General features: G+C 40.0%; 1 protein-coding gene across 3 annotated transcripts; it reads left to right on the plus strand.

Moving 5' to 3' along the window:
* Positions 1-40,494: 40,494 nt before the first annotated feature.
* On the plus strand, positions 40,495-98,290 carry LOC149248819 (arogenate dehydratase 2-like). 3 transcript variants are annotated; one of them, XM_089458555.1, is made up of 11 exons: positions 40,499-41,016; positions 95,533-95,600; positions 95,696-95,788; positions 95,877-96,077; positions 96,158-96,238; positions 96,333-96,428; positions 96,609-96,686; positions 96,788-96,877; positions 97,051-97,118; positions 97,400-97,481; positions 97,766-98,290. In XM_089458555.1, the coding sequence occupies exons 1-11, from the start codon at positions 40,680-40,682 to the stop codon at positions 97,841-97,843; spliced, it is 1,272 nt and encodes a 423-aa protein (XP_089314681.1). In that variant the 5' UTR covers positions 40,499-40,679; the 3' UTR covers positions 97,844-98,290. The 3 variants fall into 3 exon arrangements, 1 of the variants encoding a protein (XP_089314681.1); XR_016266701.1 differs by lacking the exon at positions 97,766-98,290 and having other exon boundaries at positions 40,495-41,016; positions 96,966-97,118; positions 97,400-97,480; XR_016266702.1 differs by lacking the exon at positions 97,766-98,290 and having other exon boundaries at positions 40,496-41,016; positions 96,984-97,118; positions 97,400-97,480.
* Positions 98,291-144,179: the final 45,889 nt, after the last annotated feature.

Raw genomic sequence — 144,179 nt, forward strand, 5'->3', positions numbered from 1 at the left:
GCTAGGATGGGAAAAACTTTGGTCAGATCTTGTGCAGGAGGAGATCAGGCAGAATACCAGGGACGGATCTTCATCAAAGGGAACTGATGAAGAAAATTGCGCTTTGGCTGCCAAAGCAAAGAAGGGGAAGAACAAGAAATCTTCTCAGTCTGGTGTAAAAGGCAAGAAGTAGGACATGTCCAAGGTGAAGTGCTTTCACTATCACCAACACGGACACTATGCCACTAATTGTCCGGAGAAGAAGAAGAACAAGCAAGCTGCTAAATCTGAAACAGGAGAGGCTCTAGCCTCATAGTTTGAGCTTTATTTTTCATTGAACGCATGCTTGGTTTCAAGTGTGATGGGATCGGTGTGGTTCTTGGACAGTGGTGCGTCTTTTCACATGACAGGAGATCGAGATTTGTTTTCTGATCTGGAGGAGAAAGATCTTGGAGTGCACATCGAGATGGGCGATGATGGTAGATACAGTGCGACCGTTATCGGTACCATTTCCTTTGAGAGGGATTCTGGTAAACCCTTCGTATTGAAGGAAGTGATGCATGTTCCAGGATTGAAGAAGAATCTTATCTCTGTGGCGATGTTAGAAGACAAGGGATATGATGTTGTTTTCAGCAAGGGAAAGGCTTTCCCACATAGCAAGACAACTGGAGAAACCCGGAAGATAGGGGTTCGAGTGAGGAACCTTTATCAGTTGCATGTAGATGGTTGTGTAGCAATGGCATGCAAGGCAGAAGGATTGGTGAGCCGAGATGATGGCGAGTTGTGGCACAGGAGATTGGGTCACCTTCACCATGGAGCCTTGAAGATACTGTAGCAGATCACTACAGGGCTTCCTAAAGGCACTCTTGCACAGTCAGATCAGTGCAAGGGGTGTAGTTTGGGAAAGTTTGTGAAAGCCACCTTTCACGAGAAGGATAGTCGCGCCACGATGATCCTTGAGAGAATTCATACAGACGTGTGTGGACCTTTCTCAGTAGCTTCGACAGAAAAGCACAGGTATTATGTGATTTTTGTTGATGATTTCTCTCGTAAGTGCTGGATCTTCTTCATGCAGAAGAAGAGCGAGACATACTCAAAGTTCTATGAGTTCAAAGCACTGGTCGAGAAGGAGTCGGGGAAGAAGGTGAAGGCTCTTAGGAGCGATAATGGTGGTGAATACATCTCTGGCGAGTTCAAGGATTTCTGCAGTGCAGAAGGGATTCGAAGAGAGCTCATAGCTCCCCATAACCCACAACAGAACGGGGTTGCTGAGTGGAAGAACAGAACGATCGTGGGTGCTGCACAGGCGATGTTGCATGATCAGGGCCTACCCCTTCACTTGTGGGCGGAAGCATGCAATACAACAGTATATGTGCAGAACCGTTGTCTTCACAGGATACTTGGCATGAGTACACCTGAGGAGGCTTATTCTGGTAAGAAGCCTGATCTTTCTAATTTGAGTATTTTGGTGCTAACGTTTACATGCATGCGACGAAGGATGCCAGGAAGAAGTTGGAGCCGACCGCAAAGGTTGGGATATTTGTGGGGTACACTGATATGCCCCACAATTATCGTGTGTATTTGCCAGACAGTGCTAAGACTGTTGTGCGACGGGATATAAAATTTCAGGAGGAGAAAGCCATGAAGTGTTCGCTTGAGAGGGAGCCACACTTGCATGCAGATGAGGAGCTATTAGTTCCTAAAGATGAGCTTCAGGATGTGGATCAGCCACAGGACGAAGTTCATGGAGTGGAAGAGACCACTCATGCAGCGCCAACCATCAAAGGGCGAAAGCGCTTGACAGAAGCTGAGCGACTGGCTCAAGATGCAAAGAAATTTGTAGGACCACCTACAACCCAACCTAGGCAGAGACAGTCACCTAATCAGTACACTGGATACATGGCTCTTGTGAGCAAATGTGTTGTGATTGAGCCATCCTCTTTTGAGGAAGTTGTGGAGGATCCCGCATGGGTAGACGCCATGGTGGAAGAGTATGATTCGATTGTCAGAAACAGTGCATGGGAGATTGTTCCTAGACCGGAAGGGAAATCAGTGGTGGGTTCGAGATGGATCTACAAAGTTAAGTAGGCAGCTGACGAGAGTGTGGAGAAGTACAAGGCAAGATTTGTTGCCCAAGGCTTTTCACAAATAGAGGGAGTCGATTATGAGGAGACCTTTGCACCTGTCGCAAGGTATTCTTCCATACGGACGATTCTTGCTCTCTCAGCACAGATGGGGTGGCACATTCATCAGATGGATGTGAAGACTGCGTTCCTCAACGGAGTCATTGAGGAGGAGGTGTAAATAGAACAACCCGAAGGTTTCGAGATCTTCAGCAGCGAGTCGCATGTGTGCAGGCTCAAGAGAGCGTTGTATGGGTTGAAACAAGCACCACGTGCTTGGTACACACGGATAGACAGTTATTTCACCGGAATTGGATTCTCCCAGAGTGAGGCGGATCCTAACCTATACCAAATTGTGGTGGAGGGTAAGTTGCTTATCATTGTACTTTATGTAGATGATTTGATTCTAATGGGTGATGAGTTGTTGATACTTTCATGCAAGGATGATCTTGCTAAGGAGTGTGAGATGAAGGACTTGGGCCTCCTTTATTATTTCCTGGGATTGGAAATCCGGCAGCGCAGTGATGGACTATTTGTTTCTCAAGGTAAGTATGCTCGGGAGATACTGGAGAAGTTCAACATGCATGGCTGCAAGCCTGTTGATACTCCTCTTCCTGGAGGTTGGAGGAAGGAGGATTCCACTTCGGTAGAAGAAGTGGATGCCATTGTTTATCGACAATTGGCGGGGTCGCTTATGTATCTGGTCAATACACGACCCGATATATGCTATGTTGTTAACCAGCTTTCACAAGCTATGGTTAAGCCAACCAAGCTCTTCTGGAAGGCAAGAAAGCATGTATTGCGTTATTTGAGAGGCACATCGAGATATGGATTGTGGTACAGATAGGAGGATGAGGTGAAGCTATGTGGCTTCACGGATGCAGATTGGGCAGGGAGCCCAACGGACAGAAAGAGCACATCAGGAGGGATCTTCAGTATCGGGTCGACAACAGTTTCTTGGTACAGTAGGAAGCAAAGATCCGTGGCACTCAGTTCAGCAGAGGCCAAGTATATGGCAGCAAGTTTGGCTGCATGCGAGGCTATATGGATGAGGAAGATCCTGGTCGGTTTGTTCGGTTCTTGCTTGGAGCCTACTGTGATTTACTGTGATAACCAGAGTTGCATTAAACTCTCGGCTAATCCTGTATTTCATGATAGATTTAAGCACATTGACATCAGGTACCATCATATCAGAGATTGTGTGCAGCGGAGAATCATGTTACCTTCATACATTCCAACGGAGGATCAGGATGCTGATATCTTGATGAAGGCGCTCACCATGAGCAAATTCAAATACCACCGAGACAGGATAGGGGTTGCTGATAACCCATATCTTGTTGAGAGGGAGTGTTGAGAATGCAACAAGATGATGGAGCTTAGTGGAAAGAAGTCGCCTTCACTAAGTGGGCCCGCGGGCTAATTTTGGCGCAAAGTCTATTTTTAGACTATGTTTATTTTTAGACATATGGATCATGGTCTATGAGTTGCAGTATGTTATTTGTGGATGATTGGTCATGTTGGTAAAAATAGATGGACTTTTATTTTTAAACATATGGGCAGGTTTCTATTTTTAGACTGTCAGGCTAAAAATAGAACAGTCGAATATTATTGTCTCATAATAATATTTGGACTATAAACATTATCTTATCCTCTTGGAGCACTTCAGTTTGAGCTACAGATGTGGCACATGCAGCTGTCAGAAGGAAATACACTTTCTTTATGGGTCAGTTGAGCTATTGCATGCAGGACTTCAGTTAGAACTCAAGCAGTTGAGTTTGGTGGAGTTGGATGTGGAGTTGATGGAGTTGTGTTCAGTTTGACTTGGTTGAACTAGTTGTAATTAGTCTAACTGCAAATAGACTAGTGATGAGTTGTGTGAATTAATTATTAACTCATAAAGCAACTAAAGAATACATCAATTAACTCAATTACATGTCAGTGATATACAATTCAGTGGAGACAGGTGTTAGAGGTTGAGATTTCTATCAGTTGTGACTATAGTTGTGCATGAGATCTTGCACAATCAATGGATTGAGTATGCCCATGAGGATTGCACAGTATATGCCCAGTGAAATAGCCTGTGCTCATGTGATTTTCACTTGGTATTGTGCAATAGAGGCAGGCAAAGCAGCGGAGGAGATTTGAACCTGTGACTTGTTCAGATCTGAGCTAGTTTTGTGTGTAACAGGTGGAGATAGTACTGAGTACTTGTGAGGAGTATTGTACTATGTATTGTTACATGTTCTCAATCATTAATATACAGATAGTGTGGGGTTTTCAGCTGTAAGCTTTCCCTGGGTTACATACTGTGTTAATGTGTGCATGCGATTGATGTTTCATTGTTTTTAATGCTGCTAAATTGATGATCAACGTAGAGGAGATTATGTATTGTGCATGTATGCCGCAATAGTGTATAATCAGGATAATCTCTGTGAATAAGTGTCATATTATTCAAAATTTCTACACACCTGACATACATGCATAGCAAACTACCTTTACCCCGAGGTCCAGTGTTGCAACCTCACTATGATACCACCCTGTAACCACCCCATCCCACATTTACCTACTTTTACAGGTTCTCTAGGTAAACATGAGCTGAGAGTTACTATGATGTGACCCAACATCCAAGTTCAAGTTATGGAAGTTGGGTATACTAGCCGAAAACTTACTGAAACCTCTTAGGGACATCAGATCACCTAGGTGATAGACCATAACCCCTGGTGATCAAACCCTGATCTGGAACTTCTTTTTAAATGAGCTCATAGCTCAACTGCACACATAAGCCATTGTGAGAGTGGCTAGAAGGTTACATCTACACACACAGGCCTCCCTCCCTACGGTTTCATCTGAAATTTCCTAGATCCATGCATGCGGCCGTGAAATTAGTGCCACATTTTCAGGGCCAACGTATAGGCCACTGCCAAGAATAGCTCAAAACTTTCTAGAATCAAATTTAAGGTGATGAGAAGTCTCTATGATAAGTAATAAGGCTAGATATTTCTCAGAAGTTGCCAAAAACATGATAACATTTCGTCAAATACATGGTAAACATAGTTACTACAGGTCATGAATGCATATATGTTCAATGTCACCTTAACTTCATAAAGGAATCATAAAAAAGGCTCAATTCCCTCTAAAATTAGCTGCAACAACACTTGTTAACCCATGCATTCACATAACCATTCAATAACTTATCAAATCATGAATAGGATCCATAACCAAAGCACATCATTTAGCCGGGCCTATAACCTGCACATAACTAGAATGAATCCATGACAAATTAGTCATAAATTTAATACAATAACTAGTACATATGCTCATTGATCACAATAAGGAAATAACTCATATTAACATATGCAAATTCCAATCAAGTTAGGGACTTCCACGTACCACCGGACCATAGATTGCGCTGAACCAAATATCTCTTTCAACCAATCACCCTTGTTCCATATTTCAAGCAAGATTGTGGGATCTCATGGGATAAATCAAGACATAACCAACTACGGCTTCCAAAGGCCAAACCACCTCAACCCTCTACCATAATGATTTCACCTACACCAGTCTAGAAATCACTAACACTAAACAAGCTTCGATGCCTCCAACTTTCTTCACCATACCCAGAGGAATTTTCTGTCTCCACCCATCTGTCAAGAGTTCTAGGAGAAAGCCCATCTCCACCATTGACCCTTGGGAATTTCCTGAGACCACCTCACCAAGATCCAAAGTCTATTGACCATCCAAAGCTTAAACCAAACAAGGAACCCACAACACCATGGATATCCAAGAAATGACAAGGCAAGGTTGAAAACCACTGTTAATCTAAGTAAATCCCATGCCAATGACAACAAAGCAACCAAAAAACCAATTGCATGTACCATGCATCTAAATCTGAGCAATGAAATCACACATACAACTTGTTACCTGCAATGTCTTCCTATTGTAGCTGCTTTTCCAACATTTTCCTTGTGTTCCCTTACTTTCCTTTACTTATTGTTTGCTTGCTTGTGTCTAAGTGCTTCCTCTCTATTCTCATAGAGCTCTATTTCTGAAAGTGATCAAGGCTAGAATTGACAAAAGTTGTGAATTGTTTCTTTGGTTCCTTTTATTATTCATTTCTAGTCTCTTCCTTTCCCTTTTCCATTTTTCTTCATTTTACTTATTTTCTCTCTATTTTCCCTTACATGCATATTTGTGTATCTTCATCTTTCCTTTTCTCCTATTTTCCTTTATTTCTTATATTAAATTTCCATTTATTTCCTTTTTGTCTTTTGCAATGCCAATGCCAATTTCCATAGCCATTAATTAACGACAAGTGATACCCACTTTAGTGTTTTTCCCTTCATTTATCTTGGAATACGCGTCATATGACCTTGGTCTTATTTGATTTACATGGAAAATAAACCTGTGGTTGTTAAACCATAACTCTAAATTCCACACCCCCCCCCCCCCCAAAGCAACCAAGGATCGAAAACACCCAAGAGTTATCATTATCAACTGAAAAACCCCATAATGGTTCCATAATTTCTGAGGGAGAGAGGAAAAAATTGAAACAAAATAACCCCACACCCAAGTTTCTTACAAATGCAACTCTTTGTGATCCAGGGACCTGGACAAAATGACCTACCAAAAAGGCCCTAGAAGAGCCCAAATATCCGTCGAGTCAACAAACAATGAGCCAATGCAACGAAGCACCTTCCCACTCCAAAAATAGCCAACAATAGGACAAATTCCAACAGACCCTCACCCTAGGATTTCACATCGTGCAAGTTGATTCACCAATGGAGCCATGACGTAGACCTCGCCAACCAACTATAATCTTAGATGCAGGTATCACTAAACTAAAGAGTTTGCATATGGTTGGCAGCCCGTGTATACTCGACGCTTCTCTCACATCCTTCATAATTTCCCATAACCTGAAACACCAACTGCTAGAGCCAACTTGCCAACCTAGTAATAAACCAAATGTTGAAACTCTCAAACCTTCTTGGATCCCCCCGACACTTGTCCCTGGAATGCTGCATGTGTCTTCGCATCATCATGTGTGAGGGTCAGAACCACTCCCTGCCACACTATTAATGTCACGCTCATTCACCCCCATTGGGGTGAGAAGACTGATAGTTGATACATAGGGACAGGTGGATTAATTACTTTATGAAGATTATTGAATGCAGTAATATTGCTAATGCACTTCCTACCTTTTTATTCCAATTACCACCTTCAAATATTAAATTTTGCGACCACCTATGCTTATGTGAGGCTTCGTTCCTATGCCATATGTTGCAATGATTTAGACAATGGCACTTGCTCGTTGATCTTCCCGGCTGAGAAGTAAATGGGGGTTGTCATTCCTTCATTAAATTCATTGGAGTGTGGGCCTAGGTCCATTGATTTCTAAGGTAATTGAGTAATTTGTCTTCCACCTTATGTTTTTGAAAATTGATTCGGTTGCCGACACCTTTACATGAATATTTTGGCCATATAAATTGACAATTTGTTTCATGGTAAGGAAGAGGTTATTATTAGCCTTTTATTCCATTATAGGGACCCTTGTTCCAGCGTAACCCCTTTATTTTCCAATATGTCAGCAATGGAATTCAATTGCCTATATACATGGAAGAAGTTGATTTGTTCAAAATGCTGGGTTTTGCAAAACAATCCTTTGCAATATAGGAGAAAGAACAAACTTTTGCGATGCCCTTACTTCCCACACCCTTCATATTACAATCATTAAATCTCCAAACACCATAAGTTTGGATATTTTCCTTTCTATCGTTGATTCTAATCCCTACCAAATGTTGGGTATGTGTTATATTCTTTCCATTACTAGTACCACGTATTGTGACATTATACCGGGTGTTGCGTCCCATAATTTTTTTTAGGCAAATTGAATAATGGTTGGGCTGACCCAAGGATGAGTGGTGGACACAAGGATGGTGAACGGACCCAAGGATGGTGGGCGGATCCACCCATGGTTTTGTGCATGGTTTTTAGCATGATGGTTTTCCCTATGATTTTTTGTAGATCTGGTTAAGGGAACTACGGTTATGTTCTAATCAAAGATTAATGGATTGGATTTTATCAATGCTTTGACATGTATATAATATATTGTAATATTGAAAGGAATATAATGAAAATCAAATCTAATTTTCCTGGTTTTTTCTCATTGTATGTTTTTTATGTTTTCGCCATTGTGTGTATATATATATATATTTAGGAATTAATTTGCAGGTAATTTATGTACAGGGTTAAAACCTACACCAAAGAGCTAAATATTTTTCCTGGTTGTTAGGTGCAATGCCCAAACCCCAAGTAAATTGTGTTTCTATTGTTCCTCGAGGCAAAGGATAACCCCTCTCGCTCTTGGCACCCTTGAAGAACAATATTGCTTTTAATGAAAATATTTATCTTAATATCAAATTTGTTTGATGTTTTTTTTCACAGGTGAGAAAACCTATCATAACTCATTTGTCAAACCACAGTGAGGACAACCATCTCTGGCTGTTAACCGCAAATGCAGGCTGACTTATCACCGTTATTCAAGGAAAACCACACCACCTGGAATAACCCGCTGGTGGTCCGTAAGGGAGCAGGCTTGTTGCGATGCCCAAACCCCAAGTAAATTGTGTCTCTATTGTTCCTCGAGGAAAAGGATAACCCCTCCTGCTCCTCAAACCCTTGAAGAACAATATTGCTTTTAATGAAAATATTTATTTTAATATCAAATTTGTTTGATGTTTTTTTTCATAGGTGGGAAAACCTATCATAACTCAGTTGTCAAACCACATTGAGGATAACCATCTTTGGCTGCTAACCGCGAATGGAGGTTGACTTATCACCGTTATTCAAGGAAAACTACGCTACCTGGAATAACCCGCTAGTGGTCCATAAGGGAGCAGACTTTCACTCTTGCGAGATGCCTCTAGGTCTTGGGTGGTTAACCTATTTCCATACATTTGAAGAAGAAGAGCTCTTATCCAAGCAAAAGTAGTTTTAGAGCATACTCCAGGCCTAAATTTGGTTGATGTTAATTTCCAAACACTATAATTTATTTTCATAAACTATATTATTTTGCTTTTATATATCACATGAATATATATATATATAATATTTTAACAATATATTTATTATCAATTATTCTACATTTTATTAACTAATTTTCTTCTTAATTAAAAATTATTTTTTCCTTCTTATAAAATATAAAACTCTTTTATTTATGAATAAATAAAATAAAATATGTAATTTTGATGTATGGATTTTTTATTTTTTTTTGAGATAAGAGTGTATAATTAGAGTGAACTCTTGAGATGCAAATAACTTTTAGAGTGACAAGAGATTTGATCCCTTTGAACGCTTTGTAGATCTAGAGTTAAGATGGATCTAGGCTAGTATACTATATATGTAGTTAACATTGAAATATTTTATTTATAATTCAAGTTTTCCATATTAAAATATTAAAACAGGCCCCTCATATTTTTTCTTGTATGCATACATTTAATTATTTTTATTATTAGTATTTTCTAAAATATTACATATCAAATCCCTATTAACCATTGAAAGAATAACAGATATCCCTAATACATTGAAATAGAAAGCAACGTTTAATGGAATAAGAATTATCTCAATCCTTCTCTATATATGTTTCATGTTGAAATATTTTACTGAATCTACTTATTGAAATATTTTATTTATAACCCACATTATTTTTTTTTGTTATTGATATTTTTAAAATCTTATATATCAAGTCCATATTAAACCGGCCTAGAGTATGCCCTAAAAGTGCTTCTCCTTGGCTAAGAGCTCGTCTTCCTCATACTTAAGGAAACATGTTAACAGTCCAAGACTGACAAGAGTGAAAGCTTGCCCCCTTACAAACCACCAGCTGGTTATTCCAGGTGGCCTAGTTTTCCTTGATTAACGGTGATGAGTCAGCCTGCATTAGCAGCCAGAGATCACCAGTTGGTTATTCCAGGTGGCCTAGTTTTCCTTGATTAAGGATGATGAGTCAGCCTGCATTAGCAGCCAAAGATAGTTGTCCTCGCTGCTTGTTTGAAAACTGAGTTATGATACTCATAGGTTTTCCCACCTGTAAAAAAAATCAACTCCATATTAAAAATGAAATAAATTGTACATCTCCCTAGTTATGGAAAGTGAAAATATAATAATATTTTTTTTTTTTTTAATTTAAATTACTTTATTTTTCTTTATATAAAGTATATATAAATTATGTATTTAATATGGACATTGAAATATTTTACATATGGTTCACAGTAAAATATTTTTTTTTGTTTTAAATATCACATGTAAATTAAATGTAGAATGAATCATAGCTACATAGTAGCTAGTACCTGCCTCCTAGTTTAAATATAGCTAAATTAAATTAAAAGGCTATGAAGATTTGGAAAAATGGAAGCCTATATAAATGCATGTAGAAATTGTAAACCAAAACTAGAAGAAAAATAGGTAAAATTAGAAAAAGAAGAAGAAGGGGGACTATATTTAATTATACAAAGTCAAGTTATGCAATTTGTAAATTCTCAAGATTTTTATAACAAATTGTTAATTATTTTCCCTTCATTGATATACCCCATTTTATGAATTTTCTTTTAATACAAATTTTGGTGATGAACATGCATTGGTGGATAGCAACCAATAAGGACTATTCTAATAGCCAATGATGACTATTCAATTGTTAGTTTATGATAGGTTTTCCCACTGTGAAAAACAAAGAGAAGAGAAAACTTCACATAAACCAATGTGGATTTGGAATTCGTAGATGTTTAACCTAAATTTTAAAGATGGATAGTTTGTATAAGATTTTACATATTATAAACTTGAATCAGTTTACCAAGTTAACAACATACATTTTGTTTAGATTCCATATCCACATTCTAATGATTTTTTTAAATTTCTTTTTTGGTCTCTTTAAAAATTCTAAAATGTAATTTAAAAATGAGAAAAAAACCTAAGTCTATTAAGCCAATATTGATTATTGAAGGTGTCAAATTTGAAGCAACACCATTATGGTGACTTTAATCAACAAATTTTACTCAACTTTGAAACTACTAAACAATGAGAAGTTGTTGAATACAAACATGATTGGTTGATGTGTGCAAATTTAGGAAATGTTATGGAGTTCTTACACAAGGAAACTTTTCCATTGGGAAAAGTTAGACAAACATTTATATTTTAAGGGGACATCAAATATAATTAAATTAATAAAAATAGCTAAATTAAAGTAAATTTTTTATGTTGATAATGACATGCATGGATATGGTGTTCTTCTACTAAGCTTGCTTAGATATGATTCCCTTGTTACTTGTAATTATCATGTACATTTTAGAAATGTTTATGTATATAAAAAGTTGTTGGGTTTGTTTTGTAGGCAATAGTCTTTTCTTATATTTTATATAAATTTAATTTAAAATATAAAGATATAAATTAAAAATATATCAAATTAAACATTTTAAATTATTAAATGTTTAATTAATAAATATGTAATTTAAAAAATAATTAAAAATATATTAAAATTTTATGTAAAAATAAACTATTTTTTATTAAAATATAAATTTAATATTTTTATTAAGAAATGAAATTTAACCGTTTAATTAAATATTTAACTTATATATATATATATATATATATATAATTAGCTATTTTTTATATGAAATTAGATTATATTTTAAATTAGAATTTTGTATTAGATATTATATATTAGATTATGAATAGATATTATTGATATATTTATAATTTTTCTACTTAAAATTGAAGTAATTGTTAAAATAGAGAATTATTAAAATAGAGAATTAATTTATTTGTATATAAATTTTATTATTAAAAATACATTTTCATAATGCAAAAATATTTAAAACTAAAAAATTGTTATTCTTGAAATATAAAGAAATAAATTAATTACTTAAAATTTAATATATAAAAATATTTGTAAAATGAAATTTTAACATATGATATATCATTTTTATACAAAATAATAAAACATTTTTATTAATAAATAATAAGTAATAGTTAATCTCTAAATTATACTCAATTTAACAATTACAATTATATTTATATATATATAGATATTCTTAAAATGAAGAAACCTGGCATTTATTCAACCAGGAAAATTATAATGGTATGACAAAATATTTGTATAAAAATATGAAATATTAAAAAAAAAGGGCAAAATACAGATATATAATTGATATTGATTTGTACAATATATTAAAAGATCTAATTTCAAAGAATAAAAAATCATGTAAACATTAAAAAGATTATCAATAAGATTTACAAGATATTAGTAGTTCGCTTAAAAATCTACCTAAAGGCACTTTGTTAGTGTCTGTAATGACCCCAGAAGATGTAATGTGGAATTTTACTATGGTAAAAGATAATGTGGTAGTTGTTGTTTTATTAAAAAAAAAAAAAAACAAAACTCTGATATATTATTGGTATTGAGAAATTTAAATATTTTTGGCTTAAAATGCTGGCAGCCTCTAAAAGGAGGATTTTCAAAGAAAGAAGTCAGTTGCAATAACTGATTAAAAACTACCCTCCCAAACAGGAAAAGTCCTGGAGGTGGGGAGGAAGTTCTGTGCTGTAGGGACAGACAGAAGAAATCTCTTTCCAAGAGGAAAAAGAGGGAAAAAACAAAAAAAGGAAGGGTTAAGTCTGGTAAGGACCAGATAACCAAGCACCAGGGGTGCGCATATCTTGTTGAGGGCTGAAGGCCTGCAAGATGGCTCGGGGGGAGAATCCACTCTGATAGATGGATCTCATGGTTGGGAGGTAGAGCAGAATCAAAAGGCAGGTGATTGCTAAAGTACCTATTCATGACTCTGGCGAACCAGGTATGGTTTCATACTGCAGAATCTTTAATTAATTCTGAATGATGAATATTCTGTGAACTTAGAGTAATCAAATGATGACTGTGTTCATTCCCGTAGTTACTGTCGTGTTATTAACTATAGCTACACAGAAGTAGTTTAACTAAAAGACAGACTATTAATCTATAGTCATATTAAGAAATAACCAGAGAAATAGAGATGGTGCAGTTCATAAGACAAGCAGTCCTATACGTTCTAGAATATAACTAACAGATAATATTATATGCCGAACAGTATCAGAGATATCCTGAGCCTGAAACGCGCATACCGGCTGTAACTCTTGTCTTAAGGCACTGACAGCAAAGAAGATGAACCCCACTTCTAACTATAAGGAAGCTGTCGAAATATGACAGAGCTAACATAATTGTTTCAACAAAGAAAGCAAACGCTGTAACCATATAAAAATGGGAAGCCATACATTGACCCGAAACGAACAACGTTATCCAGTAATAATATTTGAAGCTACAGCAATAAAGAAATCAGACTCATATAGAATAACAAAGTATAAACGATGCGTTAAACAGTGTACACATTAAGATTAAAGATTTAGAGGAGGTGCAACCGCTGCTGTGAGCGCGGCCGAGAGGAGTTCTACCTCCGGGGTAACCGTATCAGGAACCGGTGCATGTATCAAGAAAACCCCCAAACAGGGGATATGATTTAACATTTCCAAGGAAAGGAAAGAAGTTTTGTACCACTGAATAACCGAATCGAACACATTATTAACAGAACTATTCAATAATAGAAATCACCCGGAGATACCAGAACCATTTACTCCGACACTGTAATCATCATAAGCACTGTAATCATTATAAGTAAATATGAGGAACTCCGCCGTCGTAGAGGCAGATAGCTTATCCATAGCTGGAATCGGACCATTGGTAAACAAGGGAAAACGATACATCATTCTAACATTGTTCAGAACGCAACGCGAAATACATATTAATATTTGCCAAAAAACGCAAGCAACCCCAGAGAGGGCTCAGACAGAGCAAAATCTTCGAAGGTAAAAGAAATTAGAAGAGAACCCAGATAGTATAGTTGAAGCGTAAACATTTATATATATATGAAAACTGAAAACCCTCAAAGTATAGACTGGTTCTGCTAACTAGAGGTTGGCGCTACGCGCGCCGTTGCCTTAAAATTTAATAACAGAGGCACCATTGTCTAAAGATACCGAAAGGGGAAGATATATCAAATGATAAGTCCACAGACAACTGAAATTGAATACATGGAGTCCGCCGAGCATTACAGTACTTCATGGGTCGGACATGGAATTAAAACAAAAGAAAAACCCATAACAGTAGTGAAGATCCTCTTGGGAAGAAATACCTCCGCAAATCAAGAGAGAGAACCAGAGAGGGAACCAGCATCCGGACCCCGAACTGCAATAACCAAATACGAATGTATTAGGGATGAAGGGGCTGAGAGCTCTCGCATTAGGAGAATACAAAACATGAAGAGTGCCTCTTACCTGTTTTTGCTGAGAGAACTGAGGCGCAGGGGTTAGCACCTCGATGGCGTCTGAGGAACTGGAATGAACCCACCTGCATACACTACCAGTAAGAGGAAACGAATTAGTGTTAACTTTAACTGGTAATAATTTAACTCCGAATGCGAGCCACGAAATGGAGACGGATAAGTAATACCTGTGCAAGCCTTGCAATGAACGCTGTCGGATAGACTGTGCGGAACAAATGAGCTTCCGTTCGCTCCAGCAGGGTTAAGTATGGATCCAAAACCCTCGGCCTTTTCCCAGCCCTTCGATCCGAAGGGTGAATCCTGATCGTTGAAGTAGAGCGGGAAAACGGAGCGGAGAAGCCGAGGAACCAAAACCCGAGGTGTCACATGGCCGAGCGAGCAAGCCATGCCACCTGCCATGGCGTGGACCACATCCATTAAAACGAGCAATGACTTGGCACCTGCAAGGGCTGCGGCCGGACCACGAACCTCCGCGCCAAAATTAATACAAGCCCAGAACTGGGTGGGGACGGTGAGTCAAGTTAAATGAATGTCATAGAACCCACCTTAACCAAATCTCAGCGTGATATACATAAACATTAGTGCAGCACACAAACCAACACGCGGTAAGGCGTTGGACAACGCAGCATGTAAATCACAGATTATAAAGTATGTGGCGTTGATTATAAAGTATATAGTGTTGATTTAAAAGTGTATGGTGTTGATTATAAAGTATTTGGTGTTGGGTAACGCGGCATACAAATTAACATGTAGAACTGCGTAGAAGGGAAAAACTTTAAAGTATGCCTCTTAAATTTTTTTTGTTATGTATATGTGAATGAGGATGTGACAAATTGGTATCAGAGCCCAGTTTCAACACTGTGGCCTCAGAAATGACATGTTCCACTGTGCAGGAAATTACAACATACATAACCATACATATGTGTAGAGAGTTAATAAAACAATTAATTACTGTTTCTGTTTATTTTAGGGGTGAGATACAGGAACTCAACAGCTAACAGCTAGCTAGGAGAAGAAGGAAAATGCAAGAAGACGGCAGCGCCCCTCGGGAAAACCCAGAGCTGTGGGTACAGCTGGGCGAGGAAACACGAAGCACAAATCTCGCAATCCTGGAAACCGTTCAGGAGTTGAAAAATGAGATGGCACGTTTACGGGAAGACAACGCGCGCTTGACAATGGAACAAGAGAAAATTCTGAAGAGTTTGTCAGACAGACAGAACCCACCCTTATCTAACCCCAGTACGGAACAACAGAAGATGACGGAAGAGCAAAACTATCAATTCGGACCTGAAAACCCAGAAGGTAAGGAGGATCATTCTGATAATGTACCGGAACAGCAAACTTCCAAACGTCAGAAGATGGAACTGCAGGGAGAGTTTCGAAAAATTAAACCCCCACATTTTGATGGGGAACAGGAAGAAGCAGCTGAAGCTTGGCTAATAAACATGAACAAATATTTCCAGTTGTACGAGTATGATCATAACTTGAAAGCGCGACTGGCTATTTTCCAGCTACAAGGTAAAGCAACCCTGTGGTGGGAGGAGATCAAGATAGTCAAGGGGGTAAGTGAAAGGACTATCACATGGGAAAAGTTCCAGAAATACTTCAAAGAGAGATATCTGACCGAGCGCTTTTACGATGAAAAGGCAAAGGAATTCCATGATTTACGGCTGGGGCAGCAGACTATGGACGAATTCATTAATCGTTTTACTTCTCTGTTACGTTATGTACCCTATATTAAAGAGGAAAAAGCCAAGGTGCAAAGGTTTGTGAGTAGCTTACCTTCATACATAAGAGAGAGGATTGAGTTTGACAATCCCAGGACCATGGATGAGGCTATCCGCAAAGCAAGGATCTGCTACCAGCAGAATAAACAGAAGGGGGATGCCTCAAATAAAAGATGGAATGAAAGAAGGAGTAGTCGGATTGCTGGAAACAGCAAAGGAGGTCGCAGTAATGGGGGTAAGGGAGCTGGTAAAGGATTAAACAGCAGAACTGTAGCAAAAAGTGTGCCCCGAGCAAGGTCAACAGGTGAAACTAGAGTAAGTGAACAGCCTGTTAGGCCAGAAGGCGAGGGGATGACCAGACCTTCAGTTCAATGCTGGGGCTGTGGAGGACCTCACTATGTTAAAAACTGCCCACAGCGAAAGGGTACGGACCAGATATCCCAGATTCACGAAGCATCGATCGTTGGGGATGTGGCACGAAGTGTACCAAGAATTAACGCAGCTTTGGATGATCGCCAAGCGGAATACCAGCCGACTATGGTGGAATTTGAAGGTAAAATCTCAAACTTTTCTATAGCTGTTCTCATTGATCCAGGAGCTACTTTAAGTTATATTAGCCCAAAAATAGTGGAACAGTGTAAATTACAATCCGAAAAATTCAGAAATCCATGGTTGGTTCAACTAGCTACGGGAGCCAAAAGACGAGTTTTGGCAAAAATAAATAATTGCTCTTTAACCGTAGCAGGCCAGCCAATAGTTGTGGATCTGAACGTACTACCTTTGGGTTCATATGACGTCCTGATTGGGATGGATTGGCTGGAAAAACACTGGTCATTGGTAAATTGCAAGACTAAAACCATTTACTACAAGAATGATCTTGGTGAGCAGCAAGAATTGCAAGGGATCAAGCACCCCGTACGGATCCGACCCATTACAGCGTCCCAACTAGCTAAATGCATTAAAAAGAAATGCCAGATTTATGCTATTCAGGTGGGTTATGCAAATCAGAAGGACAAAACCGCTACGCTGGATAACATTCCAGTGGTGCAAGAATTTGCAGATGTTTTTCCGGAGGAGGTACCGGGATTACCACCTAAAAGAGATGTGGACTTTACCATCGAACTGACCCCGGGAGCAGCACCGGTGTCACGGGCACCATACCGAATGAGCGTACCGGAATTAACAGAATTAAAAATGCAATTGCAGGAGCTGTTAGACAAAAATTACATCCGTCCTAGTGTATCACCATGGGGAGCTCCAGTGCTATTTGTCAAAAAGAAAGATGGAACACTTCGGATGTGTATTGATTATCGTCAGCTGAATAAGCTCACGATCAAAAATAAATATCCTTTGCCCCGGATTGATGAATTGTTCGATCAAGTGAAGGGGGCAATGGTGTTTTCTAAGATCGATTTGCGGTCTGGTTACCATCAGATCAGAATTAAAGAGGAGGATATCGCTAAGACAGCTTTCAAAACACGGTATGGACATTACGAGTTTGTGGTGCTACCTTTCGGCCTGACCAATGCACCTGCTACCTTTATGTGTTTGATGAACAGTGTGTTTCACAGGTTCTTGGATAAGTTTGTGTTGATATTTATTGACGATATTCTGATTTACTCCCGATCAAGGGAGGAGCATGAGGAACATCTTAGAATAGTGTTACAAACGCTGCGAGAACATCAGTTATATGCTAAGTTTAGTAAGTGTGATTTCTTCCGGGAAGAGATACAATACTTGGGCCATATAATCACCAAGGAGGGGATTGCAGTGGACCCTGAAAAAATAAGGACTATAATGGAATGGCCCATACCAAAGGACGTGGCAGATATTAGGTCCTTTATGGGGCTAGCTGGCTATTATAGAAGGTTCGTGGAAGGCTTTTCAAGGGTAGCATACCCTATCACCTCCTTACAAAAGAAGGGAAGGGTATTTAAATGGACCTCAGAGTGTCAGCGGAGCTTTGAGCAGCTTAAACACTTACTCACCACCGCACCCATTTTGAGCATAGCTGATCCTGATAAGGATTACGTGGTTTGTACTGACGCAAGTAAAGAGGGTGTGGGAGGAGTGTTGATGCAGGAAGGAAAAGTAATTGCATACGAGTCAAGGAAACTAAAGGAGCATGAACAGAAATATTCTGCCTACGACTTGGAGTTGGCAGCCGTTATTCATGCGCTGAAGATGTGGCGACATTACCTTTTGGGAAGGAAGTTTCTATTGTTGACAGACCATCACAGTCTAACAAATTATTTCAGTCAACCCACCTTAAATACGAGGCAAGCTCGTTGGGCAGACTTCCTAAGTGGCTTTGATTTTGAAATTAAACATCTAAAAGGAAAGGAGAACCGGGTGGCTGACGCGTTGAGTCGAAAAGTACAATGCTTGTGCAAAATTTCGGTCAGTAGATGGCAGAGTACCCTACTCGAAAAGATAAAGATGGCAGCTGATCAGGATGTTGTTTATCAGCAAATTAAACAGCAGGTTCAGCAACTTTCTGATAGGGAAACACCGCAGGGATATGAATTGGATGATGCCGGAATGCTGTACTTTAATAAAAGGCTGTATGTGCCTGGTGAAGATAGTCTTAGAAGACTGATTCTGGACGAATTTCACATCAGCCACTACACCGGGCATCCAGGATATCAAAAAATGGTCACTGCACTTCGGAAGGAATACTATTGGCCAAAAATGAAGAAGGATGTAGCTGAATATCTGGCGCGATGCCTGGAATGTCAACAGATTAAGGCGGAGCATTTGCATCCAGCGGGGCTGCTACAACCCTTACCCATTCCGGAATGGAAATGGGAAACTATATCCATGGACTTTATAACCGGGTTGCCTCGAACGAAGAAAAATAATGATTCCATTATGGTGGTAGTGGATAAGTTAAGTAAGGCAGCACACTTCATACCTGTACAGTCCACGTATAAGGCTGTGCAAATTGCTCATATTTTCATGCAAAATGTGTTCAAGTTGCATGGACTTCCGAAGGTAATAATCTCTGATCGTGATGTTAAATTCACATCAACTTTTTGGAGGACATTGTTTGCAGAACTGGGAACACAACTGAACTTTAGCACAGCCTATCATCCCCAGACCGATGGCCAAACGGAACGGGTGAACCAGGTGGTGGAAGACATGCTGAGAGCATGTGTTATGATGAAACCAACCCAGTGGGAGGAGTACCTCCACCTGGTCGAATTCGCGTATAATAATGGGTATCACTCGTCAACACAGCTAAGTCCCTTTGAGGTCCTGTATGGGCGAAAGTGCCGCACACCCTCAAGTTGGGGTGGACCTGAGGATAGGTTAAGATTTGGCCCGGAAATGCTCAAGGAAATGGAAGACATGGTGAAAAAGGTGCGTACCAACTTAAAGGCCGCCCAGGACAGACAAAAAAGTTTTGCAGACCAGAAGAGAAGGTTCAAAGAATTCCAGGTCGGAGACCATGTTTTTGTAAGAATTCAAACCAGAAGGAGTGCCTTGCAGTGGAGTGGGTGTGCCAAACTTGCCCCTCGCTATTTTGGACCCTTTCAAATCCTGGCGAGAGTGGGGCCAGTAGCTTATCAACTCGCTCTGCCAAGTCACATTAAAATCCACAATGTTTTCCACGTTTCTGTGCTAAAAAAATACGTCTACGACCCTAAACATGTGATCCAATGGCAAGATGTTCGGGTAAGAATTAATCTGGTTGTTCTAGCTAAGCTTGACCCCAAACAGGAAAATAACTAGACTTGTTGTTGGTTGCAGGTCGAGCCGGAAGGCGAGGTTCTGGTCGAACCACTGAACATTCTCGACCGGAGAGAAGTGCGGTTGCGGAAGCGGGTTATTTTCCAAGCTAAAGTGCAGTGGCAGCACTACGGGCCTGATGAGGCCACCTGGGAGGATGAGGAACTCCTTAAAGAAGCTTACCCGAACTTGTTTAGGGAAAACAGACATCGGGACGATGTCCAATCACAGGAGGGGGAGATGTAATGACCCCAGAAGATGTAATGTGGAATTTTACTATGGTAAAAGATAGTGTGGTAGTTGTTGTTTTATTTAAAAAAAAAAAAAAAAAACTCTGATATATTATTGGTATTGAGAAATTTAAATATTTTTGGCTTAAAATGCTGGCAGCCTCTAAAAGGAGGATTTTCAAAGAAAGAAGTCAGTTGCAATAACTGATTAAAAACTACCCTCCCAAACAGGAAAAGTCCTGGAGGTGGGGAGGAAGTTCTGTGCTGTAGGGACAGACAGAAGAAATCTCTTTCCAAGAGGAAAAAGAGGGAAAAAACAAAAAAAGGAAGGGTTAAGTCTGGTAAGGACCAGATAACCAAGCACCAGGGGTGCGCATATCTTGTTGAGGGCTGAAGGCCTGCAAGATGGCTCGGGGGGAGAATCCACTCTGATAGATGGATCTCATGGTTGGGAGGTAGAGCAGAATCAAAAGGCAGGTGATTGCTAAAGTACCTATTCATGACTCTAGCGAACCAGGTATGGTTTCATACTGCAGAATCTTTAATTAATTCTGAATGATGAATATTCTGTGAACTTAGAGTAATCAAATGATGACTGTGTTCATTCCCGTAGTTACTGTCGTGTTATTAACTATAGCTACACAGAAGTAGTTTAACTAAAAGACAGACTATTAATCTATAGTCATATTAAGAAATAACCAGAGAAATAGAGATGGTTTCAAGCGAAGAGAAGCAGTTCATAAGACAAGCAGTCCTGTACGTTCTAGAATATAACTAACAGATAATATTATATGCCGAACAGTATCAGAGATATCCTGAGCCTGAAACGCGCATACCGGCTGTAACTCTTGTCTTAAGGCACTGACAGCAAAGAAGATGAACCCCACTTCTAACTATAAGGAAGCTGTCGAAATATGACAGAGCTAACATAATTGTTTCAACAAAGAAAGCAAACGCTGTAACCATATAAAAATGGGAAGCCATACATTGACCCGAAACGAACAACGTTATCCAGTAATAATATTTGAAGCTACAACAATAAAGAAATCAGACTCATATAGAATAACAAAGTATAAACGATGCGTTAAACAGTGTACACATTAAGATTAAAGATTTAGAGGAGGTGCAACCGCTGCTGTGAGCGCGGCCGAGAGGAGTTCTACCTCCGGGGTAACCGTATCAGGAACCGGTGCATGTATCAAGAAAACCCCCAAACAGGGGATATGATTTAACATTTCCAAGGAAAGGAAAGAAGTTCTGTACCACTGAATAACCGAATCGAACACATTATTAACAGAACTATTCAATAATAGAAATCACCGGAGATACCAGAACCATTTACTCCGACACTGTAATCATCATAAGCACTGTAATCATTATAAGTAAATATGAGGAACTCCGCCGTCGTAGAGGCAGATAGCTTATCCATAGCTGGAATCGGACCATTGGTAAACAAGGGAAAACGATACATCATTCTAACATTGTTCAGAACGCAACGCGAAATACATATTAATATTTGCCAAAAAACGCAAGCAACCCCAGAGAGGGCTCAGACAGAGCAAAATCTTTGAAGGTAAAAGAAATTAGAAGAGAACCCAGATAGTATAGTTGAAGCGTAAACATTTATATATATATGAAAACTGAAAACCCTCAAAGTATAGACTGGTTCTGCTAGCTAGAGGTTGGCGCTACGCGCGCCGTTGCCTTAAAATTTAATAACAGAGGCACCATTGTCTAAAGATACCGAAAGGGGAAGATATATCAAATGATAAGTCCACAGACAACTGAAATTGAATACATGGAGTCCGCCGAGCATTACAGTACTTCATGGGTCGGACATGGAATTAAAACAAAAGAAAAACCCATAACAGTAGTGAAGATCCTCTTGGGAAGAAATACCTCCGCAAATCAAGAGAGAGAACCAGAGAGGGAACCAGCATCCGGACCCCGGACTGCAATAACCAAATACGAATGTATTAGGGATGAAGGGGCTAAGAGCTCTCGCATTAGGAGAATACAAAACATGAAGAGCGCCTCTTACCTGTTTTTGCTGAGAGAACTGAGGCGCAGGGGTTAGCACCTCGATGGCGTCTGAGGAACTGGAATGAACCCACCTGCATACACTACCAGTAAGAGGAAACGAATCATTGTTAACTTTAACTGGTAATAATTTAACTTCGAATGCGAGCCACGAAATGGAGACGGATAAGTAATACCTGTGCAAGCCTTGCAATGAACGTTGTCGGATAGACTGTGCGGAACAAATGAGCTTCCGTTCGCTCCAGTAGGGTTAAGTATGGATCCAAAACCCTCGGCCTTTTCCCAGCCCTTCGATCCGAAGGGTGAATCCTGATCGTCGAAGTAGAGCGGGAAAACGGAGCGGAGAAGCCGAGGAACCAAAACCCGAGGTGTCACATGGCCGAGCGAGCAAGCCATGCCACCTGCCATGGCGTGGACCACATCCATTAAAACGAGCAATGACTTGGCACCTGCAAGGGCTGCGGCCGGACCACGAACCTCCGCACCAAAATTAATACAAGCCCAGAACTGGGTGGGGACGGTGAGTCAAGTTAAATGAATGTCATAGAACCCACCTTAACCAAATCTCAGCGTGATATACATAAACATTAGTGCAGCACACAAACCAACACGCGGTAAGGCGTTGGACAACGCAGCATGTAAATCACAAATTATAAAGTATGTGGCGTTGATTATAAAGTATATAGTGTTGATTTAAAAGTGTATGGTGTTGATTATAAAGTATTTGGTGCTGGGTAACGCGGCATACAAATTAACATGTAGAACTGCATAGAAGGGAAAAACTTTAAAGTATGCCTCTTAAATTTTTTTTGTTATGTATATGTGAATGAGGATGTGACAGTGTCTCTTGTTGAGATGGGACATTGACTTGCTATAGAAATGAGTTATATCCTCTCTTGTTGAGATGGGACATTGACTTCCTATAGAAATGAGTTATATCCTTCTTAAACCTTGTTATTCAAATTGCAAATTTTGTAAGATTTCTTGAAATGGACAAAACTCATCTTGTGCAGTAGAACTCATAGTAGAAAAAAAAAAGCTAACATTACATAACCAACAGAGACTCAAAATATTAATTTATATATTTTATTTTTTTTAATCAATTTATTATAAAAATTTAAATAAAAAAAAATTAATTTTATTTTTTACCAAAAACAATGAAACTTGTCCAAAAAACTACCCAATTTTATATTTTTTTTTACCTATTATTTAAATTACAACAAAGCATAATATGCTTATAACAATTATTATTGTGAAAGAATATTATTCCCTAAATCCTTGAAGAACATTGCGAATTCATTGGATAGGACGCACGTCGCACCATTGTTGATTTCAACAAGGTAAGATTTACATTAACAGTCAATTTACAAATTATTTGAGAAATTAAATGCCTCAATGCTTGTGTTTAGAGTGTTAAGTTACAAATTAAATCATTAATCGACCAAATCTTGGAGGTACTTGACACGATGTTTCAGTAACTACTTTCCTAACTCGGATCTGGTTAAAAAAGCTACTCAAATAAATAAATAAATAATATATATAAACCAGAAAAATTATATTTCATTTTATTATTTATATATATATATATAAACCAGAAAAAATATATTTCATTTTTTTAATCACTGCGTACTGAAAAATAATTTAGGTCACGGTATTGCTGATCCACGTAACTATAAGTTAAAAAAAATTGAGTTACGTAGCCTTGAAATATGACAGCTATATGTTTGAAAAAGGTGATAATGGAATATTGTTGATTTTTTTCAGAGAGAAAAAGCAGAATAGATTATATTAAGAATATATAAAGATCAGGATGTACATATGTGATCAAATATGTGATCAAACCTTCAGCCATAATGGACAAAAACATTTTGAAGAGGGGATAATGGAATATTGTTGATCCACACAACCATAAGTTAAAAAAATTTGAGTTGCATAGCCTCCAAATATGACAGTGATATGTTTGAAGAAGGTGATAATGGAGTTTAAATGGTGAATACTTGCAATTTGTATAACCAAAGATGATGTACAATTAACCAAAAATGTAATCATTCCAAAATAAGGGGGCAATTAATCAAATTCAAATAAATATATTAAAATATTATAAAAATTAATAAAATTTAATTTGTAATGTTAAATTATGGAAAAAGATAGAAATTTTTTTGGTCAAGAAGCAAACTTATAACTGGTCAAGTAAAAAACTAAACATAATATATAATACTATTTCTTATCATTTCTATATTAAGTAGTGAAGAAATTACATTTCTTCCTCTTACTAAAAAGTAATTTTTTTTTTTTACACATCTCCATATCAAGTAGTGAGGAAATCCTTATACTAAAAGGTAAATTATTTTTTTTAGTTTCAGTGACTTTATATCTCTATATAAATTTATTTAAAATTAAAGTGCAAATTGAAGTATTTTAATTATGAGTGACATTAAACTCTTTTTTATTACTATTTTTAATTTGTTAATTTAAATTATTATTTTAGGCTTTTTAAATGTAATGTTACATGACAACATCTCTTCCATATTATTTTAGGCTTTTTAAATGTAATGTTACATGACAACATCTCTTCCATATTGGGTCGGGCCTGAAGTATGCCCTAAAATTGCTTCTGCTTGGCTAAGAGCTCGTCTTCCTCAGAGGTAAGGGAACAGGTTAACGGCCCAAGACCCAGAGGCATCTGGCAGGAGTGAAAGCTTGCTCCCTTACGGACCACCAGCGGGTTATTCCAAGTGGCGTGATTTTCCTTGATAACAGTGATATCGCAGATAGCAGCTAGGGATGGCTGTCCTCACTGTTGGTTTGACAACTGAGTTTGATAGGTTTTTCCACCTTTTGAAAAAAAAAAATCTCTCCCATATTGGGTTGTAGAGAGACCTATATTGGGCTATAGAGAGGCTCTCTACGCAACTAAAACTATAAATTTTAAAAATAAACTATATATTCTTCACTGTTAAATTAATTTAACAATATAACTAGCGCAAACATATAAATTAAATGATTGATAAATGTTAATACCCATCAATCTATAGTAAATATAAAAACACCTTTTTCCTAATACATCTCAAGTAGTTGAAATTAAAAAAAAAAATATTAAACTAATTAAATTATAACTTTATTTTTAATATATTTTATAGTAATGATGAGAAATTTTCATTAAGTTTACTCCCCAATCTTGGAAAAGAAAAAAAAATTACATACATAGTATTCTTGACATGCAAAGAGCAGAAATTCAAAATTAACTTCTAGACATTTGCATCTGCTATAGCTGGAATCAAAACCAATTTTTTTGTTATTATAGATTCGAAAAAAATCGACCGCACAACCAAATGCATTCACAAGGGACTGTCATAACTCAAACAAGGGGGCCAATAGACATTTTGTCATAGGGATCCTCGGGGGCGCTGCTAGCTGTGCTCTTATTCTCTTCATGGGCTCGATTGGCTTGTTGACCTACTTGTTTCCTGCGAAGAACCTCCATCTTGTCTCCCATTAAATTGATTTTGTTTTGATGACCTTGGATTTTAGCTTGCAGGTCAATTTGATGACTACAAAGCCAATTTACTTCCTCCTCCAGCATGGCAATTCTTCTTTGTTGACTAAGGAGTTTCTCATCCAACTCAACAATTCTGTTTGATAGGTAGATAATGTGTTGACAAGGGTCGTTGAGGTCTCCATGTAGGGTCACTCGAGAATGAGGGAAAAATTCACAGTGGAAAGGGCCAACGTGGTCCATTCTATTCCTTACGTGAGTGTTGCAATAAAGACTAAAAATTCGTTGAAGGAGAGAGGGGCCACAAACTCTATCACTCAGGGGTCACTTGCAATGAAAATGGAAGAATATTCACGCTCCTTAACCAATTGAAGTTTTAGGTAAAGATCATACACCTCTGTTAAGTTATTCGATTTTTGTCCCAAGCCTCAAGCAAACTTGAGTTTTGTATATTTATCAGTATTTATAAAAATCTTTCTCTCTCTTGTCACCTCTTTTATTTTTAAAGTGTTATAATTAGTTATAAACATAATTAATATATAAGTTAAACATATATACATTTGAAAAAACACGGAACAAGATTCTTATTCAAGGAGATTTACCCCCATTTTACCATAGAGAGTCCGAATATGTAAATAGACTTTGTTACAATACTATGAGCCAATACCACGGCTTATCAATACCATATACCCAAAAAAACATAACTTATTTCATATGACACTTGTTCTTATGACAGTTTCTTTTTTAATTAATCAATTTAATTAAAAAATAAAAATGACGTAACTACTTTGAAGATAAATCTCAACCTTTATTTTGTGTATACCACTAAGAATATTCTAGATTATTCCATAAAATTAAATCTCTACCATCCACTTAATAATTATTGACAATTAAATTAAAATTATGAAAACTTTATTATGAAATAAACATGCCTATGGACATAAATATATAAACATAACTACCTAACATATGTTAGTACAATTTAATGAAACCCTAAACAAAGGAATGAAGGAAGTCCAACACTGATATGGTAAGAATTGAAACTTACCCAAATGTTATCTCTATATGTAATGATATTAAGTCGTGGATAGGCTCTTTGGTTAAGCATGTGAATTGCAAAAAAAATGATTTGTAAGCCAATTTTTCACAAGATGGTTATATTTAAATGATTTGCAATATTTATTTATTTATTTTTATTGTGTCTAAGGCACTTTATAATTCAATATGGAGATATTGTAGTGGATATAAAATGGAATATTAAATAAAAATAAAACATGATGTGGATTTAACTAAAAAAGTAATAAAAATAATAAAAGGATTTAGTTCAATTTGTTATATTGTAATTTTGTTTTTATTAATTGTTAAACAACACAAAAATAATGGACAAAATTCAGATAAGCGTTGAATACATACTATTCACAATGATATACAATTTATGCAATGTCTATGACCCTTGGTTTTCATATACCAAGTGGTCTCTTGGACTCTAATGACTCTTCATATTCCACACCCAAAACCCTTAGCGGATTAGGTGTCCAACATTACCCCCTTGATCTGAAGGGGTATATATGAGTCCAAGAAGAGAGCTATAGTACAAAAATGCAAAAGATGCATGGCAACAATTGGTTGGTTATGCGTTTTGAAATGATAATATAAGGTGGGAGAACTCAAGGTCTAAACCAACGGTGGTTTAAGGATGACCACCAACACTGAAACACTTAGTGCAGTTCCTAGAACAGTTCCAAATTTGGCTAGAAGTTGAAGTCTTCTGCTAGAGGAAATACTCCCTAATGCTTTGAAAGGTGGTTTTTAAAGAATATCCCAAACCAAAAAGAGGCAAGAGACCATTGAGGTCTCAACCAACTTTGGAACAATTTTGAATCTGGCTAGAAGCTGAAGACTTCTATTGGTGGAAGCGCTCCCTGATATTCTTGAAAAAGGAGACCATGGAGGTCTCAACCTACGGTGGTTTAAGGAAGTATACCAACCAAAGTGCATGCTCATGGACTTCTCTGGCTACAACTCTGAATCTGGGTCTAGCTGACTCTAGCTATAGGCTCAAGTAGCATGTTCAGGCTATGGCTCAGTATCACTTGATTTATCTTTAAAGCTTGTAGATGTCCATCAATTCCCCCCGTGTCATATAGAAGGTGAGAAGATGAAGAAATCTCAACTACAAGACGTGTCAATACCCGAGAACAAATTATGTGGCATCACTGAAATATCTTCTTGGGTATTGAAGCCCACTGCCAAGAAGCGACCCATCCAAGGTGAATCTTCGTTCTTGTAGGAGGTTTGTTTCTGAAGCATCTATTTGAATAATGAGTATTTTTATGACAAGGCACACACGAGTGAAGATAAAAACAATGATATTTCACATGGCCAACTCGATCACAATGTTGGCATTTTACAATCTGTGGTTGTGGAGGAGGAGTAAGAACAAATGAAGTTGAGTTGTCCTGAAAAAATTTATCACTCTGAAATTTGATGGGCTTTGAATAATTTGGAATATGAAAGGACACATCTTTGTCATATCCAAGGCCAATTTTATTCCTATTGTTAACAAGCTCTTCCCAAGATCTTATGATCGACTCAAGAAGTGCAAGTTGAATTTCTGCATTTACATGCAAATATGCTCTTGCACTATGCATTGAATCAACCTCAACCTCACTAATCTCATTAGTTTCTAGAAACTAATGGGAGTTTGTATCAAACTCAAACAAAGGATTGTTCTAAACAAAAACAAGTTTAGAATGATGTCTACGCTGTTGTATTTCATCTCGCTGTATTTGTGATTTGAGCTGCAAAAACTCAATCTTTTCTTGTGCATTTTGTAGACATAATTTAATATGAGAAAGAGTGGTTTTGTTGATTTTGATTATGTCCTCAACAATAGAAAATATCATATTGTTTAGTAATTCTAATACTCCATCTATGTTTTTCGTCTACGTTTTTCCAACGTTTACATTTAAATTCTTGGATCCAAATGTACTCCCAAAACCAAATAAATGAATGTTACCTGTGTCAAAAAGACATATTTGAATTGAAGAGTATTGGTTAATCCAAACTTTGAAAGGATGCTCAACCAAACTGAAATACTTCTGCTTTCAAAGAAATTAGAAGTGTCAAGGGCTACCACCATCGCCAAGTGTAAGTGTGGTGCGAGAACCAAATATCAAAAACAAAAGTGCGTTGTTGATATAGTGAGTGAGGCCTCAATCTTTGGCTTATATGCCACAAAATCTATAAGAGACACCTTTAATAATTCCTGTAAACTCAAATGCTTTTATATACTTTCGTTGGGATAGAAGTTGTGGTCAAATATGTATCTTATTTTCGACAACCATATCGTAGGGCATTATCTTCCTTCACCTCCCATTTTTAGATCCCATGTCGATGTAGAATTCACAAACAAATTTGAATGGAGCGATAACCAAGTGCTACCAACACTTATACAATTAACCAATTAAACTCTCACTGTTCAACGCACATAATTCCAACTGTTCAACGCACACATTATGCACAAAGATTGATATTATACGCAGACATAAGAATCGTGAGTAGAGTTCAATTGGGTGATAAAGCAATATAACAACACTCCATCAAGTCACATGCAACGAGTATAAAGAATTTGCTCTCTCTCCTACAGGTCCTTCGATTCCTATGGTCGCGGCTCATGTATTGTTCAAATTCGAACCTTTGGTGCTAGTCTTCCTAATGATCAACAACACCGTGGCATCGTGACAATGACAGACATTTGTCAAGAGGACACCTTAAACTGTCAACATAGACATCTTGCAGCGTCAAGTTCCGAATGAAATACCACACAACATGAACAATGAAAAGCGATCAACTCCCTTTAGGATATTCGACCTAAAATCCTCATGTCTCAACCCATCCAACCAGAGAAATAACAAAATCAACCACAAAAACCACAAAAAATGGATCTTAGTGAGCTCAAAAGAAAAACTTTTCATCTAGATCGATGAAATGAAAATGCAAATAAATGAACTTCTTAACTTTGTCGAAATATGGATCAGTGCCTCCGATGTTAGGGTTGTTGGATATCAAATTCAAAGAATAAAGTATGTTGGAACTACTACACACCTACATGCGGACTCTTAGTTAGAGCATGGGACTACATGCAAGATTCCTTCTGCATAATTTACTCCTTCTTTAACTCCGCAATTGGTTAGCTCTTTTGCATGATTTACTCCTTGATTTGCTCCTTTAATTCTGCAACTGGTTAGTTCTTTTGCATGATTTACTCCCTGATTTTCTCCTTCTTTTACTCCACAACTGACTAGTTCTCTCCGGAACTTGTTGTAGGTGTTGAGTCTTCTCATTGATCACCACTATGGTGCATTACCTTGGGATCTTCACCCAGTAATGCTATATCATGAGCATTGTAACCTATTTTCTAATGAATCATTCTTTTGTTCTTTCGATTTTCTTTTAGTGTTTTTGCTCTGCAAAGCTGTGTGTTCAACCTTTACTAGCTAGATTCATCTGTGCAGGTTTTCTAACACATTTACAAAGTAACTGGATGATACCTCTTTGGCAAAGAAACATTATAATCGAGACGATGCAATAATGCATGTGTAACATGGGATGTGCAGACCCGCTAAAAAAAGAATTGGCACAATTATCACACTAAGAGAGATAGGGAGACAAAGGTGTTTCTACCACTCCAGGGAATTGACATAAACAGTTTGTGAAAGAGTGATAGAATGCCAAAAATGCTTAGAGTAATGCCTTACAAGGATTTGAGGTCCATAGTAACAGGATTAACGAAGGTCATGAGCAGGCCTTAAAGTGTTAGAAAAGGTAGAAAATTGTGGAAAAGATAGCACCCAACTATACCAACAGATTTTCATGAGCACAAGGGCTGACACGCAAAAATGTAGGAGAAGTTATTAAATGTGGCTAATGAGTAGAAAACCTTAGTAGATGGTAGATAATGTAGACACATTTAAAGTGAGGTCTCTAATATGTGTTATGACAAATTTAGGATGGCAGCACTGAAATGCACAGAGAGGACACAAAACCAATGACTCAAATTTGAACAGGGAATGAATTCACTCTCACTCTCTTTGATTCCATGTTGAGGTTTTCCATTACACCAAAACTCGTAGGCAATAGTAAATTTCCAAACCCTTTGGCTAGACCCATGTTCCCAGGGTGGTGGTTAATCCACATGATCGATACCTAGAGGTGTGGCAATTAGTCCAACCGCCCTCCCCCCCATCCCCCGACGTAACTCAGGGGAATTTAACCTGGGCCAAGGTAGATCCATGTTCCCAGGGTGGCGGTTAATCCACATGATCAATACCTAGAGGTGTGGCAATTAGTCCAAACCCCCCACCCCCGACGTAACTCGTGGGAATTTAACCTGGGCGAAGGCTCTGATACCACGTTAAACAACACAAAAATAATGGAAAGAATTTAGATAAGCATTGAATGCGTATTATTCACAATAATATACAATTTATACAATGTCTAATGGCCCTTGGTTTTAATATATCAAGTGGTCTCTTGGGCTCTAATGAATCTTCATATTCCACACCCAAAACTCTTAATGAATTAGGGGCCCAACATTAATAAAATTACAAATATTTTTTTGATAAAAATTTCATAATATGCATATCACATTAAATAAGTTTAAATAATAATGATTGTGCAAAATTAAAGATGACCATTTTTAAGCATTTTAGTAAATAATGATTTCTAAGTCAATTTTGATAAGTTGGTTATATTTAAATGATTTGCAATAATTTTTTTGTTATTGTATCTAGAGGCACTTTATAATTCAATATGGGGGAAATGTTGTAGCTGATATAAAATGAAATGTTAAATAACAATAGAACTTAATGTTGACTTAATTTAAAAAGTAATAAAAATAATAAAGGGATTCAATTCAATTTGTTATGTTGTAATTATACAAAATAATAAATATTTCTAATATTTTTCCCCCTTTCAACCCCGAGGGTTAGAGTGAGGTTGTTGGTACCAAACTAACTCACAAGTATACTCACTTAAGAGTTGACAAGGCACAAAACCAATATAACAATATTAATAGGCATGAAGCCATTACAACAATGTTCATCATGTCACTAGCGGGTACTTGAAACTAGGTGGGTAAGATAATAGCCATTCCTCCCAACCTTTCGAGATAACCCCAATTGACAAGTATTTCTAATATATATATTAAGTTGATATTATAGTTGAAACATTTTTGTGCGAGATAAAATTTATCTAAATAGAATTTAGTAAGTATTTCAAATATATATATATATATATGAAAAACTAAAAGTATATGTGTGTGTGAGACATTTTTGTCTACGCTAAAAACAAATGTTTAATGATAATAATATTTTAAATAGAAAATAATGTTGTAATAAATTACATAAATAAATATTATAATTAACATGTATGTGTGTGAAGTAAATTTTATAAAAGTAAAAAATAATAAGTTTTTAGGATATATGAAAATTTAATTCCTATTCAATAATTTCATTGTAATTTATATTTAGATCATTATTAGAAATATTAGCGTATAATTCAATTGGCTTTAGGCTATTCAAATTTGTAAATTGTAATAAATAAAGATTAATTTAAATGTAAAACAAAGTTATAATATTTTAGATAATTCCACCCATTGGAAACGTCGTAGACAAAACTCTATGATGTGACTTTTATCGAAAGTTTTCATACTTTTTATGATATGGATCACATAAGCCTAGATTAAATTAAAAACAATATTATTAAGAAAAAGTATATATCCATCTTAATTCTGGATTTACCAAGTGTCAAGAGGAATCAAATTTGTGTAGGTGCAAAATTTTCTTTCAATTTCACATGCAAAAAGAAGTTTGTATCTTGAGAGATTTGATCCTTTTCAATGCTTAAGAGATAGAAGATTTCAAGTTAAGATGGATCTATTAAAAAAATAATATTTAACAAAGCGAGTTTTTAATTTAAGTGAATTTTTTTTATCAATTTATTTGAAATTTGAGAAAATTGTAATTTGAAGTTGAAAAGACCACATAATCCAATCTAAGCATCCTAAAGGTATTCAAAGTGTTGAATCTATTTCTATATTTGAAAATTTCACCAAAACTCTTATCACCAAATTCCAACAAAGAAAAATATCAAAAAATCATAAGGAGCCACGTGGTAGCAATGTCATTGCTCTTGCTCTTGCTCTTTTTTGTTTATTGTGCAACGAATGCAAAGTATCTCTTTTCTAAGAGTTTCTCTATTATGACAATAAACTTATAAAAAATTGGTATAAGGAAAAATATATTATGTATAATATGAAAAGAGTTTATATTAGTGTTTAATAATTCCATTATAACTATGATAATAGATTAGGAGCAACTAACAAAGGCAAAAAAAAAAGGGAAAACGAAAGAAATGTGGATAAAATTTTGACAACTATGTCAGCAAGAAATTAAAAGTTCTATTTAGGCATCATTCATGGGCAAAACTGACCTCATCAACATCCAGGGAGACCACCCGACCAGATCCCCAAATTAGACTCTTTTTTGTTTGGTTTAGTGGTTCTAATTGGTTATGGGTCCAGTTGCCCTTTCTTAAACTAGCCTTAACTAAGTGTTGCTCTAACCTAATCCTATTATATTATCCTATATGGTACTATGTACTAAGTAGTATATTATGTTAAATATGGAATTAGATGTTAATACTACACTCTTACTATATTAAATACTCATTTATATTAATATAGATCTCCTATATTTACCTATACTATATAATATTAATGTATATATATATATATATATATAGAATATACATGTTCACGGGGCTTTGGATTGATGGTGAATGGGTGCACTGTTGAGGCACTCCTTGCGATAGGTCACCGGTTCAAATCCCCCGTGGGTACTTAGGTTAGTCTAATAAATAATAATAATAATAGAATATACATTATAATATAAATCTAGTACTTTAATATGGTATTACTCTATTAACCTTTTAATATAATATCATGTATGTATTATTAGAATTGTAATCAAATTAATACAATGAATTTTAAATGACATGATAATACTATTAAAGGACGCAAATTTATATACAAAAATGTACAATAACTTGAGTTTGATGTTTAGCGATTTGAAGGCAGGTTTAAGATAAACCAAGGATTGATCGATTCGATACCAGGGCTCAATCGAGCCACTAAGATCACGGCCTCTCCGAAACAAGAATTGGAAATGTAGATGTGATCCTATTTGACTAAATGTGAAGATGAAAAAAAAAGGATGAGGGAAATCTAACATAAGGAAATAGTTCACTCATGTCAGATTGCAAAGGTTCTAGGATCGAGGAAGGTCATGAGTTGACAAAATATACTTTAATGGTTATAAAAAGAGTTCTCATTCAATCTCATGTTTTGTTTTAGAAACTTCTGTTAGTGAAAGGTGATGATGAGATGATGGTGAAAGGAAAAAATAGCTCACTTGCTGACACAATCATCTAATTGATAATGCATTCATTAATATAGGAGCAGAGTCCATTCATTACATTAGGTAGATGAATATAAACCAAATTTGTATTTAGATACAATAGTGCAAAATAAACATAAGTCTGTGAATGAAATGCTGCAATCTTTTATGTTCAGATTAATAAAAGTATCAATCCAGAAACAATAACTATATTTATAAAGATGACTATTGCTCCAAACAAACACTCTTTTGCAACTAGAACAATTCGTAGTAGTACATAATCACTCCAAATGTACAGAATTGTAAGTTACAAAGGAGCAAAATGTTTTTCTATGCTTAGAAAATACACTACAGAAGAAAGATCCTTTTTTCTCACAATTCTAATCCTATAGAGAAAGAACAAATAATTAAAAAGTGCAATATCACTCCTTCCTGTAGAATTTTCCCTCCTTGCCATTTTTGACCTTGCCTAAGTGTCAATTCCAACCCCTCCTAGGTGATTGTGCTTTGCCTTATTTTTATATTGTGAAGGCCAAGACTTCTAAAACTTATTGCATCCCCCCCCCTTGGATTGTTGGCAATCAACGTTGTTGATCATCCCCCATTTTTTTTTGGACTGCTATTGTTCAATCATGTTATTCCAAGAACCTCAAATTGGATTATCCTCCTCCCAATTTTGTCAATTCCATTTCATTGTTTTGTTAATACTTGACCACTTTTGGAGAGGGTTCCTGATCCAATGTTACATTGCCAACTTGAGGTTATAATCTCCTGCGGTGGTCTCGATCCATTGCATAACTGTTGTTTCTCTTTTTGCGGTAGAATGAGCACATGTCCCATTGGAATCAGAGGATTATTCGGTAAGGAAACAAGTTAGGATTTTTCTATAGTTTTGTCTTATTTGGATTAATGTTGAGTTGTTCACCAGGGTCCAGGTTACTAGCATGTAATGTGTCACTCTTGATTAATTAATTTGTAAAAATAAACCATAGCTGGAGTGATTTAGATCACCCAAATCCCAAAGATGTTGACCATTTTTGTTTTATTTTTCTTCAGTTTTGGCGATCAACGTGATTTTGGCAATGGGATCTGTTACTGCTCAAACTAGCAGGGGATCCCTAAAGGGAAAATGCTAGGCCAAGGGAAACAAATGGAGACCTAGCCCACTATCACCTCAGCTAAAGCTCCCTACTATTTACAAAATTCCACCGATGGGAGGAAACTCGGTATATTATGGAGTCACCAATGAGGGATAACTCAATGAATGGATGTAGAGTAACCTAAATGATCCCTTTCTAGAAAAGGCTAAAGGATAGAGCTTGCTTGCTTTCTAAGCAAGGTACAATGTCTTCTAGGAGAGGAATGGGAGGATTTAAAGGTTAGGTTTAGGGGATATGATTTGTGAAATAATTTCCCAATCCATAAAATCCTTATTGAAATTTGTATCCCAAATGGTTATTGAAGAATTGTCTTTTCAAAGGAACGGGACCACATGGGAACAAGTGGACCCAACTTAGGTTAGGAAGCAAGAGTTATAGCAACCAATGATGTTCTTAACCTAGACAAGGTGGGGGAAATTATGATCAAAGGAACAATATTCACTCAAAGGAGTTGAATTGATCCTATGAGGCACTACCCTTGGGGATTCTAGGGCAAAGTTTGATTTTGGAGATAGGGCTTGGATTTTCTCACAACTCCACCGTAAGAATGGCTTCAAAATTGGAGGAGGAATTTAGGAGACACTAGTGCAGGAGGGGCTAGGAGATTGAATTTTTAGGAGGGTTATCCTATGAGGAAATTGATGCCCTAGGTGACCCAACTTGGCTAGACCTAGGAAAAGGTGAAAAATAGTTGATTTTAGGTGACCACCTCTTGGTAGATCAATGTTGAGTTGTTCACCAGGATCTAAATGTACAGACTTCCAAGTTACAAAGGAGCAAAATGTTTTTCTATGCTTAGAAAATACACTACAAAAGAAAGATCCTTTTTCTCACAATTCTAATCCTACAGAGAAAGAACGAATAATTTAAAAGTGCAATATCACTCCTTCCTGCAGAATTTGCCTTCCTTGCCATTTTCGACTTCGCCTAAGTGTCAATTCCAACCCCTCCTAGGTGATTGCGCTTTGCCTTCTTTTTATATTGTGAAGGCCAAGACTTCTAAAACTTATTGCATCCTCCCCCTTGGATTGTTGGCAATCAACATTGTTGATCATCCCTCATTTTTTTTTGGACTGCTATCGTTCAATCATGTTATGCCAAGAACCTCAAATTGCATTATCCTCCTCCCAATTTTGACAATTCCATTTCAATGTTTTGTTGATACTTGACCACTTTTGGAGAGGGTTCCTGATCCAATGTTACATTGCCAACTTGGAGGTTGTAATCCCCTAGTGGTGGTCTTGATCCATTGTGAAAAATGATGAATGGGGTAATAATGCGTGGAAATGGGGTAATATAAGTGGATAAGGGAGTGGGACCACGCAACCATTAGGTTTCCCGTGAAATACCCTCCCTAAAGCCAAATGGTCAGTAAAAGAGATCCCACGAGACTAGAATCAAAGGTTAATATCCAAAAAAGGTCTAGGAGACAAGAGCACAAACCTAACCCATTTTTTTTAGTGAATCCCCCCATTAATCCATGCCTAGAAGTGTTCATGATAAACAAACTACAATACTTAATTACCAAATAACAAGGCATACCTTTAGGTTCGGAAGGCCCAAATATACGATCATGGCAGATGAGTGAGGGACCACATGGATGGGTCAGGTGGCGGAGAAATGGTACAATGAGCTAGCTAGTGGTTGCAAGGGGTTGCCGGCTGGTAGACTGAGAACCATCTTAGAAAAAAAAAATCTCATAAAAATATCACCCACAAAATAATGAGTAACAAGATCGATTTGCAATTCATCACCTTTCTCGTTTATTATTCCCTGTCCTGTCTTTATTTCATTGGAATGATTCTACACATGCCATGCATGGTCCAATCCTTCGCTGCCAACTGAAGGCTATCATCTCCAAATCGTTTTTGATTGGAATCTCCTCCTACCTCTTTTTATTAGACTAATGCAACCAAACTCGAGTGGTGAAATGAGATACTACCAACACAATGATAACCATCCTTTTCATGCTTTTTAGTGGATGAACGTAGGCTAGATTCTATCGCAGATCTTTCAGAAATGAAAGCTGCCACAACAAACCAAAAATTATAAATATGTCAGTCGAATCAGAGATTAGGAAAAATCCAAAAATAGGCACGACTGTAATTTATTTCTCATTTACATAGTAAACTCGTGTAAGCCATACGTGTAGTGGCGACGTGGTCTCCCAGATCCCTGGTCCTGAAAGGAAAAAGCATGCCGAGAAAAAGCTTCGGGAAACAAAGCCTTCGGGGAGATGCATCTCGCAACAATAAGTCTCGGGGAAAATAGCCTGGGGCTTGGGAGGAATGATAGTAAAATCGTGTAAGTCAGATGTGTAGTGGTGACTTAGTCTCTCAGATTCCCGACCCCGAAAGGAAGCAGGAAAAAGCTCCAGGAAACAAAGCCTCCGGGGAGATACATCCCGCATCAATAAATCTCCAGGAAATAGCGCGGGGCCCGGGAGGAATGATAATATCAAGCAAAGGTATCCCAGGATAAAGAATGTTTCCCCGCGCCGGGGTTGCTTCCCTTTGAAGGAAATAAGAAATGCAGATTGTAATAACTTCCAGGGAAATAATAAAAAGGGAGCGTGCAAGATTACATCGGTAATTGCATGCAGTCGTACAAGACTGCCATTAACTGAGACTCTTATTTCCATCTCTATTGCAATATTAATGCGTTTTGACATGCGGGGGCGATAGCCAGATATAACACATGCCGTTTTTTTTTTAGTCATCACGGTGCGCGTTATATCTGGCTATCGCCCCATGTCAGGGCGCATTAATATTGCAATAGAGGTGGAAATAGGAGTTTCCTTAACAAGACCAAGACTGGATCAGAAAAACATGTGTTGAGGTCCTGCCTTGGGTTCTATAGCTCTGGTGGTGGCAACGCGCATACATCAGCGCTTCGGAAAGCCAAAACACTAATGTTGACCTTTGAAATCGGAGTCGTTTATGGAGACGGAGGAATGTTTGGACGACCAAAAGTAGCCAGAATCCAGGCAAAAAAATTTCAAAAATTCTTGTAGGGTCAGTGTTTGAATCGTGTTTTTGATAGTGGAAATGGGTTAGCACCATCAAAAACGCTAAAATTTTGAAGTTTAACAACTATAACTTGGATTTACAAAAATCCTTGCCGGATTTTTTTTTAAATATGACCAGAATTTCCATAACTTTCGAGACAATTCCTCCCGCTAATTAGACTATGGCTTTGAAATCTGGAAAATATTTTTGTATGGCCCCAAAATAATACTCAACCCTGAAAAAGTATATCTCACTTAGCATAACATAATAAATAATATATAGTATTTATATTAATTGAAAATTACCACACACTTTTCAAACTATAATAAAGTCATCCTACACCACATACATAAACATGATATATCATTTTTGAATTCAGGCTTATGTAATCCATAATGAATTAAGAAAATATTATTTCAGCAGTCGACAGTTTTGGAACCAATCCTCAGGTCAAGATGAAGAAACATATCATGGCACCAACTTAAATAGAGAACCAATCCTCAGGTCAAGATGAAGAAACATATCATGGCACCAACTTAAATAGAGATCGATGAAGAAACATATCATGGCACCAACTTAAATAGAGATCAATGTAGAGACCTTTAGTTCATCAAAAGACTAGTTTATTAATAATATTATTTAATTTATAACATTAATTATTCAAATCCAATTATAATAAATAAAATCAAGAAATTGCAAAAGGTTCGAAATAAATAAATAATAAACAGAATCAAAACATTCATAGTCAAACCTCAAACACGAAGTGAAGTAAAAAATAATAACCATAATAAATGGCTAGTTTATGAATATTATTTAATTTATAACATTCATTATTAAGATCTAAATAAGTTAAATAGATTAAGGGTTTAAATATATATATAATAAAATGAATAAAAATAGAAGCAAGACCCCATAAAAATAAATTATTGAGAAAATCAGAAAATATAATAAATAAAATTAGAGTAATCACAGTAAGAGAGACAAAAAAAAATTAAGGTCAACCATGAAATAAGGGGCTAAGGCCATATAAATAAAATACTTTTTATTTTTAAATTATATTATTTTTATTTAAAGAAAATTCTTAAATATTATTGCACTTTTAAGTTCAAAGCAAAATCCATTAGAGAATGCAAACTTGTTATCCACCCCTTAAAATAGAAGAAGAGAAAACTACAGCAAACTTGTTATCCACCCGTTAAAATAGAAGAAAAGAAAACTACATTATGTTTTTTGAAAAAGGAAAAACTGCACTGTGACTCTCATACATCAATTTGGTACACTAATTTGGTACAAAAAAAAAAAAAACAAAAACTGCACTCTGACTCTCATACATCAATTTGGTACACTAATTTGGTACAAAAAAAAATAAAAAACTGCACTGTGACTCTCATACATCAATTTGGTACACTAATTTGGTACAAAAAAAAATAAAAAACTGCACTCTGACTCTCATACATCAATTTGGTACAAAAAAATAAAAAAACTGCGCTCTGACTCTCATACATCAATTTGTACACTAATTTAGTGTAGTGTATAGTAAAAAAAATAAAAAACTGCACTCTGACTCTCATACATCAATTTGGTGCACTCTGACTCTCATACATCAATTTGGTACACTAATTTAGTGTAGTGTCTGGATTAGCCTGACCTTAAAATTAACTAATAATAATAATACATACATAAAAAATCACAGATCACAGTAGCAATGGCTGCATCGTTATGAGTAAAAGTAGATTCTTCCAAATTGGAAGCTTACCAATTAACTCGCAACCGCATTACGCTGTACAGGAAATTACAGTAGAAATTGGTCCATCATTATGAGTAACCGTTCTTCCAATTGGAAGTCTATAAAATAAATTTCGCAACCATCGACAGTCTGGTCAAGGATGACAGACAAATCCCATCACTACTTTGTCAAATTATTAGTACAACTCCCATATGAGCCCAAGGAGCTTCTCAATAAAATTTAAACATAAATCTCATCTTGTCCAACAAAAGTCTAAACTTTTAACAATGATCTTCACTCATCTATCATTTTCAAACATCAACCCCCTGTAATTTTGCAAATTTTGCTTTTTCACGCATGGAATTGACTGAGAGTCATGTGCCATTATTATTTTACAATTTTAGGAAATTCACAATATGGAGTTAGGTGGGGCTATCAAAGGTCACATGTTTATGTGTAGTAGGTACTGGGAAGTTGGAACTGTGTGAAGATAGGGGTTAAGCTACTCTTATTGACAGATTAGACCTGACAGCAGCAAATTGAGCAATTTAAAGACAACTCGATTACAATTTCTGTTGTACATTCACATTACGATGATACCCACATAGCATTTGGGAATTCTTCATTGGTTGTATTGATGGCCTTGAACTCAAGATGCCCTTCGTCTGCGTTGGGCATGGGTGTGGACTTCTGTGAGTTTGCAGTTCCGGGCAAAAGAGAGATTGCACATTTAGAATTTGGGTGTTCTCTGAAGTTTCGGAAGACTCTGCATTGCCGAGCAGTTGCATGCAGTGATCTATTGCAGGCAGTGGGGAATGGAGCAGAATGGCAGAATGGCCCAGCTATTTTATATAATCAATGGGAGACACAAACAGACGATGAGAAGCCTTCTTCCTCTGTGGAGTTACGACAGATTGCTATCGATGGAAATGTGGAGTTGAAGTCTACCCACAAGGATTTTTCCCCTATAAGAAGTAAGCAGTTCCCAACTTTATTCGTATATTTTTCTTGAATGTGTTTTATCCAATTTGAATTTCCAACAAGTTCAGCAACACGAATATGGTAAGATCAGGACCTTACCCAAGCAGAGCTCAGGACCAGGACTTTACCTGAGCTCACGTAAGACCTTTCAGGATCCTGTGCCCCTAATATTTTGGTGGCTCCATATCCTCATTGTGCTTTCCAAATATTTTCATGCTTGTTGGGCAGGCGAATGCTTCAATCAATAGAAATAATTTGCAAATCGTACTGAGCATAGTTATTGGCACCCATTTTACTCATCTAGGTCCTGTTAAATATCTGAGGCTGTCATAAGGACTTAGATGAACTTTACCATTAGGGTGTTTGAAGCCTCTGGTCTGGGGGCTAAGAACAATCTGTAGTTGAGGGCTGTTTATTGGCAGGCTCAACAACTGCATATTGATGTTTTGTACATGCCATCTGATGGAGTGGCAATACAACATTGTTAAGGAGGAATGATAAATTTAACCATAGATTGTAAATGTATGTTATGATTAATTTGCAATTGTGCCTGTCACATTGGGCTTTAGGGCGACAATGTGGGCAATATGAGTGTGGGTTCAAGCTACTCAAGGGAGCAGGGAATAACTCGAGAGTCAAAATATGTGGCATATATATATCAGGATTTCAATAAACTATGATGTCGATGAAAACGCATACTATGATGTCGATGAAAACGCATATTGTGAATCTTATATTGTATTTCTCATTATCAATGTTTGATTTGATCAGTGGTTTCAAGCTATAGTATTGGGTTGAACTTCCTTTTTTAAAGCGGCGTCTATTTACTCCTCTGCATATTAAAGACATTTAATGTAAAGCATGTGCCGTTATGGCAAGTATCTTGTATCTTTCTGGTGTTGCTGTCTTTCTCACATTGTTTATTGCTCCCTTTTTCTCGCGTGCTCTTATCAGTAACCCAGGTTTTTCACAGAAATATATTACCCTACAATAGTAAACATGTCGTGATGCATAATAAACGGGAATGTGCTATATTATTTTCTACAGAATATCTAAATTATCCTGCCGACGTTTCCCAAGTGCACGCAGGTATTGAGTCCACAAATTGTCTATTTAGTGCGCACTGTAATGTAGCTGAACTTGTAACCAGTCGTTTGCGTAGAAAGTTTGGAATAGTTATACCAAACCAACTTCATGAACACTGTTGCTACATATCTCCCAAGTGCAATCTGTCAAAGTTGTTTTTTAAGATTATAACTCATTTTTTTTTCAACCATGGTGAATTAGTAACTTGTTGGAGTAATCTGGGTGAGGCCCAAGATCAAACCTAGCGGCTGCCACTGTAAAACCAAAACCAAGAAGTATATCCAGCAGCCCGTAATCCAGATATACCAGGAATTTATGGCTTAGCAAGAGCTGAGACTCCACGAGGGTGGGGGAGCCTACTCCTTAAGCCTTATCACAACGAGCTAAAGATGTCCCCCATGGGATTTGAAACCGGGTGGAGGGAATAACATCCCATTATACCAACCACTCGGTCATCCCACGAGGTGACTCTTTAGATTGTTTTTTTTTAAATCTAGGATAATCGGTAACTGGTGAGAGTTATCCTGAACAGACCCAGGATCAAATCTAACTGGCTGCCACTATAAACCTAGGCTACGTGCAACCGCCTGCAAGCCGCACAATAGCAGGAAACTTATGCCTCAACAAGAGCCGAGACGTCCACTATGGGGTCGCCTACTCTTCTAGCCAAGACACAACAGGTCATATATATACTCAATGAGATTTGAACCCTCATCTCGTGGGTTTCACCCAGCGAAACTTACCATTAAACCCCATATCACTGTATGACTCTTTAGATTGTTGCTCTACATTTAGATTGTTGCTCTACATTGCTAAATTAAAAGTAGGGTTAATTTGGAAGTGCATGTCAATTTTAAAGGGAAAAAACAATTTTGTGTTGGCCTTGGATGGAGGATAATTCTCTTCTCTTCCCTACCTGTCTAATAGTGGAACAACCTTTATATAATAAATATGTATTTCTGTGCAAGATAAAATCAATAGAGAGCTCAATCTGAATTTTATATTGTCTTCTGTGTATGTATGCTTTGAAAATTTATAATGACATTAGAGCCAAAATGTGTCTATGAACTTGAGAAGTAAGGGGTTTGCAGAACTAATGCAGTTGTGGAATTGATGCAAGAGCATGCTTTGCGTATGGGCTGTTCTGCATCACCTATAAATGCTTCCATTCCAGTTTTTCAGGTTTGTTGAATTCCAGTATTTAGCAAAGGGTAAAGCGATCATGACATAGAGACCCAATCATAATAATTCTAGTACACTATTAGTGATGATGTATACCCAGTTGATGATGCGAAAGCATCAAGAGCATGGTTACGGTAAGCCAAAAATCTAAGATAAGGATTATTAGTATGATGATGTAGGGGTAATACAAGGTACATATATGAATGCGTATTATGGAAGGCTGGTTGATGATTTATGTATGAGAAAGAATTTCCTAGAGAACCGATGAATACAACGGCTGGTTGGCAATCCATGTATTCCAGTGGATGGTAACTTAATAATATGGACTTTAACAATATTTATGTTTTGCGGGTACAAGAAGATGAATGAGGATGAAGGCAAAAAACCAGAAGGCTAAAGACTGCAGAGAGCGGTGAAGGTAAAAAGCATAGAAAATTAAGACGAAACCAGGACTAGAGAAGACCAAAGATGATGACGGTGTAGTGAAATCACAAGTATTCGTTAAAGGGAGTATAATGAAATAATTCCTACTTGTGATCATGAAATAATATGATGGGATTTGTAATGATGTAGACTAATTCTAGAAATCTACGTATAAAATAGAGATGATGAAAAATGAGGGAAGTTAGGGATTAAGATTTGTTGAGAGGTTTATGGAGATATTGTGGAGAGAGTTACTGAGATAGTTATGCATTTGGTTTGAATGAAATTTCCAATTATAATATATTTATTATGATCACGTATTCTTATATAAAGGGACCATTTGTACAATGGAAAAACACATGGGAATGATTTAATATAATTCCCTTTCGAGGATTTAAGTGTCCCTTGCTTTGAGAATTGAAATGTGTCTGTGTTTATAGCTGTGCTACTCCAGTACATTAGTGGACATGGTCAAGTTAGTGAGGATGTGGACCTAGTTGACATGTTCAATTTTGATTAGTGTATTCCAATTAGTTATAGAGCCAATGAAAGGATCATCCAAATTCATTTGTGGGTAGCTTGGAGTAGGTTAATAGTCAGAAGCTTGGGATAGCTTGAGGGAGAGCTCGAAGTTTTAGCCCTGGAGTTTTGACAACTCAATAGCACGAGGAACCTTGCAACTTAGGAAAGCATAGCACATATCCAAGATAAAGAGGTCCAAGAATAGGTTGATAATAGAGCTAGTTGCTTTCATTTTGATGTATGTTGTTTGTTGTTTGGCATTGGCCATGAATTTGTTGCTTTTGAATTGTTTCAATTTTGAGTTTAGTTGTGTAATGATGTTTGGCATTTGCCTTTGGTTATTTGGCTGTAAGAGAATTGTGGTTGAAATAAAGGCTTCAAGCCTATGACTAATATTGATTTTGTCAGACAATAGTCAAAATAATGAATTATTGTTGTTGGCAATTTTTGCTCATGAACTGAGTTTATGAGTTTTGTTCATGGAATAAGATTATGTGATGTTATTTGGTAGTTTAAGAAATAATTTAAATTTTGATTGTTAAATGGATGCCATATTTTTGTTGTTGCTTCCATTAATTTCATTGTACTCTAAGACATAGTCTGCAGCTGCATCATACAGTATTAGAGTGGTTGAAGAACACATGTATGAGGAAAACTCCAACAAGGGATTGTTCGGTAAAGTTGTCAGAGGAAGTTATAGCTCTAGTAGGGGAACTAGGTAGACGTTATAGAAGATTTGCAAAAGATAGCTGCAAAGTTAGATTTCTAACCTAGCCCCCTACTTAAGGGTACTTAGGAGTCTTCTTTTTACACAGAAATGAGTAGTATTGAATTAAATTTGCGCCTAGACGCAGCAGATACTCGGGAAGTGGAGTACATGATTGCTCTTTCAAATTGATCCTCTAGAGAGGAGATTTCTACTGATTCCAAAATTCTAACTTGAAGACATACAACAACTAAGTGTCGAAGGAAAGCACATTTGTATTTTGAGCTCATCAAAAGAGAGAGTTGGGATCCTCAACTAAAGGCTTGTTGAGGTCTAGAAGAAAATTTCCTTCACGTCTGCTAGAAGCACTAGACTCAGCATTGGTGCTTGTCTTGGTTGAATTTTGGGCTTGAAGAGCTTCAATATGTTGGTGTAGCGCATCAACTTCATCTGCTTAGTGAGCCATGTTGATTTTCAGCTCATGTATTTCTTTCATTAGGTTGATGACGAAGTTCATTTGATTCTGAAATTTCATTTTAGTTTCCATGATATCCAAATTCAAGGTTTCTTCCTGATCGGGGCACAATGAGTGTTTTGGGTGATCCCAGAACCCAAATAAGACCCAACGTGTCTTCATTGCCACCCAAAGAAGAGGAAAAACCCAAAAAATTATGGCATCCCTCAGACAAAAACACTTTAATTTGAGGTCAACTATATCACACGGAGAAGGTTGAGTACCTAGAATACCATTTGCTCTGGGGAGAGAGAGGAGCACAATCATAATACATAGGGATAGAGCACTAGAGGAGGATTGCAAGTTACCAGAGGCATATAGGAACGGGAGTCTAGTGGCACACCTTTAGTTAGATGACAAAAAGGAGTAAGCAATGTGAAAATTTCATCTATTGCAGTAACTGTAAATTATTCTTCTAACTGTAAATTTAATTATATAGTTTATTTGGTACGACAAAAAATGAATAAATCACTACTGCAATTTTCACCATAAAAATACCACGGAAAATAAAATACTGAAAACTAAGAAATTCTAGCACACACACAAAGATTTAACACAGTTGTTTTTGGACAATTGTCCTCGGAAAAACCCAACTTGGGAAAACCGATGCAATAGATGAGGGTTTTATTATTATTCTTCAGCAACAAATCTGAGTACAATAGTTTAGATGCTCTACTAGTGATCTAATCTGAGAAAAATACTGACAAAATTATTGTGAGAATTTTCCCTCACCCCACAACTAATTTTTCCCCCGGAATTGCCTCCCCAGCCACACACAGATCCTTCCGAGTCAACCTTTGCATAGTGCTTGCCAGACCCTCTGGGAATTTCACACTCCCTCTCTTGGAATTGGAATACTTCCTCCGGAAATGTTGCTGACCTCCTCTGCCACATGCTACTCACCCTTTGGCTCTATCTTCCCTGCTGAGTCTCTGCACTGAGAAAATTGAACTGCCTGGGAAACTGAGTATCTGCACTGGTTTGTTCTCCATCACCACATCGATCCCTTCTTACAGCTTCTTGTTGGGACTCCAACGACCAAGATTAAATATTAATTGAGGGCTCAGATAATTTCTGGATCGATCCATGTGAGTTTTTAGACTATTATTACCTTGACTTAATAAATTATGAATAATTAACCAGTTTTCCTAAGTTTAGACTTAGGAAACATTAAAAAAATAGGTTAATAATCTAATTAAGTCAACTTTAGGTGGAATTTCCCAAAACGATTTATGGGTTTTGGAGATCTCATGTATTCTAGCCTCTCCACCAAATTTTGTGGCTAGAACACATCCGATGCTACAAAAAATAACACTCCCTCTTAGCATGGATTGTGTTCTCCTCTAGTGTTGCACAACGACACCCTATCTCTGTATCACCTCCTGTCATGTTGTTGATGTTTGGTTGCTACTGCGCAACTCTGATGCTGCTGACACTGACATACTGCTGCCAACACTGCATCTATACTACAACTCCCTCTCATTTGTTGTTTTTGCAACTGCAACTATTGCAACTGAGAAGCATACTAAATAATCTACCCCTGCTACTGAAACGGGTTCTCCACCATACCCATCTGTTCTTTGAAATAGAGGAGCTTAGCTCTCCCTAGAGCTTTCGTGAGTATATCTGCAACCTGCTCTTTTGTGGGAACATACTGTAGGTGGACCGCTCTACGGTGTACACAATCTTTGATGAAATGACATCGAATATCTATGTGTTTTGACTTGTCATGAAACATTGGATTCTCAGAGAGCTTAATGCAACTTTGATTATCACAGTAGACACTGGTCGCCTCCATCCTCTGCCTGAACAAGCTTACTAGCAGTTTCGAAGCCATATAGCTTCGCACGTAGCTGTGTTTGTTGCCATATATTCTGCTTTTGCAGAGCTCAGTGCTGCTCACTTCTGCTTCCTGCTACACCAAGAAACCATCCCTAATCCAACGCTGAAGCAGTTCCCAGAGGTACTTTTCTTGTCCACTGAACTGCCTGCCCAATTTGCGTCTGTGAATCCACATAGTCTAACATCATCCCCTTGGGTATATCTCAACCCATACTTGACTGTGCCGTGCACATACCTCAAAATATGCCTCGCTGCTGCCCAATGTACCCTCTTCGGTTCTACCATAAACTGACTGAGGGTATTGACTGCGAAGCAAATATCTGGCCTAGTGTTGACTAGATACATGAGAGAATCGATAAGCTGTCTATACAAGGTGGGGTCAACATCCTTGTCATCTGATGCATCTATCTTCTTCCAGTTGGTGATCATGGGCGTAGACATGGGTCTACAATCCTGCATTCTGAATCTCTTCAGAATGTCTGTAGCGTATCTTCCTTGCCCAAGGAAGATCTCCCCGTCCTTCTGCCACACTTCCAATCCTAGGAAATAGTGCATCAACCCCAAATCCTTCATATCAAACTCTGCTGCCAGGTTCCTCTTGCAGTCCTCTATGAGCCTTGATGATCCTGTCAAGAAGAGATCATCCACATACAATACTAGGATGAGTGGCTCACCCTCTACCATCAAATAGTAAAGGTTGGGATCTGTGTCACTTTTGACAAATCCCATCTGCTGCAAGTAGCTGTCGATCCAACCATACCATGCCCTGGGAGCCTGCTTGAGCCCGTATAAAGCTTTCTTCAATCTGCACACATTAATGTGCTTTTCATGAGTCTCGAAGCCCTTTGGTTGTTCAATGTACACCTCTTCCTCTATCACCCCATTCAAGAATGTTGTCTTGACGTCCATCTGGTGAATCTGCCATCCCATCTGAGCTGCTAGGGATATAACTAACCGAATAGAGGTGTATCTGGCAACTGGAGCGAAGGTCTCCTCATAATCTATCCCTTCTTTTTGTGCATACCCCTTTGCCACAAACCTAGCCTTGTACTTCTCCACACTGCCATCTACAACATACTTGATCTTGTAGATCCATCGAGAACCTACAACTAACCTGTCATCAGGCCTTGGCACCACCTCCCAAACATCATTCATCATGATAGAGTTGTATTCTTCTACCATGGCATCTACCCACCCTTGATATTGTGTGGCTCCCTGAAAGCTAGAAGGTTCTGCAACCTGAGCTAGCAATGCTTGATATCTGTCAAGCTGCTTCCGCTCTCTTTTGCTCATCATAGGAGCTCCAACAAACTCCTCTGCATCTCTCAATGTCTGACGAGCCTCTGTGTTGGCGCGACCACTAATAATGGGAGGTTCTACTAGCTCCTCCTCGTCTTGCCCTGTTGCTTTGTTTCCTGAGATCTCATGAGATTCCCTGCTCTTGGGGAAATGCTAGTACTAGTTACTGTACTAGATCCCTGTGACTGTCCCACTGGTTGGCCTTGTTGCTGGACCAATGGAGTTTCAACTGGTTGATTTTGATCATGTGCAGGCATCTCACAAGATCTCTTGAAAGCTCGATCTTCCATGAAATTTACTTCCCGTCTTATTATAATCTTCCTATTACTAGGAATGTAGATCCTATATGCCTTGGAAGTCTCGCTATACCCAACGACAAACCCCTTCTCTGCAGTCTGATCCAATTTGGTGCGCTTCTCATTTGGCACGTGGCAATAAGCAATGCTGCCAAAGATCTTGAAGTGACTAACTTCTGGCTTCTTCCTTGTGAAGACCCCTTCTGGCGTTTTCTTCCCCAATGCTCTATAAGGAGTCATGTTTTGAATATACACTGCTGTGTTACATGCTTCTGCCCATAAAAACCTGGGAAAATCCTGGTCATATAACATAGCTTTTGCAGCCCCAACTATGGTTATGTTTTTCCGCTCTGCTATCCCATTCTGCTGTGGATTATACGGAGTTGTCCATTCTCTTTTGATGCCTTCCTTTGCGCAAAAATTTGTGAAGCTTTTATCAATATATTCTCCACCATTATCTGAGCGAAGCACCTTGATCTTCTTCCCTATTGCATTCTCCACGAGAGCCTTAAACTCTTTGAAACGATCGAAGACCTCATCTTTGGTCTTCAAGAAGTAGATCCAGGTTTTTCTGGAATGGTCATCAATAAAGGTGACGAAGTATTCGACACCACTGAGAGCTCCTATGTCACATGGTTTGGGTTCGAGTTCAAGTTCGACAACAATTAAGTTCGATTCGAATTTGAATTTTCTAATAAGGTTTGCCTGAGGTTCATCATTAAATTCGAATATATATGAAATTTAAGTTTTTTATTATATATATAATCATTAACTTTCACATAAAATTTAATTAAAGTTAAGATATAACCCATTATAATATTAATATATTATCTTCTTAATATAAAACAATATATTGTGTAAATTAATTATAAAGCTATCTTAACCATATCCATATTAAAAAATCTAAAATTTAATTAAATTTAATATATAATTAAAAATAATATTAATATATATTTTTTTAAACATATATCAAAGAGTATGTATAAAGTAAATTATACGACTATTTTAATGTGATTTGATTAAAAATCCATAACGTTGTGCTAGTGTAGCACTATCGATTTTCTCTTGGCACACACTTTACATACAATTATTTTTTTCTTTTAGGCATTATCACCCTCATACAAAATGTGTCTGGGCATGTTTTGATTACAGTGATAACTCTGCGCATTTTTGTTTTCTTTACACTTAAAGATTTGAATATACATAACCATATCATCTATCATAGAAACCCTTTGTTCGCATGCCCGACGACCCAATTCAAACTAGTGGGGCGAAATAAGTTTTAATTTAAATGAGACTTTAAAATCAAAAGACATTCGAAGTAAAACTAAAACACTGCGGACTTGTAACATAAGATAAAGCAAAAGCATATGAAAAGCAAATTTATTCAAAATTTATCGAATTTAAGTCAAACTTGAAGATAAATTTTAGGTTCGCCGAATTTCGAACCTCAAGGTTCAAATTTGGCGAACCCTGTGACATTGGAGATCTCTAGTGGACATTGGGCCACAAATATCTAAATGTATAAGTCCTAACACACCATTTCCTCTGCTGTCACTTCTTGGGAGCGCTGCCTTAGCATACTTCCCAACTACGCATCCTCAACACACATCATCGTGTTTTGTGCCAAGTTCTAGAACCCCTGTTACTATTTCCTTGAGCATCATTAGTGCTCCACGGTGTAGATGTCCCATTCTCCTATGCCATAACTCATTCAGTTCCTTCCCACTGCTACTGTTACTGCCTATTAGTGCCATTGGAGAGTCGAGTTGCAATCTGTACAATCTGTTGCTTCGAACTCCAATCTGTCTTACCCTCTTCCAGCTTGAGTGTTTGACAAACACTTTCTTCCCTATGAAGTGGATATCATATCCCTTATCCTGTAATTAGGATATTGAAATCAGGTTCATACCCAATCTTGACACATGCAATACATTTGTAGCGTTGGTGCTTGCTCCCGACTCCCTCTGAAAATTGATGGTACCTCTCCCTACTGGAGTACACTTCGTTTTGTTTCCCATCGTAATCTAGAAGTCCATCTGCTCCTCCTTGTAGCTAGAGAAATATTCTCTAACCTCTGTCATATGAGCTGATACTCCACTGTCTATATACCAGACACCCTGTGAAGCTAATCTTGACAAGCAAGCAAATTCATCCTCCAACCTGGAAGACAAATATGAAGCTTCCTGAATGTCAATTCTGTCCATGGCCATATTGAAGAATTTACTCTGTGCTATTCCTCTTTCCACCCGACGCTGATTCTGCAACTCCAAACTATTGCAAAATGCTCTGTGTCCAAGCAACGAATTTGCTCAGCGAAAGTCTGATTTGGTTCACTGGAACTTCTTTCCTGTGTTTCTACTACCCACTGGAACTGCTTCTAGGCACTGCGAATTTTTCGTGCCATCTGCATAGAAAAAAATCGAACCCTCTACCCAATAGTTCGAACTGCTAAGCCAGCCTCTACGCAGATCTAGAAATCGTGTTGCCAAATTCCCTCTAAATCTGGTCAATTTCTGTCTATCACTTCTGAGCTTCCCACCTGAACATAAGTTCTCTGATACCATGTGAAAATTTCATCTATCGCAGTAATTGGAAATTATTCTCCTAACTGTAAATTTAATTATGCAATTTATTTGCTACAACAAACAATGAATAAATCACTACTGCAATTTTCACCATAAAAATATTGCGGAAAATAAAATACTGGAAACTGAGAAATTCTAGCACACACACAAAAATTTAACACAGTTGTTTTTCGACAATTGTCCACGGAAAAACCCAGCTTGGGAAAACCGGTGCAATAGATGAGGGTTTTATTATTATTCTTCAGAAGAAAATCTGAGTACAATAGTTTAGATGCTCTACTGGTGATCTAATCTGAGAAAAATATTGGCAAAATTATTGTGAAAATTTTCCCTTACTCCACAACTAATTTCTGCTTTCGGAACTGCCCCCCCAGCCACATGCAGATCCTTCTGTGTCAACCTCTGCGCAGTGCTTGTGCAAGCCCTCTGGGAATTTCACACTCCCTCTCATTGCCTCTCCCAAAACTGGAATACTTTCTCTGGAAACGCTGCTGACCTCCTCTGCCACCTGCTACTCACCCTCTGGCTCTATCTTCTCTGTTGAGTCTCTGCTATAGAGAAAATGGAACTGCCTAGGCCACTGAGTATCTACACTAGTGTGTTCTCCATCACCACATCGATTCCTTCTTATATCTTCTGTTGGGACTCCAATGGCCAATATTAAATCTTAATCGAGGGTTTAGATCATTTATGGATCTATCTATGTGAGTTTCTAGACTATTCTCACCTTGACTTAATTTATTTTGATTAATTAACCAGTTTTCCTAAGTTTAGACTTAGGAAACATTAAAAAAATAGGTTAATATTTTAATTAAGTCATTTCTAGGTGGAATTTCCAGAAACAATTTATGGGTTTTGGAGATTTCATGTATTCTAGCCTCTCCGCCAAATTTCGTGGTTAGAACACATTCGATGCTACAAAAACTAACAAGCAAGTCAAGGTTGAGAAAGAGCCAGAACCAGGACATAATATAATCATGCTTTTTGCCAGAGAAGAGGCAGGGAACCATGAGAAGAAAAAGGATAGGCATATGAATAAAATTAAAGTTGATGGGTTGGCAGATTACCTGCTGAAATTGGAGATCAATTATGGAGTCTGGGCGAAGAGACCTATATGCCTAATTGAGATGGACAAAGACCAGACGAATAGCGTCGAGAGCCCAAAATCCAAGAGTTGCCAGTGGTTTTACGACACTGGTTGCTACCTCTCAAAATCCCGAACCAGGGGCTGTTAGCAGAAGCTGAATAGACCCACTCAAAGCTTATGATGAACAAAGCAGACGCAAATTCCCCTCAAAAGAGATTCGATAAAGGAAGGTTCAAGGGAAGAAGGCCATGGATGCTTAAGTATCAGGGAGCCATAGATTTATTCAGTTGGGAAGGCCGCTCCCATGCTTCGCCATTTATTGCACCACAAATCTTCATAATTTCTATTGCAGAGGAGTCCATAATTAGATGAGATGGGAGGTCGATGAAATGAGGAAGACATTGTCGGATCGTGGTACCATCTGCGTGCCTGAGGGGTAGCCTGAACTTATCTGCATGCAACATTTCTCATTTGCTTGACACGCTGACTATTTTGATGTGCCCTCCCAGACTATTCTTTCTTTCGAGGATAATTACAAATTTTGGAATTGAGGGACTGATCATTAGAAAATAATTAGGGGGAGAGGAAAAGTATTTGAGGCGGGGAGGTGTCATGGGATGCCTCACCGCCCATGGATTCCACTTATTTCAGTTTGACTAGCTTGGAGGTTACAAGCTTGGTTTGATTGGTGATCCACCTCTGTATTCTGATGTCTCAGCACATGGAAAAGGGAGGGTTGTTGAAAGCCATCCAAAATCCTTATCACTCTTTGAAGAATTGTCTTGAGATGATTTTCTTTTGGCAAGGAGTTGTTATGGAGATGTTGGAGTGAAATAAGAGAATCTCTTAGAAACATGAGGTTAGGAGGATTTAAGTCTTTAGCTAGAGTTATTACTAGAAGAAGCCCATACAATTTCGCATGGTTGTTAGTCATACAAACTAGACCCCACGAGTAACTCATTTCCATATTTCCTTCGGGATTAAGGATAATCCCTCCCCCTCCTACGACCCCTAGGTTCTTCTTTGAAGCCTCATCAAATTGTACGATCCAATATCTCTTTTCTCTTTTCCACTCCTCTAGATCCCGGTCCGACAAGCGGAGGTAACATTGTCTCACAATAGGGGAGGGTTTGGGAATGGGAGCAATGTAACTAGTTTGGGGATCCAGAAGGAGGCCAAGCCAATGTTGTTCAAAGGAATCAAGCATGGGGTTTAAAGTACCATGTTTTAATCTGCCATATTCATCACAAAGAGAGAGAGAGAGATTTTAAGGCGGTGGAATTGGGAAGGTGGAGCAAGTTTTTGAAGATAACATGATTCCATGATAACCAAGCTTGCCAACAAAGAAATTTGAGAAGAGAATTCCAATATCATTTCAAAGCCTTTTTTCTTGAGAATGAACCATAGTAGTTTTTGTGCTAGGAGGAGAAGAAGACAAGAAAATCGTTTGGTCAGCGGGATCGGGAGAGTAGAGGACCAAGAGCAATTGCCCTAACCTGTTTAGTGTAAGGGCAATGGAGAAAGAGGTGTGAAGTCAATTCTTCTTGCTGATTGCACAAGGGGCATCTGGAAGGACCGTGAATACCCCTTTTCCTTAGATTTTCTGTTGTCAAGACTTTTTTGTGGGATAACAACTAGCAAAAGGTGTTAACCTTAGGATTAGCATTGTTAAAGCCAAAGCTTTTTCCAGAGGGAGGACTTTAGAAGCATTTGAGAGGAGAATAATAGATCTTTGTATCCTTCTTTAATCGTATAGAATGAGGACTTCCACCCAATTTAGTCTTCCACTTGCTGATTCCATGGAGCACAACCCACTAGATTGTCTTTCAGAGTCTCCGCTAGATGCGTCAGTTGATTGGGAATTCCTTCTAGATTCCATGTGGTCCAGTGACCCCTGTCGTCCCAATGTGAGATATGAGCAAGCATCGATTTCCTTTGAGCATCAAGATGGTTTTTTAGAGGAATGAGAGTAGATAGGATTTGCAATGGCGGTTGATTCATAGTTGAATCTGCCCAGATATCAGTTTTGGCTCCATTTCCTGGGATTTTGCAAAGGCTTTTGTTTATTAAAGGGGCAGCTGCAGAGAGAAGTTTCCAAACTGTCGAGCCCTGATGAGATGGCTGGTTTTGATTCTCCATCCTCTGAGAGTCCTAATGAAGATATTTAGCTTGCAAGATCCACAACCACCATGTTGTTGGCTTTGATTTGAATCTCCACAACACTTTTGTTCCTATAGCCTAGTTCATAAGGATAGGATCTCAGATACCTAGGCCCCCATGGAGTTTAGGGGCGCGAATAGTTGACTAGATGAAATTTTTTGGTTGTAGATTTACCCCCTTCCTCGATAAATTTTTCGTATTGCTTTGGCCAAACTTTGAAGGATATACTAGGGGGCTAGAAGAGCTGAAAATTGGTGCACAGGAAGAGTTGTAAGAACAACTTTGATAAGAACAATTTGACCCTCCATATTTAGCCATCTAGTCCCCCATGACTCTAATTTCCCTTTATGCTCGGCCCGAGGAGAGTGAGATTTGAGGCATATAGGGATGCCAAGATACTTAAATTTCTTCCAATTATTCGCAGTTCTGAATTCGAAAATCTCTCCAATATACTTTTATTTGGAAACATAGATATTCTAGGAAAAGGTCTGGGATTTTGCTGAGTTTGTCTGACCTCCAGAGGGTAGGAGGAAATTGTCCAAGACATGCTTAAACCTACGGGCAATGATAGTGGAAGCTCCTCCTAAAAAGAGAGTGTCATCAACAAATTGAGAGTGGTTGATGCTTTTGATTCCTTGCTCATACTTGATGCCCAGGAGGCACGCATTTCTTCTTTCATACTCAAGGCGGCTACTGAGAGCATCTACCATGAGGATGTAAAGAAAAGGGGATAATGGGAAGCCCCGGCGCAGATCCCAAGATGCTTTGAAGAAGTTTGCTACTCTTCCATTTACCATCGACACAATCCATGGAGAGCCAATGCAAAGGTTTATCCATTGAATGAATTTAGTATTAAAGCCCATTTTGCCCAAGACTTTGAATAGGAAGCTGTGTCGAACTCTGTCAAAAGCATTAGCCATATCGAGTTTGATGACCATCCCTTTGTCACCATGTTTTTGACTTGAATCAATAGCTTCTTGGACTAGAATGATGTTGTCTAAGATTTGGCGTTTGGGGACAAAGCCTCCTTGGTTTTTAGAGATAACCAAAGGATTAAATCTATTGAGTCTATCAACTAACAGCTTGGCTATAATTTTGTGTGATTCATTACAAAGCGAAATGGGATAGAATCTACCAAAGGAGGAAGGATTGCATTCCTTAGGTATTAAGGCTAAGAAGGAGGAATTGATTCCTCCTCCTATGCAATTTTGCTGGAGGGAGTACCCAATGATTCTGCAACGGTCTCTCTTTATAATATCCCAAAAATCTTGATAAAAGTGAGCAAAAAACCCATCAGGACTAGTGGCTTTATCTGGATTGAGGGAGAAGACCACATATTTGATTTCCTCTTCAGATGGCAGCGCAATAAGGAAGTTGTTCATATCATCAGTGATTGAATTGGGAATCTGGCTCAACATATGAGATTTGGCTTTCTAAGAAGGGGGATTAGGGCTGTAAAGGTCACAGAAGTGGGCTGAGGCCTCCTCCTTAATTTGCTGGAAGTCTTCAATTTTAGTACCTTCCACAAAAAATTCCTGAATGATGTTTTTCTAGTTGCGCTTCTTAGCTTATTTATGAAAAAATTTAGTATTTTTGTCCCCATCTTGGAGCCAGACAATACGAAATTTGAGTCTTCAGTATTCTTCTTCTTCCTTCAAGGCATTGTGGCATTTTGCAAAATATTCTTTTCCTTGGTGCAAGAGCTCACTTGTGACTCGTTCTATTTCCATGGAGGACTGTATTATCCCAATCTTTTGCTCATACTCTTGAATCAATGCCAGTCTGGCAGGCTGAGAATATTTGACCCAAGATTTTATTCGTTCCTTTAATATTTTGATTTTCTATTCCCAAATTTGAATAGGAATACCATTGACCCATTCTCGCCAAGATTGTGAAATCATCTCTTGAAAGCTTTGGTCCTGGATCTATAAAGAGCTGAAGCGGAAGGGGATAGGTCCATAGTTAATAGGCTGAGACAATTTTAGCTTGATTGGGCGATGATTAGAACCACACTAAGGGAGGATATGAGAGTGGACTGGAAGGCACTAGGCGAGCAAGAAGTCTGGTATCAAAAATCTGTCTAGACGCGCTGTTACATGGCCTGGTCCAGATCTCCTGTTATTCCAAGTGTATTAGTGTGCTATAGGTTTGATATCCATTAAACTGAGCTACTGGATGATATCTTCCATGTTCTCTTGGAAGGGATATCTGATTGTGGAGCCCCATTTCTTTTCCCATTTGTGTAAAGTAGCGTTGAAGTCACCCCCAAGGATGCAAGGCGAACCATACTTTGACTCTTCGAGGCTAAGAAGAGAGGACCAACATACTTGCTTTTCCCTGAGATGCACAGGCATGTAAACATTAATAAAAGTGCATACCTAATTGTTTGGGAGGTACATAAAAGAGTTTGTCAGCTAGTGAGGCGAGGAGGAGAATCTCAGGAGTTGGAGCTGCTGAGGATCCCAAAAGGTGCATAAACCACCTGAGGCTCCTTTAGAACTAACATAAATTACCTCGCTTCCTTTCCACATTTGTGATGTCTGAGAGGATTTTAGTATCCTCCATTTTAGTCTCATGAAGTAGAGTTATTATGGGCCTTTCCTTCTTGATTAATGATTTTACTTCTGCCATTCTTTTCTTAGACCCAAGACGCCCACAGTTCTAGGAGATAACTATCATTATTTGCTTTTGGTATGGGTGCCCCTTTAGAGGAGGCATCATTGGTACCTTTTCTAGTACTTTTGCTGTTAATTTCTGTAATTTTAGGATCTATTGTGCTTTGAAGTCCCAATTATTTCTCCTTTTCAGTTTTTTCAAATATGACCTCCTTGATGGATTTCTTTCCTAAATATCGAGAGTGGCGTTTGAGTTCTTTGTCTTTTTCCATTTCAGATCTTCATCTGTGAAGCTAACATACGTGGAACCTGCTTGAGTTGCTCTTGGCAATAAAAAATCTTCCTTTGCGTCTAAAGGAGTAGGTTGATGCATTTCTTGATCAGTACTGGGCTTGTTTTCTTCAGGTGGATCTGGGACTGTATCTTGGCCAGAGGGAGGATCCGAAGTGTGCTAATGAGGTTGTGGGATTTTACCCTCTTCTTCTATTTGGCTTCGGATTTCGTATCGATTTTCTGCCTTTCCTTCCTTATCCGAACTATTGGTTCCTTCTCCCCTATCAGAGTTTTGTTTTTTAGAGGAGGGGGGTCCTTTTCCTTTAACTCCTTCTTGCTTTGATTGCTTGTTAAGAGCGTTTTGTTGTCTGTTGAGCCCTCTTCATCTTTTTGCCTGCTGCCACTGCTCCCCATAGTCTCCCTGTTTTGTTTGTTCCTCTTGTTGTTTGGAGCAATTTCTAGCAAAATGACCATATTCATGACACAATTTGCACTTAAAAGGAAGTTGGTTGTAGTCTATCTCTTGAATATGTGACCAACTATCAAGATTGAGGTTAATGGCCGTCGGAGGCCCTTGTCCAGATCAAATTCCACGCAAATTTGAGCACACAAGAATAAACCTTCATGGGGTTCTACCCGATCTATGTATTTTCGAAGGGCATTGCCAATATTCCTATAGGTGGCTTCATTCCAGCATTGGAGGGGAAGGAATGGGAGTTTTACCCAGACGAGAACAATAGATGGAACGTCACAATCTAGGTTAAATTCTGGACTCTATCGGTCTAGATAAAGGCCTTGAACCCCCATGAAATATGGGCAACTTCTTAAGATCAAATCCTGATCTGTTTTTTTCTAAAACAAAGAAAATGTAGGAGCCCTTACCACAGGAGGTAGAGATCTCTCCTTGAATGAGAGGTTTCCAGTTTTTTTCGACCCATACTTGAATCGATTTGGGGGAGGGCCACAACCCCATGAATTGTCTGACTAGCCCCCTTTTAGCCAGTTGTAGAGCTTTTATTCTAGCTTGAGGAGCCGATACTACGAAAATTTCAACTATTGAAATCCTATTGCAACAACTAGAATTATTTCTTCTAACTGTTAATTAAATTAGCAGTTTATTGCTACGACAACAATGAAATAAACACATTGCAATCTTCGCAAAAATATTGTGGAAAATAATAGCGCTGGAAACTTAGAAATATGCTAACACACATACATAAAAATTGACACAATTATTTTTGGACAAATGTCCTCGGAAAAACCCAACTTGGGAAAAACAGTGCAATAGTTGAGGGTTTTTATTAGTAAGCAACAGTGAAATTTTGAGTACAATCTATGGACGCTCAACTGGCAATCTAATCAACAAAATAAACTGGCCGAAATATCTGTGAGGCAAATACCTCAACTCCACGCCTGACCCTGCTCTGAAAACTGACCAAACTAGCTAGTCGTTCTACCTCTGCGTGAGCCTCTGCATAGTGCTTGCACAGACCCCAACTCGCTAAGCTCAGAACTGCAAGAAAAATGATGTCCTGGCTGACTCTGCCTCTGGGAGAAATTCACGTGGCCACTTGGAAAATTTATTGGCCAACAACAACTGAATTTCTCTTCCCTTCAGCAAAATCAATCTCCCTCTGAAGCTATCTGTGCTACCTCTGCGCAACTTATCTGGGAAATAGGACCCTTCTGCTGCCGAATCTCTAGATCTGGAAGACTTCCTCTGGACTCACTGTATCTGCTTCCCTTCTCTAGCTCGAATTCTTTCGACAACTGCTGCTGAACTATGGAAAATCAAACTCTCTAAGGAAATCGACCTCTTGTGTTTATTCTCCATCTACCCATCGACTTCTTCTTATAATCTTCTGTTGGGACTCCAGTGACCAAGATTAAATCTTAATCGATGACAAAGATTATTTCCCAGTTGATCCATGTGGCTTTCTAGACGATTCACACCTTTCTCAATTAATACTGATTAATTAACCACTTTTCCTAAGTTTAGACTTAGGAAATATTTAAAAATAAGCTAATAATCTAATTGAGACACTTCTAGGTGGAATTTCCAGAAACGATTTATGGGTTATGGAGAACTCCTGTGTTTTAGCCTCTTCAAAAAGTTTCGAGATTAGAACACCTTCGATGCTACAAAAACTAACACTCCCTCTTAGTGAGGAAGGTGTTCTAGTGCTGCACTGTTGCTACAACACCCTGTCTTTGTCACCCTCTATCACGCTGCTGATTTTTGGCCATTGTGACTGCTTGCCACTGCCCACCAACTACTGCGCAACTCTGATGCTGCATCTGTGCTGTCGCTGACACTGCTGATGTTGCTGCTAACTCTGTATTTGTACTGCAACTCCCTCTCATCTATTGCTACTGCAACGACAACTGCAATTGAGAAGCATCCAAAATACTGAATCATTTGTGCATCTTTGTTGCATCTGTCTCTTGAGCATCTAATTGCTACTAGCCTCTGTACTGTCCACTAAGGAATTTGCGCTGTTGCTAACTCTGCTACTGAGCCTCCTGCTCTGTTGTCAACACTGCTTTGCGCTCCTCAACATTTGACTGCAACTAGTCTGTAATTGTCACTATGGAAAATCAAACTGCATCACTGACACTGATCCATCTTGCTATTGAATAGTGTGGGCCCCTGTAGCAAGGTAATGATCCATGAGGAGGACACCTCAATGGACCTTGCCCAATCTCTGCACTGCTCTGGGACTATAACTCCATATCGCCCCACCTCACTCCTGGAGGTATAACTCCAAACAAGGAATAATCTTCCTCCATCCTGAAGGACAACTTATCTACCTTCGCGGACACTGCCGCCCGATCCTGCTTCTCCTGCTTGTCCTTCTTCCTGAAAGGACACTGAGTATTGTAGCGGCCAAACTCGCCACACTTGAAGCACTTGACCTTAGATAGGTCTTTCTTCTTCTTCTTCTCTCCTTGACCCTTTGATGCTAGGGTCACATTCTCCTCTTCCTTCTTACTTTTCGACATCCTGGGGTACTTCTACCACATAGGCTTTCAAGCCATATTCATCCAGAAGGAAGGACATCCTAGCCTTCCAGATGACATAGTTGGAGGCTCCCTCAAACCTATCTTGATCTCTAAGCCTTGTTGTGACCATCTGTAAATCTGATCGAAAATCTCCCTCTTTCCCTCTGCTCGGCTGCTGGATTTGCTACACGCACTCCCTTTTGGAGTGAGGAAACTCTGCTCACAGCGACTTCCAATCTGCAATTGGAAAAATTTGATCTCTAAAACTCGAGATCCCTTGAGAGAAATTTTCCCTGTGTGTGCGCTATTTCTCTTCCACCCGACGCTAATTTTGGTACTGCAACTGTTGCAAAACCCTATGTGCCCAAACAAGGAATTTGCTCAACGAAAATCTGCGCTATTGTTGCTCCCTCTGGCTGCTGGAATCACTGAATCTGGAAAGCCGAATTTTTTTGCCAATCTGCACTGAAAAATCGAGCTGCCTAGCAATTTGAATTGCCTGGCTTAGGCTCTGCACAACTTGCAAAAATTCGTCATGCTGCTTTCTTTGAACAACAAATTTCTGCCTCCGTTTCTGAGCTTACCTGTCTAATTAATCACACTATGATACCATGTGAAAATTTCAACTCTGAAATCCTATTGCAGCAACTGGAAATTATTCTTCTAATTGTTAATTAATTTAACAATTTATTTGCTACGACAAATACTGAATAAATCACACTGCAACCTTCAGAAATAAAACTGCGGAAAAATAATAGCGCTGGAAACTGAGAAATATGCTAGCAAACACACATCAAAATTAAAAAAAGTTATTTTTGGACAAATGTCCCTAGAAAAACCTAGCTTGGGAAAACTGGTGCAACAACCGAGGGTTTTATATTATTATGCAGCATCGAAATTATTTGAGTACAATTTGGATGTCGAATACTACCTATACTGCAGAGAAATAACTGGCAAAAATAATCTGAGGGAAATTACCCTCACTCAGAGCAATCTCGGCATTGTTTGAGCTCTGAAAGGCTAGCCGTCCAACATGGCCTGCGCAGGCTCTGTGTCAACCTGATGTTCCCTGGCACACCTGCTGCTTGAATCCACTGCCAGTCTAGCCATCCTACCTGCTGCTAACTGGGAAAATGCTTCTCTGGCCCTCTGGAACCTCTACCCGGCCTCTGGAACTGAAAACGTTTTCCTTTCTCAACAAATCAATTTGCCTTTTGAAGCCTCTACGCAGCTTCTTGGAGAAATTTCGGCCTCTCTCTGCAATGTACTCACTAGATCTGGAAATCTTCCTTCGACTTCACTGTCTCTGCCCCTCTCTATCTCTGCTTCCCTACTGAAGTTCAAACTCTTCCAACATTGCCGACTCTTCGGAAAATCGAACTCTCAAAGGAAATTGATCTCTTTGTGGTTCTTAGAAGTGTGTTCTCCATCTACCTATCGACTTCTTATAATCTTCTGTTGGACCTCAAACAACCAAGATTAAATCTTATTCAATGGCCCAAATTAATTCCTTGTTGATCCGTGTGATTTTGTAGAGGCTTTACACCTTATCTCAATTAATTCTGATTAATTAACCCCTTTTCCAAAGTTTAGACTTAGGAAATAATTAGAAATAGGCTAATAATCTAATTGAGACACTTCTAGGTGGAATTTCCAGAAACAATTTCTGGGTTATGGAGAACTCATGTGTTTTAGACTCTCCACAAAGTTTCGAGACTTGAACACCTCCGATGCTACAGAAACTAACATAGATCACATGTCTGGTGTCGCAAAATTTGGTTGAGTCTAAGAGGTTATGTCTATTGTAAATTTCCCTTTCTATGGGTGATTATTGTAAAATCTTGATGTAAACTAGTGTTGTCTAGGAATATTTTTGGTGAATGGTTACTCGTAGTTAGACACCATTGCCAAAATATTTTTTAGACCCACTTAGGGGGTGGAAAATATGTGTAATCCCCTCTTAAGTCTTTTTATTTATTTTCTAGCATAAAATAAAAATTAATTAGCCATAAATTATCAAAAAAATAAAATGAGAGAAAAATTAATTTCTCTCAAAGTGGAAAAATCATCAAAAAATAATTGAGGACCTTTTCAAAAGGAAAAATCAAGTCAAAATTAAAGGCCTCATTTCCAAGGCAGAATGTCCTAGTTCATAAATTCGTTGGACCAAAAAGACTATTTCTCTAGCAAATCGAATTTCTTGAACCAGGTAGTTGATTAAATTGCACAAGTTATGACAATTCTATTTCTTGAAGATTCTCCAAGGGACCAAAAACACTAGGAAGTTCGATTTTGACCCATCCATGTCATTTTTCAAGGGGATCGAATTTTTTGGAGATTTGTGTAGCAGTGATCAACGGATAAAATTAATTTGACAAGGACCAAGCCTTGGATAAAGTCAAACTAGTCATTTTTCCAATTGGAGGGGTCTCACACTCTCATTTTTCTATTAAGGAAGCCATTGAGCTCCTCATTCATCATGATGTACTGAACGAAAAATCTTAAGCAAGCTGTGAGTCAAACTGCTGGATGTAATTTCTATTTTGCAATAATAATATCAAAGTCTTTGGGGGTTTATTCGTGATGGTGTTCCTTTTTTGCTTCTTATGGTAATGCTATTCTGAATCATGCTCATAGTTCTCTACTAAATATAAATGCCAAGTTATTATTTCATCAGCTAATAGTTGGATTATCTATTTGCACATGTATCTTGCATTAGGTACTGGGTTTAGAAAAGTATTCTAGCTCGCTCAATCCAATAGGTATAACTAGATCTTGAGGGTTTTAATGTGTATCTAGCCCCTTTTGATCTAATAACTTCATTTCAAGTGTGTAGAGATCATATGATATTCAAATCTTGGGAGTGAGGGGAAGTCTTCGGTTGGACCAACCAACTCCCAAGACAAGAGGTTTAAAAGCCCATTGTGTTAAATTCTCCAAGGCTTATCTAATGATTTGTATGCAGTGACTTGGCCATGGCATTAAATTAAAAAATCTCTATTTCAAATCTAATTGTGCAATTAAAGTTAGATATGCTTATTAGAGCTTGTAATTGTTATTTGTGAATATTGTAATTAATTTGTGAATATTTTTTCACTAACTCTTGTCAATAATTTTTCTAGTGTATATAACTAGTGGGGTTTTACCTTTTTAATTTGATTTTCTTATAAATTTGGAGGACGATGAGCCTTTTGTCACTTTGTAGGTGCTATATCTCAGGATCAAAGGCCAAATTCATATCTTGAAGGGATCAAGCCCTCACCTAGCCTAGCGGCTGGGGTTTGGGCACCTATCTTAGATTGGAAGGAGTCGTTCAACTTCTAGGGCCAAATCTAGCCTCTAGAGGCCTAGATCTAGAAAACCTAGGTCCTAAATCCTCAACACACAACCTATTTGTGGGGGCCGCAAGCCCTAGGAGGGTTGATCTCACTGCAAAATCAGGGTTTTCGCAAGATTTTATCATCTGAAGACTTGGCAAGCAAGTTTTGGTGGCTATAATCACATTTTTGGCTTAAAGCTAACTTATTTGTTTGGTTGAAGCTAGCTGCAGAGGTTTGGAAGCCTTCTAGACTTGGCCGCAGGCCTAAAAGGCCTTTCTTGAGCCCAGCCGCAAGGGTTGGAGACACTAAAAAAGTGTTGCATTTGCTTGTCTTCTTGTCTAACCCTTGTTGCAGGCCTAAAATAATTTTTGCAAGAATTTTGAATTGGTTTATCATTGGTAACTTGTCATTGCAATTTTTCTGGTCCATAGAGGCCTTGAAATTCCTGTTTTGTGGGCTAATTATTTGTTTTGCAAGCTTGAGATCCATTTGGAAGGGGTTTTACAGGTTTGATATTCCATTCATCCATCATACTAGCCTTCTAGCCCTAACTGCAAGGCTTAAGGCCTATATTCTTCCTAGCCGCAGGCCTAAGAGGCCTATCTAGCCCTAGCTGTGAGGGTTTGAGGGCCTGCTCTCATCATTTTCAAGCTAACTGCTGTGGGTGCAGGTGTTTGGAAGAGCTACATTGCATTTTGAAGCCTATAAACTGCTCCTTGGTGTCTTAGCTTGACATAGCCGCAAGGCCTTGTGGGTTTGTTTTTTGTTGACTGTCATAACATAAGCAGGTCTGAAGCAACGCATTACAGTGATCTAATCACTCTAAAAACTAATAACAACAAGCCTAATAACACATAAGAACATCACACATTAATCTAGGGGCTTAGTCATATTGTTCTAGCTAATATTGCTCTTTGATGACTGATCTCATTGTTACAGTTGGCTGATCGTATGGTTACAGTGGTCTGATTTGAAGTTGCAGTGGCATTCTTATGGTCTAGCATAAGTATTCTTGGCATCTAAATTGTTACTATGCATTGCATTTTCTCTATCAGCATTTGATAGTTGATATTGACATCTTGTGGACTGTTATACATTGACAACAAGCTACAATAGTCTAATCTCTTTGTTGATAGTAGTACATTGAAAATCTGGTGCATGTTTGGCAAGCTAATCATTGGCATTTGGATAGCAGATTGATAGGGAATTGGCATTTGTTCTTGTTTCAGAATTGGTGGAAGGATAGCCTTTGCATTTCTCACTAACCATTTCTCTCTCATTGCATCTTTCATAGTTGCATATCATAGTTGCATTTGCATACTTGCATGATTAAAATTTACCTCCAAGCATAAGCCTAGTTGATAGAAATTTAGGGCCCCCTTCTCTCCCAATTTGTGATGCTTGACCCTTGCGCAAAGGTTAAAACAGGGGACCTTTCAGTTCTCTTGCGGGCAATCCCTTGTAGGAATGGAGGGCATCTGGGTCGTTAGAATTCCAGGGTAGGTATTATTAATGAGGCCTGAGTCTCCTTCCTCTGGACTTCTTTCTACAACCCTGTGTGAGACTTGCTTCAAAACAATTGAGGAGAAGGCTCTCACCTAGATTAGGCATCTGACTAAAAGTAACCAAGACCTTGCATTTCACATTCGATTGGATCCTACATTTCATCTAGGATAGATTTTGCATATCATCCTTGCGGCACTTGTCTATCTGGTAACTTGATACATTAATCATTGTTGTACAAGTATTCCTTGATTTCAAAGGCACTGGTCTATCACTAATATATTTCAAATAATCTAATTGTTTGTGCTACTGCTCATTAATCTTACTTGCCACATAATCTTAAATTAGTTTGCTAAGATATTCATTTGTATCTCCTTAACTTGTTGATCCTCAACAAGTTCCTCACTCATTTCACGTTTAGGGACTACCCCCCTTAGCTTGCTTAAGGAGATAGCTTAAACAGAGTGAGTGGGGATCAGAGTGACAACCCCTACTTTGAGCGTTGCTCCTTGGGTGTACACTTCAGGCGACAACATGCCCTAAAACTTTTCCCTAAGAGGTTGAAGTAGCATAAAGAAAGAAAAAAGCATAAGCCATAATGATAAAATGCAAAATATTGGTTGGGATAATATAAAGTGCTTGGACAAAAGTCTAGCCTAAGCACCACATTCATTAACCCTCACCTAGTTCCTGGTTAATGCATGAGCAAATCAAAATAAAAGGAACTTGGTTATCCCAACCTTAATGAATGATAAATTGCTTCATTCCTAAAGGGTATTTGATGCATAAATAAAGCTTGTAGCCCAAGCTCTATAGGAAAAAGAAAATCATTAAACAAAAAGACGCATAAGAGGGTTGGTAAAAATACGCTGAGGAAAGGGGCAAGTTAGGTCCCACAATTGCTCCCTCTTCACATTATAATGCCCAAGTATGATGGCATTCATAACTGTTACATAGATTGTTGCATCTTCCATGAAGTAAAACCCCCCAACATATATTGTTCACTTGCACAAGTTGATTGATGGGTCAACATAGTGTTGAAGTTTCTAAGCTTACTTAGTTAGAAACCCTCCATGCACATTATCTGATTTATTCCTACCTACTTGTTATTTTACTTAACAAGTTATTTACAATGTAAATATTGAAAATAAACACTAGTGCATGCTCAACATATTATAGATCAACAACTAAAGGAAACAGGAACAATCACACCATATGACACCATTATTTTTGGACCAATGTCCCTGGAAAAACCCAATGTCGGAAACCGGTGCAGCTATTTGAGGGTTTTTTTATTAAGCAATATTAGAGTCCAATCTGGGTGCCGAAACTGGTCTACCCAACAGAGAATTTCCTTGGCAGTAAACTGTAATACCTCTCAGTTTCTGACAAATCTCCTGGATGAAACCCTGGATAATCCTTCCAGTAGCTACTCAGCACCAATCTGCCCCAGAAACCCCAGCGTCAACCTCTCTCTGGATTGCATTAGCCCCTCTCTGCCCAACGCTGGCCCTGCGTCACCTTGGATGGGTCTGTGTCAGCCTTAGGAGGCCCTGCGCCAGCCCTCTGGCCCTTTGCGTCAGCAATGTTGGTCTCTCTGAGGCTCTGCGCAGCTCCCGGCTTCCTTTGCATGGCCTTGCGTGAGCCCTGGCTGGCTTTGCGTCACTCTCCCTGGCTACTGCGCTGTTCTCCCGGCACTATCTCTGCCTCTTTGTCTCTCTGTACTCAATGCCCCTCAGCTGCAACTTCCGATCACTAATTTTATCTCTCTTAGCAAACCCCGCTCTAGAGAATAGAATGACTAATCACTCTGGTGTACACTCCAAGTGACCTTCAAGCCCCCTCTTATACTTTTCTTGTTGACATATCAGCGGTCGAGATTAAGTCCCTAATCAATGGCTAAGATTAGATCTGGCTTGATCCATGTCTTTTGGACCATTCTAACACAGTTTCATATTAATACACATTAATGTTTTATTTTCCCTAAGTTTAGAATTAGGGACTCCATTAAAAATATTAATTATTTTAATATCTCTTGAACAGTTTAGAATCTGCCCAAACCCTTTCTGGGTATTGGAGATCTCATGTGCCCTAACCTCTCCACCAAATTTCGCGGCTAGAGCACATCCGATGCTACCACAAATCAACACTCCCTCTTAGCGAGGACTGTGCTCTAGCAATACTCCTCACTGAATATTACTCTGATCATCTGGCATCGGTCCTTGTGCTGATGTTAGGCCTGCTGCCCACCATCCTCTGCACTGCTGTATCTTGTACTGCTGCCCATGGTTCTGCCACTGCCACTGCTGCATTTGTACGACAACTCCCTCTGCATCCGTGCTGTTGTTGGTCCTTTCTCCCAACACTGCATCTGCACTGCAACTCCTCTCATCATGCTGCATTGTACTGCCCATGCTGCACTGCAACTTAGTTACTGAGAAGTAAGTAACTGATCTCCCAACTCTGACCTCCTTGTTGGGCTAGAGACCATCTTGATACTGAAGCTCCCTCTGCGGCTGACAAATGCTCCCTCTATGACCTCTGCGCTGCTGCAACAACTCCTTGCATCTCGCACTGTTGCACACCTCTCTGTGCCATCCTGCACTGGTGCAACACTCCCGTGCCTCTTGCACTGTTGCAGCCTGCTAGCCTTGCGCTGTCTCGAGACTCCTGCACTATAGCTCTCTCTGCCGCTCCATCCGCATCCATCTCTACCCGACTCAGCCAGTCCTGCTACTCCTCTTCGGGGCTCCCGTAGCAAGGTCTAATCCAAGAGGTTGGGTACCTCGAGGATCCTGCCCCTCATCGCCTGTAGTCCGCCTGACTACAGCTCGATGTCTCCCCACTTCCGCTCAAGTGGCGCGTGTGCACTCATGGCATAATCATCGTCTGTCAAAACTTAATTCTCTACCTATGCTGGCACTGCCTTAGTCTCGGAAGACTCTCCCTTACTCTTCTTCCTTGGACACTGGGTCGCATAATGACCCAACTCCCCACAGTGGAAGCACTTGATCTTGGAGAGATCTTTCTTCTTCCGCTTTTCCTGCTTTCCCTCAGATGCTAGGGCAACATCTTCCTCCTCCTGCTTGACTTTGATCCCCTTGCTGCTGCTACCTATCTTCGACTACCGTCTGATCTCTTCCTGGCGAAGAGCTGCCCACATCTCGTCCCAAGGTGGGAGAGTCCCTCTGCCCAGTATACTCTGGACAAATACCTCCCAGTCTTCTGAGACAGCATTCAGGGCTGTCCTCACCATCAACTCCTGATCCGATGTCGCTTCTATAGCAGTCAACTGATCTCGGATCTCATTCAGTCCTCCGAGGAAGGTGTCAATTGATTCTCCCTTCTTCATCTGATACGACCTCAACTGATTCTCAAGTAGCATTCTTCTCTGCACAGAAGTATGCTGGTACAATTTCTTGAGAGCCTCCCACATCTCAAATGTCGTTTCCTTCTCAGCTATGTGTGGTACTACATGATCCTTGACATCGTCAAGGATGATGCTCTTGGCCCTCACCATTGCCTTCTTGTACTTGTCATTATCATTGGGGTCGACTAGGATAGTTATTACCTTCAAGGCGAAGTTATTGACACGATTTCTGTCAAGTACGGATAAGATTATGGCCTTCCAGACTGCGAAGTTCGACGCTCTGTCCAGTCTATCCTGGTCTCTTACTCTGTGTAGTGCCATGATGCTTCTCTACTTCCCTCCTGGAAGTTCTCTGTTCGACTCCTCTGAGTCTCTACTTCCTGTCTGGAAGTTCTCTTCTGGACTCCCTCTGAGTCCTGATTTCCCTCCTGGAAATCCTTTTGCCGCTGTCGAGATGCCCCCTACTCTGATCGTCTTGTGCAACCGCACCATTGATTCGGGTTCCTCGGCTAGAAACCCTCGGTAGCAACTCCTCTTGGCCTTGCTTTGTCAGGTATTGTTCTGACTATAGTACCTCACCAACTCCACTCTGCAATATTCCCACAGCCTTCTAAACCCCAGCAACTTGAAGGTGAGAGCTCCCAGGCTCTACGCAATCCCGACACCAGCAACTCGACCTCCTTAGCCAACTGCGTCAACCTTCCCAGCTACTGCGTGGCTCTGCATGAGGCTCCCTTTGCCTTCCTTAGCCTCTGCGCTGCCTCTTCTCGACTCACCTTTGATGACGCAGGCACTACGTCACCCTTCCCTTGTTGCTGCTCTGCTAGAAACAACTTCTGTCACCTCGGGACAACTATTTTCTGCTGCTATTTCTCCGCTCAGCTGATGTCCTTAGTTCTGTTGTGATCTGCAATCACGCTCTGATACCATGTTGAAGTTTCTAAGTTTACTTAGTTAGAAACCCTCTATGCACTTTATCTAATTTATTCCTAACTACTTGTTATTTTACTTAACAAGTTATTTACAATATAAATACTGAAAATAAACACTAGTGCATGCTCAACATATCATAGATCAACAACTAAAGGAAACAGAAACAATCACACCATATGACACCATTATTTTTGGACCAATGTCTCTGGAAAAACCCAATGTGGGAAAATCGATGCAACTATCTGAGGGTTTTCTTATTAAGCAATATCAGAGTACAATCTGGGTGCTGAAATTGTCCTACCCAACAGAGAATTTCCTTGGCAGTAATACCTCTCAGTTTTTGACAAATCTCTTCGCTGAAACCCTGGATAATCCTTTCGGCAGCTACTCAGCACCAAGCTGCCCCAGAAACCCCAGCGTCAGCCTCTCTCTGGACTGCATTAGCCCCTCTTTGCCCAACGTTGGCCCTGCGTCACCCCGGATGGGTCTACGTCAACCTTAGGAGGCCCTGCGTCAGCCCTCTGGCCCTTTGCATCAGCAATGCTGGCCTCTCTGAGGCTCTGCGCAGCTCCCGACTGCCTCTGCATGGCCCTGCGTGAGCCCTAGCTGGCTCTGTGTCACTCTCCCCGGCTACTGCGTTGTTCTGCCGACACTATCTTTGCCTCTCTGTCCCTCTGTACTCAATGCCCCTCAGCTACAACTCCCGATCACTAATTCTATCTCTTTTGGCAAACCCCGCTCTAGAGAATAGAATGACTGATCACTTTGGTGTACACTCCAAGTGACCCTCAAGCCCCCTCTTATACTTTTCTTGTTGACATATCAACGGCCGATATTAAGTCCCTAATCAACAACTAAGATTAGATCTAGCTTGATCCATGGCTTTTGGACCATTCTAACGCAGTTTCATATTAATACACATTAATATTTTATTTTCCCTAAGTTTAGACTTAGGGATTCCATTAAAAATATTAATTATTTTAATATCTCCTGAATTGTTTAGAATCTGGCAATCTGCCCAAACCCTTTCGGGGTATTGGAGATCTCATGTGCCCTAACCTCTCCACCAAATTTCGTGGCTAGAGCACATCCGATGCTACCACAAATCAACACATAAGAACTATTCCTCCCCTTGAGGTTGGAAGCACCTAATAGGGCCTCTTGATAATGCTCCCCATACTTAAGCATGGTAACTTGCTTACAAACCCTAAGCTAGAAAGACATTTGAAGATGAAGCTTGTGTGAAGTACTCTTGTGCATTTTGCATTAAATATGGTCCACTGTGATACTTTTATGATTTCTTTACCTATGATGATGATCTCACTTGATTTTGAGGGTATGTTTTAGATGTCTTCTCCTAGGCACATCTATTTGTGAAAATTCCTACAGTCTGAAGGAACCCCTACTGCAGAAAATTTGAATCTACTTCACCTACTTGATTTTTAAATTACATTCATCAAGTTATTCTTCTGAATACTGAAGCAAATTACTTTTGCAGCCTACACTAATTAAATATTTGATGTCATGGAACATAAAACAGAGCAAAGAACAAGATACATATGACACACTTATTTTTGAACACAATAGTCCCCAGAAAATCCCAATACGGGAAAACCAATGCAGTATCTCTGAGGGTTTTCTTTTATTAAGCAGTAATTTTGAATACAATTCTAGATGCCCTCCCGACAATCTAGTGATGGAGAAAATACAATGGTGGAAAAACTGAGTGAGTTTTACCTCACTTCACCCGCGACAAATTCCGGCTGATCCGGCAACAAAACTGGCTAACCTCGACTATCTCTGCGTTGGCTCTGCGTCAGCTCTCCCGACAGTTCCAACAGTTCTGACAGTTCCTGGCAGTTACGGCTGCTCCGACAATTCTGGATTCTACGTGACAGGCAGCTTTTTTGCGTTAGCTCTCTCGGCTACTACGCTGCCTCAGCGTTAACTCTCCCGTCTGTTTTGACAGTTCCCGACAGTTCTGGCAGTGCCCGACAGTTTTGACTGTTCCGATAGTTTTAGATTCTGCGTGATAGACAACTTTTCTGTGTCAGCGCTCCTGGCTTCTATGCTGCCTCTCTGTCAGTATTCTCCGGAAAGTCCTCCTTCCAGATTCTCACTACCCCTCTGCTGCAAAATGATCACTTAGTTCGAATTTCTCAGCTTCCTAGCCCCAAAAATCGAACTCTAGATCAATTCTCTCCCTTTGTGTGTGTATTTCCAAATGAACCCCAAGCCTCCATTTTATACTTTTCCTGTTGAGTCTTCAATGACCAAGATTAAGTCTCTAATCAATGGCTAAGATTAGAACATGACTTGATCCGCCTTCTAAATCATTCTCACACATATTTTGATTAATACCCATTAATATTTTAATTTCCTTAATTTTAGACTTAGGAAATCCATTAAAAATATTAATTATTTTAATAAAATACAATCCGGGTGGAATTTCACCAAACGGTTTCTGGGTTCTTTAAAACTCATGTGCCTTAGCCTCTCCACCAATTTTCAAGGCTAGAGCACTTTTGATGCTACCAAAAACTAACACTCCCTCTTAGTGAGGAAAGTGCTCTAGCAACAATGTCCACCTGCATGTTGCTCTGTTTCTGAAGCACCTCCTTTCTGCACTGTTGTTGCCACCAACACTGTGCTACTGCTGCTATTGTACTGCTGCCCATGACACTATCATTGCCACTGCTGCATCTGTACTACAACTTCCTCTCAAACGTTGCATCTGCTATGCTGCTAGCACTGCCACTGCTAACACTACATCTGTACTGCAGCTCAGTTGTTGAGAGAAGCAATTTAAAAACATCCAAATTAGCTGAACTTAACTGTGTTCAGCATAATACAACGAATGTTGGAATTTAACTGCTGCTGATTCTAACCCTCTGAATCTTCTGCGCTGTCGCTGATTCCTGCATTGTGCCAACTGCATTGCTGCCAACCTTTCTCTGCATTGATTAGTCTCTGGTCCCTAGCTACTGCATCTGTCCTTCAAACACTCCACTGCATCATCTGACACTAAGACCATCTCGCTACTGCTGAATCTTGGGCTCCCGTAGCAAGGAATTGATCCAAGAGGTGGATTCCTCAAGGATCCTACCCACATGTAGTCCTCTCGACTACAGCTCAATATCGCCCCATCTCCCTCCTGGAGATGCGTGGGCACTCATGGAAAACTCATCCTCGTCAATCTTTGCTGAAGCAGCCTTAGGATCATGTTTCTCATCCTTGTCCTTTTTCTTCGAGGGACACTTGGATGCATAGTGGCCCATCTTGCCACAACTGAAACATTTCACCTTTGAAATGTCCTTCTTTCGCTTCGGCTTCTGTTGTCCCTTCGATGTTAGAGCTGCGTTTTCCTCCTCCTCCTTCGTCTTTGTGCCACTCCCACTGCTGCCATTGAGGTTGACCTTCACTAGGTCCCTCCTTAACTCCTCTTGTTGAAGAGCAACCCACATCTCCTCCCACGAAGGTAGTTTTTCCCTACCCAATATGCTTTGGACGAAAACTTGCCATTCATATGAGACTCCATTCAAGGCTATCTTCACCATCACGGTTGGCTGAGGAGTGGACCCCACTGTAGTGAGCTGGTCTCTATTGTCCTAAAGATGCTGAAGATAGAGGTTCACCCATTCTCCTTTCTGCATCAAGGTCTGCTGCAACTTCTGCTCCAAATACACCTTCCACTATTTAGAAGAGCCTTCATATAGAGAAGACAAGGCTTCCCACATTTGTCGGGCTGTATCCTTGCCTTGGAAGTGTGAGACCACATGATCTCAAACTCCATCGAGAATGAGCCTTTTTGCTTTCCCCTGGTCGGCTTTGTACTTCTTCTTTTGATTGTTGTCAGCAGGAACAACTACAACACAATTGACGTAGGCCTCGAGATCATATTCCTCCAAAACAGCTAAGATTCGGGTCTTCCATATGACATAGTTGGAAGCTCCTTCCAACCTGTCCTGATGTCTAAGCCCATGTGATGCCATCTCACCCAATTGTCGAACCGACTCCTCTAGTTACTGCTTAGCACTGCTCAACTGCTCAGCAAGTGAGAAATTTGAACTTTCTGGTGGAAATTTCTCTGAGGAGAAAATTCCCCTTCTACGTGTCTTCATTATTTTCTAGCGGATTTCTGCCCCAACAGAAACTGCGCCCTTCAGGAACTACGTTGAGGCTCTACGTCACTCCCTCTGCCTTTGCAAACTCATGAATTGGAAATCGTACCTCTCTGTCGTCTCACTCAGAGAGAGATTTCCTTGGATCTGCGTCCCGGCAAGCACTGTGCAATCCCTTCAAGGGGATTCGAATTGCTGCCAAGTGCAGCTTTCGGCCTCACTATTCAGCATTGGATCTGCTCTTCCTGTTTCAAAATCAATGCTCTGATACCATGTGAAAATTCCTACACTCTGAAGGAACCCCTACTGCAGCAAATCTGAATCTACTTCACCTACTTGATTTTTAAATACATTCATCAAGTTATTCTTCTGAATACTGAAGAAAATTACTTCTGCACAGTGTTGCAGGAATCGCCCCCCCCCCCCCCGGATCCAAAGGCAGAATCGCGGATCGGAGCGAATCGATCCGGAATCCCCATTGGAAGCGCGATTCCGTTTTGGAGGTGGCGCGATTCCGGGCAAAAAAAACGATTCCTGCAATTACGGTTGCGTAACTAGAATATAATTACTCATCCATGTAGAGATAACGTTGGTCGACTCAATCCGAAGCAGTGGACACTGGGTGAAAGTGGAGAGATTCGCAGTTTGCACGCACAGAACAATGAGATGTGAGATGTAAGAGACGTGGGGAGATTCTCGTGCTACATCAGTGTGAACTCTAAGGGTGTGAAGCAGTTCAAAGCCAAAGCGGTTGGGTTTATTTACCTAGAATTTACACGGTTACAAAATGAAAGTTTGTTGGACATTGTATATGATTCCAGAATTGACATTTTATTTTGCATATATTGTAAAAATGGTATTTTAGCGTATAGGAACTAAGAATAATGATGGTAATTGTGAAAATGTAGTCGCTTTGTAACTTTTATTTTATTTATTAGTATTTAAAATTATGTCTTTTTTACTTTAAGATTATAAAAGAATGTATATCTAAATATGATTGTGATTGTGTTTTATGTTTTAGAAAGTTGTGATGTTTTACAATTTCAACATTAAAAAATATATAATTTTGGTGTTTTACATTGTATATGATTTCGGAATTGGTGGTTTATGTGGAGAATAAGTGATAATGATTTCCATTTTGACAATATAGTCACTATTGAAGCACTATTCTAATTATTGGTATTTAAAATGATCTTTCCTTTAATTTAAGATTATTAAAAAAATACTTATAAATATGGTATTGATTTATCTTCCAAAAAAATTAAAATGTTTCATAATTTTGAATATTAAAAATTAAATAATATAATTTTGGAAGAATAAATAAATACCTTGTCATAAAGTATTAAATTCCTTAATATAATTTAAGTTGCACATCTATTTAATTAAAATAACTTTAAAGCTAATCCGTTGATGTATGTTTGTAATAGCTAGAATATAGATGATTGTTGTACATACTAGTAACTACAATGGAATCATGGATGCCATATCTATCTTGATTTATGCAAAAATATGCATGTTTTCATGTCTTCTACAATTATGGAATCATGGATGCCATATCTATCTTGATTTATGCAAAAATATGCATGTTTTCATGTCTTCTACAATTAATTTGGTATTTGGGATGTTTGTTTTGAGTATAAATGCAAAAAAATATATAAAAATATATATATATAGCAGACGCTTCCGCGGACGCTTCGCTCCCTAGATTTTTGGAAAATGACGCTTCCGCGCTCCGCGCTTCCGCTTCGCTCCCGCTTCGTGCAACATTGCTTCTGCAACCTACACTAATTAAATATTTGATCTCATGAAACAAAAAACAGAGCAAAGAACAAGATACATAGGACACACTTATTTTTGGACACAATGTCCCCGGAAAAACCCAATACGGGAAAACCAGTGCAGCATCTTTGAGGGTTTTCTATTATTAAGCAATAATTCTGAATACAATGTTGGATGCCCTCTCGACAATCTAGTGACATAAAAAATACAATGGCGAAAAAACTGAGTGAGTTTTACCTCACTTCAACCAGCAGATTCCGGCGGATCCGGCGACAAAACTGGCTAACCCCGACTATCTCTGCACTGGCTCTGTGTCATCCCTGTGTCACCTTCTCTTCCCTTTGTGTCACCTTCTCTGCCCTCTGTGTCAGCTCTCCCGACTGTTCTGGTAGTTCGCAGCAGTTCCTGGTAGTTTCGTCAGTTCCTGGTAGTTTCAACGGCTTTGGCGGTTCTGGATTCTGTGTGACAGGCAACTTTTCTGCATCAACTCTCCCGGCTACTGCGCTGCCTCTACGTCAGCCCTCCCGATAGTTCTGACAGTTCCTGGAAGTGCTGGCAGTTCCTGGCAGTTTCGGCTATTCTGACAGTTCTGGATTCTGCATGACAGGTCGCTTTTCTACATTGGCTCTCTCGGCAGTTTTGGTTGTTTTGACAGTTGTGGATTCTGCATGACAGGTAGCTTTTCTGCGTTAGCTCTCCCGGCTTCTGCGTTGCCTCTCTGCAAACTCTCTCCACCTTTCTGTCAGTATTCTCCGGAAAGTCCTAGATTCTCACTGCCCCTCTATTGTAGAATGATCACTTAGTTCGAATTTCTCAGCTTCCTAGCCCCAGAAATTGAACTCTAGATCAATTCTCTCCCTCTGTGTGTGTATTTCCAAATGAACCCCATGCCTCCATTTTATACTTTTGCCTGTTGAGTGTTCAATGACTGAGATTAAGTCTCTAATCAAAGGCTAAGATTAAAACATGACTTGATCCACCTTCTTGATCATTCTCACCCATATTTTGATTAATACCCATTAATATTTTAATTTCTCTAAGTTTAGAATTAGGACCTCCATTAAAAATATTAATTATTTTAATAAAATACAATCCGGGTGGAATTTCACCAAACGGTTTTTGGGTTCTTTAGAACTCATGTTCCTTAGCCTCTCCACCAATTTTCAAGGCTAGAACACTTCCGATGCTACCAAAAACTAACACTATTATCCCTCGAGGAATTGATTGTGACTTCTCTAGCACCTCAAAGAGGATGTCCAACCCCACTTAATGACACTTTAGGACACTACAACTAGGATGTTGACCACTTTGAGAAGAACATTGACCTTGGGATTGATCCAACATTGATGATGACCACCTACTCTCCCTCTAAAGCTTGAAAGACTGCTTAATGAAGGAAGGACATTGCCAAGAAAGATGATGTACCCTAGAGATCACAAGACCCCCAGGCTGGCCTTGCACCTTCTTGATTGACATTGTGTTGTTCCTAGACTAGTTTGATGGTGATGATGACTTGAGATCCCTATGGAAGGATAGTACACCTTTCTTGATGATGACATCATGCCCTAGCCTTGTGATGTCACCATCATGAAGCATAGAGTGATTATGTGGGCCTAGTTGATGGTAATAATTTGATGAGGAAGGTTTTACTTAATGATTGGACACCTTGTTGATGAGGAGAGGGTTTTGACAGAGGAGCACTCACATGCCCTATCCTTTGCATCTTTTGATTATCTTCACTTTTAGAGGATGAAATCACCCTTAGAGGCATTTTTACTCACACATATGGGTTAAAAAGAGGCTAATTGTTATGTTTATTCATTGAGATAACAATCTTTTAGGTCGTTTTGTGACCTATTTGACTTGCAAACACTTAAAATATTATTCATAGAGCTTTTAGTTTAATTTTGTCCTAAATAAACTTGGTTGCCTTTATATAAAGAGAGGAAAGTTGATTCTAGAGGATTGTTGTCACTCACACTCATTAATTTCTCTTGTGAGAGAGTACGCACTAGTTCTCTTGTCTCTTGGATGCAATGGATCATTAGAGGATAGCAAATTTTATTGGGGAGGATAAATTGCTTGGAGGATTCTCACTTGGACTAATGAAGTGATGCTATGGTGAATTGTGCTATTTTTTTGTATCTTCTTCCATTTTGCAAGGTTGTAGAATTAGGGTTTCTAGGAAGTTTTCATGATATGTTGAATATTTTATGGATGTAAAATCTCCTTTGCAAGATTTGTCACCTAGTATTCATCAAGGAAACTTAAAATAACATTTCTTGACCTTAAATCTCCTATTAATTAAAAATCGCTAGGGTTTGATTAAGAGTTTTCCTCTCTCTTACTTGCTCCAACCAAGGTCTTCTACGTTTCACCTCGCCCTTTCTCATCACCATATACCCAAGAGGGATAAGGCACTACTCCATCTGTGTCAATATTTTAAATGTTTTGTCTTTTCAGGGTAAATTAGGGATAGGTTACAACAAAATCTGCATTAAATAGCGTAAAGTACCTTAAATGTCATAGCCCTAGGGTTAGAGTTTGCATCTCTTAAATTGAGAAAGGAAAATTATCTACATAGAGTGCTTCCCCTATCCAAGGAAGATCTTCCCATCTCTTTGCCATACCTCTAGCCCCAAAAAGTAGTGCATCAACCCCATATCTTTCATCTCGAACTTCGAAGAAAGATCCCTCTTGCAATTCGCGATGAGCTTCTGTGAACATGTAAGAAACAAGTCATCTACATAAAACACAAGAATGAATGGCTCTCCCCTGACCAATACATAGTATAGGTTTGAGTCAACATCACTCTTGGTGAAGCTCATCCTCAACAGATAGATGTCTATCCTGGAATAACATGCACCTGGTGCTTGCTTGAGTCCGTATAATGCTTTCTTCAATTTGCATACATGAGAATCCCTCCCATGCACTTCAAGGCCCCCGAATGCTCTATACAAACCTCCTCCTTAATCACACCATTAAGAAATGTTGTCTTGACGTCCATTTGATGGATCTTCCAACCCATCTTTGCAGCAATAGAAATCACGACCATGATGGAGGAATACCTGGCTACAGGGGTGAATGTCTTATCCAGTGAAGCACGACCCATATCAGACCCGCGAGTACCCACGGGTCTTGGTGGGTTCTATACCGAGTCAGGTCACTCGCATAGAACCCGCGCTTAAGACCCGGACTCGGCGGGTATTTTATTATACCCGGCTACCCGTATAAGAGCCGCGGGTATGCTATAGAACCCGTATTAGACCCCTATAGAACTCGTCGAGCCTCAAAAGGCACATTTTGTTTGGTTTTTTGATTTTTTTTTTTCTTTTTTGGAAATGAGGTGGAGGGAAAGGGAAATTGGAGGGAAGAAAATGCTTTATAAGCACCTCTCTCCCTTCCATTTATCATTTGAGTGTTTGGTTAATTTGTATGAGTGTTGACTGACTCCATTGCACAGTGAAGGAGCTCTTGGAGGAGGCTAAAGGAGGCTTCATCGGATCAGACCCAGCTTCAGGTAGGCTTCATGAACCTTGTTTGAATGTTTTCCATGTAATTTTTTTGTATTCAATTTAGTTTTTTTTGTTTTTTGTTTTTCTTCTATGTTTGGGCCTATGGCTAAGTTTCTCAGCCACATAGGGCCGCTGTGTGGCTGAGAAACTCAACCACAGGACCAAAAAAAACTGCAAATTAAAAAAAATTAAAACAAAAAAAAATTCAAAAAACCAACAAAAATTATTTTTTTCTTCCAAATTCTGTCACCATGCCACTAAAGGGTTCTAGAAAGTTTCGTGATCCGGCATGGGCACATGGTCAATGAATCATTGCCGACAATGACCACCATGTCAAGTGCAATTATTGCAATGCCACAATGCATGCAGACATAAACAGGCTAAAATACCACCTAGCCAGAATTCTTGGGAATGGTGTGTGATGTTGTCAAAATTGCCCTAATGAAGTCACTATTGAAATTGCAGCTGCTTTGGAATCCATTAGAGAAGAAAGTTTTAAGAGGGAAAAAAGGAAGGATGAGATTGTTGGGATAGGTAGATCTTCATCTCAGAGTGAAAAACAGATTCAAAGTCCAGGTATTGGTAACTCCTCTTCAAGTGCTGTGGCAAATAGGAGTATAACCTTTTCTTTGTCAATCCTCGTACAACTCCAGGGTCTCAACTAACCTTGGATAGTTTTAATGAAAAGAAGAGGAAGGAGGCAAATATGGTAGTGAGAAGGTTTTGGTACCATAGCAATCTTTCATTCAACTATGCAAAGTCTTATTTTTATCAGCCCATGGTGGATGCCATTGCAATTGCTGGCCCTTGATACAAAGCCCCATCTAATAATGCACTTAGGGGGAAGAGCTAGATGAGGAGCTTGAGTATGTCAAGAAACAATTGGAAACATTAAAAGGTCATGGAAATTTACATGTTGTACAATTATGTCTGATGGGTGGACAGATCAAAGGGGTAGAACAATAATAAATTTTGCTAAAATCCATTGATGCATCTGCAAATGTAAAAGATGCACATTTGATTTTTACATTGTTGGCTGATGTGGTGGAGGAAGTTGGGGTTACAAATGTTGTACAAGTAATCATAGACAATGTAGTAAATTATGTGGCAGCTGGAAGGTTGCTTTGTGCCAAATATCCCACCATTTTTTGGACTCCATGTGCTGCCCATTGCATGGACTTGATGCTAGAGGACATTGGGAAGTTGGAGTGGGTGCAAGATGTTGTGCAAGAATGCAAGCAAATTACCAAGTATATTTATAATCATGGTTGGGTGTTGAACCTTATGAGGGAATTCACACAGGGTGTGCTGAGTTGCCCAGCTGTCACACGGTTTGCTACAAACTTTCTTTCCCTCCAAAGCCTTTTTTATGAGTACTAAGCTTTGAGAAGAATGTTTTGTAGCCAGTAATGGGTATTTGGAAAGATAGCACAAAATCGGAAGCATTGTCTGTGAAAGCATCTGTCTTTGGTGATAGTTTGTGGGACAAATTCACTGAGATAGTCAGCGTCACTGAGCCCCTTGTGAAAGTCTTGAGATTGATGGATGGAGAGAAACCTGCAATGGGATATATTTATGAGGGCATGGATAGGGCCAAAGAAGCTATCAAGACTTTCTATAAGGTAAATGAATCTAATTATCTCCCTATATGGCAAATTATTGATTCTATGTGGGACATACAACTACATTCACCATTACATGCACCAGGAGCATATCTCAATCCGAGCTTATTCTATAGTGAGGGGTCTAACATTCAAAGAGATGTCGAGGTGATGATAGGTGTCATGATATGTATTGAGAAGATGTTCCCAAATCAAGATATTCAGGACAAAATCAACATACAATGAGATATGTACAAGGAAGCATCTATCATGTTTGGATTCAGCTCAAGCCAACATCTCAAGGAGAAGAAAATGCCTTGTATTTGCAAATTGTTAGAACTTAGCTTGTAATTTTGCTAGTTCTCTTTTATATGTTTGGCATTGCAAACTGATAATCTTTGTTGTTATTTTTTTACATCTCATTGGTGTATAGATTGTGGCACCAAGGCTCCACAATTACAAGAATGCGCCATCAGAGTTTTGAGTTAACCCTGTAGTGCTTCTTCTTGTGAGCGCAATTGGTCAGTGTTTGAGCACATCCACAACAAAAAGAGATACAAGTTGGAGCATGAGAGGTTGGAGAAGTTGGTTTTCATCTACTACAACTTTTGAATGCTCACAAAACAAGTGCAACCAAAGGATACAAATCCAATTTTATTGGATACTATTGATTTAGAGTCTGATTGGGTTGTGGAGGAGGAGTCCCTTGATTTGAGTTGGCTTGATGAAGAGACTGAGGATTTATCTAGTTTGCCATCTCAAATGGAGACTCCAAATACACCTGCCTCATAGTTGCTCCAGCCTTCCAATGTTAGCACTAGCTCCACGAGGGCTTATTGTAGGCATAGTCGTCCATGAGTGATGAGACTCAAGATTGTTATGAACTTATGAGACATTCATTTATCATTTATGACATATGTAATTGAATTTTGAACTCGCTGACATTTTTGATTTTAATTATGGAATCACGAGTCCTTTTCTTATTTAGTATCTAAATGTTTTGCTTACAAAAATCGAATATGTTATGGTGTATTTTTATAGATATGAGACGATGTTATGAATTATTGCATATATTGTGGTTTTTATAACTTACAAGGATTGTAATTGTTATTAGTTTTTTTTTTTGTGCTTAAAATTTACCATATTTTAACGTTTTTTTGTATTTTGACGAGTCTTATATGAGTCTTACAAGGGTCATTCCCGAGTCTTATACAAGTCGATGAGTTAGTGCCGTGACGAGTCATATATGAGTACGAGTCGTGCAACATTGGTCTTATCATAGTCAACTCCCTCTCTCTAAGAGAATGCCCTAGCCATGAATCGATTTTTGAACTTCTCAATACTGCCATCAGCAACATGTTTGATCTTATAGATCCACCTAGATGATTAGATCCCACTGCTGATTTCCCTTCATGTTGTGGCACAACCTCCCATACATCATTCTTCGTGATGGAAGAGTACTCTTCGACCATGGCATCCCTCCACACTTGTTGCTCAGAGGCCTCATGAAAACTAGAAGGCCTAGCCTCAATCAACTTGCTCATATGAGTCATGTAACTTGAAAATCTTTGTGGTGGTCTGCTCTCCCTAACTAAAATCCTAGAAGCATCCACTTGCTCTTGAGCTTCCCTTAAGGTATGCTTTGCCCATTTCGTCCTCTTCTTCCTAGAAGTCTCGACCTTGGTAAATGGAGCATCCCGCTCCTCCTTGGTTTTTGTAGTATCGGATGTGTTCTAGCCACAAAATTTTGTGGAGAGGCTAGAATACATGAGATCTCCAAAACTCATAAATCGTTTCTGGAAATTTTGCCTAGAAATGACTTAATTAGATTATTAACCAGTTTTTAGATATTTCCTAGGTCTAAACTGAGGGAATATGGTTAATTAATTCGAATTAATTAAGTCAAAGCGTGAATGATCTAGAAACTCACACAGATCGACTTCAAGTTAATTCTAGCCATTGATTAAGATTTAATCTTGGCCGTTGGAGTCCCAATAGAGGATTATGAGAAGAAGTCGATGGGCACTTGGAGAATACACTTCAGAAGTTTTGATTTCATGAGCAAATCGATTTCTAGAGTAGCAACAGTCAGTTGCTGGAGAGAGATCCAGTGAGATCGAAGTAGTGAGAGAGGGGCAAAGACAATGAAGCCGGACGAAGGATTCCAGATCCGGTGAGTGCATTTGCAGAGAGGCAAAAGAGCCACAGTGAGGCTGACGTAGGGCAGTGCAGTAGCCTTTAAAGGCAAAGTTGATTTGCTAGGAGAGATTAACATTTTTAGTTCCAGAGGTCGGGAAGGAGTCCCAGAGTGTCGGAGAAGTGTCTTTCTAGTCAGCAGAAGGTAGAACGACTTCATCATAGTCCAATCCAAGGCTAGACGTCTAGCCAACTACGCTGAGTAGCGCAGAGGCTCAGAGGGACGAAATTCTAAAGGCAAGTTGTGTTGGGAGATTGCCAGTGGGGTGAGGAGAATTCCTCTCCAGATTTTTGACAGTATTTCTCTGTAGGATTGCCAGTTTTGACATCCAATTGTACTCATATTATTTTTCTGCTGCTTAATATTAAAACCCTCAACTGTTGCACCGGTTTTCCCAAGTTGGGTTTCTTTGGGGACATTTGTCAAAAAATAACTGTGTTATTTTATGTGTGTGTGCTAGTATTTCTTGCAACGTTTATTCTTTCGTAGTTTTAATTGTGTAGGTTCTAGTGTGAGTTATTCAGTATTTGCTGAGGAAACAGTAAATAAATTGTTAAATTAAAATAACAACTATGAGAATAATTTCCATTTGCTGCAATAAGATTCTGGTGTAAGAATTTTCACATGGTATTAGAGCGCAGTTGAGCAGCTGGAGAGCTCAGAGACGAAGACAGAAGGAGTTTCATTGTTCAGTGTGGGCAGTAGATCGAAACTCCCAGGGGCAGCATAGTCACCTTTCCAGAACACCAAGTTACTTGAAGAGATTTGATTTTTCTGAGTGAGGGGCAAAAAAATTTGATATATCTAGATCGAGTGATTCCAGAGGCAGAGGGAGCAGCCCAGTATTTTCACAGAGCAGATCTCTAGCTAGACGCAGTAGTTTTGCAACAGTTTGTTAGAGCAACGCTGGTGTCGGGTGGAAGGAAAAAGAGCACACACTGAGGGAAAATATTCCTTAGGGAACTTCTAGTCTCAAGAAGTTCGATTTTTCCTTGCAGATCAGTAGTCATTGTGAGTAGAGTTTCTCACTCCAGAAGGGAGTGCTAATAGCTAGGCAACAGCTGAGCAGAGGGGAAGAGAAAGTTTTCGACAATTCGATGAGATAGCCATTGCTAGGCTTCATGATCAGGACAAGTTGGATGGGGCTTCCAACTCTGTCATCTAGAAGGCAAGGATGTCCTTCCTTCTAGATGAGTATGGCCTGAAAATGTATATTGATGCAGTGGTAGCAGTTCCCCAAGATGTAGATCAACTGAAGGAGTACAGAAAAGAGATGACATGGGTGAAACGTTTGATCCTAGATGGTGTCCGAGATCATGTTGTTTCACACATAGCTAGCAAATATACTGCCAAAGAGATGTGGGATGCTCTCTCTACGTTGTACCACGGTACTTCTGAGCAACGAAAGATGTACCTAGAGGAGAAGTTGAGGTGTGTCAGGATGCAGAAGGGGGAAGGCATAGACCCCTTCCTCACCAAGATTCAAGAGATCCGGGACCAACTTGCAGTTGTTGGGGCAGCGCCTCAATCCACGGAGCTAGTGCGATTGACACTCAATAGTGTCTCAGAGGAGTGGAAGTATTTGTCCAAAGTATCTTGGGCAGAGATACCTTGCCAATGTGGGATGATTTGCAGAAGGAGGAGTTGAGACAAGCTCTATAGAAGAACCCCATCAGTGGCAGTAGCAACAGATTGAAATAGGTAAAGAGGAGGAGAATGTGGCCCTCGCATCGAAGGGTCCTCGTCAAGGACATGGGGAGCAGAGAAAGAAGAAGAAGGACTTGTCGAAGGTCAAGTGCTTCAGGTGTGGTGAATTTGGTCATTACAGTACCCAGTGTCCTCTCAAGAAGAAGGACAAGGAGGAGAAGCAGCACCATTAGGTAGCATCAGCAAAGATCAATAGGCTTTTCTCCAGGCTGGAGGAAGACTTCGCCATGTTTGCCGATAAACCCCCAGGAGTAAGGTGGGGTGATTTGGTGTTGTAGCCCTAGAGCGCTACAGATGGGAAGGATCCTTGAGGAGTCCACCTCATGGATCAATACCTTGTAACGGGGGCCCACAATATTCAGTAGCAAGATGGATCAATGACAGTTGATGCAGTCAGATGCCAGAGTGACAGATGCAGAGAATAGTAGCAGTCAGATACTGGGGAGCGTAGTGTAGAGTTGGCAGTAGTGCAGTTGGCATAGCGCAGAGTCAGCGGCAACACAGAGTCCTCAATGACAGTGTAGATACTAGCAGCAGTCAGAGACTCGGGTGACAAATGCATCATATTGATCATAGTTGATTGAGTATTTAAGATGTTTCTCAGTTGCAATTGTTGTAGTTGCAGGAACAACAGATGAGAGGGAGTTGCAATGTTGGCTGCAGTTCAATAGGGTCAGCAACAACACATATGCAACTAATATCAGAGTTGTGCAGTGGTTGGTGGGCAGCATGGCCAGGCATCAACAACGTGATAGGAGATGATGCAGAGACAGGGTGTTGCTACAGATTGAGTAGTAGCACTAGAACACATTCCTCGCTAAAAGGGAGTGTTAGTTTTTGTAGCATCAGATGTGTTCTAGCCACAAAATTTTGTGGAGAGGCTAGAATACATGAGATCTCTAAAACCCATAAATCGTTTATGGAAATTTCGCCTAGAAATGACTTAACTAGATTGTTAACCAGTTTTTAAATATTTCCTAAATCTAAACTTAGGGAATATGGTTAATTAATCAGAATTAATTAAGTCAAGGCGTGAATGATCTAGAAACTCACACGAATCGATTTCAAGTTAATCCCAACCATCGATTAAGATTTAATCTTGGTCGTTGGAGTCCCAACAGAGGATTATAAGAAGAAATTAATGGGCACTTGGAGAATACACTTCAGAAGTTTGATTTCATGAGTAGATTGATTTCTAGAGTAGCAACAGTTAGTTGCCGGAGAGAGAGTCAGTGGGATCGAAGCAGTGAGAGGGGCAGAGATAGTGAAGCTGAAGGAAGGATTCTAGATCCGGTGAGTGCATTTGCAGAGAGGCAAAAGAGCCACAGTGAGGTTGACGCAGGGCAGTGTAGTAGCCTCTAGAGGCAAAGTCGATTTGCTGGGAGAGATTGATATTTTCAGTTCCAGAGACCGGGAAGGAGTCCCAGAGTGCCGGAGAAGCGTCTTTCAGGTCAGTAGAAGGCAGAACGACTTCATCAAAGTCCAGTTTGAGGCTACACGTCTAACCAACTACGCAAAGCAGCGTAGAGGTTGACACAAAGGCTTAGAGGGCCGAAATTCTGAAGGCAAGTTGTGCCGGGATACTGCCTGTGGGGTGAGGAAAATTCCTCTCCAGATTTTGCCTAGTATTTCTCTGTAGGATTGCTAGTTTCGGCATCCATTTGTACTCAGATTATTTCACTACTGCTTAATATTAAAACCCTCAGCTGCTGCACTGGTTTTCCCAAGATGGGTTTTTTCGGGGACATTGGTCCAAAAATAACTGTGTTATTTTATGTGGGTGTGTTAATATTTCTTCCAGCTTTTATTCTTCCACAGTTTTAATTGTGTAGGTTGCAGTGTGAGTTATTCAGTATTTGCTTTAGGAAACAATAAATAAATTGTTAAATTAAAATAACAATTAGGAGAATAATTTCCAGTTGTTGCAATAAGATTCTGGTGTAGGAATTTTCACACTCATGCTCATGTTGCTCGTCCTACACACAAGTATGGGGTCTTGCAATCTATAATGGTTGTCTCCCTTCTTCCTTTGCTACTTCCTGCTCTTGAACCTCTGCTACAATTAACACTAAGCCACAAGACTTTCTGAAAGCCTTGTCCTCCTCAAATTTCACACCCCTCCACACTACTGTCTTCTCAAGTGCAGGAATGTATACTTTGTAAGAATTTGAGGTCTTGTTGTATCTAACAAAAATACTCTTCTCCGCAGTAGGCTCGAGCTTTGTCCTCTTCTCTGATGGAACATGGCTATAAACCAGTCACCCAAAAATGTGAAGATGCCCAACCTCTAGTTTCTTCCCTGTGAATGCCTCTTTAGGGGTCATCCTCCCCAACACCTTGAGGCTTGTGTGGAATCCTATTTTGCAAATAAATTGCCATGTTGCACGCTTCTGCCCATACGAATAGAGGAGGATCCTGGTCATGTAGCATTGCTTTCACTACCCCAACAATGGCTCTATTCTTCCTCTCGATACTCCATTCTGCTGTGGGTTATATGGAACTATCAACTCCCTCTTAATTCCAAAATCTACCCAAAACTCCTTGAAGGCATTTGATTTGTACTTGCTTCCATTGTCAAAGCTAAGCACCTTAATCTTTCTTCCCATCTAGTTCTCCACACGAGCTTTAAACTCTTGGAACTGATCGAAGATCTATTTCTTAGCTTCATAAAATAGATCCAGGTTTTCTTGGAATGGTCATCTATGAAGGTCATGTAGTAGTTGAACCCTCCAATAGACATGACTGACATGGTCCCACATACATTTGAATGGATGAAGTCCAAGATCCCCATGGACCTGCTGTCACTACTAGGAAACATGGTCTTGGTGTACTTGCCCATGGCACACCCCTTGCACACATCATGTTGATCTGTAGTGAAATCAGGGAGCCTATTCATGGTCTCCCCAAGCAATTTGAGTGCTCCATGGTGCAAGTGTGCCATTCTCCTATGCCACAACTCCTCGAAGTCACAGTTGCTGATGTTGTTGCTCACTAATGCTTTGGTCGGCTTGAACTAAAGTTTGTACGTCTTGTTCCTTCCCACTCCAAGCACCTTTGTTGTGTTGAAGCTAGAACCCTTGGGACAAATATACACCTTTCCATCTCGGAAAATCACCACATAAACCTTGCTCTCCAAGGTTGACGCAACAATCAGATTCGTCATCAAGCCAAGAATGTACAACACATCCGTCATCAATAGTGGCTTCTTGGATTCCCTCTGAAACTTAATAGTTCCACTGGAAGTCTAAATTGTGCTTCTTCATACTGGTAAAGTAGTCTCACACTCCAATTATGTGACATAAAGCGCCATTGTCAATGTACCACATGTTGGTGGCCATTGAACTAGAGAGACATACGATGAGTGAGAACTCATCCTCAAATCTGGCTAAAACCTTGTTCATCTTAGTTGTAGCAATGACTTGCTTCTTTTGTTTGCCCTTTTTCTTGTTAGGAAGCTGGCTGGAAAAATGCCATAGCTAGTGGCAAGCAAAGCATTTCACTTTGCTAGCTCTAACTCCTTTTTGTTGCCCTTCAAGGCAACTCCTTTAGTGGAGCCTTTCTTGGCCTTTTCCTTGCCTTTAGAGATTAGGGCTAGGTTCTCTTCCTCCTCACCCTTCTTTTTTTGGTCTCCATGTTGAGACCCTTCTTGGATCTCCTCTTGTGTGAAATCATCCCACAACCTTTCCTAGGTGGGAAGATGCTCTCGATCCATGATGCATTTTACAAATACATCCCACTTCTTTGTAAAATCATTGAAGGTTCAACACACCAGTTCAAAATCAGGGACTATCTCCCTTACAATTGCCATCTCATCTTGCAACTGCGTGAGTCTGGTAAGGTAGGAAGTCGTGTTCTCTCCCTTGGACATCCGGGTGCCGTAGAGGTTATCCCTTAACACCATTTTTTGGTTCTGGTTGTCACTGTGGTACAATTTGGTGAGTGCATCCTGTTGTCGCTCAAATTGTACAGGGACTGCGACAACGACTCATGGTAGGGGCTGTCACTCTGATCAGTGTTGTTAAAATTAAAATCGCGATTTAATGAAAAAATCGCGATTTTTTCAGCTTGCCGATTTAATCGCGATTTTTATACGAAAAAATCGCCTATTTTTTTTTGCCGATTTTTATTGAAAAAATCGCGCTTTTTTCAAAAAATCGCGATTTTTTCGAAAAAATCGCGATTTTTAACGAAAAAATCGCGGGGGATTGGGACAGCGCGATTTTATAATTTTTTTTTTGGTTTTTCATTTGGTCATTTGGGTTTTTTCATGCAATTTTTTTTGAAAGAAACAAATAATTTTTGAGTGGGGCAGCTTAATGATAAAGTCTAGGCCCTAGTATGGATATGCTATTCATGGTAATGTTAAATTCTTAAAGTAAAAGTGACATTCTCCTTAATCTTCATTTTCATCCTTTTACTTAAATTTTTAACATTACTATGAAATGACTCAGGATGTTTGAGAGTGGTTCCAGCCTCATTGGATTTCATATGGAGAAAGTAGAATTTTAGATTTCATTTAAAATCCAGCAGACTTATCAGTTTTTCAGGATTTCAGGATTGGGAGATTGTAATGTTTCCAGGTGACACCACCTGCTCGGGCTACCCCTGCCACCAGTAGAGGACGTGGTCTATCTCCTATAGCTCCTACTTCTAGTTCTTCAGCTTCTAGAGCACATCAGACTCCACTGCCATCTCCACCAGCACAGGCACCAACATCTACATCTAGAGGGAAAGGGAAAGCTGTGGCATTTTCTCGCAAGAGGGGCAGAGGAAATCAATAGGATTAGACTTCATTTTATTGTCTATGACATTATGACATGATGAGATACATTATCATATTTTTTGTTGATATTTTGAGGCTGAGTTGGGACTCAGGAGTCAGGACTTACTATTCAGGACATGATTCAATGTTATGTGTGATTTTAGCGCTAAAAATGATATTAAACATCTTATATATTAGTTTTTTTATCATATTTATGTGTCAATGTATTTATTTTATGTTGTAGATGGTTTAGATATTAAAAAAATTGAAAAAAAATGAAAAAAAATGAATATTTTTGTACCAAACGATTTTTTCCCGCTTTTTTCCGATTTTTTCCCGATTTTTCCGATTTTTTCCGATTCGTTCCCCGCGCCGATTTAATCCCGCTCGCGCTTTTAACAACATTGACTCTGATCCCTACCCTCTTCGTTTTAGATGTCTCCCAACGATAGACTACGGGGGGTAGTCCTTGTGAAATGAGAGAATGCAAGATCCATTGGCAACCAACAAATCCGGGAGACACGATTGAATGGCCTAGCCACTTGGTTGATTATAGCAAGTTAAAAGGATTAGATTGAATTATTTATGAGACCAATGCCTTATGGAGTCAACTACTTGCTTTAGATCAATTAAATACCAGGTGACCGGATGAACAATCGTTGCTTAGATGCTTTGCTATCCTATATGAAGTGCAAGTCCTACAATCTAGGTGTGATGCAAGAATCTTGATTGATTTTAATTATATGCCTAGCTAAGTGTATCCCTTGATCCTTATCTATTTTGAGGCTAGTCTCAAAAGTAAGTGGTAGAGAGAAGTCAAGGCGAAGCAAGCAAAGGCTTGGTTAACGATACCTCCCCTTGAAATCTAACATACCAGGTGCCTCCGGTGCTGTAGAGATCGTGGCTCTGACGACTGCAAAGTCACCGTTTTAACCACTAGAAGGTCTAGCGTTCACAAGCAAGAGATAAAGGGTGTTCCTATATTTCTATCAACCAAGCTTATGCTTGGAGGTAAATTAGTTAGGTGCAAGACTAGGCCTAGAATACAATGCAAGATAGTTAAGTGCTGTTGATTTAAGATTGCTTATGATTTTAAGTACTTAATTTACAATTGATATTTAGTTATCACACAAGAGTACTTAACAAGTGAGGGACAATCTTAAACACAAGATGAAGTGCTCACAAGATACAAGAGATAACCAAGAGATAATTGCCCAAATGATAACAAGATAAATGCTCTTAAATAAATAAATCACCAATATGTCAAAGATAAAATTGTCATCCACAATAGATTTTAACCATGAAACAATAGCGACAATGATGGCAAGTAAAAGAGACTAGAGCACTTATTACCAAGAACAATTTACCGAGGTTCTTTTCAACACTTATATGAGATAACACAAGAATCAAGAGATTGCTCAAAATTTAGATCTTCCTTTAAGCACAATTAGCAATTAACCAATTATCACAATGCTAGTTAGATGTGTAGCAATTAGATTTTCAATGCCAATGTGAAAGGACAAGATTACCAATATGCCCAAATCCAAAGACCAATTGATGAAAGGAGCCCAACAGTAATTTACCCAATTGATGCAATTTATTTATTAATGTGTTAGACAATTTATGAGCAAATTTTAGGGCAATTAAATGAGTTTTATACCACTGCTATCAAATAATTATGTGGCTATAGGAGAAACAGTGATAGAGTAAGGGTTTGAAGATGCAAACCAATAGGCCTTTAGGCCTTGGAGATGAATGGATATCTTGCCCAAAATTTCTCTAGTGAAGTGACTACCTGCAACCACCAATGTTAGCTTGACAATTGCTGCAAATACCAAGAGTTAGAGGCAAAAATCAACTAAAAATCCAAATCAATGACTGGAAGAGTCAATGAGGGCTAGGATAGGGCAACACTAAGCCTAGAAAGGCCAGTCTTAGGCTTAAGGAGGGGGCAACAAGGCCAAATAGGCCTGCGACTAGGGGAGCGAAGACCTATTAGGCCTATGCTAAGGCTAAAAGAGGCCCTTAGGGCCTGTGGCTAGAAGGCAAACCTCCTAGAGCTGCCGCAAGGGAAAGAGGGGAGATCGAGACAAGGAAGGAGGCATTAAGGCTTGCCGTAAAGGGAGAAAGAGGCAACCAAGAGGTAAGGAAGAAGGTCGAGAGGCTTGTGACCAAGAAAAAGGGACGCTGAGGAGGGATAAGGGGCAGCGGAGGAGGGATGAGGCCCTAGGGCTTGTGGCTAAGGCTTGGCAGCCCTTTGGGCCTCACGACAAGGGTAAGAAGGCTGACGGAAAGGGCTTAGAGGCCTATCTAGGCTTGCGTCTAGGAGAAAGAGGACAAAGGGAGCTGTGCCTAGGGCTTGGAGGCTTAATGCTAGGCTTGGAAGGTCCTAAAATATATCAAAACCCTGCTAAAATCAAAGTTATGCTTTAGCTCTTTAAAATTGCCAAAATTCACCACGAAATTTGCACAAAAAGGCTAGCGACTTCCTTCTCTACCTAGATGTTGAGCTTGGAGGAGAAATTGAGGCTGGATCTTGCCTTCCTAAGGCTAGATCCTCCTCTAAAAACCCCAACGAAAAATTTCCGAGGCCAAAAACCCCTGAAACTATTCAAAACTTCAGATTTGTCTTGAGGAATCACCTGCACAAATGAAAACAAATTTTCCCAAAACCCCAATATATTCAAAAAACCAAAATAAAACCCAAACCCCAATTGTTGCAAAACAAGGGTCTACAAATATGCAATGCTTGTAAAATGATTTTTTTTTTTGAGAAATAAATTTTAAAATAATGACAATGGATCAATGTGTTTTGAAAGTTATAGTATTAACCACAGCCTTTAGCGAAGTCAGAAAATCACATAAAAATTCACAAAGCCTAAACAAAGTCAGCTCTTCTCCAAAGTCTGTGAACTTGGAGCAAGGGCCAGTGTACCTGCAAATCACTATATATTTCTTAAAGCAAACTTGTTAGACATATGGTGAATCAGATCACTTAAGATAGATCCAAAATCTACCAATAGAATGTTCTTATCACCGACAAATGAAATAACAAGCTTATATAAAAATTTAGCACAATATAGGAAAGCACATAACCAGCATGTACCACAGATCAATGGACAAAGAACACCATGAACTAAACTCCAAAGTCTTTTTATTATGATCTTAAATGTTCCCAGCAGATCAATGGATCAATACCAGCGTTACAAAATTACATAGGCTAGAGCCAAAATTCTCATCAGGATTTGAGAAGCAAAATGGTTTCTAATTTATTGATAAATTCTCCAAATGGAAAATAACGGCTAGTTGGCTTGATTCTCGTCGAAATAATCTCGACCGTTGATAAATATTTGATCATCTTTTAATCTCTGCAGCTGAAAATATTTATTTTGAGGAAAATTTCGAATTTCTCATAAAACCCATTTTTGTTAATCCAAAAATTATTTTTTTGGATTAATTTCCTAAAAAAATTGACTTTGACTTAACCACCAAGGTCTAAGGGCTTAATTTTTCTCAAAAAATCCAATTTTGCCTTGGTGGGAGACCTCCAAAAATTAACTTCTTTTTGATCCACGATTTTTTCAGTTATTTTCCATTTGGATAAATTAATTTCTCTAAAATTATTTTTTGACTTCAAATTAATTAATTTTTTTGGCTTAAGATTTAATTTTATTTTTGTCAGAAAATTAGTTAATTGACACAAAAGGGGATTAATTATTTGTTCCACCCTTAAATATTTTAGCCATGGTGTCTATAAGTATGAGGGACCATGCACTAAAATATTTTTTTACATTAGATATTACAAACTCAACCCTCAAAGGGGGAATACTCTTTTATAGACTCTCAAAATAAATACCCATTTCTGCGATATAATATGATCTAGTAGATCAAGTGATCTGTAATAAAATAATTTAGCCAAATAACTTAAATTATTCCCAAACCACTTTTACAAAGACTCGATATAACACTAGGACTCACCTAACACTGTCAATAGATTCCACCCTAGCTTTGGGGTTTAAGCTGGAGGATAAACCCCACTGATTCTCTGTGTTTAGAAACACACGTATTGTGCTGAGGTTAAAAAACCTCCTAAGATGAAATTCGTCACCAAGCTCACAGGCTTACCTAGGTGTTGTTACATAATTAAATGGTTGTACTAACATCATTTACATTATGATTTACCGAAATTGGGTTTACAATGATACATCAAAGTGCTTGATGATGATTCTGAACTTTGAAAATATTTGTACGACTACTTCCTTGGACTCGTGACAAAATAGGTGCAACACATCCCACATCTCTCTGGTAGTCTTTTTCTTAGAAATATGGGGAATCAAGTGATCTTTCACCTTGTCCAAGGTGATCCTTTGTGCCCTTGCTTCTTTCACCTCATGGAGATTTAGGGTAACAGGATCTAACACTGGCACAATCACTGTTGAGTTAGCAAAGCTTCACAGCTTGTTCTCCTTCTGTGATCCAGACTTTCCACCGAAGATAATTTGAGTCTCCTTCTAACATGTCTTCATACCTAGGCCATGGTAAATGAAACCATTGAATAACTATTGCTGAAAACCCTAGAAAGACCACGAACCCCTTTGATCTTGAACCTATGCAATGCTTGAATTTCTTTCAGAGCCTTGGCTCTAATACCATGTTAGTTTCTCTATGCCCAATCAAATGATTAATGTGCCAGTAAATTTTTATACCCAAAAATTATATTTTTATTGAAAACCTAGAAAAAATTAAACTTGAAATCTACACACAATTAGCACAACTGAGATTCTAACAAATTATGCACAACAGAAACAAGAAATCCTAGCATATAAACTTTTACGGAAAAACCAACAAAGAGGGATTTTATTAGGCTTTAGAGAAAAAATCAGGAAAATATTACAGCAACAGTTCCAAAGAATTTACAGCCAAGAACAACCCTAAGAAATGACCCCTCTCCTCTGCACAAGACAACCCAACAACGGGCCTTTCCCTCTGCAGTGTATGGCCCCTTTCTCTTCAGCAAACTTGACCCAGGACATGGCATTTCCTCTAGCAGAGAACTTGGCCTTAAAGACTCAGGCTTTCTCTCCTGTGAACTCAGTTTGGGCAGGACCCCTCTCTTCAACAGATGACAGAATGAACACGACTCCCTCTCTCTGCGAACTTGGTCCCTTCTCTTGAGCTGCTTGGCCTTCCTTCTTCTCACCCAAATCTGCCCTCTTTTCTCTCATTTGACGTGATTTCCAAATTGTGTCTTTCACCCACTCATTTTAGCAATTTATAATTTCTCTCATAACCCTATTTCCTCCATGAGAAGCTGAGATCTTCAAAGAAAAGATCAAAGGCCAAAATTTGATCTTATCACTTTATTTTGATCTGGTCAAAAAAAAAATATTAATTTTCAAAGTTACAGACTTTAAAAATCTGGGTTACAAAGCCAATAATAACTAATTAAACTGATTATCATGCATTTCCTAGTTTAAACTTAAAAAAAACTGCTGAAATAAGTAATCATTAAGGTATCTTCTGCATGCCTGGACTCAAGGCCTATGTAGAGAGACCTGTTCAAGCTACAATTTTGATAGGGTAACCTATCGTGTCAATCTCCATTCTTTTTTATGATATGCTCCATCGATATATTGCTATGTTAATAAAAATTGGAAGCATATTAAAAAATATTATAATTTCCTTTTGATTTAGTAGTTGCATAAACATCTGGTCACCAAGAAGTAGCAGTGGATATTCTAGCCTTAATGTTCCGTTTTCATGACTTCATGAGAACCATGGATTTAATTATAACACATGATTTAGTTGAGTGGGCCACATATTTGCAAGTCGAAACTTCTATCCATCCTCCACTGTTATGATGCGGAGCCACCTAGGCGACTTTAACACGTACATCACTTCACGTGTCTGTGTCTGGTTAAGCTGAGTTTCTAGCTCAAAAATTTATGTACTGATTCTAAATCACTTCTATTATATCTCTCTGAATTACTTGCAATTCCATTTGTCTCATATTGTTCAAATAGTTTCACAAATTTTTTGTTTTGTTGGAAACTTACTCATCTGTTATCCAACTCACAATACCTGCCGCATACTATTTTTCTTCAGGGCCTTTATCTTTAACAGATCTAGCTCCTTCATCATGCCATGGTTCACAAGTTCGTGTAGCCTATCAGGTAAGAAAGTCTTCTGATAGGCATTTTCTAGCCCTGCTTCACTATGAAATGCCTTTTTTCTTATTGTCATTTGTCGTTGGTGTCATTTCTTTCAGGGTGTTCCAGGAGCATATAGTGAGGTTGCAGCTTTGAAAGCCTATCCACAGTGCGAGGCAGTTCCTTGTGAACAGTTTGAAGCTGCATTCCAGGTATATGCTGTGCCTTCATTGATGTATACGGATCTGGGGAACCCAGATTCTATTCATGTTACTAAATCGGTTTGCTACTCACTTGCAGGCAGTCGAACTCTGGACAGTTGACAGAGCAGTTCTTCCCATAGAGAATTCTCTTGTTGGCAGCATTCACCGCAACTATGATTTGCTACTTAGTCACAATTTGCATATAGTGGGTGAAGTCCAGCTTCCTGTCCAGCATTGCCTTCTTGGACTCTCCGGTGTGAAGAAAGAAGATATTAGACGTGTTGTGAGTCATCCCCAGGTGAGATTTGTGTCTTTAGTAAAATCTAAGTATTTGCAGACTTTCTCATCAAATTCATATCTGAAAGTGTATACCGGCAGGCTCTTGCTCAATGCGAGAAGGCTTTAAGCGAGTTGGGTGTTGCACTGGAAAACATGGATGACACAGCAAGTGCTGCTAAGGTTGGTTTCCAATCTGAAATTGTTTTGGATGTTTGAGATCATTTTCCTCTGCCTTAATCAATCTCTTGATCTAGCGCCAGTGGTCGAATTGCAGTTCATAGCCACCAATAATTACAGAGATACAGGAGCTGTTGCAAGTGCTCGAGCTGCAGAGATTTATGGACTTGATATTCTTTTAAATGGGATCCAGGCACGAGTTTTCTCAAGTTTCTAATTTTTTATTCAAAAAGGCCTTTTTTAATGCATAATGAACTGTTTCGTCGAAACTCTTCCCGGTGAACGCAACATGTTATAATACCTTTTGCGGCCGCAACTGAAATATTGTTATATGGATGGTTCACTTTACTCTAATAGCATATTTTCAGTGCAGGATGATTTTTACAATGTTACTCGCTTCTTGATGTTAGCCAGGGATCCAATAATTCCACGAACTGACAGACCTTTCAAGGTATTTTATTCTAGTGAGTTAAACTTTTGTGTTAAACAGAGGATTCATTTTTCGTAATGATTATAAAAGCAAAATTAATGGTTGTTTGCTTTGCCTGACAGACAAGCATTGTATTCACTGTTGACGACAGACCTGGGGCGGTTTTCAAGGCACTTGCTGTATTTGCTTTTAGAAATATCAATTTAACCAAGGTAATGTACACTTCGTGGATGGCATTACCCGATTTTCTTATGGACTCAATATACTCCTCTTAGAGTGCTATTTCTAATCATACTACAGCTTGTCTTGTTTGTTCAGCTTTGACATTCTAGAGCTGGATGTTGATTAGACTATGGCTTTATTAAATTCTCTTAATCCATAGCAGATTGAAGGTAGACCCCAGAGAAAGCGGCCATTGAGGGTGGTTGATGATAGGAACAGTGGGACTGCAAAGTGAGTATTGGTGTCTGATTGATTTAAGCATTTAACATCAATAACTTTAATTTCTGTTTATGTTCCCTCCTATGTGTTGTAGGCATAAGGATTAGTTGAGTTAGTTCCAGTGCAATGGTTTCCAAAATATGGGTTCAAACTTCATCTCCCTCTTGTGCTGCCAATTGTCCAATTATCCATAGTTCATGGTGGGAACAATTAGATGTCATATAAAGTTGTTCATTTTTGAAATGGCAATTCTTGGGATTACAATAATTCTGATGGATTATATCTTATCGCAGATACTTTGACTATCTCTTCTATGTTGACTTTGAAGCCTCTATGGCTGATCTACGAGCACAAAATGCATTAAGTCACCTACAGGTAAAGTGTTGTTAATCCATCTTTTGAGGGAGTTGTTCCAGCTGAGATAGCTGAAAAATCTTACTGCAATGTTCTCTTTTATTAACCTGTGTAAACTCGTTATGAGATAATGATGAACACACTAATGATAATTCAAGTATCTTATTAGGTGGGTCAATTGTACTATAGTTCTTTATTGTACAGAGAGAGGCCAAAATTCTATCCAGATATTTAGGTTTACCGTTTACTAAAACAGCATATAATTTTGAGTAAATGGAAATTAAGATTTTGCTTTGTCTTCGCAGGAGTTTGCAACATTCCTCCGAGTACTGGGTAGCTATCCAATCGACACGACCCCCATGAATCATCCTGCAGTTTCATAGGCTTACAGATCATTAGTTCAAACTTCAAAGGTTTCTACCCTTGTGAAGCACATTGTTTTCCACTGCCCTACTTCATGGCTGAGGCGAACAGACATTTTGGCCTCTGCTTATTTATCCTTGACGTCTTGTCAAGGAGATTGCATTCCAGAGGTTCCCGCAGTGCTCAGTTGGCATGCACAGGTTGAATATTAGCAATTTATGCATATTAATACTACTTATAGATTGCCAGGTTTTGATGAGGGCCTGAAGTGAGGATTGTCACCACCTGGTTCTATAAAATGTAAGATAGATGCCTGTGCAGCTTTTGTATATTTGATTTTCTGTAAATATGGTTGCAGGACATGGATAGAGACAAACTGAAGCAGGAATAAATGATGCCTTTCTAAACCTGGATATAATATTATTGTGTTATAATGAAAAACATTTTATTTGGATTTCTCTTTTGAAGCTTGGAGGTAGAAATCTTATATTGAGTGTGAAGCGTTGAGAGGGAACGGAAAGCAGTGTTAGTATTGAAATAAATTATTGATTCTGTAAACTTAAATTCTGGAGTAGATTTCATGTAAGCTAATCTGTAGTATAACATTGGCACTGTTTCTGTCTGGGCATTTGTTGAAAACTTCAAATACCTTGTTCTTTTTCACTTCTAAACTTGATACTAGTCCTATGAAATGATGGTTTGAGCCTGAATATTATAATTGTCATGGTCCTAGAGATCAGAATTTGATGCAAAATACACTGAATGCTTTCAAAATATTTCTGGGTTGAAAAATAAGTTTCTGGTATTACGGCGAATTGAGTAAAGAAAGCACCAAAAGTATATAAAATAATGTGCTTGTAATAGCTGTAGAAATCTGGGTTTAACTCGGATCATAGATGAGCCTTGACATGCACAGACAATAGAGCAACAATAAATACTGAATCTATCTATTTCTCTATAATAAATACTGAATCTATATATTGCTCTATGTTGAAATACAAGAGGAAAGCCCTCTATTTATAACAAACTGGGGGAGGTCCAGGTCATAATTGAATGGTATGCTAACCAGGCAAACAGAGTATACCCTCCTGGTAGATAAGGTATACTAACTTGGTGCTTGATTATCAAGCCTATGTAAGTGTAAGAGCTGTCTATGTACACTAAGAACCCCCCCTAAATGAAACATAGGGAGTAAATAGAAAGAAGACAAAAAAAGGGTCATGGCAACTAGGCCTACTAAGGTACCCAAGTACAAAATGTTCAAAGGATTAACACTAGTTAGGAACCGGAATAAAGTTCCCAGAAGGGAGTAACACCAATATGCTGTAAAGGCCCTGGAGTTGAAAGTCAAGAAGATCTTGCAAAGATGCATTGAAGGGCAAGAGCATGAGGTTTGCGGAATCTGAAAGCTCCAATCAGAAAGTATGGATGAAACTTTGAAGAGGAAGGCCTAGTGACCTCAAAGAACATGGATAAGTTTGGAAGCTGAAGAAGATTGGTTGCAAAGGCACAATGTTGGCAAATCCTGACAGCCACTACATGAATGCTTTTAAAAAAGTAGGTGCTGGTTAGGAACCAAAACAAAGGCTTCAAACAGAAACAAACACCGTCAACCATCAAAAGAGCATTGAGTTATGCGAATGTTGAAAGTTCCAAATAAAAGTATCACTGAAACTCTAAAGTGTTGAGAAATGTAGCTCGAGCAGGAACTTCTTGCATAGGTTCTAATATGAACATGCAAGTTGTAGTTCGACTCATTTCTTTGGCGATCACCTTGGAAATGTAATCATTAATTCTATCTTGTAATTTCACTTGAAAAATAAAAATAAAAGTGGAAGTCTAATGTTTTGAAGACAACTAGTCTTAGGAGTCTAAATGAAATGTTCTAGAAGTTCTAGAACGTTAGTGACTTAAATTAGGATTTAATCTAAGTCGCACATCTCATAATTGAGATAGGTGGCAGCTAGGTTTGAGGAGATTAGTTGCTGGGATTAAGGAGATTAGCTATTCTCTCTCAAAGCATAAATAGGACAAAATAGAAGAGATCTCACACACATAAGAAGAGAGCAAGAGAGCAGTGCATCTGGAAGAGGAGAAGAGCAGATATACTAAACAGACCAGCAAGTATGGCAAGCCATACAGTCCATACCATTGCTGTAGCTGTCTTTTCTTCATGCATAGGCCATACAGCTCCAGATTTGGCTATGCACCTTCAGATCTTGCCATACAATGTATAGTTGGAGAGTTCTTTAGTGATTTAGAGGAAGAAAGAGTGATTATTCGTCTAGGAAAGGTGGAAATAGAGCAGGCTGTACTGCTGTAGCTGTACGTTCCTTTTACAGGTCATACATTATTTATTGTTTGAGGTGATTTTATTAACCATACAGCTGCTGATTCAAAACAGGTTGTGTTACCGCTCAAACTAGCAGGGGACCTAAAAGGGACTCCTAAAGGGACAAGAGCTAGGTCAAGGGCAACAATGGAGACTTAGCCCACTGTCACCTCAGCTAAGACTCCCTACTCTTTACGGACTTTCACCGATGGGAGGAGACTTGGTATATGGAAAGTCACTTGTGAAGGATGAGTCAACAAATGGATGTGAAGTGACCTTAATGATCCTTTTCCTAGAAGGAGGTTAAGAGTGGAGCTTGCTTGCTCTTCAAGCAAGGTACAAAGCTTTCTAGGATAAGGAGGTGAGGATTTAAGGGCTAGGTTAGAGGAATATGCCTTGTAAAGGAGTTTCCCAATCCCTAAAATCCTTATTGAACTTGACTTCCCAAGTGGTTCTTGAAGAATTAACTTTTCAAAGGTATGGGACCACACGGGACCAAGTGGACCCAACCTAGGTTAAGGGGAGGGAGTCTAGCAACCAATGATGATCTTAACCTAGACAAGGAAGGGGAAAGGATCAAAACAAGAATTTCCACTTAAAGGTGTCAAATTGATCCTATGAGGTACTAGCCTAGGGAACACCAGGGCAACGTTTGATCTCAAAGCTAGGGCTTGGGATATCTCACAATCTCACTGTCGGAATGGCTTCAAATTTGGAGGAGACCTTGAGGACACACCAACGCAGTAGAGACAAGGAGATCAAATTTTTTCTATGGCTACTTTTTTGGGAAAGTGATGTCTTAGGTGACCCAACTTGGTTAGACCTAGAAGAAAAGGGAAATGGTGAAGAAAAATGGTTCTTTGAGTGATGACCTATTGGTAGATCAGTTGCCTAATCCCTTGGGAAGAATGGAGTCTAGGAGAATGATGAGAAAGGACTTTGTTTCTTGGTCAATGGGGCCTCAAGGACAACTTCGCTTGGCTTTTAGGACAAGAAGAAGTGACCTCAAAGATTTATACTCGCTTTGCAAAACGAGATGAATTATCAAGATAAATTCAATGGTAGAATTATCCCTAGGAGGTTTCATTCAACATACATAGCCCATACATTGAGAGATGCTATATAAAAACAATAATTCCACAATTTCGCAATTATGCAATGCAACAATTAGCCTTATTATAGCGAAGATCCCATTCCAATGCATATGACAAAGTAAAACAAGAATAACATTAAATGTGTGTACTTACATATAAGAGAACATATCCAACTATCAACAATTTGAAAATAAAGAAGCTCCAAGATAAGATAATCCAATCCAAACATCAAAATTCATCCATGCTCCAATTCAGCGTCCAAGAAAGAAGTGTGAAATTTTCAAGAGAGAAGAATGATCCAATCCAAAGTGATGATACAAATGAATTCACGTTTCTCCTATTTATACACTCATTAGGAGTTCGAATTACCTAATTTGAGCTTACATTAGCCCATCAACTAAAATAATGTGCAAATAACTATCTATTGGTGACAAACCCACCAAACTAGCTCATAAATAAAATAATAAGCCTCCCAAGGGGTAAAATGATCAATAATGCATGTCATTTGGCTCTCTAAGAGGCCTGATGAAGTTCATAAGTGCCAAAATGATGAGTTGGAATTCCAAAGTAATGAACAAGGGGTTGGCCCCTTGTTCTCCACATAATAAACCTGTGGTGCTCCCGATGGATGTGAGGGGCACACAAATGACCTCGTGGGTCTCCAAGTAAGTCGAAGATGCCTGTGGACCATCTGTAAGGGCTCAGATGATAGTGTAAGTGATGCCACATCAACATACAAATCCTGGGTCATCTGCCAAGTGCATGGTACAACTATGGGGCTGGCTGGGCAAAGGTGAACCAGGTGCATCTTCCTCATCCAATAGGTGAATCTCGAGCAAACTCTGAACATCTCTGGGGATCAATGGAGTGTTGTCTACTATTGTGGAGGCCCATGGCTCTCAACACACACCCTACATGTGCCAATGTAGTCCTCTGGACGGTTTGGACCTCATATAGGGAGACCAAACCCAAGATGGACACCACCTGCAATCATGCATAAGATCCAATGCATCCCCTAGCCTTCCAGTACAACAAGTCATCAATGAAATAGAGTAAAAGAGCTTACAAACCATGGACCACAAGTGGGGACTTCATAATGGTCCACCCTTCCATAATGTGTTTTGGCAGGTGCTAATGTCTCCAAGTTCCAAATGGGGTTATCCAAGTATCCCATTAGGTGATTTCTACTTCTAAAGGGGATAATATGTCCAAGGTACATTCTTTAAAAGGTGGTGCCATATGATAAAGAGATGGATGGAGTAGGGAATGAAAAATGGCAACCTTGGGTCACATGCTGGGGTACAAGGGTAGCTAGGAAAAGGGAAGCCAACACTTGGGTATATAATGTATAGGAGGGAACAATCGTGGTACATGAGGTGCCCTGACCTTGATTTTTCCACCTTTCATTATATGCCTTTTTCCTTTCTATGATTTTTCTTTAATTAACTGCTCGGGGCTTAAGGGGTAAGTGCATGATGTGTGGGATATAGCAGTGGATACCCCCTTTTAAGGTAGGGCAGTTCATTGCCCACAGGTGTTGGGACAATCATGGATTCCTATATGATGAAGGAGGCTCATAGAGCTTGTATGAACCAGGGTGATGGCCATGATGATGGGTTAGAGTTCATGTATTGGCTTTTGGTCACATGCTAAATGTGTTTATCCCGACCATCTTTTGCATTTTGTGGTACATTTTCCTATTGAATCTGGCCAATTATGCTTTTACTTTTCTTATTAGTTGCATCAACCTCTGGGGCATCATTCCAGGCCCAACCCAAGGTGTGGGCAAGGGGAAGGGGAGTGCTAGCCCTATGTGGACCTAGTGGAGGAATGTGGACCCAGGTGGGAGAAATGATGAATGGGGTTATAATGAGTGGAAATGGGGAAATATACGTGGATGAGGGAGCGAGACAACGAAACCAAAATCAGGGTTTCCCATGAAATACCATCCCTAAAGCCAAATGGTTAGTAAAAGAGATCCCATGGGACTAGAATCCAAGGTTAATATCCCAAAGGGGTTTAGGGGACAAGAGAATAGACCTAGCCCATTCTTTGCGCCGAATCCACCCATTTATCCATACCGAGAAGTGTGCATGATAAGAAAACTACGATACTCAATTACCGAACGACAAGGCATACCTTTAGGTTCGGGAGGCCCACCTTCAAACATATGATCATGCTAGATGGGCGAGGGACTATATGTGTGATATTCCTACTTAGTATTTTATTAAGTAAATATCAATATTGCTCAATTTTGGTTTATTACATGGTTACACTTAGGAGAAGTGGGCTTAGAGGACCCACATTTGATTTTTGGCATAGGAGGCACTCCAACATTAGAGTTAGATGAAAGATTGCAGCCTTGGTGGAGCGTGGGGGCCACCACAAGGGAATTTCGGCCCACATGGAGAGTACACTCTCATTGGAGCGGAATTGGTGTGAGGAATTCGATGTGGGCCCACATGGGCAATCTTGGAGGCAACTTGACAAAAGGAAGGAGGGACTCTCATTTTGCTTATCATCTATCATTTCAGAATTTTTCTCTTGACATAGCACGCTTGAGCAGTGAGCCAAGTCTACATGTGTTGTTCAACACACGGGTGTTTATGAGTGGAGATCCCAACCCTTGGTTCGGTGGACTTCGAGTGCCATCCCAAGGAGGGAGTTCTACTTAGTTCTGAATCATAACAGTAGCAGTGAGGCCGTACTATAGTAGAGGGGAAGCTACAATGATGCAGGGACTGCTTAGTTTTGGGTAGAGTCACTCCGGGAGGTTGAGGAGTGAGTGGAGTTTGAGGTGGAAGCTTGGAGGGAAGGCCTGAGGAGCCTTCTAATAGGGATCACAGGCATTTTTGGGGCATTTAGCAACAAATTCTACTGGTGGATCAATTTGCTCAGCAACAGAGCCACTCAAGCCAAAGAGGGTCGAATTTCTGGGGTCAAGATTTGACCAAACCCTTCGTGGGTTATTCTGGGTTTATTGAGGGGAGGTCGGGATTAATTTCCCGAAATTTTCTGGGTAGTGGAGAGGGCCCTAACAACAGATCCTTTCAGACAACAACACATTTCTAGGCAGCGACAATGCAATACTTGGGCAACATAGCAACAATTTGGAGGAGGGTGGCTCACTTATCATTTTGGGCTTTGCTAGCTTGCTTAGAGCAAACCCAAGTGCACTCATTCCAACACCTTATTGTACACCCCTTTTTCATTAATAAAAAGAGTACACAACGCAATTTTTGGTGCCAATTTGTGGTATGATTGCTTGTTACTGTTTCATGGTGTTTTTGTCTATTTTTCTTTGCATATTTACTGTTAATTTTCCTTTAGGGATATTACAGTGGTATCAGATCTCATAGACTTGGCATAACCCATGGGAGCAATGCAGTATATGACACCGGAGGATAAGCAGAACATGACATACCGAAGGTAAAAATACAAAAGCAAAGAAAGGCAGTTGGAGATCACCCCTGACCCTATGACTACAGAGCCTGAGGTAGAAGAAGCCAACATGGGGGACAATTAAGGAGACAAAAGGGATGAGGAAAAGGAGTTTGCCCAACTCCTACTGAAGGCAGTGCAGGACTTATCTCGGAACATTGAATGAATGGGCCAGCGAAATGGCAATGGAAACAAGGGTAAGGGAGTCTAAGGGGATTTCAACTATGGAAAAGGCTCTGGCACTTCGCAACACCATGCATATCTCAATGCCAACATGCCACTGATTCCAAACACAACCCTTAGGTCCACCATTCCTACATTCCTATGGGCAACCAGAGCAGGGGGAGGCACCTTATGGGGACTATTTCTTGGAGTATCAGTCCTATGGACCTAATTTTGGGAGGGCCATTAATTTCAAGGATTTCTTCTAGTTGAAGGGAAACAATAGGCCCAAGGGGTAGAGTGGAGGAGGCTACATGTAGGGGACAAACTTGCAACACACGGTGGGGAGGCTATTTCTCCCAACTTTCGATGGATCCTCCAAGGGCTCGGCAAAGGCATGGGTCGAAAAACTAGATGTCTATTTCTAGCTGAATCAAATGACGAAAGGAGTGGCAATCAAGATTGCCACGTTTCATTTGGAGGAGGAAGCTCATGACTGGTGGTTCCATGGGTTGACCATGTTGGGACATGCAGGAGTAACTGCTTATGATGATTTCACTAGGAGGGTGTTGGAGCAATTTGAGAGGAAAGATCTAGAGAAGTATTTTGGGGAGTTGACAACGCTCAAGCAGACTGGGAGTGCAAAAGCCTACATTTTAGAGTTCCTGCGATTGTCTGTGACGGTGCTGAATTTGTCAGAGTCTAGGAGGATCTACATGTTTGTGGATGGGCTAGCAGAGCCATTGCACGGGTTAGTGAGGTCTAACAGGCCCACTACATTATAGGATGCGGTAGGGAGAGCCCGAGATTTATAGGATGCCCTACCTAGGGCTCGAGCACCACTACCCCCTAGACAAGGTTTCCAGCAGAGGGGGAAAGACACTAGGGCTCCACCACTGAGGGCCAATCAGGGGTGTGGGCAGCTGGATGAGGAGACTCGAAGAGACCTCAGGAGGAGGAAACTATGCTTCACTTGTCAGGAGTCGTGGGCACCAGGCCACAAATGTGCAGCGGGCAAGGCCCACTACATCGAGGTCTTCTCTAACAATGATGCAGAGGATGAGACCTATTTTGAGATGGGTGGAGATGATAGCGCAACACCTTAAAAGGGAGGACCACCACCACCACCACCACCACTAGGGGGAGTTTGCTTTGCACCTTCTGGAGGGGTCCTTGCATCACTGTGTGGGGTACCTAAATTTTTGACTTTGAGGATCAGAGGCACTGTTCAAGGGAAACATGTATCAGTTCTGGTGGACAGTGGGGCTACCCACAGTTTCATTGATACTAATTTGGTTCAAAGGAGAGGCATCACAACTAAGGAGTTTGAGGAATTCTCAGTTCTCGTACCTGGGGATAGAACCATGGAGTGCACTCGCTATGTGCCAGCTTTGACAGTGACCATGAGGAACTGCTCCATGACAAATCATTTCTTTGTATTAGACGTACTAGACACCAATGTGGTGTGGGAGTCCAGTGGTTCTATGCACTTGGCTGAGTCACAACCGACTTGAGGAAGTTGGAGATGGAGTTTGTAGGGTCAGATGGCAAGACAATGTTGCTTCAGGGAATGCACTCATACCCACCACAGACTATTTCGACCCACATGATGGAGGTTGACTTAAGACATGGAGACATTGAGTGGGTTGTGGAGTTGAGGATCTTAGAGGCAAGCCACCACATCCGAAGATACATTCTATTCTTGACAGGTACCCAGTTGTGCTTAGGGACATACCTCCGGGTCAACCACTTGACTGGGGGTTTGAGCACACTATTGAGCTAGAGCCAGGAGTGCAGGCTGTCATCACCACTCCTTATCGACATCCCAAGGCATATCAGGATGAGATAGAGAGGGCCATCCATGAGCTATTGGCAGTTGGGCATATCAAGCCCAACTCTAGCCCTTTGGCTTCATCAGTTGTGCTGGTGAAAAAGGACGGGTCCTTACGTCAGTTCATAGATTACTGGGCTCTCAACAAGAAGACACTGAAGAACTGCTACCCCATCCCACGCACATATGAGCTGATGGATGAGTTTAGGGGAGCTAAGATATTTTTGATGATTGATCTGTGTCCGGGATACCACCAGATCCTGGTGAGGGACCAAGATGTCCTGAAGAAAGCATTTCGGTGCCATTGTGGGCACTTCGAGTTGTTGGTTATGCCCTTCGGACTGACCAATGCACCGGCTACCTTCTAGTCATGCATGAACCACGTGCTTCGTGGGAAGTTGAGGAAGTTCATGCTGGTGTTCTTTGATGACATACTAATTTATTGTCGGACTTGGGAGAAGCATTTGCAACACCTTGAGACAGTACTGCGTATTCTGGAGGAGAAATAATTGTATGCTAAACTGTCCAAGTGCAAGTTTGGGATGCTCTACTTAGGGCACATCATTGGGGTGGATGGTGTTAGAGTACATGAGGAGAAGATCATGGCTATCTGGGATTGGCCAAAGCCCTGAAATGTGACAAAGATGAGGGCTTTCATAGGCATTTGCACTTATAAAGGAAGTTCGTGAAGGGCTTCTCCCAATTAGCAGCAACCCTCACAGGCTTGACGAAGAAAAGGGCTTTCGAGTGGACCACTGCAGCGTAGAAGGCATTTGACCGCCTCAAGGAGTTCATTAGTAGCTGTCTGGTGTTGGCACTTCCTGACTTCACACAACCTTTTGTGTTGGAGTGTGATGCATTAGGAGTAGGTGTGGGGGCTAGGTTGATGCAGGGAAGGCACCCCAAAGCTTTTGAGCGTCGGAAGCTACTGCCCCATGAGCTACTGTACTCCATCTATGATAAGGAGATGCTGGCCATCATGCATGCGTTGGCCAAGTTTAGGCAACATTTGGTGGGGAACAGGTTTAAAGTCAAGACAGATCACAATAGCCTCAGGTTCTTCTTAGAGCAGAAACAGTTGCAGGAGAGGCAACAGAAGTGGGTGAGCAAGCTACAAAAGCATATGACTTTGACATTGAGTATGTCAAAGGGAAACACAACATAGTGCCTGATGTGTTGTCTAGGAGGTCAGCCACTCTTTCTTTGATGAGCATTGCCTTGGATTGGAGGGCGCAGTTACTAGTGGAGTATTCCAAGGACCGGTTCACATGTGAGGTCTTTGATGGGTTGGTGACAGATGACCGGTATTGGGAGATGAACGAGGTGATCTACTACCGAGATCAGATCTACTTGTTACCCAACTCCCCACGGAGGGAGAAGATTCTATAGGCTGCCCAAGATTCACCATTAGTGGGGCACCAAGGGTTCATGAAGACATAGCGGGCCATTAGAGAGCGCTTTGCGTGGAAGGGCCTCAAGGATGATGCTCTGAAACATATCCGGGAGTGTGACACATGCCAACGGAACAAGGGGGAGCAGAAACACCCCGCGGGCCTATTGCAGCTGCTTCCCATTATGGAGGGGGAACATATCGATGGATTTCATTACTAGGATGCCTACAGTACAGGGCAAAGAATGCATCTACATAATGGTCGACTGCTTGACGAAGTATGCTCACTTCTTCGTCATCCCAACCCTGTACTTGGCGTCATAGGTGGCTGGATATTTCTTCAGGGGGGTGTTTCGGCTACATTGTCTCCCAAAGACCATTGTTAGTGACCGAGACAGTTGGTACATGGGTGGATTTTGGCAAGAACTATTATGGTTGGTGGGTAGTGAGCTCACCTCAAGTACCAGTTACCACCGTCAGACCGACGGGCATATGAAGATAGTTAACAAGTGGCTACAGGGCTACTTGCATAACTATGTGATAGGTCAACAAAGATCATGTATACGGTGGATACACTTGGGTGGATACTGCTACAACACTACACACCACATGTACATAGGTATGTCACCATTCTGAGCTCTGTATGGTTATGACGCATTGTCTTTTGCTGACATTATGTTTGGAGACAGTAGGGCCCCAATGGAAAAGGACTGGATATAGGAGAGCCAAGATATCTCGAGGCTCTGAAAAACAACATGCGGATGGCCCAAAACCAACAGAATCTATATGTAGACAGGGATAGAGTTGAGAGGTAGTTCGAAGTAGGGGACTTGGTGTTCTTGAGGCTCCAACCGTACCGACGGTCTACACTCAAACAAAAGGGGGCCGAGAAGCTCAAACCCCACTTCTATGGACCATATCGTGTCACTTGGAGGGTGGGGGAGGTAGCATATGAGCTAGATCTACCCCCAGGGAGCCGATTGCACAACGTCTTTCATGTGTCTTGCATGAAAAAAGGCACTGGGACAACAAGTTACAACAACTACAGAGTTACCCCCTATGGATGATGAGGGGCATTTTGTGTTGGAACTAGAGGCTATTTTGGATACCAGGGAGAGGCATCTGCGTAACAGGGTCATCAAGGAGTTTTTGATCTGATGGAGGAATCTATCGGATGAGGATGCCACCTGGGAGGGGGAGCAAATACTACAACATCCTTCATTGCAGTTGCTTGAGGACAAGCAACATTTTGGCAGGGAGGACTGTGATATTCCTACTTAGTATTTTACTAAGTAAATATCAATTTTTCTCAATTTTGTTTCATTACATAGTTACACTTAGGAGAAGTGGTCTTAGAGGACCCACATTTGATTTTTAGCGTTGGAGGCACTCCAACATTAGAGTTAGATGAAAAATTGCGGCCTTGGTGGAGCGTGGGGGCCACCACAAGGGAATTTCGGCCCACATGGAGAGTATGTTCTCATTGGAGCAGAATTGGTGTGAGGAATTTGATGTGGGCCCACATGGGAAATCTTGGAGGAAACTTGACAAGAGGAAGGAGGGACTCTCATTTTCCTCATCATGTATCATTTCAGAATTTGTCTCTTGACATAGACGCTTGAGAAGTGAGCCAAGTCTGCATGCGTTGTTCAACACACAGGTTTTTCCGAGCGAAGATCCTGACCCTTGCTTTGGTGGACTTCGAGTGCCGGCCCAAGGAGGGAGTTCTACTTAGTTTTGAACCATACTAGTAGTAGTGAGGCCGTACTACAGCAGAGGGGAAGCTACAACAGCGTAGGGAATGTGCAGTCTTGGATAGAGTCACTCCGGGAGGTTGAGGAGTGAGTGGAGTTTGAGGTGGAAACTTGGAGGGAAAGCTTGGGGAGCCTTCTAACAGGGATTACATGCATTTTTGGGGCATTTAGCAGCAGATTCTACAAGTGGTTCGATTTGCCCAGCAACGAAGCCACTCAAGCCAAAGAGGATCGAATCTCTGGGGTCAAGCTTTGGCCAAACCCTTCGTGGGTTACTCTGGATTTATTGAGGGGAGGCCGAGATAAATTTCCAAGAATTTTCTGAGCAGTGGAGAGGGCCCTAATAGCAGATCCTTTCAGGCAACAACACATTTTTGGGTCGCTGCAACGCAGTACTTGGGTATTACAGCAATAATTTGGAGGAGGGTGTCTCACTAATCATTTTGGGCTTTGTTAGCTTGCCCAGAGCAAGCGCAGGTGCACTCATTCCAGCACCTTACTGTACACCCCTTTTTCATTAATAAAAAGAGTACACAACGCAATTTTTGATGCCAATTTTTGGTTTGATTGCTTGTTATTGTTTCATGGTGTTTTTGTCTATTTTTCTTTGCATATTTACTTCTAATTTTCCCTTAGGGATATTACAACATGGCTGGCTTAAGTGGCGAAGAAGTGGCACAACGAGATAATTGGTGGCTGCAAGGGGTTGCTGGCTACCGGTTGAGGACCATCTTGGAGAAAAAAATTCTCCTAGGGATATCACCCACAAAATGGTGGGTAACATCTGGCTCCAATTGGGACGTGATCTCTCGAAGAAGTGGACGAAGCTATTTGAACGGGCGGTCGTGAGAACTCCAACAATCTCTTGGTTACGCAGACCTGTTACCTTCACATATCAACGATTAAATCGATGGGGCAACATGCTTTTCACGGTGTCTTATGATCACTCATGCTTAGTGTTAGGCCGTAAATCAACAAAAAAATAAAATAAAAAATGCAAATTTTACTTTAAATGCATCTAATATACCATGGGAAATATCACACGATGTTAGTTATAATGCAAAATCAACATGCAATGCATCCTACTCTACCATGCATATGATACAATATCAAGTCTGAAGGAAAGGGGTGATACGACTTAATCTGACTAGTTCATGCCAAAGTTCATCGTTGAGTTTAGAAATGTAATAATAGTCCTCCCCAACTTTTCCATGAATCTTGACAGGCATTGGGTCTCTATCAACCAAGACCAAGTCCCCAACCTTATACTCCTTTTTAGGCTTCCACTCTCTGCTTGTTTTAGACATTGGTCGTTTGAGAATACAAACCGCTTGAGTTAAGAGAATAGGAGAAGGATTCTCAGTTTCATGTGTTTCGTAACATGGTCCAGGCTTAATCACATGAGAGAGGTAGGTGGGTTCCCTATAAAGGATAAAAGGGTTTCCATCATATTGTGGGATGGTAGCATATGATAAATCCATTTGAACATGACCCCCAACAACAACCCCCCACTTCCTAGATAATAGCATTCCCCACACATCAGGAATATCAATGACAACAACATCCATGAGAAGGGATATGTCAGGGTTCCTAGCCAAAGAAACCTTAAGGTCTTTTATGAGACCTTCTACCTCCATAGGTTTGGAGTTAAAACCACATACCTTTTTATATGATCGAGTGATGCTGAGACCCAATTGCTTCATAACTTTTAAGGGCATGATATTTGCGGAAGCCCTTGAGTCTAACATACAATTGTGCAAGAAGAGGTCATTGATAGCCAAAGCGAGCATAAATGGTTTGCATCCAGGGTTTCAGTCAGGAATATGAATGTTTTGTAATTCTTCGGGTAATTTTTCTCCCTGGATTCCTAGGGACTTCTTGATTTGTTGTTGTTGATCAAGAATTTTTGCAATCTCTTTCAAAGGAACATATATATTTATTCTTCCTACAACAACCCCTATGTCTATGTCAAGTTTAGCCTTTTTCATTTTTTCTTTCTTATTGATGTTTTCCTTCCTTGGAGGATCCTTTTTTGAATTGGCTTTGGTTGGGGGATCCTTCTTGGGAGGAATTTAAGGGAGAGACTCTTTGGGAGGGGCTTGTTTGGGAAATAAGTCTTCTTTAGATGGTTCCTTATAGGTTGTAGGGTCTTTGTTATTTTCCTTTTGTGAGTATTGGACCCCTTTGAACCTTCCCTTGCTATCAAAGTTAAGAATAGATTCCAACTTTTCCTCCTTAAGGGTGACCTCACTAATGGGAGGATGTGTATATGATCTTCCTACAAAAATGTTGAAGATGTCACATTCCACAAGGTTAGCCTGCTCATCAATTTGTTTATCCTCACTCTCTTCCTTGTCACTTCCGTCATCCCCAAAAGATGGGTCTGGCTCAACAACATTAGTTGGAGCCAAAGTGTTTAGGAATTGAGATGAGATTGGCCTATATTCTTCACTTTGCTTTTTGGTAAAGGGTTTTCATTTTTGAATAGAACTAGATTTTTGGGCCCTTTCCAAGGCGGTGATTTTGTTCATGATAACCCTATCACGTGCGTTGGCTTCTTAAGTGAACTCTATTTTCTTGAGAATGGCAAGGAGGGTTTCTTCGCATTGATCTTTGGACTTCTCCTTCTTGACCTTCGACTTTAGATCTAGGGTGGTCAATGACATCTACCTTTGAGATTCATAGGTTTTCTTCAACTTCCATTGCTATCTCTTTGGATTTAGCCAATGTGGAAGGTTTATTGTCCCTTAATACATAGGTTAAGTGGTCACCCACCACTTTTATGAACTTATCAAGAATATTAGCTTCAGATGGTTTCAAATGATCAGGTATATCCTTGACTACCCTATCAAAATTTTGAATGAATTCTCGTACATCTTCGCTTCCCTTGGTTATTTGGTAGAATTTTTCAATGTTAAAGGTTCCTTGGGCATTGCATGACCACCTCTTCATGAATAGGTCTTCAAAGTCATCAGAGTCTTCTATGCATGTTGGGGGAAGGCTAAAGTACCATTCTCTTGCTTTTCCTTCAAGTGACAGAGCAAAAAGCATCATAAGTTTATCTTCATCGAAGATCATTCGAGGGGACATTTGCCCATAGAATTCCTTAACAAATCCATGGGAAATCCAAGTAGCATCCCCTTTGAACTTGGGTAACCATCGGTTATATTTCTCAGGTAATGGTTTGGGATCATCACCCAATTTCTAAGGGGCAAAGACACTAACCAAGTGTCTTCCACTTTTGGTCATCTTGGGTTAATCTTGTTTTTTGTCAGTGTTAGAACTAGATGGCATCTTCAGGGTGATATGACTTAATTAGAGAAGGGCAGTTCCAATAGGTGATGGAGTTCGCTCTCCCCTTTTTGCAAAAACCCTAGTTAAAGGAGAATCTTTTTGCCTTCAAGTAAACTAGGGGTTTGGACAATGAGTGGAGTCGCCAAAAGGAATGCCTATAGATGTCGTTAATGAATTACTTCCTCAATGATTCACTAGGGAGGTAGACCTTCTTCCTCCCTGGAAACAATGCCAAAATGTTACCGCTCAAACTAGCAGGGGACCTAAAAGGGACTCCTAAAGGGACAATTGCTAGGTCAAGGGCAACAATGGAGACTTAGCCCACTGTCACATCATCTAAGACTCCCTACCCTTTACGAACTTTCATCGATGGGAGGAGACCCAGTATATGGAAAGTTTCTTGTGAAGGATGAGTCAACAAATGGATGTGAAGTGACCTTAATGATCCTTTTCCTAGAAGGAGGTTAAGAGTGGAGCTTGCTTGCTCTTCAAGCAAGGTACAAATCTTTATAGGATAAGAAGGTGATGATTTAAGGGCTAGGTTAGAGGAATATGCCTTGTAGAGGAGTTTCCCAATTCCTAAAATCCTTATTGAACTTGATTTCCCAAGTGGTTCTTGAAGAATTAACTTTTCAAAGGTATGGGACCGCGCGGGACCAAGTGGACCCAACTTAGGTTAAGGGGAGTGAGTCTAGCAACCAATGATGATCTCAACCTAGACAAGGAAGGGGAAAGGATCAAAACAAGAATTTCCACTTAAAGGTGTCAAATTGATCCTATGAGGTACTAGCCCAGGGAACACCAGGGAAAAATTTGATCTCATAGCTAGGGCTTGGGATATCTCACAATCCCACCATCAAAATGGTTTCAAATTTGCAAGAGACCTTGAGGACACACCAATGTAGTAGAGGCTAGGAGATCGAATTTTTCATATGGATACTTTGTTGGGAAATTGATGCCCTAGGTGACTCAACTTGGCTAGACCTATAAGAGAAGGGGAAAGGTGAAGAAAAATGGTTCTTTGAGTGACCTGTTGGCATTATGATACAAGTGTTGCCCTTGATGGCAACTCACTCACAGTCAATTCAATTTTGGTAAAAAGCAACTCACAGTGCAACAGGTATATTCAGAGGTAACAGGCCAATGGTACAGAAGAACAGGAAGATGGAACTAAGGTTACTGAATAAAGAAGGTAAAGGAAAAGGATGATAAAAAGCAATTTAAGAAGTATATGCAGGTCCAATTGGTAAAAACAACATATACATGCTGATCCACATAACAAAAAGAGCGTATACGTATACACACACTCCGACAAGAAGAAAAGCGCGTACATGTTGGGAAACCAAGGTTTTGGTCCGAGGTATTTGGTTCGTGGTATTGACCCTAGGTATTTGGTCCATGATATTGACCCTAGGTATTTGGTCCAAGATATTGGTCCTAAGTGGTTTTGGTCCAAGGTATTGAGAAAGGATCTAAGTATATAAGGAGGAGAATATCAAGGGCTAAGTATTGAAGTAATGAATATCTGATGAAGTGTTATGTGCAAGTGTATGGGTTTCTAAGGAATACTTCTATATGAAGTATATTTTATATTGCAGGGGCTATGATTGCGATTTGATCTGAAATACTTTGTGCACCTTGAATTCAATATTGGATCAGGATCATGAGACCTGAAATGACTTATTATTGAATGATCTGATATTGGGCTAGATCTGATTATGTACACTTGTCTTATTCTTTAAATATCATGCTCTGGGTTTGTCTGAAGTCCGGAAGTACAACAAAGTTATGAAGTAAGTATTTGCAGATCTGTACGCTGGTTCGCTTTGGTGAAGGCGCGTATACATGCTGGTTGGGTTCTTCCAAGTAGCGTATGAAAAAGAAAAGCTTGATGTTCAAGGATGACTGATCTATTAGATCAATGCTACTGTTTTACGATTGTCTGTCAATGAAGTCTTCTTACACTTGAATGTAACACTGAATGAATAAGGAGTTTGATATTTGATTGATTGATTGTAGAAGTGATCTCTGTTGTTACCTGTGTAAAGCTCTATAAGTTGATAGTAGATGTTCAGTATATTGCTGGTTGGTACAGACTTGAGTCAAAAGTTTATGTTTGCAGTAGTTTTGAAGGTATACGCAGGTTTGATTAACGGAAGTAGAGTATACATGCAGTTTGGGTTCATCGAAGTAGCGTATATAGTCTAATGCATGGTTTTTGAGGTTACAGTTGGTTCTGAATGATGATGTAGGTTTCTGGGTTCAACACAGTGTTCTGGTGTCAGTGATCTGATTATTCAGATTAACTGAATGTTGGTTGATGCAGTTTAAGTTTAAAAGTTGTTGATGGGTCCAGTATGAAAATTGTATGAAACGTGGCTTTTAGATTGTGGTGTTGTGTTCCAGGAGTATCCAGTCTGAAAATTCATGAAACATGGTCCTCGAAGGAAGAAAGAAGGTCGTAGCCTTCTGTAGGTTGGCGCCTACGTACTAGTAAACAAATTGGCTAGTACAAGAGCTAGGGGGTTGCAGCTCCCTTCCAGTAGAAGTTGGAAAACGAGAGAAGGTTGTAGCCTTCTGCAGGTGGGTGCCTGCGTACTGGTATGAGTATGCACCAGTACAAGATTGTAAATTTTTTTTCTTATTATTAAAAGAAGACAGAGACGATAGCAGCAGGTGGTTTTCACCCACATTGGGTTTCCACCTTAAATCTTGGTGTTCATGTGTGTTGTTTATGTGTGATGCTTTATTATGTTTTTACTGCACTGTCTAATATGTTACTGATGCACTGGTTTAATATCAACACATGATAAATTGTCTAAATCACAAGTTCTTTGGATATACGCTAGTTTCTCTAATCACAGTTGCGTGTACACGCTAGTTCACTTGACTGAAGTAGCGTATATAAATCTGTCTGGGAAATAAAATTATTGATCTGATAATATTGATTCACCCCCCTCTCAATATTATTTCCAACACGACCACCTATTGGTAAATCAATGCCTAATCCTTAGGGGAGAATGGAGTCTAGGAGAATGATGATAAATGACTTCATTTCTTGGTCAAGGAGGCCTTAAGGACCACTTTGCTTGGCCTTTAGGACAAGAAGAAGTGACCTCAAAGATTTATAATTCACTTTGAAAAAAGAGATGGCTTATAAAGATAAATTCAATGGTAGAATTATCCCTAGGAGATTTCATTCAACATGCATCGCCCATACTTTAAGAGATGCCATAGAGAAACAATAATTCCACAATTTCGCAATTATGTAATGCAACAATTCCATTCCAATGCATATGACAAAGTAAAACAAGAATAACATTAAATGTGTGTACTTACATGTAAGAAAACATATCCAACCATCAACAATTTGACAATAAAGAAGCTCCAAGGTAAGATAATCTAATACAGACATCGAAATTCACCCATCCTCCAATTCATCCTCTAAGAAAGAAGTGTGAAATTCTCAAGAGAGAAGAATGATCCAATCCAAAGTGTTGATAAAAATGAATTCAAGTCTCTCCTATTTATACACTCATTAGGAGTTTGAATAACCTAATTTGAGCCTACATTAGCCCATTAAGTATAATAATGTGGAGATAACTTATTGGTGAGAAGCCCATGAAACTAGCCCATAAATAAAATAATAAGCCTCTCGAGAGGTCGAATGATAAATAATGCATGTCGTTGGGCTCTCTAAGAGCCCTGATGAAGTCCATAAGTTCCAAAATTATGAGTTGGACTTCCAAAGTAATGGACAAGGGGTTGGCCCCTTGTTCTCCACATAATAAATCTGTGGTGCTCCCAATGGCTGTGAAGGCACACAAATGACCTCATGGGTCTCCAAGTAAGTTGAAGATGCCTGTAGACCATATGTAAGGGCTCAGATGATGGTGTAAGTGATGCCACATCAACATACAAGTCCCGGGTCATAAGCCAAGTGCATGGACAATTGTGGGGCTGGCTGGGCAAAGGTGAACCAGGTGCATCTTCCTCGTCCAATAGGTGAATCTCGAGAAAACTATGAACATCTATGGGGATCCATGGAGTGCTATATACCGTTGTGGAGGCCCATGGCTCTCAACACACACCCTACATATGCCAATGTAGCCCTTTGGAGGGTTAGGACCCCGTATAGGGAGACCAAACCCAAGATGGAGACCACTTGTAATCTTGCATAAGATCCAATGCCTCCCCAAACCTTCCATTACAACAAGTCATCAATGAAATAGAGTAAAAGAGCTTATAGACCATGGACCACAAGTGGGGAATTCATAATGGCATGCTCTTCCATAATGGGCTTTGGCATGTGTTAATGTCTCCAAGTTCCAAATGGGGTTAACCAAGTACCTCATTAGGTTGTTTCTACTTCTAAAGGGGATAATATGTCCAAGGTACATCCCTTAAAATGTGGTGGCATGTGATAAAGAGATGGATGTAGTAGGGAATGAAAAAGGGCAGCGCTGGGTCACATGCTGGGGTACAAGGGTAGCTAGGAAAAGGGAAGCCCACACTTGGGTATATAATGTATAAGAGGGAGCAATCATGGTACATGAGGTGCCTCAACCTTGATTTTTCCACCCTTCTTTATATGCTTTTTGCCTGTTGATGATTTTTCTTTAATTAACTTCTCAGGGTTCAAGGGGTAAGAGCATGATGTGTGAGATATAGCAGTGGATACCCCCCTTTAACAAGGAGTAGTTCATTGCCAACCAGGGGTTGGGACAATCATGGGTTCCTATATGATGAAGGAGGCTTATAGAGCTTCTATGAACCAGGGTGATGGCCATGATGATGGGGTAGAGCTCATGTATTTCCTTTTTCCCACATGCTAAATGTGTTTTTCCCACCATCTTTTGCATTTTGTGGTACATTTTCCTATTGAATGTGGCCAATTATGCTTTTAGTTTTCTTATTAGTTGCGTCAACCTCTGGGGCATCATTCTAGGCCCGACCCAAGGTGTGGTCAAAGGGAAGGGGAGTGCTAGCCCTATGTGGACCTAGTGGAGGAATGTGGACCCAGGTGGGAGAAATGATGAATGGGGTTATATTGAGTGGAAAGAGGGAAATATATGTGGATGATAGAGCGGGACTACGCAACCAAAATCAGGGTTTCCCATGAAATACCATCCCTAAATCCAAATGGTCAGTAAAATGATCCCATAGGACTAGAATCCAAGGTTAATATCCCAAAGGGGTCTAAGGGACAAGAGCACAAACCTAGCCCATTATTTCCGCCGAATCCCCCCATTAATCCATGCCCAGAAGTGTCCATGATAAGCAAACTACAATACTCAAGTACCAAATGACAAGTCATACCTTTAGGTTCAGGAGACTCACCTTCAAACATATGATCTTGACAAATGGGTGAGGGACCACATGGATGGCTCAGGTGGCAGATAAGTGGGCATAAGGAGCTAGTTGGTGGCTGCAATGGGTTGCTGACTGCCGATTGAGGACCATCTTGGAGATTTTTTTTTTCCTAGGGATATCACCCACAAAATGGCATGTACAGGTTGCATAGGTCATCTTGTAATATTTTATCAAAGGAATGAAAAGCTAATTTTAGGGAGAAATCCCTATGTATGTGTTTTATTTCTTCCTTCTGTTTGTTTTTCCATCTTTTTGTGTGATTGATGCAATGTTCAGAAATTGAATTTTCTGCTATTAAATAAATTTTGTTTGAGTTATTTAGCATAAAGCATTAAGATAGTAGTCACCTAGGCTTGAAAAATTTACATTGTATCAAAGCTATTTTTCTAATTGAGATTCTTAAGGATTTACAACAATATTTCAATTGTTGGAAAGAACAAGTAGTTTGAGGGTTTCAATATTTCCTTTAAAGACTAATTTTCAGATTTGGGAGTTTGTGCATTAGATCTCATAGATAGTCTTAGCTAGCCTTAGATCCGAGAATAGATTGGATGGTGCCTCGAATTTCTTGTCATGGAAAGTGAGGGTTACATGCTTATTATAAGAGAATGATTTTTGGGATGTTGTCAAGGATGTTGTCCCTTTACCTATATATAAAAAACAATAGGCAACTCACTAGAAGAAGGAAGCGAAGGCCAAGTATATAATCAATGATGCCATACAAGATCATTTGATCGCTCATATAGCTAAGAGGAAGACGACAAAAGAAATGTTCGATACTTTGGTAAGCCTTTACCAATGTGAGAATATAAATACAAAGATGATATTGTGAAACAAACTCAAATCCATAGAGATGACCATATTAGATTCATTCACCAGTTACCTTTTGAAGGTCATGTGGATTCATGATCAAATTTTAGCAGTTGGGAAGGTTGCAAATGTCGAGCTAGTGAACATGGCATTAAATGGATTCCTAGCTTCATGGGAACCATTTGTCAAAGGTATTTGTGCTCACAAGAACCTTCCTAACTTTAAAAGGTTGTGGGGTGATTGTATCCAGGAAGATACTTAGATGGAGTCAAAAGTTGACAATAAGGGTGGTGATGAGAACCTAGGCTTATTTGGTCAGACAAATAAGGGAAAAGATAAAGGATCTAGCAATGGTAAGGGAAAGAGTAAGGAGTCAACCTCACAATTAGGGAAAAAAGACTTGAGTAAAATCAAGTGTTTCATTTGTCATAAGCACAATCATTATGCATCACAATGTCTCTATAAAAACAAGGGAAAAGGGAACAGAAAATAGAAGCAAGTAGTAGCCTCTATAGAAACTTAGATGAAAAAGATTGTTGCCAAGTTTGAGAAGGTTTTATTAATGGTATATTCTATTATCACCAAAATAGGACCCTGATAGGCTGTTGATCAGACTACCTCGGTGTAACTATTTCAAACCAACTTTTAGCTGAGGCTTAGCCTCCTCAGCCTGAGAGGGCTCTCTCAAAGGTTAATGATATTGATTAATGATAATATAGATGGCTAACTCTATCTTGGTTTTGTGTGTTTGTAGGTTGAAAAGATGAAGGCTTGCTACCATTGGGCTATGGAGTCAACAAGTCAATAAATTCAGTGGCAAGGTTTCTTGACATGAAAGCTGAGGCAAATGGGGTTTTAAAACAAAGATAATTCACTCAATAACATAGGTCAAAAGAGTCATTCCATTACTAAAGGAAGTCAGAGCATAGGGTTATGAATTCTGAGTAATAGTAATGAAATCTACTGCTGATGGTTCAAAGGTGGTTTACTCACAAGATTCTGAAAAAACACAGTCATCTCATTACTAAAGGAAGTCAGAGCATAAGATTATGAATTCTGAGTAATAGTAATGAGATCTACTGCTCAACACAATCATTCCATTACTAAAAGAAAATAGAGCACATGGTTGTGAATTCTGAATAATAGCAATGTAATCTAGTGCTGGTGGTTCAAATATAAAACACAGTCATCTTATTGTTAAAGGAAGTCAGAGCATTAGATCATGAATTCTGAGTATTAACAATAAGATCTATTACAAGTAATTAAAATAACATATAAATCAAGAAAGGATTAACTCCATGAGAACTTAGATCTGTTCAGGAAAACCTCTCTGCATTACTGATTATAGTTCATAGCATAAAGCAGCAGCTAGGCCAAAAAGTCTTCAACCCCTCCCTCATTCAACCTCTTGCTTCATATATAGCATTTACAATATGGATTCCCTCATCCCTCATCAAGAGAATTCGAATTTTCTATGAGTGACACCTATTCTAACCATAAAACAAACTATTAAATACAAATGACAGCTAACTAGCAGTCTTAGAGTCCTAATACAATTAGGAGTGTAACTCCTCATTATGATTACAACAACCTTATCTAGGAATTAAACATTCCTTTTGACACCTATAAATCCATGAATTCGAATTTGATGGTGCTCATAACCCTCCAGCTGGCCCTTGATGCCTCATCCTTTTACTGTTCCTGGAAACTAGGAGACTGTTCCTTGCTCTGTTCTGGCTGAAAAATAGGTGTTGGGACAGAGCTTGTATCTTCTCATACAAAATGTATTTTGAAAAATTGAAGGAGGCTTTTGTGAACCAATCTGTGCTGAACAAAAACCTCTCTTGGTTTTTTTGAAATACCTTTCCTACTACCCAGAATATGTCTTTGAAAAACAGGTGTTAAACAGGAAAAGTCTGTTTGTGAAAAACTGCACCTACAGCAGTTTCGTAGCACAAGTTCAACCATAAATTCCTCCCACCTCAGAACGAATTTGAAGAAACTGAAAGTTGTTTTTTTATTTTAGTATGTTAGGAAGAAAAACCTCTTTCAGTTTTCCAAAATCTGCTTTCAGTTTCTCAAGATACCTTTTGGAAATTGACTACTTAAAATAATTTTTCTGCTGAAAAAAGGCTGCTTCAGTGATTTCGTAGAGCAAAACTGGTTTTTTACACTGTCCGCGCTACGAAAACGTGGATTCGTAGCAAGTTTCAAATTTTTCAAAATGGCTAAACACATGACTTTCAAAACATGATATGAGATCCATAAAGTGTAAAACAAGGTTGTTGAGCTTTATTTGATGATGGAAATGAGACTTTAACCCTATGACTTAGACTCTAATAACCATAAAAGCGACTTAACCACCATCTAACATTATGACTTAGGAACAAATGTAAAATGTAAACCTTGACACAAGCTTGACACATGGAAATAATGTGTGATGTGGGACTAGTGATGGGCAAGAACGGAGTGTTGACCCTATTTGACCATACCAACAAGACTCTTTTTTAGATCTTAGAAACTAAAACAACCATGGAAAGACTAGACCAAGACTAACACAAATCCTTTGGAATAGAACTGATGCTCCGAATTTAGAAATCGTTTCTTAAGTGATAACATATTCCCTTCCCACCAACATAGTTTGGAGGAATTCATGGTATGTGGACAAGGGGGCATTTCATAATTTGACATTAGGTTGACAACTATTTATGGTCTCACCAAGTAGGATTCAAGAGTACAGGTTGAATTTTGTGATGATGCCAAGTACCGAGTAGAAAAAAATGCTATTATCCCATTCTAACTCGAGCCATGTATTATCCTTTTTTCGTTGTGATTCTTGGTTGGTAGCATCAGTGATTTAAGATTCTATCCTAGACACTAGGATCATGGAAAGACAACATTGTATCAAAGCATGTCTGAGCTACTTTGAAGGGATAGTGAATCAGAGTGTGCACAATGAAGTACAACTTAAGAGGGAGTTGGTCACATTGTAGGTGAAGGGATCACTACAATGTCAAAGTTGTAGGTTGGTATCCAGTATGAGGAGAGGTTGGAAGGGTTGTCCAACTATAGTCCATGGAAGGAAATGATCAGGTTGGTCTTGCAGGTCAATAGGATCTGAAAATTCACCGAGAAAGCCATCAAGAATCCAATTGAACCTAACGAGTTGGAAGTGTATGAGGAGCTAGATATGAAGGCGAGATTGATCATCCTAGATGGTGTGAAGGATTCCTTAATACCTCATTTCTCTGGAAAGAACACTACACATCAGATGTGGGTAGCCCTTCATAATTTGTTCCAGAATAAGAACGACAACTGGGTGTTGGTAGGAGGATAAGTTGAAGTCCACCAAGGTGATATAAGGTCAAAGATGAGCTTGCCATCGTCAGTGTGACTATTTTAGATCTTGAGATGGTAAGGATTTACTTGAAGGTGTTTACTATAGAGTGGAATCCATTCATTAAGGGGATTGTTTCCAGATACAAGCTACCAGATTGGAATAAGTTGTGGAATGACTTCATTAAGGAAGAGTTGCGAGACGAGGATCTTCATTCGAAGAAGAGGGCTTCAAATGACTACATGGCACTTATAACGTGAATGAAGGGTAAGCAGAAGGACTTGAGTAAGATCAAGTGTTTCAACTATGGCGAGATGGGTCATTTTTTGATGAGATGTCCGATGAAGAAGAAGGGAGATGATGAGAAGAAGAAAGGGAAGCAGGTTGCTGGTGTTGCCACTTTTTCCGCGATAGATGATCTCTCCAAGAGGTTGGAGAAGGAGGACTTTACCTTGATCTCTGATTTCTTGCAGGGTACCATCGACGAGGCTACATGGTACATGGACAGTGGAGCGTCGAAGCATATGACATGGTCATAGGATGTATTCAAGACTCTAGTTGAGTGGGACTCAAAGTAGCACATGGTTTTGGGCGACAAGAGTCAGAAAGAGATCATAGGATTAGGGGTCATTCCATTCAGGATGGAGTCGAGATAGGTGATGTGAGTTTAGGACGTACTGCTTGTACCAAGATTCAGACATAGTGCGATGTCTCTCTCAACGATCGAGAATAAGGGGTTTGAGGTCTTGTTCCAAGATGGGAAAGTAAAAATCAAGCTCATAGGCTCTAGCTCCGCATGTGTCGTGATTGGGGTTAGAGAGCATGGTCTATATAGGTTGACAAGAAATCCTATTGATCATGTGAAGAAGGAGGAGGATAAGGTGCAGGTTCATGCTTCAAAGGAGCAGGGACAAGTTTCAGGTTCCAGAGGCTCAGAGAGAGTTGAGTACTAGAGGGAGTTTTCACAGTCAGAGGGAGACTGTGCAACCCAAGAAGAGCACATGGTTAGTGGGGAGCAAGGTTGCTTCTACTTCTGGCAAGAAGGAATCATGGAGAGATTGGAAAATTATTCAGGAGAAGAAGAAGAAGCAGGAGGCTTCCTGTGACAATGTCACTTTCGAGAGAGGCTTAGTCCATGATAAAAGGATTGTTGCAGTTTTGGGCACTAGAAGTTGGGAGAGTGTTGCGAGCAGTGAAAATGATGATGATGATCTACTTCCTAGTCTCGGAAGTACCTCCCTCGCTAAGAAGGAGTGTTGATTTTTGGTAGTTTGGGAGGTAATCCAAGCCATAAGGTCTGGGGTTTGGAGGTTATAGTGCCACAAAAGGGCTTTATAGGCTTGGAACCAAAGGTGTGGGATTTTCACCCAAGCATGTGGGTGTGAATCCGTGAGTTTTATTGGACATGTGATGGATGGAAATGATAGAGGATGCCAAGACAAACTAGATGTGTTGAAAATCATCAAAATCCTAGTTGTCTATGAGAAACAAATTTTTGAAGTTAAGGAATGGGTTTAGTCAAGGTTGACCTAATGATAGAAGGCCTAATGACAAGTTGGCAAGCCCTCTTGGACAAATTTGAAGGAGCCCTTGTATAGGATATAAATACAAGGTGTGTGGGAGAATTTCAAACCATCAAAGTGCAACAATTCATTGGAAGACATCTTCTGTGGTAGCCACAACTCAAGAAGGAGAGGGAAAAAGTACATAAGGGACTGTTTTGAGGTCTTTTGTTGGGTTTCACTGGTTCGGGGAGTAACAACAACAATCCAAGATAAGTTTGGGTTGTTTGGTGCATGATTGGGGTGGTTTCTTCTTTTTTTTGGAGGGCCTTAAGCTCTGTGAAATTGCAGAGGCACCGCATGTCTGTTTTGGGCTTGTTGGAGGGGTCGCAAGGCCTAATTCTCATAAAAAAAGCAAGGTATAGTTAGCGTGGGAAAGCATCATAAAGAAGGAGGTAAACCACAGTGAAAGGAAGGACTGTTGAAGGGGTTTGAGACAACTTACAAGGACTGTGTCAAACCCCTTCAACAGTCCTTCCTTAGTTTGCAGACCTACAACAATTTCACCAGCTCATAAGTGAAGGTATGTTGATGTTTTCATGTTGAATTGTTGCTAGAGGATGGTGTCCTAGTGTGGAAAAAGGTATTGAGAATCTTGTGGTTGGTGGAGGGAAACAAGTAGGTGTCCAAAGTAGCCCTAGAGTTGTTGACAAGAAGGAATTTGGAAAACTGTGAGTTGGGTGAAGTTTTGGTAGAATAAGTAGCTCCTTGATGGACTAAGGAGGCTAATAAAGGAGGTAGATTGGAGCTCAAGGTTTGGCTAGCCAAAGGAGCAGATTGTTGGTGCCCATGTTCATAATTGGAGAAGGTACATTTGATGGTGATATGTGGCATACATCCTGCCCTATGTTAGTCTTCATTGGATCAGCGCATGAAGACTATAGTGGGAATAAGACCCTGAGTAGCCGAGGAGAAATAATGGGAAGTTGTGATGTTATGAAACTAGTGATGAGCCCCAAAAATGGGTAACTTATTGGGCTCATTTTGCCTATTGTTCTCCATTTATCCACCATTTTTCATAGTTTATGTATGCTTTTGAAGTATGTTTATGATAATTGAATGAATGAGCATAGTCACTAGACCATGAAGGCTAATACGTGTTTGCTGCAGATTTTTGGACAACTTTTGGACCAAGGTCAAGCATTTATGGACCATTTGACAGCCAAATACGAGGGGACAAAGGTGAGGATTCATAGGAAGGGTGTCTCCTGCACTAAATGACCCCTTCCTCGAGTTCTCCACCATTAGCTCGGAGTTCAGCAGCCCACCAAAGTCGATTTCCAAAGGCAGCCGAGCAACTTTTATGAAGTGGTTGAGTACTGCAGTTTTGAACAGCCAAGCCCCTTGAATTAAGGAGGAATGCTAGAGGTCCTTGTAGTGCATAAGTAGGGAGGCTTCCAGCCTTCGTAGGTTACTTGTTGAACATTTTTATTTCGCACTATAGTGCTGCTTTGTTTCTCAGCCCATTTTGGAGTTTCTGCTGTAACACATTTTGGACATGGTTGTTTTTTGAGTAATGGAAACCAGCTTTATGTTGCATCAGTTTTGAGCTTCTTTTAGGAGCCTGTAGCTCTTGGGGTTGGGCCCAACCCAAGTGCCAGGACCTCCTCCATGTACTGTTATATGCTTTTCTTTACTGCCTTCATAAAATAGTTTCTGTTAGTAGAATAAAATCTTGCTTGGTTATCTCGGACAGTTTTGATGATTGAAAAAGCTTTCATGTTTCAGAGTGATGTGATAGGTTGATAGCAGAAAAGATCTTCGAAAAAGGCCATCAGGCAACCTTGGATCTCACCTCTCCCTCCTCGGGACCATGAGCTGAGGCCACGGTGTCCCTGCTGCCACAAAAACACTGTTCTTGCTTCTTCATGCAATTGCTAGTGTTAGTTTCTCATTTGTAAAAGTTGATACCAGATGTGATTACATGCTTAGGTTCATTCTTGCTTGGCTTTCATAAGCGTTTCACCTGATTTTCTACCAAGAGATTTCTGTTCATCAATGATTGCTAGTTCCTAGGTCAAATTAGGTTAGAATAGCTAGATACTTAGTTTGCATGAGCTTTGCTTGGTCAGTTTCAAGAAGTAGTGCACAGAACATCTAAGAAACCTCCCTGCCTACCCTCCCTCCATCAGCGCAACCTGTTCCATCCCCTAGCTCAGATTCTTGCCCTTCGTTTGCCACATTTCCTCACTTTGACCTAATTCCCATATTTTTGTGCAACATTGCTCCATCCACCCTTGAGCAAATCCAACCATCCTTATCACTTCTCAGCTTCACCTGCCAGGTTCTAAACCTCTTCACACCCTCATCCAACCTCTATCTCCACTTCTCCACCTTTCTCCCACCATCAACCCTCCAAAATCTCCTTTCGGAACATCCTGTAGAACCCCTGCAGACTTCCTGTAGAAAATCACGAGAGCGGTCTTTCGAGATCCAATCACTGTGAAACTCTCTGGAAGGGTGTTAGGGACCCCTTAGGCCCTCTTCTCACCTTCCCAACCTCCTGCAAGTGCCCTCACCATTTCCTTCCATCAATCAACCTCTGCACAGTCAACACAGTCAAACACGTGCATAATAATTCTACAAGATTACTCAAAAATACAAAAAGACATTCCTTTTCAGATTTCACTACAAGAGCAGCTTAGTCACAAGCATTCTATATTTCTAGAAGTCAATGGCATCCATTTTCGCTGCTTTCATCTTTTTCTTTGCACCGGTAGGGTTAGTCTGTAGAACTAGGGTTTGCCTTCCTTTTTCACTTTCAGCTTCTCTCTGTAAGTAGACTAGCTTCCCTTGAGTTAGCTTTCATCCATCACCATTAAAAACTTCTTCTCAGAGCTCATAGAAGTTGGCTTAAGCTCCTAACGGACTTGTGCCAGCTAATCTAGTGACAACTGCGGAAAAAGCTAGTACTTGTGCATATAGTACTGTCGCTTCCAAGTTTTTAACGAACTACCAGGTTGATAAAAGTAAATAAGGGAGTCCCAGGTTGCAACATTATTGCTACAATACTGGAGCCCGCCATCTTTTTGGCGCCGTTGCCGGGGAAGCGTTAGAGTATTGGTGGTTGTTGCTTTTCTTCTATTTTCTACTGCAACCTTCTGCTAAGTAGTTTATTTCATTTCCATTATGCAATTTCATTTCTGCAAAAGTATATTAGACATTTCCTGATTTCATTTCATTTCAGCAAGCGTAGATTAGATATTTCCTCGCTTTCATAGATTAGCATTTCAATTTCCGCAATTTCAATTCTGCAAGCATAGTTTAGCATTTCAATTCTGCAAGCGTAGCTTATCATTTCATTTCTGCAATTTCATTTCAGCAAAATAGATTAGTCCTTTCCTGCTTTCATTTCAATTCTGCATTTTCATTTCAGCAAGATCGATTTTAGTTAGTCGCAGTTCAATCTATTTCAGTTTTGCAGGTACAAGCAGAAAAAAACCAAAAATCCACCAAAAATATTCCATTTCATGCCTCGTAGGAACAGAGACAATACAGGGAAATTCTTACCCAACACCCCCACCACATCACTGAGTCACCCTTCTCTCTTCTTCGGTGGAAGTGATCCAGAAGAACCTATAGGTGAACCTCCAGAGATATACGAAGATCCTATAACTGAAGAAGAGCAAGAAAACATTCCTCTTGAGACCATGGCTGAAAACAGAAACGGTAGAAAAGATGAGGAGAGAATAGAAGGTGCCTTTCCCATTCGAGAGACCAACGGGGACATGAAGATGAAAAACATAAGTCCCTCAGCCTTACCTCATTTCCATGGATTGACCACTGAAGACCCTGATACCTTCCTGTTTAAGTTTTCTGTCCTTTGTCGAACTTATGACTATGCAGAAGATGAGCAAAAGTTGAAACTCTTTCCCTCTACCCTCAAGGATGCAGCACTACGTTGGTTCATGGGGTTACCTGGAAACAGTATCACAACTTGGGCTCAGATGCAGCAAGCCTTTAACAACAAATACCGGGACTACTGTAGGTCAAAGGAAACGAAGGGAGAGATCTTTCGGATGACCATAGGAAGTGATGAGTCTTTAGAAGACTATGAAGAAAGGTTCCAACTTAGTTATAAAAGGGTCAGGTGCACACTGGACCCCAAATCTCTGAAGCTGGTCCTGCTCCGAGGAGTCCTTGAAGACCTTCTAGATACCCCATCTATCAACTACCTTATGAGGACATAAAGACTGTGTTTAGAAACCACTCTAGGGCAGCCCGGAAAAAAGGTAGAGGAAATCCACTTTCAGCTAGTGCCACCTTCTCCAAGCATGAATTTGCAAATCAGATGGAAGACCTCAAAAGTGAGATGAGACAGACCATTGCCATTACCTTTCGAATCCAACAGAAGAAAGAGGAAGCTGAGAAGGCTTTGGCCATCTTTTGTCCCAGATGTACAAGGAAGCATCCTAAGAATGAGAGTCCATTGCACTCAGTGGAGGTATGTTTCATTTGTGAGGAAGACCACCCCACAAACCAATGCCCAACCTTACCCGGACTTAAAGCCATGTACCAAGGGGCTGAAGGGGCCACTGAGCCACTCTACTTCGTTAACCAAAGGAGGCCACATGGATCCAAACCTTACCAGCAAGGGATACAAGGCACATCCCAAACCTATTACAGCCCCAACCAATCCGCTCATACCTATTAGAGCCCCAACCAATCCGCTCATATGCCTTCTTGGGGCCCCCCTGCTCATCCTTCCTGGTCCGCACCTCCTCCTTGGTCGTATCCATCTCAATACCATACTCAACCTGCCACTCATTCGTTTCACTCTCATGTTCAGCCACAACCTCAATGGAATGTACCCCAACCGGGGTGGAGGCCCCAATACAACTCTCCTCCCGCTATTTTGCCTCCACCTCCTGCTCAACCACAACCATTACCTTCTACTCCTCCAAGACAACCCCAGATGCCTGTTCAACCGAACCCGAACCCCAACAATAGACAAGCCCAGTAGGTATACACTGGAGAGACAACATGCCCTACCTATGCTGTGGAGATTCAGGAGATCAACCTACGATTTGGAAAGCTCCGTCCAGATCGCCAACCTCCTCCCCTAAGGGATGAGGAAGGGGAACAGGAAAGTGAACCCAAAGCCATTCCACCCTTTCCTGAGAGACTAACAATAGCCACATAGCCAAACCCAGAGGAGACTGAACTTCTGGGAGAACTTAAACAGTTGTGTGTGAAAATCCCACTTCTTTAGGCCATAAAAGATGTACCAATCTACAACAAATTGATCAAGGAGAAGTGTTTCAAGCACCTAGGCAGGCGCAAGAGAGATGCCCCGACTATCAATGTCATAGGAAACCTGTCCGATCTGATGTTGGGGTAGATAATCTGTCCAAAATATTTGGATCCTGGGAGTCCTATAGTAGATGTCCACATCAATGGCACCATAATCCCCTGCACCTTGATCGATCTAGGGGCTGCCATCAATGTGATGACCAGGGACACTATACTCAAGCTCAACCTCTAGAGTTCCTTAAGAAAGACCTTGACAGTACTGCAGTTAGCAGATTGCTCCACCGTGACTCTCGAAGGGATTGTGGAGGATGTCCTGGTCTCTGTTGATTCTTGGGAGTACCCTGCGGACTTTTTGGTCCTTCAGCCAAAGGCAAAACTCACTGGATACCCCCTCATTTTGGGAAGGCCTTGGTTAGCTACTGCGGATGCTTACATCAGTTGTCGAGCTGGGAGCATGACCATCAAGAATGGGCCTATGTCCAAATAGCTAGTCCTATACCCTCCTGCCCAACCTCTGCTAGAACATGACTTACCTCTCTGGTTGGAGGAGGAAGATGAGGATGAAGTCTACTCTGCACCAGTGTGCACAATGGAAGCCACTCGGGGAGGTCCTCAAACCGAGGACGACCTAATTGAGAAGTTGATTCAAAATCCACCTCCCGGTGTGCTGCCATTAGAGAAGCTGGTGGAAAGTACCCAGTCTCGTGCTTTAGTGGACCTCTGTATGGCTGATCCGACCTCTCCCAGAGTTAAGAATGTGGAATTTGGCCCTGAAAGAACCTTGAAGATCAGCTCATCCTTATCTCCCTCTCAGGAGAAGGAGCTATGTAGCCTATTGAACCGCCATTTGGAGGCTTTTGCCTGGAGCTATAAGGAAATGAAAGGAGTCCATCCGTCGGTCTGTACCCATCACATTTACATTAAAGAGGATTGTAAACCAGTTAGACAGCCTCAGAGGAGAATGAATCCAGCCCTTAAGGAAATCGTTAAAGAAGAATTGCAAAAGTTGTTGGATGCAAGATTCATCTACCCCATCTCGGACAGCGAGTGGGTTTCTCCTCTGGTGCTTGTGCCCAAGAAAAATGGGAAGTGGAGAATCTGTGTAGATTATCGAGAACTTAACAAAGCCACCAAGAAGGACCATTTCCCTTTGCCTTTCATAGATCAAGTGCTAGATGGGCTGGCAGGGAAGAAGTTCTTTTCTTTCCTAGATGGGTTCAGCGGGTATAATCAGATCCAAATCAGCCTGGAAGACCAAGATAAGACCACCTTCACTTGTCCTTGGGGAACCTTTGCCTACTGGGTCCTTCCCTTTGGGCTATGCAACGCTCCTGCCACTTTCCAGAGAGCAGTACTGAGCATATTCGCTGAGCTGGTTCATGATTCGGTGGAAATCTATATGGATGAATTTACTCCTTATGGGTCCAACTTCCAAGAAGCATTGACTAACCTGGGAAAAGTTTTAACCAAGTGTATTGAGATGAACCTATCCCTCAGTCCTGAAAAATGTGAATTCTTGATGACTGAAGGGACCGTGCTAGGCCATACAATCTCTCAGCAAGGATTACAGGTGGATCCTAACAAAATTGCTATCATCCAAAAGGTTCCACCTCCTCAGAAGGTAAGGGATGTTCGGAGTTTTCTAGGCTTAGCAGGATACTATAGAAGATTCATCAAAGACTTTAGTAAGCTAGCCTCGCCATTGTTTGGTCTTTTGGGGAAAGATGTTGAATTTAAATGGACTGACAACTGCCAAGAGGCTCTGGATGAGTTAAAAGATAAACTGGTAACTGCCCCAATCTTGAGAGGTCCAAATTGGGCCCTACCTTTCCACATCCACACCGATGCCTTGAACAAAGCCATAGGGGCAGCCTTAGGACAAATTGAAGAGAAGCTACCATATGCCATATACTTTGTCAGCAAAAACCTGTCCAAGGCAGAATTAAACTATACTGTGACTGAGAAAGAGCTCCTAGCTGTAGTCCATTCCCTAAATAAGTTCAGACACTACATCACTGGTTATCAAACATTTGTACACACTGATCATGCTGTGATAAGGTATTTGATGAATAAACCTGATGTGAATGCTCGTATCATTAGATGGTTACTTTTATTGCAGCAATTTGACTTAACCATTGTTGACAAGCCAGGAAAGGAAAATGTCGTTGCTGATTTTCTGTCTAGATTAGATTTGCCTACAGATGAAGAAGGGACGGTGGATGACCAGATGCCAGATGAACACCTGTTTGCTATTTCAGTACTCTCTCCATGGTTTGCTGATATAGCGAACTACTTGGTCTCAGCACAGTTCCCTCCACACCTATCCTCGAAAGAAAAGAGCAGAATTGTGAGGAAAAGCACCCCCCTTCACTTGGATTGGGGGCAACTTGTTCAAACTTGGCCCAGATCAGATCCTGAGGCGCTATGTTAGGGAGGAGGAAGTTTTTGACATTCTCCTAACCTGTCATGATAGACCCTGTGGAGGCCACTTTGCAGCAAAAAGGATCGCCTTCAAAATTCTACAGGCAGGCTATTATTGGCCCACTCTTCATCAAGATGTCAAAAGATACATCAGCCAATGTGACCGATGTCAAAGGATGGGGAAACCGACTCCGAGGGATGAAATGCCCCTCCAACCTCAAGTGACTTTCGAGCCATTTGAGAAGTGGGGCATGGATTTTGTGGGTCCTATCAACCCTCCTTCAAAGCAAAAGTCTTACATCATTGTGTGCACAGACTACCTGACAAAGTGGGCGGAAACAAAGGCAATCAAGGCAGTGACAAAAGAAAAAGTAGCTGAGTTCTTAAGGGAAAATATCTTCTACAAATTTGGCTACCCAAGAGAATTAGTCACAGATCAAGGAAGTCAGTTCACCTCTAACCTGATTGAAGACCTGCTCGCTCATCACAAGATCAAGCACAGAACTTCCACCCCTTATCATCCGCAAGCCAATGGGCAGGTGGAAGTCACTAATAGGGCTCTAGAAGAAATTTTGACTAAGGTGGTGAGCAGCAGCAGAAAGGATTGGGCAGATCGCTTAGTTGAGGCCACCTGGGCCTACAACACCACTTGGAAAACCACAACAGCTTCCACACCTTATGAGCTGGTCTACGAGAAGAAGGCTCTGCTGTCCATAGAGTTCGAGTACAACACATTAAGGTTGGCAGCTCAGATGGACCTGGATCTCAGCCATGCACAACAGGAAAGGTTACTATAGCTGAATAGATTAGATGAACAGAGAATGCAGGCCCTCCTCCACTCAGAAGTAGTTCAGCTCCAGAGAAAGATATGGCATGACCGACACCTTAACGAAAAGCAATTTCAGCCAGGAGATTTGGCGCTATTATATGACTCAAGATACAAGGATTTCAAAGGGAAGCTGAGGACAAGATGGCTGGGACCATATGCAGTGGAGAAATGCAACGACAATGGTTCAGTCCTTATCAGGACCATTGATGAAGAAGCCATCCCCATGCTCGTCAACGGGCACCGATTGAAAATCTACAGGAAGCCCATTTCCAGGCAGGAGTTCATTAAAACTCTGGACAAGTCAGTGCTGATAGTGGAGTAAGGCCTTGTCTCTACTCCATCCACACCTTGATCATAAAAAAATGAAGGAAGAAGAAGAAGAAGAAAAGATCCTTGGGTGAAAACCTCTTAGAGGCGCTCGGGGCAGACAGTGAGGGTGAAAACCTCCTGGAGGTGCCCCCAGCTGTCTCACCAAAAAAAAAAAAAAAAAGGAAAAAAGAAATAGGCCTGATTTCTGTTGAATAATTGCAGGTTGCAGGGAAGACATTGCAGGTTTGGGGGGGCACGCAAAACAAGGACAGAGGTCAACACCAGACTACAAACATCCCTCACACACACCTCCTCCATGACCACTCCCCTTTCCTAGGATTTGATCGCATTCAGGCTAAGATTTCACCTTCTACAGGAAGTTCTATATCTTCTACAGGAAGATCCTGTAGAACCTCCAGATAGGCAAAAATTGATCGTGGGAGGGAATCCGAAGGTTGGAATCTGCTTATTAAGCCTGCAACCACCCCTGTTTCCGTTCATCGCCATACATCACCCTGTTTCATCTCCTCACACCTCTGTTGCACCCATTCTGTCATTTATGCCTGCATAGCCACACAAAGAATTATAATAAAAAAAAAAAACCCTGTTTTCCTCACACTGCCAGCAAGAACTTTGAATGACATATCTAGCAGTGGTGTTTCGCTCTCCCTACCTGTCAATCTCCATCTGGACCCCTCATCAGCCGAATCCCTTGTCAACAGTATAGCCCTGCTCGTTTAGCTTGCATCCCAGGAGGGGAAGTAGCTACAGGAATCCTGTAGCAGTTGATCCCTTTGGAAGACGCACTTTGGAGGCGAGGACAGCCGAAGAACAGCAAAGGAGGCATGCAAAGAGCTCGTCTTGAATGCAGAAACATCATCAGCAGCCGACACCAAGCAACACCTGAGCATGCAGCGACAACAACCAATGGAATGAATTTCGAAACACGTGCATGCAACGTTAACGACTGAAGGATTGGGTTCCAAAACCTGTGCAGGAAGTAGCAACAAACGAAGAAATAGTTCAGAGACCCGAAGTCTGCATAACAAGGCCATGACCATGCAGGTAAGTGTCTAAACTCATTCGTCAATTACATAAACTATATTTTAAAAAGCCACATGCCTATGGAAATGGTTGGATAGAATGGGATCGGTGGCCAGTCAACTGGCCACCCTCGGCCAGTTACATAGCCTCGTGGGATCCGAACGAGGTCAGTTACATTCAAATTTCCGACGAGACGCGCAACCAACACATGTGGAGTGTCCACTCTGAGAGAAATCATCAGGACTGGCAGTGGTGGCGACGGTTAACGGCAGAGGGGAGGTGATGGTGGCCAGAGACACGCAGAGAAATTATGGCCGTGACGTTGGATCAATGGCTCGGTCCGGTCACCTCACCCCCTTGCCACGAATTATGCCGCAGTTAAAAGATTCTCGGCTGAAACTCACACCACCATCTGTTCATTTGCACTTGCAACGTCCTCGACTGAAGTACGCGTCCTCCGCTCCAGAAACTGTTAACCAGTCATCCACCACCGGTTTTTCTACCTGTTCTCGAGGATCGCCGCATATCGGGCTCGCTCAGAAGCACAGAGATATTCTACAGGAACCGGGGAAGTCTTCTACAGGAAAGGGTTCTACAGGAAAGCCTGCATAGCCTTCCGGAGCAGAAAAACCCGGGATTTCTCGTCACCGAATTTGGAACTCCAAACGAGGTAGGCTAAAAAAAAACCTCTTTATGCATGGTGTAATTTGAAAAGGTGGTGAATTGAATGATATCAGAGTGGGGAACCAGAGAAAAATCTGCCTGGGGATTGGAAGAAACCATTTTCCTGTGTGTTGCACTGGGTTTCTCAGTTGTTTTTACATCCAAATTCTCCTCCACGTTCCCATTTTCTTTTAAAAAAATTCTCCTGTAGAAAGATATGCAACTGTGGAGGTCAGCCTGTGTATGAAATTGTGAATTTGAATGTCTGTATATGTGCTGGGAAGGAAAAGTTGAGCTTTGTACTCTGTCTGTAGAAACGAAATTCTCCCTTTCATAAACAGGCATTCGTGTTCTGGGCAATAGCAGTCTTGAAAACCAGGGAATAGCTGTTAATTAATATTTGATACCCGAGAAATCCCTTCTTGAGTTACGGGGGAAAACCATAAGCAGCATTCTTTTTTCCTCTGATAAAAAAAAAAGAAAAAAAAAAAACACTCTCACCATGCCAGGGGGGTTCATAAGGAAAGAACCCTCGGACACCAACAAACTGCATGAGCATCCTGAGGTGGTGGATCTTTTCACCCGGGCCAATTGGATGACATTTTTTGACAGAATTTGGGGTCATGACGAGGAGATAACAGAGGAATTTTTGATGTCCCTGAAACCTCAATCAAAGACACAGGCCACAGTAAGTTTTAGGGGTTTGACACTAGAAATTACCCCTGAGCTCATCAGCCGTGTTACTGGCCTGCCATTAGGGCTCCCTTGGAGCAAAGAAGAGAGGTCATTGGGCCAGGTTGCCAAGAAAACGTTCTTCCTACCAGAGGAACATCCTGTAGAAGACAAAAACGGGGTTAGGAGAACCAGCTTGCCTCCTCTCTGGAGTGAGGTTAGTTTTCAAATTATGAAGTACATTACATGTGAGGGGAGGTTTAGCATTGTCTATGGATACCATTTCAGGTTGCTGTGTGAACTAAGGCATGGGATTGATTCACCTCCAGCCCAGAAGCTGAGCATTCCCTATTTTCTTCTTCAGTCACTCATTGAATGTGGTACAAAATTGAATGAAGGGACCCCAGATCAGCTGGCCCATCATGGGCTCATTAAGCTATTAGTGGAAGATGCCCTGCATACCTACACTATACCCATATCTTGGGAAATCTTCCGAAACATGTCCCGGGATGACGATATTGGAATCTTGGCCGAAGGCATCACCTCATCCAGCAGTGAGGAGGGAGAACACACTGAAGAAGGTAAGAAAACTAATGATGAAAGAACACAGGACATTCAAGCACAACAAGGACATAAAGAAAAAGGAGGAGAGGGCCAAATTGCTGAGCCTAAAACAGAGCAAGGAACAACAGCACAAACCCCAAGGGAAAAGAGACTGTAGAGGAGAGCAGAGAAGGCAGAAACATCCCAAGTGAAGGCTGTCACAGCCATAGCAGTCACACCAAAACAAAAGGTAAAGATAGATCCTGAAATGGCCGCAATATAGGCAGAAACAGTTGACACAGAGACTTCTACAGGAAGCATGGAAACAGAACAAAAAAGAGGGAAATCACCGGAAATATTGGCAAGAGAGGCAGCAGCTGTGCTTGCCACCTTAAAAACACCTCCAAAACAAAAAGGGAAGTGAAAGAGGCAAACCTCCATGTACTTTAAAGCAAGGAGGAGCACACGGATCAAAGTAGGTAGACCCCAGCCGCAGTCAAAGGAGCCAATTATCATTGAGGACACAACCCCTAAACCATAGGAAGGGTCTCCGTCAAAGATATCCGTCACTTATGAACGAGGAAGCCCAAAAACTTCCACCTGGAGAGAGAGATTGAAGACAATGGACTCGAAGACAATTCTAGAGGAAGCTGAGAAATCTCTATAGGAAACTCGGGTTAAGCTAAAAGAGACCGAGAAATTGGAGGAAAGGCGGCCAAACAATCACAGGAGGAAGAAAAGACAGAGGAAATATTGGAACCAAGCCCTCAGCCCAGCGTAGAGTCATACTATAACCTGTTAGAAGCTGGGAAAATAATTCCCCAGAAATTTGCGGTGCCACTCTTCTTTGCACTAGAAGAAGAAAGAATTAGGACTCACACTTGGATGAGGATTGCCAAGTCCAAGGGTGTGGTGGACATAGGCCCCCTAGAAGAACAACTCAGGGAGTCAAGGAGAGAATTAGCCATGGTGAAGCATGTGGAAAGTAGTCAGAGGGCCAAGCTACAGGAAGAGAACGAGCTGCTGAAACAACAACTACGGTTACAGAAAATTCATAAGGACGACAGGCCCTCCATTCTAGAACAACAGCAGCAGGAAAAGCCTTCAGCAGACAAAGAAACCTCTAATGAACAATAGGAAGTGGACGGGCTGCAGGCCAAGGTTGAGGCACTAACAAAATAGCTACAGGAGAAGGAGTCACAGGCAGTTGAGGAAATACAGTCTCTAAGGCAACAGGTACAAGAAAAGGAAGCCCAACTGGCCTGCATGGCCAGTTGGGCAGTAGAGGCCTTGTAGTGTAGGCAACCTGCCAAGTCATATGCCCTATATCTTAAAGATCAATGGTTGCAGTTCCAGATTAACACCTTGGCCCAAAGGGCCACCACTCCATTTCAAAGCTACCATCAGTTCATGATCTTGTGTGACAACAGCTCAGCAAAGGATAAGGCTAAGTTATTTGAATTCTATTTACACAACTTGGCCCTTCCAAACATGACTCTTTGGGACCCCAATGCTACATTGGGAGATGTGCAACTTATGGCTATGGCCTCCTGGCTAAATCATGAGGAAAAGAGGGCAGCAAAGATTCAGGATATTATGAACAGGGAGCTGAGTGAACCACTCATGATCAGGGCAGAACCAAAAGATACATCAGCTTTAATACATGCCCATCAGCACCTGGCCAACAACCCTCAGGATTTACTAGATTACATTGAACGACAAGCTCAAGCTATTGCCCACTTTGAGGACATGGAAAGACTGTTGGGGGATAACTGCCTTCATGCTTGCACAAGGAGGTGGAACACACTGCCCCACAATTTGAAGATAAGAGAATACCACTCTCCAACCAGGATGAGGGAGGCCTTGGCAAGGGTACCCCTCTATAAACAGTGAATGCAAAATCTGCAGGCCAATTGGATCGGCCTAAAGTTCAGTCCTCCCTTGCTTCTAGGATTGCTGGAAGGAGTTAAGGAAGAAGAAGAAAACAGGTAGTGGGAGGAAGTGGAAAGAAAAGCAGGATTTCATGACCAGGAAGAAGACATCACCTCGGAGGCCTGGGACGTGAGAGAGGCAGTCAAAGCTATCAAGGATGATGAGCTAGATTAGTTGCTCAGAGGATGAGCAACCCATTTAGAAGGCGGGTAATGATGAGCCCCAAAAATGGGTAACTTATTGGGCTCATTTTGCCTATTGTTCTCCATTTATCAACCATTTATCATAGTTTATGTATGCTTTTGAAGTATGTTTATGATAATTGAGTGAATGAACATAATCACTAGACCATGAAGGCAAATACGTGTTTGCTGCAGATTTTTGGACAACTTTTGGACCAAGGTCAAGCATTTATGGACCATTTGATAGCCAAATACGAGGGGACAAAGGTGAGGATTCGTAGGAAGGGTGTCTCCTGCACTAAATGACCCCTTCCTCGAGTTCTCCACCATCAGCTCGGAGTTCAGCAGCCCACCAAAATCGATTTCCAAAGGTAGCCGAGCAGATTTTATGAAGTGGTTGAGTACTGCAGTTTTGAGCAACCAAGCCCCTTGAATTAAGGAGGACCGCTGGAGGTCCTCGTAGTGCATAAGTAGGGAGGCTTCCAGCCTTCGTAGGTTACTTGTTGAACATTTTTATTTCGCACTATAGTGCTGCTTTGTTTCTCAACCCATTTTGGAGTTTCTGCTGTAACACATTTTGGACATGGTTGTTTTTTGAGTAATGGATACCAGCTTTATGTTGCATCAGTTTTGAGCTTCTATTAGGAGCCTGTAGCTCTTGGGGTTGGGCCCAACCTAAGTGCCAGGACCTCCTCCATGTACTCTTATATGCTTTTCTTTACTGCCTTCATAAAATAGTTTCTGTTAGTAGAATAAAATCTTGCTTGGCTATCTCGGACAATTTTGATGATTGAAAAAGCTTTCATGTTTCAGAGTGATGTGATAGGTTGATAGCAGAAAAGATCTTCGAAAAAGGCCATCGGGCAACCTTGGATCTCACCTCTCCCTCCTCGGGACCATGAGCTGAGGCCACGATGTCCCTGCTGCCACAAAAACACTGTTCTTGCTTTTTAATGCAATTGCTAGTGTTAGTTTCTCATTTGTAAAAGTTGATACCTGATGTGATTACATGCTTAGGTTCATTGTTGCTTGGCTTTCATAAGTGTTTCACCTGATTTTCTACCAAGAGATTTCTGTTCATCAATGATTGCTAGTTCCTAGGTCAAATTAGGTTAGAATAGCTAGATACTCAGTTTGCATGAGCTTTGCTTGGTCAGTTTCAAGAAGTAGTGCATAGAACATCTAAGAAACCTCCCTGCCTACCCTCCCTCCATCAATGCAACCTGTTCCATCCCCTAGCTCAGATTCTTGCCCTTCGTTTGCCACATTTCCTCACTTTGACCTAATTCCCATATTTTTGTGCAACATTGCTCCATCCACCCTTGAGAAAATCCAACCATCCTTATCACTTCTCAGCTTCACCTGGCAGGTTCTAAACCTCTTCACACTCTCATCCAACCTCTATCTCCACTTCTCCACCTTTCTCCCACCATCAACCCTCCAAAATATCCTTTCGGAACATCCCGTAGAACCCCTGCTGACTTCCTGTAGAAAATCACGAGAGCGGTCTTTCGAGATCCGATCACTGTGAAACTCTCTGGAAGGGTGTTAGGGACCCCTTAGGCCCTCTTCTCACCTTCCCAACCTCCTGCAAGCACCCTCACCATTTCCTTCCATCAATCAACCTCTGCACAGTCAACACAGTCAAGCACGTGCATAATAATTCTACAAGATTACTCAAAAATACAAAAAGACATTCCTTTTCAGATTTCACTACAAGAGTAGCTTAGTCACAAGCATTCTATATTTCTAGAAGTAAATGGCATCCATTTCCGCTGCTTTCATCTTTTTCTTTGCACCGGTAGGGTTAGTTTGTAGAACTAGGGTTTGCTAGGGTTTTCCTTCCTTTTTCACTTTCAGACTCTCTCTGCAAGTAAACTAGCTTCCCTTGAGTTAGCTTTCATCCATCACCATTAAAAGCTTCTTCTCAGAGCTCATAGAAGTTGGCTTAAGCTCCTAGCGGACTTGTGCCAGCTGATCCAGTGACAACTGCGGCAAAAGCTAGTACTTGTGCATATAGTACCGTTGCTTCCAAGTTTGTTATGAACTACCGGGTTGATAAAAGTAAAGAAGGGAGTCCTAGGAGTTGCAAAATTATTGCTGCAATACTGGAGCCTGCCATCTAGCTCACAAAAATATAGAAAAGATAGATCAACGCCTTAGAAATAAGCCTCTTTGAACAGGCAACCTCCTTTACATTACAAAAATGAACAATTCTTGTATGATACAAATGACAAGACTTCCTTTCTATATATAGGAGTCTAAAGGGTCATAATATAATCAGAGCCAACATAACAATAATAATGTAAGGGAATAATAATAACAATAGTGGGCTTCTATGAGGCACAATAATAACAATATGGGGACTACATGGGCACAAAAATATAATAAGGGGGTTGTACTAATAATAATAAGGGGTTACACTAGTAGTATAGGGACCTAACATGCCCCTCCTTTAAAAAGCGTTTTCCTCAACGCTTGAGTAGTTCTTGATGCTTCTGTATAAAATTCTTGTCCTTCCATGTGGAATCTTCAGCGGGTAAGTTCTTCCACTTGATGAGATACTCTAAAATTGATCGATTTCGTAGCTGTCAGGCTTTTGTTTCTGTGATTTCTCCAGCCACCAATATGATTTTTCCTTCCTCGTCAAGTTCTGGCAATATTGTTTGAACTGGGATCTTCTGCAACTTTTGAATGAGTGGCCACACTTCTTCATCCTTCTTCCCTTCATCCCTTGCTTCATTTATCCAATCTAGTTGGATAATAGAAATAGCATAAAAAATGCTTCCACATCCTCATCCTTTCTTGAGAGTGCATCTGCAACAAAATTTTGCTTCCCTTTTTTGTAGATGATTTCAAAGTCCTCACCCAACATATTTGTGACCCATTTTTTCTGTTCTTCAAAAGATAATCTTTTTTCTAAAAAGTATTTAAGACTATGATGATCCATTTTCACCTTGAAGTGTCTTCCCATTAGGTAAGGTTGCCATTTCTTAAGTGCATGTAGTATTTCCAACATTTCCTTCTCATAAATAGCTTGCTTGAGATGTAGCCGTAAAAATACTCAATTGCCTACATCAAAACTTCTTTCACTGCGATGTTGATCTGCCTGTTGTTTGATTCGATTCTGCACCAAAGTGGTGTTATCCTTTAAATGTTGGAGAACTTGTTGTTGATGCTCGATGTAATCTTTCATTGCTTGAATCTTTTTCTTCTTGATATGGCCTTCTATCTTGAGAGTTTGAGGAGTGGTAATTTCTTCCAATGCATTACAAGATATGGTTGGATTCATTTCTTGATGCTCGATGTGATCTTTCACTTCTTGAACATTTTTTTTGTTGATATGTCCTTCTATCTTGATAGTTTGAGGAGTGGTAATTCCGGCTAAGGCATTACAAGATATGGTCGGATTCATTTCTTCTTTCTCGATGTGATATTTCTCTTCTTGAACCTTTTTCTTCATGATATGTCCTTCTATTTTGAGAGTTTGAGGAGTGGTGATTCTTGCCAATGCTTTACAAGATATGGTCGGATTCATTTCTTCTTTCTCTGGGGTTGGTTCCTAGTGTCTATCCTATTCTTTTGATGTTTCTTGATCCTTTTCTTCCTCCTCTTCACAATCAATGTAAAATATTTTTTTTTTTTTTTTTTTTCAGCACACTTATGACCTTTAATGTATTTGTTATCACAACTGTAACAAAGCCCTTTTGCTCTTTTTTCTTCCAATTGTTGTGGTGTCAACCTTGTAGGTTCTGGAAGGCTAGGAGAAACAACGCTTCCATCTTTATAGTTGTGAGGGGTAGACTTCCTTGTTGCCATAATTTTGCTTTCCACTTTTCTTTCCAACCTGAATGCATTCTCCAATGAATGAGGTTCCCAAAGAAAAACCTCATGTTGAATGTCATCCTTTAAAGTCCCTATGGAGACATCAATCCTTTGCTTGTCTGGAATATAATTTTCCCTTATATTCAATTTTTGAAAGTCCTCAATGTGCTCTGCCATTGAACACTTTTGTTTGAGATTTATCAATTGGCTAAAGAAGGTGTTTCTCTTTGTATCCTCATAATCTGCTATCATTTCCTCCTTGAAAATGGACCACGTAACAAGTGTTTTATGAGAACAAAGCCCTTTGTACCATAAAAATTGATCTGGTTCTAAATATGAGAATGTAATATGTACCTTTTGTAACAGTTTCACTTCATGTAGATCAAAATATTGCTCCATCTGTAGTATTGAATTTACTAGATCTTTTCCATCAAAGTTCCTCATATTGCCTTTTTTTGATTTTAGGAACTTGATCTTGAAATGATTGTAACTTTGTACTTTCAAATATCCAAGTTAAGAATTTGTCTCCTTCAGTAGCCCTTTGAGTCCTCTTTCTAACGCCGCAAGTTTGATCAGAATTTGATTCTCCAAGAAAGAGTTATGCCCAATCTCCTAAGATGACCTGATTATATAATGTTTCAATAGAGAAAACTTGTATCATGTGCCACGTGTCACTGTTTGGACCTTCAGATCTGAAAAATATACACAGAAAACTACATTTCGTTCTCTTTCTGTAACTTCTTACAAAATTTCAATTTGTTGCTTAGAGAGAAAGTTATGACGATTTTCCCAAGGTCACCTGTTTAGAATGTAATTCGAGAGTCTGCAAAAACCCTAACTTCCTCAGATTATATTTCCGAACATATAGCGAGACAAGATCTGAGATTTAGACCCGAGCTTCACCAAGATTTTAGATCACATGGATTTTAATTTCAGAATCAGAACCTTTGTAGAAAAACTATTATGGCGAAAATTCCACTATGACCTGTTTGAGATGAAATTATGGAACTTGCAAAAACCCTAACTTCCTCAGATCATATCTCCGAAAATATAGCGAGATAAGATCTGAAATTTGGACCCGAGATTTAGACCGATTCCTTCTCAAATGGGTTTTTATTTTAGTTTCTGATACTTCGTAGTGAAAATGTTATAGCGAAAATTCCACGATGACTTGTTTGGAACAGTGAAACCCTAGAATCCAAAGCTCTGATACCAAATGTTATGAAACCAGCTCACAAAAAGATAGAAAAGATAGATCAACGCCTTAGAAATAAGCCTCTTCGAGAGGGCAACCTCCTTTACATTACACAAATGAACAATTCTCGGATGATACAAATGACAAGACCTCCTTTCTATATATAGGAGTCTAAGGGGTCATAATATAATCAGAGCCGACATAAAAATACTAATGTAAGGGCATAATAATAACAATAGTGGGCTTATATGGGGCACAATAATAACAATATAGGGATTACATGGGCACAACAATATAATAAGGGGGTTGTACTAATAACAATAAGGGGTTACACCAGTAGTATAGAGACCAAAGTAGCCCTAGAGTTGTTGACAAGAAGAATTTGGAAAACTGTGAGTTGGGTGAAGTTTTGGCAGACTAAGTAGCTCCTTGATGGACTAAGGAGGCTACTAGAGGAGATAGATTGGAGCTCAAGGTTTGGCCAGCCAAAGGAGCAGATTGTTGGAGCCCATGTTCATAATTGGAGAAGGGACATTTGATGGCGATAGGTGGTAGACATCCTGGCCTATGTTAGTCTTCATTGGATCAACACATGAAGACTATAGTGGGAATAAGACCCTCAATAGTTGAGGAGAAACAATGGGCAGTTGTGATTTTTTCACAAACGGAGTTTTGAACAACTCAACATGAGTCTCTATGTTTTGATGCATTGATGGACTAACGATCAACGAGAGAGCAGATTGGATAGTTGAGATTCAGTGGTTAGATGTACTTGGAGCATTGATAGAGTCAAGTTCTATAGAATGAAAGCAAAGGACCCACATGTGTACAAGATATGACAAAGAAGCCGTGATCGTTGAATACGTCAAATAGATAATTATATTATCTTGTATTTTGTATTCTTGTACTTGTGGATATTTGAGGGCCATTGTCACTGGTATGGGAGCCCTAGACTGTTGTATTATTCAGTTGGATTAATAAAACAAAGATTGGGTTATTGTACAAAATTGTGTATATTTTGTGCACTAGTAAATTTATTGTTGTATATTGTTCTGTTATGAAAAGTAGCTTCGTTGTCATTCTTGGTTGGTAGCGTCAATGATTTAAG

Source organism: Pinus tabuliformis, chromosome 7, assembly GCF_031772625.1.
Source record: "Pinus tabuliformis cultivar Carrire ecotype Pingquan chromosome 7, CPIR1, whole genome shotgun sequence".
NCBI lineage: Eukaryota > Viridiplantae > Streptophyta > Pinopsida > Pinales > Pinaceae > Pinus > Pinus tabuliformis.

Coding starts and splice junctions, on each gene's coding strand:
- LOC149248819 (XM_089458555.1), top strand. CDS start 40,680: ATGGCCTTGAACTCAAGATGCCCTTCGTCTGCGTTGGGCATGGGTGTG. Junction 95,789..95,876: donor AGTTTGAAGCTGCATTCCAG/GTATATGCTGTG, acceptor ACTCACTTGCAG/GCAGTCGAACTCTGGACAGT. Junction 97,482..97,765: donor ATGCATTAAGTCACCTACAG/GTAAAGTGTTGT, acceptor TTGTCTTCGCAG/GAGTTTGCAACATTCCTCCG.